Below are 121,172 nucleotides of genomic sequence, written 5' to 3'. Positions count from 1 at the left end.
TTTTGATATCGGAACATACTCGCCACCTCAACCATGTGAAAAACATTATGTAATTAACAGACCATTTTTACTTTATTTGGGGCTATGGCAGTCAATTGAAAAACACTATTTCTGATTGTCTTCTCAACTCAGACATCACACACTTTTAATGTGGGGCTATGACAGTCAATTGCAAATTAATCTGACATAATGTCTCTTTATCTCACCCCCACTAATGAGATGGGTGTGCTTGATGCATGTCGCGTCTGAGTTTCTCATAGTCAGGGGGCGTGTTCGACAGTGCACACCTCATCTTTGCTGTCTCATCCAACCTGGATCGATATTTAGGTTTTAATGCAGACGGGAGTACTGAATCCAGCTCCACACATGAGCTGGCGAAGGGTAGACTACCATGAGTTTTGTGGTACTTTTAAGGGAACTGGGAACTCGGAGCTCTAGAAAGAGGCCTGAATTCCCAAGTTGGAATTCCGAGTTGGATGACCTTTCAAAACTATTTTTCCCAGTCTGAGCTTTTTTCTTTCCGAGTTCCCAGTTGTCTTGAACGCACTTCCCAGTTCTGTGTTCCCAGTTCTGTGTTCCCAGTTGTTTTGAACGTGGTCTTAATGTTCAGAGGGAGACTGCAGGATACTATTCCCTGGATATTATAGTCGGGAACCAAAACTCCTCCGTAGTAACCTGTGGATGCGTTGTTTGCAGCAGACAGGTCGATCAGCTGTTGGATTTGACCTCCCGGCATGTCAACTGAGCCAGGATCACAGTCAAACGGATTGGAAAGTAGGTCACAAAGTGCTCTTCCAAGCGTTGGAGGTGAGCATTTTATTTTTAGGGATAGATCAGCTTTAGTATTGCAGATAGATTGTAGCTTCCATCAATGTATTTTTCTGCACCATTTCCAATCCCCCATATATATTTTTTGAAATATATTTCCCTCCACCCCTCACCAAATTGGAGTAAACTAATGGACAACATTTAGGCTTCTCATTCCAGCTTATACACACAATATACTGTACATTTGACAAATACCGATTATTTTACAATAATTATATTTTGCTTGTTTCTAGTCCCGTCCTTTAGCTACCCTCAACCCCTCCCATCTATCGCTGAACACCATCCAGTTTTGATTTCTATTTGCATTCTATTTTTCAACTGGGCTGAGATGTTTCAAAAGTTCTGAACCTTTCTATTCTCATAGTTTCTACACATTGCAAATTAAAGAGAGAACATTTATTATATAATTCATTGATTGACTAGGACTTTGTAAGTGCTATTTGCAGAGTTAGCTCCAGGTAAATGTTGTAATTCTTCAGCCATTCCTGAATCTGAGACCAAAAACAAGCTACATATGAAACTGTAACAAAACAAATGATCTGATGATTCTGTCTCTTCGTAGCAAAATCTGCAGAGCTGGGATGGTTGTATCCCCCATATATATAATGTTGCAAGAATTTTGTATAATAATGTAAATGGGAAAACTGAATCCAGCATCGGTTTGTGTATCAGTTCATAAACCATGTGCCATGGAATCGGTACATCAAAAGTCTTCCCACCTATTTTGCAATTTTTATGGCACAGCTGTCAATTTTTTGGTCCTCAAATGAAACTGGTATACTTTTTTATTTATCACAATGTTCTTTAACCAATTTTGTTCTTTAATGCTGGGCCAACAGACAAGTTCCTTACCTTTTCCCCCTTCCACTTGCCTCTTCCATTTTTGCGGTAATGATTCAATTTGTTGGTTTTAATTTTGAGGAGACCCGAAATATTTCCATATATATTTGTTACTGTAGCTGCATGTGTGACATAACCCCACAAGTCATATTCATGATATAATTTACAGAGATTATACAGTTTTTAAACGTTTTAAACATTCTGACTTTTCTGGAGGTTAAACTGAAATTGCGAGGCTCTCATTGCCAGCGACGGCTGGGTATGGGCCCGACGCTCCAGCGCGATCCATTTTCAGGGCTAGTTGATTCGGCAGGTGAGTTGTTACACACTCCTTAGCGGATTCCGACTTCCATGGCCACCGTCCTGCTGTCTATATCAACCAACACCTTTTCTGGGGTCTGATGAGCGTCGGCATCGGGCGCCTTAACCCGGCGTTCGGTTCATCCCGCAGCGCCAGTTCTGCTTACCAAAAGTGGCCCACGAGGTGGCTCGCATTCCATGCCCGGCTCCAAGCCAGCGAGCCGGGCTTCTTACCCATTTAAAGTTTGAGAATAGGTTGAGATCGTTTACGTGAGCCGCTCCCTACCCTGGCGACGCAACGCGGTTGGGTACGCACAGAGGACAGTCCGACCCGGTTGACAGTCGCGCCGGGGGCAAGGGGGACATGACGCAGCGGGTACTAAGTCCTCGGCCCCGGAAAGCGGCGAGTACGGAGCAGGGGCGCTGTAAAGCTCACGGCCGAAACCGGTAGCCACCTTCACCCCAAGCCCTTCCAAGCCGACCCAGAGACGGTCGCAGCGCACCACCGACAGAGGAAATGCTCCCGGCTGGGGCCGAGCCCGACCAGGGGTCAGTCCTACGAGGGGATCCGACCACACCGGAACGGCCGACCTTGACCCGCCGAGTTAAATCCTCCGGGCAGACTGCGCGGACCCCACCCGTTTACCTCTCAACAGTTTCACGCCCGCTCTCTCTTCAATGTTCTTTTCAACTTTCCCTTACGGTACTTGTCGTCTATCGGTCTCGTGCCGGTATTTAGCCTTAGATGGAGTTTACCACCCGCTTTGGGCTGCCTTCCCAAGCAACCCGACTCCGAAAAGACCGGACCCCGGCGCGACGGGGGCCGTTACCGGCCTCACACCATCCACGGGCTGAGCCTCGATCAGAAGGACTCAGGCCCCCAAACGACACCGGGCAAAGCGGTCTTCTATACACCACATTTCCCGTGCCCGCCGGACGGACAGGGATTCGGTGTTGGGCTCTTCCCTCTTCGCTCGCCGCTACTGAGGGAATCCTGGTTAGTTTCTCTTCCTCTGCTTAGTAATATGCTTAAATTCAGCGGGTTGTCTCGTCTGATCTGAGGTCGTAGTCAAAGTGAATGGAGTGTGGCCGGTCGCCCGGGCTCACCTTCTCAATACGTTTCAGGTCGGCGGTCGGAGCTCTGCAGCCCTAACCCCGAGCGCTACCCGAGAACCACATGCGTTACACGGGCAGCACGGAAAGACAGAGTCCACCGGCAGCCGCGCCAGACCATGCGGGGAACGTGGGCGCCTCTCGCCGAAGGGAAAGGTAGAGCGCACGGGGGAAAGGAGAGAGAGCCGAGGCTCCTCCTCAACAAACCCACCGAGCCGTCCTGGTCTGAAATTAGGGGGACGAAGGCTGCACGGTGGCTTCCTGCGACTGCTTCGGTTAGTGACAGTTTGGAGATTATTTAATTTTCAAATAACCGAAAGTGAGATGTTGTAATCTGAATAAAGGGAAAAAGGCCATTCTTGAACATGGGGTGAGACATTCTTACTAATCTGCTAGAGAACCAGTTCGGATTGAAGTAAAATTTTTGTATGACTAATGCTTTAATATTTCATCATTTCTGCACTCCGAATTCATATTAATTATATAAATAGGCCCAGTTTAATTTTGTCTGGGTTGCCGTTCCAAATAAAATGGAATAATATTTGCTCATATAATTTTTTTAAACTGGTTGCTCGCTGTAGGCGATGCCATATGGAAATAGGTAAACTGGGATATGACTAAAGAGTTAATCAGGGTGATTTTTCCACAAATAGACAGGTATTTTCCTTTCCATGGTAGCAAGATCTTATCTATGTTTGCTAACTTTCCCAAAATATATTGTAGTGAGATCATTTCTTTCTTTCGGGATATGAATTGTTTCATGTCCACTTCACGGTCAGACCATTTTATTAGTAAACTACACGGTAATGTAAAAGTTGTGTTTTACGTCCGTTGATTTTCTGAATACATTTAATGAATTACACCCAATTTGAGTTGATACCAGAGTGAGTCATCTTCAGAAAATCATCAAAGCCTTATAAATATCAGATTTCTACATGTCTCTCTTTGTTTGCCTCATCTTTCTTTTCTTTTTCTCTCTATTCCCGATATAGGGCACCCTATTCTCTATATAGGGCACTACTTTTGACCAGAGCCCTATGGGCACTATAAAGGAAATAGGGTGCAATTTGAGACACATCCTCCTGGTTGTTTAGATATGGGTTGGAGCCTTGGGAACCATCCTTGTTTTCTTCTTCTCCTCTCTCCAGACAGAAAGGGGAATTCCTCGCTCTGAAGTAGAACAAACATCCTCATTAAAAATAATTGGTCTCCATTCAATTAAGACTTCAGCGGTCTGCCTTTGATCTAAATGAGCTAGCAGGTGTTTCTCATGTCTTTTCATCCAAATCTACTGTTCAGAAGTTAAGAAAGTATTGGATAATAGGCTTTAATTCTTCTATTTCCTGGAGCAAGAGAGAAGAGCAAGTTGGCTGTAAATGAAAGGAGTTATACAAGTGGAAGAGACTGCACAGAAGTCTTGGACGTTTTGTGTAAGTCAGAAAAGACAGATGTTACCACAGAGAAAACAGAGAATTTCGTCCTTTATATGCTATGAAGCATTTTCTCCTTTGTGTGTTGTAGTATTCACCCAAAGACACACACACAGACTTATGAAGCACCCACACAAATACTGATATATTTCATCCAAAACACACACCTAAAAAAACACACTGTTATTTTATTTACCGTCATTTAACTAGGCAAGTCTGAACAAATTCTTATTTACAATTTTGGCCTACCCTGGCCAAACCCGGATGACACTGGGCCAACTGTGCGTCGCCCTATGGGACTCCCGATCGTGGCCGGATGTGATACAGGCACATACACACGCCGCATAGACACAAATATATTCTAATATACGTTCACTTCAACAGAGACACGCATGTTCACACATGGCGGTCCCACATAGTTGAGGATTACATCAGTCAGGCTTATGTTATCGAAGGTGTGTGTACATTTCAACACACATATGCATGTACACACATACACACACAACAAGCTCTGCAGTATGATCATGTAATTCTGCTGTTTCCTGTTACATTGCGACGCTGTTCTGCTCAATCCCAGTAGCCCAGGGACAGAACAGACACTAAGCCAAGCTCTGGCGTAAACTCTGCTACACTGCTGCTTTAATGATTCACACACTCCCTCCATCTTACTCCTTCTCTCTCTCGCTCTTTCGCTCCTCTATTCACAAAAATGGTTATTTCTACATTTCTTGCCTCTCTCCCCTTCTCCTCTTTTCTCTCTCCATCTCCATCTCTCTCGCTCTCTTTCTCTTGCTGTGTCTCTTATCTCTCTAGTCTCACACTCTCTTGCGACTTTCTGGCTACTTTCTCTTTCAGCCCAATTTGATATTAATTAATGCATATTTATTTCTCTGGGGATTAATTTTAAGCCCGTGCAGTATTAAATACATAATATACAGTGCATTCGGAAAGTATTCAGACCCTTTGACTTTTTCCACATTTTCTTACGTGACAGCCTTAATGACAAAGCAAAAACAGGTTTTTATTTTTTTTACATGCAAATGTATAAAAAAAACAAAAACAGAAATATAACATTTACATAAGTATTCAGACGCTTTACTGTTGAAGCACCTTTGGCAGCGATTACATCCATCAGTCTTCTTGGGTATGACACACACCTGTATTTGGGGAGTTTCTTTCATTCTTCTCTGCAGATCCTCTCAATCTCTGTCAGGTTGGATGGGGAACATTGCTGCACAGGTATTTTCAGGTCTCTACAGAGATCAAGTTCAAGTACGGGCTCTGGCTGGGCCACTCATGGACATTCAGAGACTTGTCCCGAAGCCACTCCTCTGCATTATCTTGGCTGTGTGCTTAGGGTTGTGGTCCTTTTGTAAATTGAACCTTCGCCCCAGTCTGAGGTCCTGGGTGTTCTGGAGCAGGTTTTCATCAAGGATCTCTCTGTACTTTTTTCCCTCAATCCTGACCAATCTCCCAGTCCCTGCCACTGAAATCATCCCCACAGCATGATGCCGCCCCCATGCTTCACTGTAGGGATGGTGCCAGGTTTCCTCCAGAAGTGACGCTTGACATTTAGGCCAAAGAGTTAAATCTTGGTTTCATCAGACTAGAGAATATTGTTTCTCATGAGTCTGAGAGTCTTTAGGTGCCTTTTAGAAAACTACAAGCGGGTTGTCATGTGCCTTTTAATGGGGAGTGTCTTCTGTCTGGTCACTCTACCATAACGGCCTGTGCTGCAGAGATGGTTGTCCTTCTGGATGATTCTCCCATCTCCACAGAGGAACTCTAGAGCTCTGTCAGAACGACCATCAGGTTCTTGGTAACCACCCTGACCAAGGCCCTTCTCCCCTGATTTCTCAGTTTGGCTGGGCGGTTAGCTCTAGGAAGAGTTGGTGGTTCCAAACTTCTTCCACTGAATGATGGAGTCAATGCTGCAGATTTGTTTTGTACACTTCCCCAGATCTGTGCCTCGACACAATCCTGTCTCATAGCTCTACGGACAATTCCTTTGACCTCATGGCTTGGTTGTTGCTCTGACATGCACTGTCAACTGTGAGACTTTACATAGACAGGTGTGTGCATTTCAAAATCATGTCCATTCAATTGAATTTACCACAGGTGGACACTTGTCAAGTTGTAGAAACATCTCAAGCATGATCAATGGACACAGGATGCACCTGAGCTCAATTTCGAATCTCATAGCAAAGGGTCTGAATGCTTATGTAAATAAGGTATTTCTGCATTTATTTGTAATAAATTTGCAGACATTTCTAAAACCCTGTTTTTCATTATGGGGTATTGTGTTTAGACTGATTAGGATTTGTTTTATTTAATCAATTTTAGAATAAGGCTGTAACTAAACAAAATGTGGGAAAAAATCAAGGGGTGTGAATTCTTGTATATGCATTCTTGAGGTATACACATATGTTTTACGCGCATAATGCATGCATACTGGAGTAAAGTACATAGCTCCCTACATACAGTACATACATGTATGCACGCTCACTCATGCATACACAGTAGCGTTTGCACACACACGCAACACACTCACGCACCACAGGAGGTTGGTGGCACCTTAATTGGGGAGGACAGGCTCGTGGTAATGGCTGGAACGTAATAGGCGGAACAATATAAAATACAGTACATTCCATTTACTCTTTTCCAGCCATTATTATGAGCCGTCCTCCCCTCAGCAGCCTCCACATACATGTATCAAGTATAGTCAGAAACACAGACTACCCAGCACAGGCAGCAAAGGAAGTTGTCAGAGCAGCTTACCCAGCCCATCTGTAAATAGCCCATCCAACCAACTACCTACCTCATCCCTATATTTGTTTTTGTTTTTCTGCTCTTTTGCACACCAGTATTTTTTGCACATCCTCATCTGCACATATATCACTCAAGTGTAAATTGCTAAATTGTAATTACTTCGCCACTATTGGCCTATTTATTGCCTTACCTCCTTACTTCATTTGCACACACTGTATACAGATTGTTCTAGTGTGTTATTGACTGTTGATTTTTGTCGCACTGCTTTGCTTTATCTTGGCCAGGTTGCAGTTGTTGTAAATGAGAACTTGTTCTCAACTGGCCTACCTGGTTTAATAAAGGTGAATTTAAAAAAGATACAAAAATAAAAATATAATCCAGTTAATGTCATATAGTGCACGGGCAACTGAATATCCATATAGAACGATGGGTGTTTATATTTACTACTGTAGTGCATAGATCATTGAAGTAAATCTGGGGTACTGCAGACATTTGATGGATTTCAGGTAGATTCATTGAAGCACCAGGCAAAGAGCCCCCCCTGTTGACGATGAAGTGCTATAGTGCATGACACACCAGCTATCAAAAAATAAAACAAGGTATAAACCCTCCTCGATTTTAAATAATGATAAAGGGGCAATTTGCAGTTCGAACACTAAAAAAGTGGCCAACCCACCTGTAGTGACTTGGTATCCAAATCAAACGTTCTATAGCCAAGGCCGACCGGGGACAGGAGTAACCACGTGTATTCCAAAGAAAATAGTTCCTTATTCAAAAATCACTGTATTTCTATTCACCTTACGCTAGGCCTACTCACTGTTTAGTGATGAGTGCGTCGGGTCCAACAGGTGGTTGATAGCGGGGGTGTATAGCGGGGGTATATTTCCTACATATAACAAGATTTTCTTCAAACATGAAGGTAAATATTTTCCTATGGATATTATTTTTCGCTACAAATTATAAACATTTTTCATAAATGGCTCCAGCACCACCACTGTTTCGGTAAACAGCTGAGGGGTGGAGCTGGAGTAATGTAACCACTCTGAAATTCATAGACAGAGCTATTGATACAAGGCTTGACCATCCATGATATTACAATTATAGTTTGAACCACGATTTGAGGCTATACAGTGTTTGTTTACAATTACATTGTATACAAACTATGGGAGTAACAGTTGAACTTAGCTCGTGAGGTGTTTATAAGTTATACTCTTCAAGAATCAATCGGTAGCCTATACATCATTAATATATAAGTTTTAAAAAGTATATATAAATTTGCAGATTGGCCCTTTAAAGTGCAGTCCAATTTGTATGATAACATTCTGTTCTGTGAGAGAGAGAGAGAGAGAGAGAGAGAGAGAGGGAGAGAGAGAGAGAGAAAAAGATTCTGGATACAAACAATGAATAAATAACTCACATTTTATTACAACTTGACATTTGTAGCCTCACAACCACGTCAATAAGTTGATACGTTACCATTCATAAAAATAATAAGTTACATTAATAATTGCAGAAAAACTTTGGTAAGCTGATTTGGAATGTAGGCTCTCGATTCGAAAACCATCTGCATTTTGGAGTAAAAAGTAGACAAGTCTGTCAGCATGCAGTCCATGACTTCCAAAAGAACATTCTGCATCCGGCTTTGCGAATGCGCTTGTCCTTCTGTGGCGTAGTCTCGCGCCTACTCTCCGGTATCCCGCCACTCTCTGGTCCAGGAGGGAGAAAGTTGGATTTGAACTGGTCGCTGTGTGACTTTAAAAGCTTGTATAGCAGCCAGGCGAGGTGGTATTTGTCGTCGGTGGTTACCTGTGAAAGGAAAAAGATATGTTCTTATAGCTTATTGTCATATCCTGTAAAGTAAGTTAAGTTTGCAAAAATGGACAGAGGACAGTGTTAGCAATATTTGATATGTAGAATATAGGCTAAATATAAGATGTTAAATGCATTCCTTGTTAGCATTATTTGATGTGTAGAACACAGGCTAAATATAATATGTTAAATGCATTCCTTGTTAATTAAATTAGTCTATAGCCTAGCATAGGTAGGCTAGCCTACTAAATGAAAACATCTAAAGTGAAGCAGCATATCATTTTGTGTGTTTACTACCAATAAGCAATTTCAGCACCATGGACAGATCCACTCATTTAATTCAATGCAAACATGTTCCACAAAGTAAACTTTATATCGCCTTCACAAACCCTAAAAAAAGGGGGAACAGAACACCATACTCCTTACCCTTTTCTCCTGTAATGTTCCGAGCCACGTTAGTTTATCTTGGTGGTTGAGATTGCGATCTGACAAACCTCCGACAGAGTCAATCTTCCCTGCCTGACACAGCGTGACACATACAAAGGCAAATGCACACAAGACTCCGGTGAAGGCCATCTGGTATTTCTCTTCAGCTAGTAGGTGAGATGTCCCAAGATTGAATAAGGAAGGATACTGTGCTACTACTAAATTCCAGCTACCTAGGTACCCGGTCTTTTTAAACTAATGTATTGCGTAAGATGAGGGTGAGGTAATGAAGATAGTTCTCAAATTGTATTTGTCCTTAGTGATGCACTAAAGCACGTGACAGATAATTTACAACAGTCATTAAAGGGTCAAAATATAACGGGTGAAGCTAAACGCAACTCGTGTTATATTATTTGCAATACTGACTATTCTACAAGAAGTTAACATGTTGGACCATAATTAAAAACGTTACAGCTAATTAAAGGCCTATAGCCTTTAATCAACGTGTGTGTGTGTGTGTGTGTGTGTGTGTGTGTGTGTGTGTGTGTGTGTGTGTGTGTGTGTGTGTGTGTGTGTGTGTGTGTGTGTGTGTGTGTGTGTGTGTGTGTTCATGGGTGTGTATGGGTATGGGTGTGTGTGGCCTAAACATATAATATACTAGCCTAAACAAAAGTACATCACAATTCACAGAATGCTAAAAGTATTCTGAGGGACGTACAATTTTTGGTGGGAGAATGACTGAGAAAGACAGTTCTGGTAACTTTTTAAAAGAACATTCTACTCCAAAATGAATGAAAAGAAATCATGCTGAAATCTAAAATATAATTCACCCCTCAAAAATGAGCCCAATAACATATTGGTCCATATTATAAGGCAGGTTTGCTATTTAGCAATACGCATTATCACCTGATGGAGCATAATGGTGATAAATACATAGGCTGAGGGTTGCCCATATGCATTTACCCCATTGAGCAAATCATTGTAACCTACCTGTTACACCTAACCCATGCTACATTTAGCCCTGGTCTTCCCGATGAATTCAACGGCATTGGCAAGCACTGACGCACATAAACCATGCTAAAATCTCCAGTTCAAAAAGGGTGCATTTTACTAATTTTTTTGACAGATGAGTGTAGCCTAGTATCACTAGAAAGCTCAAAGATCCTCTTCTTTTAACAATGGCCACCAACACCTCTTTCAAGGTGTTTTCCCACAACTGCATTATGTTTTACATTTTTTATTATCATGATTTTTTTTACCCCTTTTTCATGATATCCATTTGGTAGTTACAGTCTTGTCCCATCACTGCAACTCCCGTACAGACTCGGGAGAGTCGAGGGTCGAGAGCCATCCGTCCCTTGAAACACGACCCTGCCAAGCCGCACTGCTTCTTGACCCAACGCTCGCTTAACCCAGAAGCCAGCCACGCCAATGTGTCGGACTAAACACTGTCCAGCTGGCGACTGCAGTCAGCTTGGAGGCGCCCGGCCCATCAACAAGGAGTTCCTAGAATGCGATGCGACAAGGAAATCCCTGCCGGCCAAACCCTCCCCTAACCCGGACAACGCTGGGCCAATTGTGCGCTGCCTCATAGGTCTCCCGGTCACGGCCGGCTGTGACACAGCCTGGGATCGAACCCGGTTCTGTAGTGACGCCTCAACACTGCGATGCGGTGCCTTAGACCGCTGCACAACTCGGGATGCCCCTGCAACTCCATTATCAACAATTGAATAGGTAACTATTCTACTATGGAGATAGCAATTTTTCATTTGATATAAATTCAAATAACCAAAGGTACCATGTCTTAGCATCTGCCTGGCTCTAATTTAGATCATAGGTGCCAGGACTTGGACCCCGCAGGACCCTGCCATGTCCGTTCACATGAAATAAAACATTAATGACACCAACACAGCACAACAGTGATCTCATTAACCAGCTTTCCACTCCATAAAGTTGAGGCAACGGATGTCCACTCGACTGGAGCACATTAGGGAATCCAGAGGTCATGGAAGTCAATAATCATCGCGGCATGTTCCCTTTGCCTAGCCCATTAATGAGATTTACGCTCTGTTTGACATTCGTCGTTGTCCCACCTCTCTAATTACAGTTGTAACCTTCACAGCTGGAGACATGCCATGGACGATCTCTGAGATCTATTTTGGGTATCCGGTGGCAAGAAAATGTCTCCAACTGGGAGGTAATGCAGCAAGCTAACAGCACTAGCATTGAGGCTAACATCAGCTTCGATGGACCGGCCACACTATCAAGATTCCCCAACACTGTCTCCCAAGATGGATCTTCTTCGGCGAGCTGCAGCAGAGGCACCGGAAGACAGCCTGACCCAAAAAGCGCTTCAAAGACAACCTTAAACACAGCCTCAAGTTCCTCTATATCCATCCCACCCGTTCCACCTGGCATGCCAAAACCCTCACAGGAGTAGACAACCTTAAGAGGGTCAGAAAAACTTACTTACTCTCACTGCAGCCAGAGCAAAGCTTCCTTCATGCACAACCGGACCAACAGTACCAGCGAAAGCGCATGTCTGTCCCTCATGCCTCAGTCTATGCTTCAAAACTTGGACGTCTGAGCCACTCAAGAACCCACAAGTGACATGCACAAGTCGTCATCGAAACTGACAGACTACCAGAGAGAAGACTGACGGACAACACTCTAAGAAGTAAAGGAGCCTCAAAGAAACCTTTGGGTTCATAATGGGGGAACCTTTTCAGTTCAAAGGTTCTTCGAGGAACCACTCTGAAAAGGTTACTTGAGAAACCACTTTGTAAAGGTTCAAACAAACTTTTTTTGTGATGAGAGGTTCAATTATTAACCTTTAATTCATATATTGTAGGTACAGCAGCCAGATTGGAGGTCAGAAGATTGGAGGTGTGGCTTATAGGAGGGTGTGGCATTCAGATATATATTATGGCCACCTGTGAGAGTAAATGTCATGCCTGTTAATCTATTCTGCATTATAGGTTGAACTTGTACATAGCTAGTTCTGAAACATTGTTAAAGGCTTATATAAATGCATGTGATATACCAAAAGGTCAAATAGTCACCATAAGAATCTAGCTTAAATCACCTCACCTTTATGAAAACACAGCAGAACAACAGGCATGCCATTAAGGGTTGAATTCAATCCGTAGCATTGAAAATGCTGCATGTGTTGGCTCAATCAGAAATTACCTTTAAATTCCAATCACGCTATAGCGCTGAACTTTAGCGATACGTATTGAATCAAGCCCTTACTCTCACGGTTGGCCAAAAGTAACTATCTGAAATCCACGTCTCCAATAAACCACGCCTCCAATCTTCTGATAGGCTGCTGCCACTTCAATATTAATTGCTCTTATCCATATTATTATTATTGTTATTTATAGTAAATATCTTGTGTGTTAATCAACCCAAGAAAACACACCCACTGTGTGGCCTACCAATTTGATCAGGGAGTTTTTGTTCAATTACATTTTCTGCTCATTTATCTCAAGCAAAACCTTTAGATACTGTGTGCCTTTAATTTGAATTTGATTGGCAGAAGACTACAATGTAGACTATGGAGCATACTTTCAGAATATGACAAGGTAGCAATGCAAACATATACATATTTCTCTCTGTTTCAGAACCCATGGTACATTTAAAAACACAGATTTGACACATTATTTTATATTTAGAGAATCGTCATGAATCCTACTTCATGGAAAAATAGGGTGGTTTGATTCATTCTGAAGGTTGTCACGTTCAGTGAATCAATGGCAATGTTGAAAGTAGTATACAATATTATTATAATATGGAGAATAGTATACAACAGTATAATATAATAAATATCGCCTAAAACCTTCTTAGGGCTAGGCGGGACACCTTGACAACTTCCGGTGAAATTGGAGGGCGCACAATTCAAATAAACAATCATAAAAATGATGGATATTAAACATTTAGGCATATGGAAGTGTCTTATATTGGTTAAAAGCTTAAAGTCTTGTTCATGGAACTGCATTGTCCGATATACAATAGGCTTTACAACAAAAGCATGCCATGCGATTGTTTGAGGAACCCGCGCCCCACATCAAAATATTTTGCAACCAGCACAGGCTTCATAAAATCCCAAATCCCAAATAAAATCCCAAATAGTGATTAAATATTCCCTTACTTTATGATTTGCAATCCCATAAGTTCCCAGCTACAACATGCATGGTCGTTTTGTTAGATAAAATCCTACTTTATATCCCAAAAGGTCAGTTTAGTTGGTGTCATCGATTTGAGTAATCCACTCATTCAACATGTAGGGAAAGGAATCCAAAAAGCGCTCAACTTTGTTAAAAAAAGTCAAAATACGTTTCTATTAAAACCTCAGGTACCCTAAAATGTAATTAAACTACAATTTTTCATACGGAAAGATGTTCAATAGGAAAGCAAAATTAGCAGGTGCACGTCCTCTTCGTCGTGTGCGCACAGATAATAATTACAACTCTGACTCCCTGCACTGATCATGGAACTGTTTGAGGAAAAGTGCCAAGTTAAAATTCTCCATAGTCTACAATTGTTGCCTTCTGCCAGTCAAATTCAAATTAGAAGGTACAAGTCCTGATTTATTTATACTAAAATTTCTATTCTGCCTTCATTAAATAGTATCCACTATTACTTGACCCTGGGCAACTACCACAACAAATTGACAGCATTTACAGAGGAAACACATACAGCTAGGCTAAATCGAACGATGTAATGGAAGGATACGAATTTAGGGTAGGGCCTACCAACTGAAGGAAACGTACAGTAAATTGGCAGTTAAATAGAGTATATGTAGTTATTACTTACGGTTGCTACTGATAGTGGCTAAGAATATGTAACATGCTGTATAGCCTACAGATGGAAAGAAACAGGAAAAGTCAGGGCATATGATTCAAACGTTCTAGACAGCACAAAGGTTCAACTTGGCGCAACTCATTGCATTGTCATCCCATTGGTTTGGGTCTCCAAATTTAAATTTAAGTTATAAGGCCATACAATTCAAATTCTGCATAATGATACAGCATTTCATATTTCACTGTGGGAAAGGGGCATAAATACCTGTCATTTTGATATGCTTCTCAGTTTCCTGCCACATGACTGGTTTCACATTCATCTCCAAAGATCAAAAGACAAAATACTGTAGATCTAAAATAAATTTGGCCTATATTTACATTCCCCTTATCCAAACTGATTACTCGTTTACATAGCTCGTATCAATAGCTATGGTCAATTTATAAATGACAGTGCATGGTTAATGCTGTTATTTCTATCAGGAAAAAATGAGGAAAATGTTTTTCCACTTGGAACCGGCAGGGTCGCTGAACCTTATTCATGGTTTCCTCACGCATAGAGGGAAAAGTGCATAAAAAGTGAGCTAAATTCCATTTGCGTGCGAGTAACTCAGGTCTGAATTCTCCCCACAGCCCATAACTGACCATAACTGACCAGTCACTTAGATTATGTTTCATGAAAACGCATTCAGAATTCCTATACCTAGAAAGTCATGCTTGGCAAGCCCAAGACAAAATAATGTGGCTCCTCTTATTGAAGTTCACCTTGAAAGGGAAGGAGGCAGGCCGGTAAGGGGATAGCACACGACTTTACATGATTAGATACTGTTGGAGCCCAGTGTAGCGACCCTGCCATTAGTAAGTACTACCTCTTTGACTGAGTGGATTAATCCTATTAGTGCAGAAGGTAGTAGTGCACTTCCCTAACAAGTTCATGGCACTGTGCATGGTGTTGACAAGGTCCAATGAAGACTACTATAAGGCGCAAATTACAAAATGTCTTTATACTGAAGGTATTTTAAGATTAGAAGAGGTAGTGCCGTAACCTCACGAGCCGCCTGATTGTGCGAGTTTACAGTACATGAATGGTTTGCTACTAGTGCCGTGCACACTCTTAGAAAAAAGGTTTCCAAAAAGGTTATTTGCAGAGGGATAGGGTTCTACCAAGAACCATTTTCTTCTGAAGAACCCATTTTGGAAGAGAGGGGTTCGGCCTCCCATTGCGACATAGCAATGTGGCTCTGAGACCACCATCCATGGGGGACACACAGCCCGCACGACCCCACAATTCTCAACCAACAAATCTCCAGTACTCGTCCTCTATTTCAATGTGTTAACAGTTAGAGAAATTGCTTGAGCTGCCCTAAGAATTCGAAAAGCATGAAAGCCAACGGTCCAATATTCTAGGACTCTGCTGTGCATACATGTGCACATTTGGTACTCTGATAGACCCTTTTGGATATCACATTGCAAACCACCATAATGTGACGAATTAAGAAATATTTTTAAAGTCTTTACACCTGTATAATTAAAAGAAAGTAAACTGAAAAATAAATGTTCTCTGCTGGAGTTGATTGTTAATTCAAAACAAAACTAAAAATTAGTAAAATAGCAACTCTTTGAGAGTTGTGTATTTACTATATTTTGTGTCATTTTAACTCCAAAAATATCAACACCATGACCAGAGTAGTTTTAACATAAAATGGGGGGTGGGACCATATAAACTCCACAAAATTGTTACATTTGACTCCATAGGTGTTGCAACTTTACTGTGTACACACTATTATTACTCCACAATCGAAAGGTGAGACTCACGAATATCTCATTTTGCTCTAGGACGCCCACAAGCCTCACAAGACTCATCTGAAGGTAGCCCCGTACCGGTTCAAAAATGTAGAAAAGTATATATGGAAGTACTTTAGTGGCAAAAAAGGGTTAAATATGGGTACAAATATATATAAAAATTTCCTGAGATTTCTTATATATCTTAAATATAAGACACACACTTCAAAACACTTCCTTTGGATTAATGTTTTTGACTCTCTGTTTTGCCATGTATGAATATGTGATTCAATGCATTTCTATGGGCTACTAGCAGTAAGGCCAAATAAAACAAATCCTCAAATATACAATACCAATCAAAAATGTGGACACACCTACTCATTCAAGGGTTTTTCTTTATTTTTATTATTTTCTATATTGTAGAATAATAGTGAATATATCAAAGCTATGAAATGACACATATGGAATCATTTAAATATATTTTAGATTTTAGAACCTTCAAAGTAGCCAGCCTTTGCCTTAATGACAGCTTTACACACTCTTGCTTTTCTCTCAACCAGCTTCATGAGGAAATTTCGAACAGTCTTGAAGGAGTTCCCACATATACTGAGCACTTGTTCGCTGCTTTTCCTTCACTCTGTTCCAACTCATCCCAAACCATCTCAATTGGGTTGAGCTTGGGTGATTGTGGAGGCTAGGTCATCTGATGCAGCACTCCATCACTCTCCTTCTTGGTCAAATAGCCCTTACACAGCCTGGAGGTGTGTTGGGTCATTGTCCTGTTGAAAAACAAATCATAGTCCCACTAAGCACAAACCAGATGGGATGGCGTATTGCTGCAGAATGCTGTGGGCTTGCAGGCCTGGCGTGGCCTGTAAACCAGAAGTTTCCTAACATCACTATGTTAGGGTATAACTAATTGTGTATATAAACCCTGGATTGCTGATGCTATTGATTGGCTAATGAGAGGCTTTGAAGCCACTGGTCAGCCATATTGGCACTCCCCAAAATAACCAGTCCTCCATAGGAATGAATGGAATTATACAGTATTTCAATTCAATGTTTCAAGGCCAAAATGAAATGTATTTAAGGATTGGGGACAGTGACATTAGAACCTTAAATATATATATATATATACTTTAATAAAAATGTTTTTATGTTACATATTATTTCGCTCACATAATATATTTAAAAGTATGCATGAAGGTGTCTGTAATAGAATAAATGTGGCAAAAAAAATGTAGACATTAACATTTGAATTTCTATACCTTTCAAAAATAAATACAATGGGAGAGTACCAAGATGGAGGAGCGGTGGCTTCAAAACTACGCCCCTTTGGCAGTCATCTAGTGAACATGTAAATCATTGGGTATAACTAGGCCCTCAAAGAAAGGTATATGTAATGTACTGTCATATATGTAATGTATTGTCATAAATAGTTAGGCTTCTTTGTAGAACCCTTCCTAGAGGGTTCTAGGTAGAACTCTTTGCAAAGAGATCTACTCAGAGTCATATATAGAGAGTTCAGATAGGTTTTAAAATGGCTTTCATTTTAACGCCTTTATTCTCCAAATTTTGGTGATGTAACAATACTAGAGCGCCTCCGACAATTCCCCACGAAATGACCCGCTCGCTGGCAAAACAAAACAGAGCTCAATTTTACAGACTATTTATTGATTAACATTCGGGATAATGTAAATCCAAATCTGTACTGTGTTGAGGTGTCAACAAATTGCATATCTGCTTTCACTGGAGATCTTAATAGGTTCAGAAAACTATAAAAAAATAAACAACACAATCCGGAAGTGTTATTACTTAGCAACGGCTAGTTAGGAGAAATTGGCACTCTCAGAACATTCACACAGAAACCGCATTGGCCCAACTCTCTATTCATGGGTTGCACCTCCGTCACTTGGTCACGTCATTGCCATTTTTATTAATGTTCTACAGATGCCGCAGCATATTGATGTCCGACTGATGGTTCAACAGTCTTTCTGAACGGGGGCTAATGACTGTTTCATCAACATTACACTATAGTGGCTTGGAAATATAATGACATTGCTAAAGTAGACAAATAATTAGTAGAAAACAAATTTGCCATCATTATGATTTTGTCAAGTTAGCTTTAGCGAGATGGCAATGTTGCCAATATACTCAAAAGTAAATCAGCAATAGCTAGCAATGCTAAAGTTAGCTACCTCAAATTCCGGTGCCCTCCCCTCAATCTTAGCTAGCTAGCTAGCTAAAGTTCTACTGCATCTAAGTCAATCTGGCGACATCACAATAATGACAAAAGTTTGCCCTACTAATTATTTGCCTTCTTTTGTCACCAGGTTTCCAAGCCAAAGTAAAGCACTTTAGACTAAATCTTAATCAATACCTATTGAGACCGAATTTAGTAGAACGCTCAGCTGGACATCAGTCCTAAAACGAATGTTAAAAACAATCTTATAATAAATATGGCTCTCTTTCTACCTAGCACAAAAAAGGGTCCAAACCGAAAAAGCCTATATAGGTGTACTTAGCACCTTTTTTTTCTAAGAGTATATTTCTTCTTATGGTGCCTTCGGTCAAAGCAGTGTTAGGGTGGAAATGACAAAGTGTCTTTCTAGGCTTTGGTAGTATAGTACCTTCATTGAGCTTCCTATGCTCTGCAACAGGGCCTCATTAGAATATGTAAAAAATAGTTAAATTTAACCATTGAAGTTGTATGTCACTTTTGTCTGTAATTTCCTTACGTTAAAAGTACTACATGTAACAATTCAACCCCGAACCATTTCTTGCTGTAAAGTTGACGGGGGCCAGCAAATCTCTTGCTGTAAAGTTGACGGGGGCCAGCAAATCTCTTGCTGTAAAGTTGATGGGGGCCAGCAAATCTCTTGCTGTAAAGTTGACTGTGGACAGCAAATCTGTTGCTGTAAAATTGACTTTTCGGTTGTTGACTTGACAACAAGATATTTGCTCCCGAGTGACGCAACGGTCTAAGGCACTGCATCGCAGCGCTAGAGGTGTCACTACAGACCCTGGTTCAATCTCGGACTGTATCACAGCTGTGATTGGGATTCACATAGGGTGGAGCACAATTGGCCCAGCGTCGTCCGTGTTAGGGGAAGGTTTGGCAGGGGTAGGTCGGCATGGTAAATAAGAATCTGTTCTTATCCGACTTGCCTAGTTAAATAAAGGTTCAAATGAATATTACATTTGCTGACCACAGACTATTTGACAACAAGACCCTGGCCCTTCTTTTGTTGACCAATAAGAAGGCTACAACATCAGAATGCAATTTTGTGTGGGCCCAGTTCACGAGTTTAAGGACCAGACTGTAAAATGGGTTTCCAATATTTATTGAGGAAATGGAATGGATGTGAGAATGAGGATTCAGGAGGGGAATGAGAATGGACCGGATGAAGCAGAGGCCTGCAGATGAATGGATTTGGGGGTGTGAACTCAGGCAGATATCATCATCAGGCCGTGGTAGTTAGGCTGCTGTGGTGATGGCAAAATCCCCCAAGGACATCCTTGGAAGAACGTAAGATATACAAGATAGAAGGTGGGATGCAAAACTTGATATGGCTAGTAACACACATTGTCATGCAACACTGCAGAACAAGAGGAGGAATGGTCAGGTTTGTACAACCACGTCAGTTGTACAACTGAATGCATTCAACTAATATGTTGTCTGCCACATTTAACCCAACCGCTCTGAATCAGAGAGGTGCGGGCGATGCCTTAATCGACATCCACGTCTTTAGCACCTGGGGAACAGTGGGTTAACTGCCTTGCTCAGGGGCAGAATGACAGATTTTTTACCTTATCAGCTCGGGGATTCGATCCAGCAACCTTTCGGTTACTGGCCCAACACTCGAACCACCAGGCTACCTGCCGTCGGATGGCAGTGGTGATTAAGGCTATTAAGGATACATGGGGAGGCTGATTATTATTTCTATATTTTTCTGCATTGTTTGGGAAGGGCATGTAAGGAAGAGTTTCACTGTTAGTCTACCTGTTATTTACTAAGCGTGTGACACATTTAAAAAAAATTGATTAGCAATGAGTTATAGCTGATGCTTGTTGAGGAGCTGTGTTCAAAGCAACTAATAGTTAGTGTTGCGTTTAAGTCTGGTCCCCTCTCCTGAATTTTTGTTAATTCTTAACACCATTATCATTTTGTGGGGAAAATATTGTCAAATACTATCATTCCACCATTACTGTAGATGTATTAAGGACAATTTCTGAAATTACAATGCAAAAGTATTGCAAATAGCTTCTTTAAAGCAGTGTGTGTTAAATATGCTGGGGCTTTGTTATCCACTGTGATATAGGGATTTTCAAGCTATTGACCACAGCCATTGCAATGGTTGAGTGAGTTGAAGTGTTCTACCATAGGGGGCCAATACTGCTCTTCTGATGATAGTGTGACCTAATGACTTCTTTTCCACTGAATAAAGGAGAAAAGAGACGATGGAGTCGTCGCAGACAGTTCAACACACTAGAAGTTGATACAATGAGAAGTGGCACATAATACAAAATTCCATTTTCTCCTACCATGCACCATTGGTTCAGGTAGCCTGTGGAATTAGCTGTTTAAAATGTGCAGCTACCCGGCTGGCATTCACACGCACAAATACAGACTCACACAGACATACTGCACTCACACACAGGCGCATGCCTACACCTTTCTATTGGCCTTCAGCTCTTTGGACAGCTACAGTATGTTGCTTGTCTTGTTAATGAGGAAATGAAGGGGTACTTGTTCTAAGGATTCTGGCTGTGGAATTTAACAAACCAATAATGTCACAACAGGACATTTCAGGAACAGGATGCCGGCAGTTTGGTCTACAATAAGTGGTCATTTTAGTATGTTACGCACCATAAAACCGTGGAGCATAATTCAAGTGTGTAAAAACAAAACAATATAGGAGTTCATGTAGACAGACGTACAGTGGCATGTGTATTTTCCCAGTACCGGCTACAGTCTGCATTCAACAGTGCACAAATTCACAACATCATTTGTTATTTACAAATTGCTCCTATTTCCTGTCAAGACCTGAGGGGTATTCTACGAAGCAAGCTAGATCTACTCTGGGTTTTTAAAAGCTATCCAGCTTGACTGTCTACACCACATATGTCAGAGTCAAGGCCCGCGGGCCACATCCGGCCCGCGAGAAGGTTTTTTACGGCCCCTGGGATGATCTTGATTTATTATTAGAACCGGCCCGCAGACCGCAGCAAGCCGGCAGCCCGCAGATCTTTTACACGCACCAATACTACATTTCCCACAATGCAACGGTGACGCACCGAGCAGTAGGCTGCTTCATTTCAATACTTATTGGCACAGCAGTCGTCAGCATCACAGTAAAATTAACTTTCAGATACCCATCAAAAATGGCAAAACGGAAGGTGGACACTGAGAACCGGGGTTTCAAACAAGGTGGGAGTCGGAGTATATGTTCACGGAGGTAGCTGGAAAACCTGTGTGTCTTCTGTGTGGAGAAAGTGTGGCGGTACTGAAAGAGTATAATCTGAGACGACATTATGAAACGAAACACGCGGACAAAAACAAGAATATGGACATGGAACAAAGGCTACAAAAGGCAGAGGAATTAAAACGAGGCCTCAAATCTCGACAGGCTCTGTTCAAAAAAGCCAAATCACAAGGCCAGGCTGCTGTCAAGGCCAGTTTTATTTTGGCAGAAGAGATCGCTAAATCAGCCCGGCCATTTACGGAGGGGGATTTCATCAAAAACTGCATGATTAAATTTAGCCCACTTTTGCTAAAATAGAAAATATAGGCTACTGATGGTGCCTTGAATACCGGTTTCTTTCATTTAATGTTCATGTTATGGGGATTTTTATATAAAGGAATTTTGTCTTTTGTGTCTGTTGAAAATTAAAGATTACTGACAGAGCCATAAGAAAATATTGCTTTATTTATCTGATCATATTGGAATATATTTGTTAGGTTTTCAGTAGGTTCAATTAGGTTCACTAGACTATATGCGTCATTTAAAAAATTTTCAATGAACATTCGAACAGTCCGGCCCTCGGCTTGTAGCTAAATTTTTTATTTGGCCCTCCGTCCATTTGACTTTGACACCCCTGGTCTACACCCTGTTACTCAACCTTGCACGTTAGAGGCTGCTGCCCTATGTACAGTACATAGACATGAAATCACTGGTCACTTTAATAGTAGAACACTGGTCACTATAATAATGTTTACATACTGTTCTAGTCAATGCCACTCCGACATGCTTGTCCTAATATTTATATATTTCATAATTCCATTATTTTACTTTGAGATGTGTGCGCATTGTTGTGAATTGTTAAATACTACTGCACTGTTGGAGCGAGTAACACAAGCATTTCGCTTCAGCCGCAATATCATCTGATAAATATGTGTATGTGACCAATACAACTAGATTTTATTTTATTCAGTTAGATTCACATTCCAGCTCAGGCTTCATCTCTTCTACAATGGTGGATATTGCTCGTTCACCTGCCGCTAACTCTAGCAGGCTTGTAACTGCTCGTGCATGTCGCACATGGCTAGTGGAACGCCAAACTTTTCTTTGAGACAATGCTGAAACATCAATCTCATGGGCGAGTCAGTGCCACATTTCTATTTGTGCCTAAATCAAAATGAAAAAAGTTATTTAGCGAATTCAGCAGGCTATGGTGTGAAATAGTGTTTTAAAAGCGCAGTCTTTATTTTAAATTATTTTGAATGCCGACTTTGTTGTGCTTTAGTGTGCTTATCAATGTACAACCACAAGCACCCTTTCCCCCACTCCTATCGATAAAATAATAAAGTCATACAAAAGTGTTACTTTAGTGCGCATGAAGTTTAAAATGCATTCTGTCATTACTAAATGTGTAATATATTTTCAATGACTATTTTTTACACAAAAAATAATGATTCATAAAATATTTAATCACTTGTCTTGCTCAAATAAAGGGGATGATGACACAATCTTTGCAAGATGGAGGGAATCCGATTTCCTTGGTCCTCAACTCATGGCTCTGTAACGGTCTTCTTGAGGTGAAGGAGAGGCGGACCAAAACGCAGCGTGGTGGTTATTCATGTTTAATTTAATAAAGACACTATACATGAATAAACTAACAAAACAAGAAATGTGAAAAAACCAAAACAGCCCTTTCTGGTGCAAACACAGAGACAGGAGAACAATCACCCACAAACACACAGTGAAACCCAGGCTACCTAAGTATGATTCTCAATAAGAGACAACTAATGACACCTGCCTCTGATTGAGAACCATACTAGGCCGGAACATAGAAATACCCAAATCATAGAAAAACAAACATAGACTGCCCACCCCAACTCATGCCCTGACCATACTAAATAATGACAAAACAAAGGAAATAAAGGTCAGAAAGTGACAGTCTCAGTCATTTCATTCAGGGTGAGTGGAGTAAGCCGTGAGAGCTTTCCCTGGAGCAGCTTAGTTCTGAAGGATTCCTTTCCATAAAAATTGACCTGGCTAAAAGGTGAGCCACTCCCGTATGACCAGTTAACCCAAGTTGAACTCAGAGTTGACCAAAGTTACCCCACTAACTCCTCAAACCTGCTTCGTAGGATACCCTTCTGTTCTCATAGTAAGCTATCAAGGTGGTTTCTGTCACAAATATCACCGAAGGTGGCTCCCCTTCCCGTTCGGGTGGCGCTCGGCGGTCGTCGTCGCCGGTCTACTAGCTGCCACCGGTCCCTTTTTTCCCCTTTTCGTTCGGTTTTGTCTAATTGGTTTCACCTGTTCCTTGTTGGCGTTTTTGGGTTGGGGTTATTTAAGTTTGGTTAGCCTGCCTGTGTTGGTGCGGGCTTGTTACTGTTACGTAAAGAGGTGTTCCTGATTAGTGTTTTTTTTTCACTGTCCGTTGAGATACCAGTTTGTACTTGGGTAGAGTGTATTGCGCCTGTGTTCGGCGTTACCCGTTGTACGTTTTTCTGTTGGACATCCGAATCCTCTGCTCTCTGCGCCTGACTCCACACCCATCACTCTTTGAGCGTTACAGTTTCCCTGCAACCAAAGTGATGTGTAACCTTCTCAAGTGTAATAAAAAAATCTAAGCAAATATTTTTTTTTTTACTTGCCTATCGTAAACTAAAACTCACACTTGACTCCCCCTTCCTACTTGTTCTGACTTTGCGGATAGCTACTTTGAGCACAAAGGCCTAAAAAGGTAGAGACAACAATACATCATGCGAAGCAGCCAAAAGTGTCCAAAAGTGTAAGAGTGTCCATGATTGAGTCTTTGAATGTAGATGGAGATAAAACTGTCCACTTTGAGTGTTTGTTGCAGCTCGTTCCAGTCGCTAGCTGCAGCGAACTGAAAAGAGGAACAACCCAGGGATGTGTATGCTTTGGGGACCTTTAACAGAATGTGACTGGCAGAACGGGTGTTGTATGTGGAGAATGAGGGTTGCAGTAGTTATCGCAGATAGGTGGGAGTGAGGCCAAAGAGGGTTTTATAAATAAGCATCAACCAGTGGGTCTTGCGCCGGGTATACAGAGATGGCCAGTTTACAGAGAAGTATAGAGTGCAGTGATATGTCCTATAAGGAGCATTTGGGCCAAATCTGATGACTGAATGGTAAAGAACATCTAGTTGCTCAAGAGCACCCTTACCTGCCGATCTATAAATTATCTCTCCATAATCTAACAAGGGTGGTCATCTGAATCAGCGTTAGTTTGGCAGCTGGGGAGAAAGAGTGATTACGATAGAGGAAACCAAGTCCATATTTAACCTTAGCTTGCAGCTTGGATATGTGCTGAGAGAAGGACAGTGTACCGTCTAGCCATACTCCCAAGTACTTGTATGAGGTGACTACCTCAATCTCTAAACCCTCAAAAGTAGTAATGGTGGTGGTAAGGGGGGGGGGGGGTTCTTCTTGCCGAACCACATGACCTTTGTTTTGGATGTGTTCAGAACAAGGTTAAAGGCAGAGAAAGCTTTTTGGATACTAAGAAAGCTTTGCAGTAGAGCATTTACCAGATAATCCAGGCAGCTGAGTATAAGACTGTATCATCTGCACATAAATGGATGACAGAGCTTCCTACTGCCTGAGCTATGCTGTTGATGTAAATTGAGAAGAGCATGGGGCCTAGGATCGAGCCATGTGGTAAACCCTAGGTGACAAGCAGTGGCTGAGACAGCAGATGTTGTGACTTTATACACTGCACTTGAGAGAGGTAGTTAGCAAACCAGGCCAAACACCCCTCAGACACCAGTACTCCTTAGCCATCCCACAAGAATGGAATGGGCTATGGTATCAAAAGCTTTTGCCAAGTCAATAAAAAGAGCAGCACAACATTGCTTAGAATCAATGTCTGTCACACCCTGATCTGTTGCACTTGTCTTGTGCTTGTCTTCACCCCCCAACAGATGTATCCAATTTTCCCCCATTTTCCCCTGTGTACTTATACCTTAGTTTCCTGTTGGCCTGTTGCCAGTTTGTCTTATTTTGTCAGGTCGTCCCAGTGTATTTCATGTTTTTCCCTGCTCTCTAGTTTCTGTTTCTAGCCTTTCCGGTTCTGACCTTTCTGTTTGCCCTGAATCTGAGCCTGCATGCCATTCTGTACCTGCCTGATTCTGACCTGGTTACAAAACTCTGCCTGCCCTTGACCTGCCCTTTGCCTGCCCCCATGTCATAATACATTCTGAGAATTGAACCATCCGCCTGCTGGGTCTGCATGTTGAACCGGTTCGTGTTTGTCTACCTTGACGGCATCTTCGTTTTTCCCCGTTCAGCTCAAGAACACGTCATTCACGTATAACAGGTCCTTCAGCGTCTTCTGGAGAACCATCTTTTTGTTAAAGTGTGAATTCCATTGCTCCACCATCTCCTTCCTAGGGTACGTCATTGCTGCTGGAAATATTCAGATGGACTCTGACGAGGTGAGAGCAGTGGTGGATTGGCCTCAACCCACATCCAGTGTGCAGCTGCAACGTTTCCTGGGGTTTGCTCATATCTACGGCTGCTTCATCCGGTTTTACAGCACCCTGGCTTTCCCCTTCTCAGCACTCACCTCTCCCAAGGTTTCGTTCACATGGTCTCCAGCAGCTGACCGGGTGTTCTCAGACCTCAAGCATCGGTTCACTACAGCTCCCATCTTAATCCATCCGGACCCATCCTGTCAGTTCGTGATGGAGGTCGACGCCTCGGACATTAAAGTGGGGGCCATCCTGTCCCAGCATTCTGCCCAGGACCAAAAGCTGCATCCCTGTGCTTTGCTTTCCCATCGTCTTAACCCCGCTGAGAGGAACTACGATGTGGAAAATCTAAAACTCCTCATAGTGAAGATGGTGTTGGAGGAGTGGAGGAACTGTTTGGAGGGGGAGGAACATCCATTCATAATGTGGACTGATCACAAGAACCTGGAATATCTCCGCACCGTCAAGCGCTTCAACTCTAGGAAAGCTCAATGAACCCTGCTATTCACTCGGTTCAACTTTACCATCTCCTACCACCCAGGGTCCAAGAATGGGAAGCCTGATGCGCTCTCAAGCCTCTATAGCCCCGCTGCTACATTGTCGGACCCCCATGACCATCCTCCCTATCTCTTGTCTAGTGGCCGCAATTTGGGGTATAGAGAACCAGGTCCATGAGGCCCGGCTAACCGGATGTTTGTCCCGGACTCTGCCCGTTCCTCGGCAAATGCAAATGCAGCTACTGTTGTTACTTTGGCTGCACTGTTTGACGTGACTGTAAATTACCCGTAGTTGGCTAGCTAGCAAGCAAGATAAGGATAACAACGTTGCCAGCCTTTATGGCAATGTAATATTTAGAATGAAGTACTGGGTCCATCCATAGATACAGAACAAAAAGACTGAATGACTGTGTCCTGTATCTAGCAACAAACTGATAGAACGAACGGCCAACAGACTTGGGTAGCAACCCTAGATTTGTGTCGGGACTTCGCCTCGGGCCTAACACCCGTGCCAATGTATTCTCCAAACACCGGCTTCTCGGGCATTTTCACTTAATTGTGTTGACAGCTGGGCTGAACGAAGGCCTGGCATTCAACTCAGTCGTTGATATCGTCTCCACGGTAACATGCCTTTACATGACGTGATAAAACTTTGAGTTGCAAGCTACTTTGGTAGCAAGGTGTTTTAGAACTAGTGTCTCATGAAACACATTCCAGACACTGATACATCTTGCTAAATTGGCATAACTGTGATTTGACAGAGAAATATCAGCTAGCTAGATAGGCTAGCCAGATGTAACTATCAAATCAAATCCAATCAAATTGTATTTGTCACATGCGCCCGAATACAATTTTACCGTGAATTGCTTACTTACAAGCCCTTAACTCTATTTCTTGAACTGCATTGTTGGTTAAGACAATTGTAAAAAAGAAAAATCTAATATAAGTAACAAAATAAAATAACAATATAATTCTGTTGTTTCTCTGTTTAAAAAAGTGTGACTTTGAGAACAAAACAGGAAAAAATTTAAACCTGTGAATATTGGGCTCAGTTTACAGACAAATGTATCTGTTTCAATAGTAGGCCTAATATTAGCCTACTTGCACAGTACATCTTGGGTTGGCCTGAATGTGAAAGACCAGTATAGGATTGATATAACTTTTCACACAAGGGCGCCTTTCCTTTACCGGGTGGCCTATTTGGAAACGTTTTGGCAAAATTAGTGTATACCAACTTCTCTAAGCTATGCCGACGACGCTTAGCTGTATGCCTCCACAAACACTGACACTGCCAATGCTACTGCACACCTGGTCAGCTGCCTGCAGGACATCAAAGTGTGGATGCAGTTGAGTTTCCTGCAGTTAAACAGCAAAGACAGAGGTCGTCCTGATGGTCAGTCGCACCATCATAACTAAATCAACAGCTACAGCCTCAATATGGGTGGTGTCAAGGTCCTCCCCTGAGGTTCGCAAGCAGGGTGTGATAGCTCTCGTTTGTGGCCCACATCAAGAGTGTGACCAATGTCACATTTTTCCATCTACGGAAAAGGTTACGGCCTATGCGATCACAGCTGCAGCTGAGCGACTCAATCACGCCTTTATTTCATTCCGTCTGGACTATTGTAACACCCTTCATGGTGGCGCATCTGCCAAGTGCCTAAACAGGCTACAATATGTTCAGAACTCTGTTGCATGTGACCTCAAGCACACGTCCACCACGAGCACATCACTCCAGTGCTGTTCAACCTCAGCTGGATCCCCATATGCTCACTCATCAACTACAAAAGTCTGGTTCACACCTACCAAGCTATCCACAACTCTGGACCCAAGTACCTGTCTGACCTCCTTCTACCCTCCTGCCCAGCACGGCACCCTTCGCCCCTCTAGGTCTGTCTCCCTACAGCAGCCCCGCAGCAGGCTAAAAACTATGGGTGACCGAGCTTTCAGTTACACGTCTCCGCGGCTGTCGAATGCACTTCCAGATACTATTAGGGCTGCAGAGTGTATGTTCTCCTTTAAGGCATACCTCAACACCGTGCTGTTCAGAAAAGCTTTCAATGACCTCTGCTAATTCTGTTCTCTATTCCACCGAATCTGACGACGCCTGTATATAACTTTGTTTGTTGTCTGTGTTCTTGATTGTTTTAATTATTATTCATTATTGTTATTATTAAAAATATATATATATAATTTTGAGTGCCTTGGGTGTGATGAAAGTGCTTTTCAAATTAATGGAATTATTATTGCCAACTGTTGTGATTGGCCATAAAGATTATTGAAGATGATCCTGCAGTCTCGGATCAAAGTCATTCCACAAGGGTGAATGGGCTTCAGTGGGCCTTGGGGGCCTATTGACCTACTCATAAATACTACTGTGCCCTGACAGCATGACAAGGAGAGAAAAGACATTACAAGGAGAGACGTTACACAACCAACACCAAGTAAGCAGAGATGGGTTAGGGCTTATATTTGTATTGCATTTAGACCAAAGACCCAAATCCAGAAAATGTACAGAAATCTATCTCCAAGTGAATGTTTATTTGGCATCATGCAACCAGTGTAATAAAAAATAGTGTAAATGCAAAAATCACATTGTTTTTTGTGAGAGCACCTTTGTTGAAGCGCATAACTAAGACACATTATCAAACATACTTGATGAAATGGCAAAAGACCTGAAAAACATATACATTTCAATTTAAACTAGCCAAACACAAAATATGTTATATACACACACAATACAGTTTCATAACACTCGGGGCTTAGTCCTGAATACCAAGGGCTGAGGGGTTTGCGGGTCCAAGAAAAAAATTGCCTTTTCTAAAAGAATTTCCTGCAATTCTATGTCATTTTACATGACTAGAAACAATAATATTTTTTTATACCACACAAATGACAAGCCACTCTGACATTGACATACTGAGATCAGTAAAACAAATGGCCCATGTCTTCAACGCAACCAATATCATACACCAATGAAAATCCTTTTAGATGAAAACACTTTGTTTAGAATATCTATGTCACGCCCTGACCTTAGAGATCCTTTCATTTCTCTATTTGGTTAGGTCAAGGTGTGATTAGGTTGGACATTCTAGTTTTTTGTTTCTATGTTGGCCAGGTACAGTTCCCAATCAGAGGCACCTGTCTATCGTTGTCTCTGATTGGGGATCATATTTGATTGGGGATTATATCTAACCTCCAAACGAGCTTCAATGCCATACAACACTCTTTCCGTTGCCTCCAACTGCTCTTAAACGCTAGTAAAACCAAATGCATGCTTTTCAACCGTTCACTGCCTGCACCCGCACGCCCGACTAGCATCACCACCCTGGATGGTTCCGACCTAGAATACGTGGACATCTATAAGTACCTAGGTGTCTGGCTAGACTGTAAACTCTCCTTCCAGACTCATATCAAACATCTCCAATCTAAAATCAAATCTAGAGTCGGCTTTCTATTCCGCAACAAAGCCTCCTTCACTCACGCCGCCAAACTTACCCTAGTATAACTGACTATCCTACCGATCCTCGACTTCGGCGATGTCATCTACAAAATAGCTTCCAATACTCTACTAAGCAAACTGGATGCAGTTTATCACAGTGCTATCCGTTTTGTTACTAAAGCACCTTATACCACCCACCACTGCGACCTGTATGCTCTAGTCGGCTGGCCCTCGCTACATATTCGTCGCCAGACCCACTGGCTACAGTTCATCTACAAGTACATGCTAGGTAAAGCTCCGCCTTATCTCAGTTCACTGGTCACGATGGCAACACCCACCCGTAGCACGGGCTCCAGCAGGTGTATCTCACTGATCATCCCTAAAGCCAACACCTCATTTGGCCGCCTTTCCTTCCAGTTCTCTGCTGCCTGTGACTGGAACGAATTGCAAAAATCGCTGAAGTTGGAGACTTTTATCTCCCTCACCAACTTTAAACATCTGCTATCTGAACAGCTAACCGATTGCTGCAGCTGTACATAGTCCATCGGTAAATAGCCCACCCAATTTACCTACCTCCCCATACTGTTTTTATTTATTTACTTTTTTTGCACACCAGTATCTCTACCTGCACATCACCATCTGATAATTTATCACTCCAGTGTTAATCTGCAAAATTGTAATTATTTGCCTACCTCCTCATGCCACTGCTATGCTTTATCTTGGCCAGGTCGCAGTTGTAAATGAGAACTTGTTCTCAACTAGCCTACCTGGTTAAATAAAGGTGAAATAAAAAATAAATATTTAGGCAGCCTTTTTCCACCTGTTGTTTGTGGGATCTTGATTTTGTATCGTTGCTTTTTAGCCCTACAAAGCCGTACGTTTCGTTTGTTACTCTTTCTTGTTTTGTGCCGATATCATAAATAAAAATTATTAACCTACCCCACGCTGCATCTTGGTCCGACCATCCTTCCAACAACGATCGTTACAATCTACTTCAGTGCAATTGCTGAACTTATGTAGATATCCTAAACAAAGTGTTTTGTTAACTTTCAAGCGTAACAGTTCCGTGTACAATAAACCATCCTTTATATTTGAAGCTTTGGCTGTGTTTGCTTCAGGATGTACGGTATGTAATAAAGCAATTGTACACGAGAGGGCTTGTTAAACAACTTTTTTTAGCATGTCTGTGAAGCGGTCATAGGTAGAGTACGAGGAGGAGCATAGTACCGTAGATCAGCACAACCTCGAGTGTACAATTGCTTTTCTACAAGAGGTTACCAATGAAATAAAATACATTATTTTGATGTATTCATAGGCTACTCATTTCGTCCCTCAATGAAAATATAGGCCTAGTCCAGACATCTATAGTTGCAAAACAATTGTGGGAACTCACAGGGCAGGTAAATGGGATTGAAGGGGCACCGACAGCAGTTCAAGGTCTGGTCCCTGATAAGTAAACAGACACCACCACCGTGATGTTTCCCACTAGTAGCAGGGTCTCGCTCCTGTCTGATCACAGTGAAACCAGCTGGTTCCACTTCGCTGTTATTCACCCGATCATACAGCCAGCTCTTAGTGATTGCCAGGATGTAGGTGTCCTGGTAGTCACTAAGATAGCGCAGGTTAGCCGTCAGCTAGTCCACTTTCCCCTTCAAGGATCGGGCATTGATTGGCAGAGTAGTCGGCAAGGGAAGTTTATTCCTCATTGCTTTCAATCACCCACCACTGCATCCCACTGCATTTCCCTTGTTTGCATTGTCAAAGCTGAGTCTATGTGTGCTTGCAAATATACTTAAAAGTTCCACAACTGAATTGCTATGATTAAACACTGACGATCGAGTGCAGTTGATAAAACATCACATGAAAACAATAAAAAGACGCCAAACCCCAACACAAGCTGCGGGTTAGTTACCACTTTATTACTATACTAAATAAGCAATGTTATTATTATTAGAATATGTAATATGCATAAATATTCAAGGACTTTTGTTGCAGTGTACAAACTTAACATGAACAGGAATTACATTTACTCTGACCGGTGGTCTGAAAGAACTACCTGAAAGCCACACTTCAAATAAGCCACGGCTTCAATGTTCTGATGGGCTACCACCTCTACAGTATGTTATTAAAAAGGGAAAAAAATGGAACCCTTCCATCACAAAAAGGTTCCGGGTTGAAAAGGTACACGGGGTTCCTTAAGGAACCTTTTTGAACTGGAAAGGTTCCAACAGTGTGGAAATGTGTATAGCGTCAAAATATGGCTAAAAGTAGAATTTTGATATCAATGATGCATCCATAGCTCTGTCTATTAATTTGAGAGTGGTTACATTTATCCAGGCCCATCCCTCAGCTTTTTACCAAAACAGAACTGGGGTGACCGCTTTGTTATGGTTTCAATTAAGGATTCTAGCTTTAACGACATACTGTAACTATGTCAGTCTGAATTACATATTTTATGTCAGTCTGAATGACAGTGTTATGAAGGCAAGTATATTTACTGTGTCATAAAGGTAAATAATTAACCACACCAACCAAGCTACTGTCTGAATACCCCCGTATGGAGGTCCTGAGTAGTCTCTCTGGTCAGCCATGTATGTTGGACTTGGTACCAGACATGGGTTAAAATACTATTAGACAGTTTCAAAACACTCAATTGAGCTTGTCTGGTAAAATCGAACTAATGGAATAGTCCCAAAAGTGCAATCTCTGCCACCTGGCAGTCCAGGCAGGCTCTACCACTCTCAGCTAAAGTATTTTCAAAGAAAACCAATGCCATTTGAACCAAAGTTTGTTGGACACCATGTGGTGACCTGTGGTGGTAGTGTATTACCCTGCATACAGCCTCAGTCAGTGTAAAATGAACTGTTACTTTGATGGGACTTTAACAATGATGGGATTACATTTACATTTTACATTTAAGTCATTTAGCAGACGCTCTTATCCAGAGCGACTTACAAATTGGGATAATAATCATATTGCAGCGTCTTTATAATGGGGTGTTCTTTCGGACATACTCTAACCACACAGTTCCTTAGAAACATGGCTGATGGCTGAGGACAAGGTGATCACGCACAAAAACGATTAAAACCGTTCCACATCCGTACCCTTCAAGACCCGGAGTGAGGGTAGCACTTTATTTTACAGTACAGAAAATAACAAGGTATTGTTATGGTGATTTCACATTAATAACATTGCATGGTTGTCACGCCCTGACCATAGAGAGCCCTTGTTTCTCTATGGTGTAGTAGGTCAGGGCGTGACTCGGGGCTATTCTAGTTTAATATTTCTATGTTGTGTTCTAGTTTAATTTTGGTGTCTTTTGGTGTCTTGTATGATTCCCAATTAGAGGCAGCTGGTAATCGTTGTCTCTAATTGGGGATCATATTTAAGTAGCTATTTTTCCCACCTGTGTTTGTGGGATATTGTTTTGTGTTTGTGCACGTGCACCACGTAGTCACATTTCGTTGTTCGTTTATTGATAAAAAAATAAATAAAATCCCCCCATTAAAACAATCACTACAAAGCATCATTCAATACCAGGTAGTTACAAAGTGTGGTGAATTCTTGAAGAAAATACCATTCTTGAATTCTTGAAGCAAATAAATCTCAATTAAATAATAGTGGAAACAGTACCATAAAATAAAGTGCTACTGACCACTGATCTACACTACCTGTCAGTCAATCTCCTTAGCCCCTCCTCCCGATGGTGATTTACCCAACTCTTGTTCCGGCCCCTGGCAATGTTCAATAGGGTTTCCTACAGACGCGGCAGCGACTGATGACATTCTCTAGAAGACGTCCCTTCACAGTCTGGGGCACAGGCTTACTGCAGGGGAGGAGATCAAAGAAGAGGAGTTTAGTGTGGTGTATAGGTAAGGCCAGACTGAATCTGTAGAAGCAGAATTACCTAAACTACCCTAAAAGTATTAGAATGATACTAAACACTGTCACAAAACATAAATAACTAGTTGATAAAAAGACAATGCTGTACAGGCATTGAAAAGAAAACATCCCTGTATGTGGCCATAAATATTGATAATTCAAATCAAGCTTTATTTATACAGCATATCTCAGACATGGAATGCAACACAATCTGCTGCACAGGAAAAAAACGAATGAAAACAATGAAAATAAAAACAGAAATATTGACTACACAACAAACATAAGAGGATAAAAAAAACAAAAGAATAACAATAAAAACTGAACAACTACAAAGCACTCTACTGAAAAGCAAAGCTAAAAAAAAATAATTGGTGGCTAAACGCTAATCACCGTTCGCGGTGAATAAAGTAGCGCTCGCTACATCTCCTATGCATTTTTTTTACTACACCGCTGATTGTATTGTATAGACACTGAATCGATCTCTGAGGTGATGATTCTAACCTGAACATGCGATTCGGGTCGATCGAGGCCAGCCAGTAGCTGTAGGAGTCTGGGAAGTAGTTGCAGGTTCCCCGGCCGTGGCACTCGATGAAGGGGACCTGGCGGAAGTGTTCCAGGCACGAGCCTGGGGAGACTAGCGGCTGCCCCGACCCCTCAGCACCCGCACCCGTTTGCTGGGAGGAAGAGAGATGAGGAGCAATGGGGTATGGAAAGGAGGAGAGGAGTATAGAAAACAAGCAGAGATGAGGAGAAAGGGACAGAGGAAAGAGATGACACGGTGAAGGGCAGGATGGGGCAGAAGAAGTGAGGAGGAGAGAAGTATAGAGAAGGTAGAGTGAGCCACATTGAGTTTTGAATTGTCACAATGGAGTGCGCAACATTATGCTCCTACTATGATGTTTAATTTGCAGCATTATCATTCGTATCATTATCATTCAACCACAAATCCAGATGTGCAAAGCTGATACCCAAGGCAACTCAAAGCTGTAATCGCCGTCAAAGGTGCTTCTACAAAGTTTTGACTCAGGGGTGTGAATATTTCTGCAAATGTATATTGATGTATTTCATTTTCAATAAATGTGCAAACATTTCTAAAAATATGATTTCCCTTTGTCATTATGGGTGAGTGTTATGGGTGAGTGTGTAGATGGGTGAGAGAAAAATAATGATTGAATCTGTTTTGAATTCAGCTGTAGCACAACAAAACGTGTTGAACACGTCAAGTGGTGTGGAGACTTTGTGAAGGCACTGCAGGTACAGATATTAAACAGTATATCGATATAATATACGGAGCAGGTTGTTACCATGACAAAGGAGTATCCAGGCCAGAGGGATTCCCAGTCACGAGGACAGTCTGGGGTCTGGGTGGTCTGGCTGTGGATGGCGATGGCATTGGAGCTGCCCTCACACACTGAACACCTAAATCACACACCACCAACAAGTGTAGCGTAGTGTCACTTCTGTGCAACACGTTAAAATGTGTTCCAAAATAAAGAGTGCAAACTGTAGAAACCCTGTATTTTATTAGCCTGCAAGTATGTGTGTGTGTGTGTGTGTGTAAGCGTGCATGTGTGACTGCGCACGTGTGACTGCTTGCGTGCGTGTGTGTGTCTGTCCCTCCTCCCAGGGCTGTGTACCTGCTGATGTAGCTCCCTATCTCATCTCCTCTGATTAGGTCCATGCTGCGCGGCATGGGCTTCTCCGTCGACAGCCAATAGGAGTAGTCGTTGCGGGCGGCGTAGCGACAGGTGTTGTCCGTGTCACAGAACAAGAAGGGCATGGTGGAGAAACGTGGTAGGCAGCTGCCCATGGAGCCTGGAGGGGGTGGGGGGGGGGCAGTGGTGAGGTCATCAAAGACAGACAATGTCAATTTAACAGGAAAAGTAAGAGTGCCGAGTTAACAATTTTAGAAACTAATTTGCTCAATCCCAAATCGAACTGTACCCTCTAGATCTGAGATGATTGGATGCGTTAGGTATTAACCAATATGGTATTAACCCCACACTGCCTTTTGATATGCTTTGTAAGAATTTCACCATATTGCTAACTTACACCTATTCATGTTGCATGTTTTGCATGTTTCATCACAATATTGTTTTGAACTTTCATTGTGGACTGATGCCCGACTGAGCATTCTACTCAATGCATCGTCTATGAGCGCTAATGAAGATCTCATCAAAATCTTTGCTTGGAAATACAATGACATTAAAAGGAGGCAAAAAAATGAGTAGGAAAACCTTTTGTCATCCCTAGCATCGCTAGCTTTTTTTTTTACAAACTTTGCTAGCTAATGACAACATTGTCATCCGTCTAAAGTAAATTTGATAACATGATAATGCTGCTTCCTACTAAATATTTGACTACTTTAGCAATGCCATTGTATTTACAGGCACTATAGTGTAATTTAGACTCTCCGCCCAGAATGACTGGGCTTATCATGACTTTAGAGCACCACTGTTGTGCCGCTGGTAGAGGCCAGCTTGAGAACGTTCAGACCAATGGCATGACGCGCCCGAGTGACGGAGGTGCAACCTATGAATACAACCGCTCTGTGTTTGGTGAGTTTTTTGTTGTTGTGTTGAGCAGTGTGTGTGTGTGTGTGTGTGTGTGTGTGTGCCTCATTAGTAATTAATGTGTGTCTCCATGCTGTTTACCTAGGTCTTGTCCGTGGGCTCTCTCATTGCCATTGATGAAGAGCAGAGAGTATCCAGAGTAGATGAGGGTGGTACCTCTGGGGCAGTCAGGCACTCTGATCGTCTGGCTGTGTCGGGCAAGCAGGAAACTGTCAGCCAGGCCTGCCGTGCTGGAGCCCCACGGGCCACGAGAACCCTTCTGTCCGGGGGACCCCTGGTAGCCCACCGGCCCTGCCAGAGCAAAAACACTTAGATAAAATACTTGTTTTCCAACTGTTCGCCTCATGTTCAACAGGATCACTGCCACACACATTTATATAAATACCTGTCCGTCCCGGTGATCCCTTGTCCCCCTTGCGTCCAGGGAACCCAGGCAGGCCTGGAGGGCTGTGTCCATGCTGACCCTTCGGGCCCGTGGGGCCTGGCAGTGAGAGGGGAAACTTGATTTTGGCAAGCAATTTAGTTAGCCAAAGCTAAAGTAGGAGCTATTGTGCTCTTGTTAGCATGCCGGTCACCACAGGCTAAGACATGGAATAGGTTGAATTCACTCCTTCCCCATAGACTATTTCATTCGTAAGAAAGAATATGACATTTGGTTGAAGTGAACCACGGTTGGGCTGACCATGTGGCTTGTAGTTGCAGATGATAAAAGGATAGTGAACCTGCAAATCCTGGCCGTCCTGGCAGCCCACTTGGACCTGGAAGTCCTTGTTTCCCGTGGTGACCAAGTGGGCCTGGATCCCCTTTATAGAATCTCACTTGTCCAGACACGTCAAGTCCTGGACGACCTGTAGATGTGCATGAAAAAAAAACAACCTTCGATTTGTTTTGACTAACCACTTGAGAATAAATTCTGCTCAAGATTCCGCTTAGAGTTAGGATGCATTGACGAATTGAATATTGACCCAATGGTTTTCAGTGTTAAATGTACAGATTTCAGTGTCAAATGTTGAGCTGTTAGTGTTTAATGTTGAGTGTTAAATATTGACCTGGTGGTCCTGGCCGGCCTTTGGCCCCGTTTGGTCCTTTCGTGCCGGGGTTATAACTATGATCACCCGTCTCACCTAAAACAACACAGTTCATCAAGATACACTGAATCACCAACTGCACCACACACACAGTTGGGTAAGGTTACTTTCGAAATGTAATACTTTACAGTTACAAGCACATGTCCAAAGCTGTAATCAGTAACTTAACATTCGGATTACCCAAACACAGTAACTTAATCAAATTCCTTTTTGGATTACTTTCCCCTTAAGAGGCATTAGAAGAAGGCCAAAATGATCCATCAAACACATTTGGTGTCATCATAGTGGACTTGTGGTCAAAATATCTCAATTGAAACAAACCAAACACATTTCCTACACACACATAACACACTATCTAGCATGTCATAACTAAGAAACCTAGGGATGACATTTTGATGGCTACAACATGTCACACATTAACAGGAGGCACAGGAGTTTTTCCAGAGCATGTGACCTTACTAGGGAAAACTCTCTGCCCTAGAACTAGAACCCAGAGTTCTTCATGGTCAGGATAAACTCCTGGCCACACTCAATACTATGGTGTAATGACAGATTAGTTTTTTTTGTAAATAAACAATTACAATGGAGAGGATTGTTGTCGATGTAATAAGATTACCGGGGAATCCTGGGGGTCCAGGATGACCTGGGTCACCTATTGGTCCTGGAGGTCCAGGGATGGCTCTTGGTCCCTAGGGTGTAGAAAGCAATTCAAGCAATAATTCAATACTTCAAATTATACATATAATTACTTATAACACCTATATATTCCAGCGTTCAAGGGATATCCCAAAACGTAAACAACATTTAGTTGGTCTTGTAATCTTCAAAGGAGTGACTCACCCATGGCCCTGGAAGCCCTGGGTCCCCTCTGGGCCCGTCGAAGCCTCGGCCCCCTGGAGAGCCCGTGTCTCCCCTGTCCCCTTTATATCCATAACTTCCAGACCCTGGCTGTCCCCGTGGACCCCGTCGCCCTGCAGACAGAAAGACCCTAAATGTGTCATAATTTCAGTCAGAGGCATGTTTTGGTAGAGCAGCATTCAGGGCCGGTGGGAATAAGGGAGAGGTTGAGTTAGAGTCAGAGATAGAGTTTGACTTACCAAGTCATAACTATTTTGTTTTGGTTAGTCAGGAGGAATAAGAGTTTGAAGAGGTTGAATGAGTGAGTTAAAACTAACCAATGGTGTGAGTGAATCAGGGACAGTTGTTCATAATGAGTTTGAACCTAGTAATTGACTAAGAAGCACTTCATTCTCTGTACTGGCCTACAGAGTCAAGGATAGAGATTGAATTTGATTCAAGGGTAGAGTTTGTGTCAGCACAACTGACACAGTTTCAATTAGATTCAGGTATAGAGCTAATCAGTGACAGAGTTGGTGTTCAAAGCCACAAAGAACAGTGCGTCCTCACCAGGGCTTCCAGGTCTGCCATGAGGACCAGTGTCTCCTTTCAGCCCTTTGAGACAAACGGCTCGGTGCCCTGGCTCACCACGAGGACCTTGTGGTCCTTCAATGCCTTGGTCTCCAGTAAACCCTGGGGGCCCCAAAACAGTGGGGCCAGGAAAACCCACATCTCCCTTTGGACCTATAGGGAAACAGAAAACAAACCATTTTAGCCAATTACATCAATTTTAGCCATGAACGGAGCCGATAATAACTTAAATCAAGTTTATTACAGAACCAATTCTAATTAATAACACCAATAACAAATTCAATGTTGAGCCTGTGGTACATGTCTGAAGGTATAGGAATGATGTCATCAGTCTGAGACTCACCTGGCTGTCCATTCTCTCCACGTAGGCCAGGAGTCGACCCCACAATCACTAGAGAGAGCACAGAAGATATATTATATCCACAAAATGTCAAATTATTACATATGCATGGGGCAAGAAGTGTAGATATAAACACAACGCAAGTAGAAGTCAAGGAGTCTGTCTTACATGTCTCTCCCTTCTGACCAGCAGGTCCAGGAATGCCATCGCGACCCTGGTTACCTTTAGGACCACTGAGACCAGGAGGGCCAGGTAACCCTGGTTGTCCTATGAAAGAGGATATGGTCAGACACCTCAAAAACATATACACACAAGTCATAGAGACACAAAAACATACACATACTGTATTTTCATTGATATACAGTATTTCCTGAATAAACCTCAGTGATGTTCTGACCTGGAGCTCCATATGATGGAGTGGGTCCTGGGGGGCCTGGAGGACCATCGGTACCTGGTGGCCCTGCAGAACCTAGGGGTCCTGGATCACAGAAAGAAAGATGGAAAGAAAGAAAACATTATCCTCATAATCATCTATCATAACTATCATTACTAGTATTTCAGTGGTAGTAACCATGATGTCCATGATGTCCTGGGTCTCCTTTGGCTCCAGTGGGCCCTTGGGAGCCTGGACGACCTGCACAACCAGGAGAGCCTTTCTCTCCCTTGGAACCATGGCTGTTACACAAGGCTGGCTCGCCCTAAAGAGAAGGCGGAGGGAAGGGAGAGAGAAAGAGAAAAAGAGACAGAGAGAGAGAAGGGTGTTATCAGAGCCAGGTAACAGTCACCTTGGTTTTTAAATGGTATCTGTAGTTTTACAGTGTTGTGTTGCACAGTGGCAGTGATTTAAATTGCTGTTAATAGACTGTGGTTCTGTTTGTTGAACACACCTTTTGTCCAGGTGGTCCTATGCGGCCTGGTTGAGCATAACTGGGCTCTCCTTTAGTTCCTTTAGGCCCGTACGGACCGGGTCTACCGTCTTGTCCCAGGCCTCCATGGTAACCCAGAACTCCCTTTATTCCATGGGGACCTAACAGATTACATCGACACAACTAAATAAGAACAGTAAGAACATAATCAATTGGCTTTTAATTAATTTGAACCATTTTCAGTATGATATCATGGTTCTTTTGACACCGAGGTGCACTTTAGGTTCCCATATTACACTCGCTAGCACATAACCAGTTGGGTCGATGTCAGAAGGTGAATTCACCAATTTGTAAGTCGCTCTGGATAAGAGCGTCTGCTAAATGACTTAAATGTAAATGTAAATATCATAAGCTGGTATGCGATGCAGTATGCCAAGCATACAAGTATACTTTTTGTTGTGATTGTGTGTGTGGGGGAGTGTGTGTGTGCGTGCACATCTGTGAGTGTGTGTGTCATTGTGTGCGTGTGTGTTAGTTACCTGGTAAACCCATGCTCCCAATATCTCCCCTGGGTCCAGATGGGCCTGGTCCTCCCACTGAATATAGGTCATCAGCTCCACGATCACCTGGGGGACCTAACATACACACGTCATTAGTGTCCTTGTTATATATATATATATCTTTTTACTCTAGAAATCTGACATACTCTTGCTATAAAGCATACTAAAACAGTTACTACTATTACTACTCCTGCTGAAGTCACTACCAATGGAATGACTACTGCAGTCATTACCACTTCCACTGCACATGTTGTTTAACCCCACTGACATTTATTTCACAAGTAAAAAAATATTTCAAGACAAGCAAGCACACACATTTTATTTAGAGAATATCCTTTTGTATTTTTTTTTTCGTGGGAAAGGTAAATAACGGGTTAAGTGCACATTGCACAGTCATCCTTCTATTTGTTTTGCATGTCCATGATTCTTAGGATGAGCTGCATTTGGTTACAATGACGACACAGGTGTGTGGTGTCACTGGGTTTGTTCAGCCCATCCTCCACCTCCACAGGGTTGGAAAGCTGCCCTGTATCAGTGGTTCCTAATAGCCCATGGGTGGTAGGGCTTCTGCAGGGCTCCTAACATTGAGGAATGCTTTGCTCAAAAGCATAAAAAGTACACCATCTGCATAATCGCCTTATCAGATTGGAATAGGATTTATTATGAATTTGCTATCATCAATATGTTTTACCACCGGTATCGGCAGTGTGATTTATTTGTCTTAAGTCATTCTTAAGATTATTAAGCTAATTTTAAATTGTTATTTGAAAAGAAAAAAATGTAACCCTGAAATGTATCCGGTTTAACTCGGTTCATGTACTTTAGGGTTCCAGTGTGTTCATTAGCATTAGTTCAGCTATTATAGTACAGCTGAACTCTGTGTGAACTCTTGTTGATGGTTCTGTCTTCTGAAAATCAAGTTCCGGACAATTACCACTCCCACTTTTATCCTTGATCGATAGTGACTACCTTGATTGATAGCGTGCCGCTTCTTGTGCTGAGTCTACATACAGGAGGTTGAGTGTGTGTCTGTAACGCTGAACTTTGCTTTACCTCTGGGCACCTCTGTACTATTGATTATGTTATAAATATTTTTAATTTAGTGCTTTTTTTATTACATTGTGTGAACAGAGTGTGCAATGTCAATCTTGCCCACTGCCATCTTGTTTGCCAAAGAGGATCACAATGGAAATAAGCCTTCAGACTTTTTTTTAGCTAACATTGTGCTAACATTGTGTTAGCTAATCCAAGTTTATCATTTTAAAAGGCTAATTGGTCAATACAACTGGCCTTCTTTAGACTAGTTGAGTATCTGGAGCATCAGCAATTGTGGGTTCGATTACAGGCTCAAAATGTCTAGAAATAAATAACTTCTGAAACTCGTCTATTCTTGTTCTGAGAAATGAAGACTATTCCATGTGAGAAATTGCTAAGAAACTGAAGATCTCGTACAACACAGTGTACTACTCCCTTCAAAGAACAGCACAAACAGGCTCTAACCAGAATAAAAAGACTTCTTCCTCAACTGGCAGCTTCATTAAATAGCACCTGTAAAACACCAGTCTCAATGTCAACAGTGAAAAGGCAACTCTGGGATGCTGGCCTTCTAGGCAGAGTTGCAAAGAAAAGCCAATTCTCAGACTGGTGAATCAAAAGAAAATATAAAGACGGGCAAAATAACACAGACACTGAACAGAGGAACTCTGCCTAGAAGGCCAGCATCCTAGAGTTGCCTCTTCATTGTTGACATTGAGACTGATGTTTTGCGGGTACTATTTCATGAAGCTGCCAGTTGAGGACTTGCGAGGCGTCTGTTTCTCAAACCAGACACACTAATGTACTTGTGTCTTATTGCTCAGATGTGCACTGGGGCCTCCCTCTCCTCTTTTCATTCTGGTTAGAGCCAGTTTGTGCTGTTCTGTGAATGGAGTAGTACACAGTGTTGCACGAGATCCTTAGTTTCTTGGCAATTTCTCGCATGGAATAGCCTTCATTTCGCAGAACAAGAATAGACTGACAAGTTTTTTTTATTTTACCTTTATTTAACTAGGCAAATCTGTTAAGAACAAATTCTTATTTTCAATGACGTCCTAGGAACAGTGGGTTAACAGCCTTGTTCAGGGGCAGAACGACAGATTATTACCTTGTCAGCTCGGGGATTCGATCTTGCAACCTTTCTGTTACTAGTCCAACGCTCTAACCACTAGGCTACCTGCCAAAAACTTTCAGAAGGAAGGTTTTTGTTTCTGGCCATTTGGAGCCTGTAATCAAACCCACAAATGCTGATTCTCCAGATACTCAACTAGTCTAAAGAAGGCCAGTTTTATTGCTTCTTTAAATCAGCACAACAGATTTCAGCTGTGCTAACATGATTGCAAATGGGTTTTCTAATGATCAATTATTCTTTTAAAATTATAAACTTGGATTAGCTAACACAACGTGCCATTGGAACACAGGAGTGATTGTTGCTGATAATGGGTCTCTGTACGCCTATGTAGATATTCCATATTAACAATGTCCTCACTGTATTTCTGATCAATCCTATAATGGACAAAAAATATTTTCTTTCAAAAACAAGGACATTTCTAAGTGACCCCAAACTTTTGAATGGTAGTGTATATATAGGTACGGTTTTTAGGCAAAATAACCCAACCAAAACAGTCACCACCACAAAGCAGGAAATGTCCTTTTTGCACACACACACACACACACACACACACACACACACACACACACACACACACACACACACACACACACACACACACACACACACACACACACACACCTATAGGCCCATGTTTTCCTGGGTCACCATCCCTCCCATCAATGCCTTTTGGTCCAGGATATCCAGGGTCTCCTCTTGCACCAGGAAAACCAATCAGACCTATTGTACAACAGATAATCCACATTAAATGACCATATTACTCACAATATTTGATTACATTTTTTGGTCCGTGATTCAAATGGAACCTGTCATAGTATTTTTTTGCACAGTGTTCTTGTGTATTTGCACTCTGACAACTGGAAACATCTGTCCACTGTACCGGTGAGATGAGTATACCTCATAGTAGTAGTAGTAGTAGCTTTTTACACAAACTGCGTAAATACTGAATTGTGGGTTTGATTGAATTCATCGCAGAGTCTCTATGGTGCTCACCAAGCTTTCCAGGGTCCCCTGGGAGCCCATATAAGTCTGTGATAGGTGCTGGTCCAGAAGGGCCTGTGGTTCCTTTGTCCCCCACAGGGCCTGGTACACCTCTATGGCCTTTATCCCCATCACGGCCATCCGACCCTGCCCAGAAACACACAGCATAATAATCCTTATACTGTAGATCAGTATCGTCATCATCACCTTTATCATCATTTTGTTTTACAGTATATATGGTACTTGTGAGTGTGTGTGTATGTGTGAGCGCATGCCCATGTGTGTAAGGCTTGTCTGTACATATGTGTGACCTCTGGGGCCGGGTTGTCCTCCAGATCCAGGGAATCCGTCAGGGCCCGATCCAGATCTTCCATCCAGCCCAGGATCACCTCGAGGACCTGTGGTAGGTAACATACACTGCATCAGCTGCATCAGCTGTCCCTCATCATTATTCACAATTAATTCATGATTATCCTTAATCATGGTGGCATCCATATTAATGTAGAAGCACTCAGAAACATATTCTATTCTTATTTACAATAAAATTGATATACAATAAATTATTTACCATTAATTTCTATTCGCCAACACAACATAATCTGAAACAACCAAAACAAACTACAAATGAATCCAACAAGTTTGAAGAGTCACAAGCTTGATGTAATCATTGCGTGCTAGGAATACCGGACCAAATACTAAACTTTTGACTGCTTTAATACACTATAAGTGAATTTCACACCTTCAAATAGGGGTACTAGATACATAAAATGCTTTCATTTCTAAAAGGTAAAACAGATATATATGAAAATACTCTTAAATGAAAAGGTGACATTCTGTACTGTCACTTCATACACAGAGCAAAAATCTAAATGCAACACTGTTGGTCCCATGTTTCATGAGCCGAAATAAAAGATCCCAGAAATGTTCCATATGCACAAAAATATTATTTCTCTCCAATTTTGTTTACATCCCTGTTAGTGGCCACTTTTCCTTTGCCAAGATAATCCACCTGAAAGGTGTGGATTTTTCTAAATTGAACCTTTAACTAGGCAAGAACAAATACTTATTTACAATGACGGCCAACACCAGCCAACCCAGACGACGCTGGGCCAATTGTGCGCCGCCCTATGGGACTCCCAATCACGGCCGGATGTGATACAGCCTGAATTCGAACCAGGGTGTCTGTAGTTACGCCTCTAGCACTGAGATGCAGTGCCTTAGACCACTAAACCACTCAGGAGCCCTTGTGCTGGGGACAGTAAAGGGCCACTCTAAAACTAGCAGTTTTGCCACACAACACAATGCCACAGATTTCTCAAGTTTTGAGGGAGCACGCAATTGGCATGCTGACTGCAGGAATGTCCGCCAGAGCTGTTACCAGAAAATACCATGTTCATTTCACTGCCATAAACCGCTTCCAATGTAGTTTTAAAGAATTTGGCTTTACGTCAAACCGGCCTCACATCCGCAGAACACGTGTAACCACGCCATCTCAGGACCACCGCAGCACTTTCAGTGGGCAAATGCTCACCTTCGACGGCCGCTGGCACACTGGAGAAGTGTGCTCTTCACGGATGAATCCCGGTTTCAACTGTACCGGGCAGATGGCAGACAGTGTGTATGGCATCGTGTGGGCGAGCGGTTGGCTGATGCCAACCTTGTGAACAGATTGCCCCATGGTGGTGGGGTTATGCATGGGCAGGCATAAGCTACGGACAATGAACACAATTGCATTTTATTGATGTCAATTAGAATGCACAGAGATAACGTGATGAGATCCTGAGGCCCATTGTCGTGCCGCCGTTCATCTGCCGCCATCACCTCGTGTTTCAGTATGATAATGCACAGCCCCATTTCGCAAGGATCTGTACACATTTCTTGGAAGCTGAACATTTCCCAGTTCTTCCCTGGCCTGCAGCCTCAACAGACATGTCACCCATTGAGCATGTTGAGGATGCTGTACGACAGCGTGTTCCAGTTCCCACCAACATCCAGCAATTTTACACAGCCATTGAAGAGGATTGGGACAGGCCACAGGCCACAAATCAGCAGCCTGATAAACCCTATGCAAAGGAGATGTGCCGAGCTGTATGAGGCAAATGGTGATCACACCAGATACTGACTGGTTTTCTGATCCACGCCCCTACCTTTAAAAAAAAAGTAATTGTGAGCCAACAGATGCATATCTGTATTCCCAGTCATGTGAAATCCATAGACTAGGGCCTAAGGAATTTATTTCAATTGACTTGATTTCCTTATATGAACTGTAACTCAGTAAAAATCTTTGAAATTATTGCATGTTGCGTTTATATTTTTGTTCAGTTTATAAAACATTTGATCTCAAAAGTTGGTAAACCAGTTTTTACATTTTCAAAGCAGCATTACTTTCCCATAACTTTCTCAAATTGCAGTGTATGATATACCATTTTGAAGCTCCAACTGTACTTTTATAAAATGTAAAGAATAGTTTTTGTCAAAAAAATTACAACAAGCCTAGGATCCTGTAACCAGACACATTTGTCCCCTAGGTGCATTTCCTATTAGGGCTATGGGGATGCATCAGACACATACAACAAACAGGGACAGACAATACATAGACAAGAAAAAAAATTCATTTGAGACCACTGTAACTTTGCTCATCCATATAATAAGACAGTATAATATCAACGCTCATACATGCTTATAACATATCTTAGCACATTATATCTGTTAGCTTTGAAGTGTTACCAATGTGTTGAATGTGTCCGTTCTGTTAATGTACCTGGTGTGCCTGTTAACCCATCTCTCCCTCTGCCTCCCTTCTGTCCATCTAGTCCCTGCACTCCGGGTCCGGAGACCCCAGGGGGCCCAGGGTCACCAGCCGGGCCTGAACGTCCAAAACCTGGAGCGCCAGGGGCCCCAAGCGCACCCGTCTGTCCATTTAAACCTGGGTGAGGGGAGGGACAGTGGTCGATTAGTAGATGAGAGCCAAACAATGTAATTTGACAACGTATTGTGACGTGGAATCTACATGGAATAGACAGTGGATTTTAAAAAGTAATCAACAAAAACTGCTGTTTTTAGGGTGACTTTTCAACCACAGGATTGTCATCATGCTAACCAAATTTAAGCATAGAAAAACCTTGAATAAAAAATGTTGAATTTGTACTTTTAAAACAATGTATAGGACTAAATACAATGAACTTTTTTAAAGTGCATTTAAAATTGGATTTGATCCTATTTTTTAACAGAGTTTTGGTTGAGATGGAAACGTGAATCCAACATATAAATTATTAATTTGTAGAGACACTGGAATTAATTAGTCAGTGGCACAGGTGGAACTATCCAAGCAGTAGATAAATCTCCGTTAAATAATTATATTTAGTTGCGTTTGTCAACCAAACACAATTCAATATTACTTTTATAGTATAGTGACCAGCCTAAAATTAAGGCTATCTTACAAACACACTAATGTAACATTAAACTTTAAAATGTGACCATGGATGTGTTACTCATTTTAAGGTCACTAGCTATACATTTCCTCTGATGTAATCATATAAAGCGTGAACGTTCAAAATATCATGCATAGGTCATCGCAGGTCTGTGGAGATCGTTTTGGAAATTCAACACCATGTCGTGGAAATTACCACCAGGGACACTCGAAGTCAATCTTAAATGAATCATCCTTTATTATCAGCGCGCTGGAGAGGTTCCAACCAACTCAATGCACCATAGTACACGTCAAGCAGGAGCTCTGCTGGGGCAGTCCCAGCAGTTGTCTTATATACAGCTATACACAGACAAGTTATATTTACATGATTTAGCATAATTAATTCATCATACTATTTTGTTTCATAACATGTGACAGACCAATACCTCCCGAGTCTTCTTCTCTCTAAACTGAGACCTTGACACTGAGATATCTTTTGTTCTTAAAACAAAGGTCTGGGCGTACTGCCAGCTACTGATAGTGAGGATTTGTACAGTCAGTCACTTGCATGATCACAGAAAACGGTTCATAGAAAAGCACATGAATAGGACACAGAAATGAGTTATTAGAAAAGCACAGACACAAAAAAATTCCAGCACAAGATCTACACACTTGCTGTAATAATCTGATCACTTGCACTATGTACTTTTAATGTAATCTCAACTGTAATCCAAGTCATTTGGTTCTGCTATTAGATTAAGCACAGCGACAACACAATCTGTCATATAAATAATGAAAGTATCTGACAATGTATTCCCATTTGAACTTTGCTGGGCTTTTAAAATGGTTGAAATCGCAGTGATAGACATTTGGGTAACAATTTTACCAAAAATCTGACATTGTTTCCCCATTGGAATTTGGTGGTGCTTTTAGACGTTTGAAAGCATAGTGATAACACAGTGGAAATTCAACTATCTTGTGGCTGTCTTTTTGAATGGGTGAATATAGATTGTAATCTGATTGATCAATGTCTCAACCAATTATCCATGTTGAAATCACATGAGGAACGCAGTGGTGAAAGAGAAGGAAGAGAGAAGACAACCTTGAAGAAGCCACATAAGAAAAATCAAGAATGAAAGAAACTGAGTGAAATGCCTTGAAGAAAGATGTATTTCCTGACATGGTGTGATGACATTAGCAGGCGCCATGGGCTCACCTGGAGGTCCGGGTCTGCCTGCTGGTCCTGGCGGACCAGGTGGTCCGGTTGTGGCTCCTGTACAGTCAGTATGTGCGTAACCAGGTGGTCCTTGGGAACCTACCCCACCTTTACTTCCTACAAACAGACAAGGCCATAAATGCTTTGGGAGTATATTCACCAGTATGTAAATGCATCTGTGCGTATGCTGTTGAGTGTGGATGAATTCGTTCAGAGAGCTTAAGTGAAGTGTGTGATAGAAATGGGGTTAGCAAAATGTGGGTGTGTTCCACGTCTGTATCTGTGTGTGTGTGTCCCATGAGCATCCCGTGTCTGAGTCTTGTCTGCCCTGTCCTATCTCTGTGTCCATCTGTGTGTACAGTAAGTACCTTTGGGGCCTGGTGACCCATTGAGGCCTATTGGTCCTGGATTCCCTGGTCGTCCCAGTAGCCCTGGGTCTCCTGGAGGTCCCCGGGCCCCAACACCACCTTGGAAACCTTTAGGGCCGACTGGAGCTGGGGCCCCAAACCCAACATCACCCTGAAAGTAGATGGAAGGATGCATAATGGTTAGCGGGATGGATGGAATGACTGAGGGAATTTTGAAGGCTAGATGGATGAAAGGATGGAATGGTGGGTGGATGGATGGGTAATGACAGACATAGATCGACAGACAAACATGGCAGGTTTGGTGTTCAGTACTGACCTTTGACCCTGGAACCCCAGGGATTCCCAGTGTGCCAGGTCGTCCAGGGTAGCCGCTTCCAGAGGTACCTGGGGGTCCCGGGTGCCCTTTGTCACCTAGGAGACAGACAGCAACACAAGTCCTACTAACAAATGCACACACACATACATTCACAAGTAACTGGATGTAACATTTTGGAAAAAACATGAATACAACGTAAAATGTATATTTAAAAGAATATGTAGGCATGACTCACCTTTCGTTCCAGTGGGCCCTCGTCCTCCCAGGGTGGAGAATCCACCACTGTCTCCTTTCTCCCCCTGGTAACCATGTAGTCCATGTAAACCAACACTACCACGAGGACCTGTGTGGACAAACTCAACTCAATGATTATTTCCTATCATGTTTTGACCATAACGGTCTTTGTCAGGTGCTAATGGCAGTAAAGCTACTAAAAGCAAAACTTCAATTTGGGTCGGAGTGGCTCCACACAACATGGAGTTTGGTGGCATTTCAGTTCTAGCCTGGAACCAAAGATGATTTGCTCCGTATAACCGTTGTAACAAAGCATATCGGTTTGGAAATGCCACCAAGCTCAGCGTAGTATAGACCTCCAGCCACCCCTCTCATGCTGTGGTTAGGGCCCCATTCTGGTTGCTCACCTGGGGGGCCCTGTAACCCAGGCAGACCCATCTGTCCTGGTGGGCCTGGGACTCCCTGGTAAGCCACTCTTTTGCTGGGCTCACCTTTCTGACCTGGTGGGGATAGAGGGGGGGGGGGGGGGGGGAGAACATTGGGTCAGACCATCAGCAAAAATAGGGGCAATTATCAGGAAGACAGTCATCATAGACACACACACAATTAAAGAGTATAATGTACGCAAAGGAGGCTCAAATGTGGTACAAGTGTATATGTGAGCCATGGACTGTATATGAATGGTCAAAACCATAGATCACGTGACACCATTCATTCCTATGCAAAGACTCAATAGTGCATTTGAAGCCAAGTAAGTCGATTTTAGTGACTAAGATGGCGTCTCATGGGGGAGATTTTCAAGACATAACATGCGTTTGAGCTACTCCAGGAAGCGACGTTGCAGGCTAGCACTATGTTGTCCCCTCATTGAATATCTCAAGTTGGTCGACCTGGGTACTGCGAGCTGCTGCTATTAGCCACTAAATTATCCTGCAATTAAAAAATACAAAATTGAAGGACATACAGTTGAAATTGGAAGTTTACATACATCTTCGCCAAATATATTTAAACTCAGTTTTTCCACAATTTCTGACATTTAATCTTTGTAAAAGTCTTAGGCCTGTTAGGATCACCACTTTATTTTTATGAATGTGAAATGTCAGAATGAGAGTAGAGAGAATGATTTATTTCAGCTTGTATTTCTTTCATCACATTCCCAGTAAGTCAGACATTTACATACACTCAATTAGTATTTGGTAGCATTGCCTTTAAATGATTAGTTTCGGGTAGACTTCCACAAGCTTCCCACAATAAATTGGGGGAATTTTGGCCCATTCCTACTGACAGATCTGGTGTAACTGAGTCAGGTTTGTAGGCCTCCTAGCTCGCACATGCTTTTTCAGTTCTGCCCACAGATTTTCTATGGGATTGAGGTCAGGGCTTTGTGATGGCCACTCCAATACCTTGACTTTGTTGTCCTTAACTTCTTTGAGACTGGGGGCAGTATTGGGTAGCTTGGATAAAAAGGTGCCCAGAGTAAACTGCCTGCTACTCAGCCATAAATGCTAGAATATGCATATAATTAGTACATTTGGATAGAAAACACTCAGACATCTCTAAAACTGTTTGAATGATGTCTGTGAGTACAACATAACTCATTTGTCAGGCAAAAACCTGAGATAAAAATCCAACCAGGAAGTGGGAAATCTGAGGTTTCTAGTTTTTCAAGTCATTGCCTATCGAATATACAGTGTCTATGGGGTCATATTGCACTTCCTACGGCTTCCACTAGATGTCAACAGTCTTTAGAACCGTGTTCGGGGTTTCTACTGTGAAGGAGGGGGGAATGGGAGCTGAATGAGTCAGAGGTCTGGCAGAGTGCCATGAGCTGACCACGTGCGTTCACCTGAGAGTTAGCTTGCGTTCCATTGCAGTTCTACAGACAAAGGATTTCTCCGGGTTGGAACATTATTGAAGATTTATGATAAAAACATCCTAAAGATTGATTCTATACTTCATTTGACATGTTTCTACGAACTGTAATATAACTTTTCGTCTGAACTTTCGCTTGGATTTGCCTGCGTTGCCTGAGTTTGGATTCTGTACTAAACGCGCAAAAAAGGAGGTATTTGGACATAAATGATGGACTTTATCGAACATATCAATCATTTATTGTGGAACTGGGATTCCTGGGAGTGCATTCTGATGAAGATCATCAAAGGTAAGTGAATATTTATAATGATATTTCTGACTTCTGTTGACTGCACAACATGGTGGATTTCTGTTTGGCTGTTTTGTTGTCTGAGCACTGTACTCAGATTATTTCATGGTGTGCTTTTTCGGTAAAGCTTTTTTGAAATCTGACACAGCGGTTGCATTAAGGAGAAGTTTATCTAAAGTTCCATGTATAACAATTGTATTTTCATCAGCATTTATGATGAGTATTTCTGTAAATTGATGTGGCTCTCAAAATCACTGGATGTTTTGGAACTACTGAACATAACATGCCGATATAAACTCAGATGTTTGGATATAAATATGAACTTTATCGAACAAAACATACATGTATTGTGTAACATGAAGTCCTATGAGTGTCACCTGATGCAGACCATCAAATCCTTCGCCGTAAAGCCTTTTTGAAATCAGACACTGTGGCTGGATTAACGAGAAGTTTATCTTTAAAATAGTGTAAAATAGTTATATGCTTGAGGAATTTTAATTATGAGATTTCTGTTGTTTTGAATTTGGTGCCCTGCACTTTCACTGGCTGTTGCTACCGCGTCCCGAATATCCCAGAGGTTAAGACATTTTGCCACAACTTTGAAAGTATGCTTGGGGTCATTGTCCATTTGGAAGAACCATTTGCGACCAAGCTTTAAAGCTTTAACTTCCTGACTGATGTCTTGAGATGTTGCTTCAATATATATACATCATTTTCCTGCCTCATGATGCCATCTATTTAGTGTTCACCATTCCCTCCTAATGATGCCATCTATTTAGTTTTCACCTGTCCCTCCTGCAGCAAAGCACCCCCACAACATGATGCTGCCACCCCATGCTTCAAGGTTGGGATGGTGTTTTTCGGCTTGCAAGGCTCCCTCTTCTTCCTCCAGACAAAACGATTGTCATGATGGTCAAACAGTTCTATTTTTGTTTCATCAGACTAGAGGACATTTCTTTAAAAGTATGATCTTTGTCCCCATGTGCAGATGCAAATCGTAATCTGGATTTTTTTTATGGCGGGTTTGGAGCAGTGGCTTCTTCCTTGCTGAGCGGCCTTTCAGGTTATGTCGATATAGGACTTGTTTTACTGTGGATATAGACACTTTTGTACCTGTTTCCTCCAGCCTCTTCACAGAGTCCTTTGCTGTTGATTTGGGATTGATTTGCACTTTTTGCCCCAAAGTATGTTCATCTCTAGAAGACAGAACGCGTCGCTTTCCTGAGCGGTATGACGGCTGCGTGGTCCCATGGTGTTTATACTTACGTACTATTGTTTGTTATTGATGAACGTGGTACCAACAGGCGTTTGGAAATTGCTCCCAAGGATGAACCAGACTTGTGGTCTTGGCTGATTTCTTTTGATTTTCCCATCATGAGTTTGAAGCTAGGCCTTGAAATACATCCACAGGTAAACCTCCAATTGACTCAAATGATGTCAATTAGTGTAACGGCGTTCTTTTGTTGTTGAAGGAGAGTCGGACCGAAATGCAGCGTGTAAGTTACTCATGTTTATTTAAAGAAGACAAAACGAACGAACTAACACGAATAACTAAATAAATACAAAAAAACAACAAACAGAACGAAACCTAATACAGCCTGACTGGTGCAACCTACACAGAGACAGGGACAATCACCCACGAAATACAAAGCGAAAAACAGGCTACCTAAATACGGTTCCCAATCAGCGACAACGAGAAGCACCTGACTCTGATTGAGAACCGCCTCAGGCAGCCAACCTAATTAACACACACACACACCCCTAATCAACTACCAACCCAAACACTACAAACCCCAATAAGGAAATATAATACATAATAACCCCATGTCACACCCTGGTCTGACTAACTAATAAACTAAAACACACAATACTAAGACCAAGGCGTGACAATTAGAAGATTCTAAAGCCATGATAGAATTTTCTAGAATTTTCCAATCTGTTTAAAGGCAGTTAACTTAGTGTATGTACATTTCTGACCAACTGGAATAGTGATACAGTGAATTCTAAGTTTAATAATCTGTCTGTAAACAATTATTGGAAAAATTACTTGCGTCATGCACAAAGTAGATGTCCTAACTGACTTGCCAAAACTATAGTTTGTTAATTAACAACACATATTAATGTGGTGTGGTTGAAAAATGAGTTTTAATGACTCCACCCTAAGTGTATGTAAACTTCTGACTGTTCTGGTGTAATAGAAGTAATTATTGTTTCCCATGATTGTCTTCACATTTGTTGTTTAATTACACAAATATTGCCCAAGAAGATTGCAATTTTCACATTGACTATAGGGGAGGATTCTGCTTTCGAAAAAACAACAGCTTGCAGTACCCCGGTCTGCCAGGGTACTTCATGGCTTCAATGAGAGGTGGTGTGTGCATGCAAGTATGTGTTTTGCTTTACCTGGGTAGCCAGCTATGCCAGGTAGACCTGGTACCCCACTATTGCCTTTGGATCCTGGGTGGCCAAGAGGTCCTATGCCTACTGGACCTGGCAACCCATCTGGTCCTTGGTATCCCTGTGGTCCGGGAGGGCCTGGGACACCAACATCTCCCTTCAGACCAGGCGGCCCATAGTACTGGCAGAGGGGACAGACTATAACCTCAGTCCATCATCAAACATCAGTTCTTCACAAAACATTAGTTGGCATAACATTACTGCTTCACAGTAACAAATGTTGAACATTCATAAAGTGTCATTTCCATGTAAAAGGACCCATTAGCACCAAAATGTAAAGTTAATTGGAAAATGTCAAATTGGGCTTCAAATGAAAGCTAAAGACTATATTTTTGGGAAATTAAGGCATAGATACATTTTTCAACCATTTTCCCCCGGGAAAAAAAACTGGGCATTAGCAAAGGCTTTGATTTCAAGTCAAACAGATGGAAAAGGGGTCTACCAGAAAAAGTCTAAAACGGTATTAGAAATCCATCAAAACACAATAATGTTGAAGTAAAGACCCCTGCTAACTAATATCAACATTTATATTTAGTTTGAGAAATGATTTGATACTGATACTGTAGCTAGCTAAGGACCGGCAAGCCCAGTGGTAGATCGAATCCCTGAGCTGACAAGGTAAAAGTATGTCAATCTACCCCTGAACAAGACAGTAAACCCACTGTTCCTAGGCCGTCATTGTAAATAATAATATTTTTTCTCAACTGACTTGTCTAGTTAAAAAATACATCAATAAAAAATATATAATATGGCTCTGGCAGAAAATAACAAAACTTGTTTGCAAGCATTCAGCAATGTACACAGCTGGCAGTTTCATAGTAACGGTGTCACCGGCCTGAATCTATTCTAAAAGCATATAAAGCATATATAATTACACACACACATATATAATAATCTAGGCACCGAAGAGCCCGGATCTCAATCCCATTGAGCACGTCTGGGACCTGTTGGATAGGAGGGTGAGGACTAGGGCCATTCCCCCCAGAAATGTCCGGGAACTTGCAGGTGACTTGGTGGAAGAGTGTGGTAACATCTCACAGCAAATCTGGTGCAGTCCATGAGGAGGAGATGCACTGCAGTACTTAATGCAGCTGGTGGCCACACTGTTACTTTTGATTTTGACCCCCCTTTGTTCAGGGACACATTATTCAATTTATGTTAGCCACATGTCTGTGGAATTTGTTCAGTTTATGTCTGAGTTGTTGAATCTTGCTAGGTTCATAAAAATATTCACAGATGTTAAGTTTGCTGAAAATTAACACAGTTGATAGTGAGAGGACGTTTCTTTAAGAACAAGGATTGTCGGTGAGGTTAAACTCTCTGCAACACACTTAAGAGTGTGCGGTCGACCAGCTTCATCGTTGCAATAATTAATCAATATTAAATAAAGATGATTGTTTGAAGAAATAAGAAAGTCTCTCTCACTTGATTAGAATATTCCACGACAGGAGAAGTCTTCAACTTCAAAACTTTTCTCCATAGCAGAGCTAGCTTCGCTTTCCTCTCCATTAGCCTTTTTTTCCACATGAAACCACACCCCCAAACCACACTCCTAAGATAATTTACATTTGGCTTCAGTCATGTCCGCCAGCATTTCTTAATGAGCATGCTCAACATCAAGACCAAATCAGTAAGCTCAGCCCCCCTTTAAAGGGACAGTAGACCCAAATGACAAATTTACTTCAGTTTAAAGAACCTAAAAATGCATTCAAATCATTTGCATTTCAGAAAAAAGTAGCTATTGAAAATCCTCACCGGATCACCCTTGGGGCCTCGTTGGCCCTTGCGTCCAGGGAAGCCAGTGTTCCCATGATTTCCATCCTTCCCCGATCTGCCAGCTAGTCCTGGGGATCCTTTCTCTCCCTTTATCCCGCGGTGGTTGTGGGAACCTGGATTTCCCTTCATCCCCGGGGGCCCTGGAACACCTGAGGGGCCGTGGAGACCCTGTAAGACAGACAGGAGTTGTCATGGATACGGTAACCCAGAAGCCTTCAATAAATGATTGCTGCAATACCATAGATACAGTATCCTAGCAACACCATGGATACTGTATACCAGCAGCACCATGGATACAGTACCCAAGCAACACCAATGATATGGTATCCTACCAACAACATGGATACAAGGTCTGAACCAGTGGTTTTCAACCGGTGTGCTGTGGCACACTGGTGTGCCTTGAGGAACTCAGGTGTGCTGCAAAACATTTCCTAATCTTGATCATTTTTTTGAACACTTAGAAAAGGGACCTGTGGAATGCACATGGCATTTTGAATTGGGAGCACCAGTGCCGCTCAGACAATAAATTGAATGGCACATGGTTACACCTGTATCGTTGTTTCATGTCCAATTCGCTCAGGCTGTTACATTTGTATCATTTGAGGTGCGCGTATCACGAGAAAAGTCATTTGTATAATTTTTTGCTTGTGAGAATCATTACCACAGGCAAGTCTAATTAGGCTTAGTTGTACCACAGCCCAGATCTGCTATAGAAAAAACGGAGTATTTGGCTTTGAGCCCATGGTTGCACCTTTACAACACATAAAACCACTGGTCTCAAGCTCAAACCTTTCAAAACTAAAGAGCTATTTTACTGGAGCTTCTTTCTTTCTGGCGAGGATTGCGGGACGCTCTTATAAGGGGTACACAAAAAATGAATAATCTTAAGTAAGGAACTATGCAAACTATATTTCAAAGAAACCCTATTTCATCTATTAAAAATGTTTGTCACAGAAAATAGATGATTTGCAGTATAGATCCGATGAGATGGCGGGCAATACATACATTTATGGGGAAGTGTAACAGTTCAAAAAAGTTTGGGAACCACTGATCTAAGCTACGCTACAAAGGAAGAGGTGTCACTATGGAAATAATATAACTGCAAAAACCCCAGGCAGTGTCACAGTGACATTGCAAGGTAAAATATAATAGCATTCAGTATCTGTATAGTGGAGTAATTATGTAGGAAGTCTTACCGGTTGACCAGGTGGTCCTGATGGGCCTTTGAATCCTGGCTCTCCTTTGGGCCCTGGTCCTGCATTAAAGCCTGTGAGACGAGGATGTATTCAAATGGACTGATTGTTACAGGTAGAAATATAATGAAGAGCTGACACTATCCCCCGTTCTATGTGACAGACAATCAGTTTTGTTCTACACAATAAAAATGTTTTGTGTATGTATTTTACCCCCTTTTTCTCCTCAATTTCAATCTCGTCTCATCGCTGCAACTCCCCAACGGGCTCGGAGGGGGCGGGGGTTGAGTCATGCATCCTGCGAAACATGACCGGCCAAACCGCGCTTCTTTACACCCGCCTGCTTAACCAGGAAGCCAACGGCACCAATGTGTTGGAGGAAAGACTTTCGCCTGACGACCGAGGTCAGCCTGCATGGTCACTAGAGCGCGATGAGCCAAGTAAAGTACCCCCGGTTAAACCCTCCCCCAACTCAGACGACGCTGGGCCAATTGTGCGCCGCTATGGGACTCCTGATCACAGCCGGTTGTGGTACAGCCCGTGATCCAAGCCGGATATGTAGTGTCGCCTCTAGCACTGTGATGCAGTGCCTTAGACCGCTGCGCCACTCGGGACGCCCTTACACAATACATTTCTATGTGAACGTTTTTTTTTATGCTGCAGGTGTTGTTACCTGGGAATCCAGGCTGACCGGGAGGTCCTGGGGGTCCCGGCTCTCCAGACCCTTTTCCTGTACACAACCTACAGACCTCTCCTTTCTGACCTGTAGTGGAGAAATAGTGACACAATGACACAAAGTGACACAAACACTTGATACCAAGTGACACACCACAATGCCAATGTTGGTGGAATTCCACCAATGAGACAGAAGGGTTTGTGGACAGCCCCATCAACATGCAGTGATGACCCAGAATGTCCATCCAATCAGAAACCATGAAGAATCAGAGGGAGCTCACCTTTTAAACCATATTGGCCACTGTACCCTTGTTCACCTGTCAAGCCCTTGGCTCCCTTTTCCCCTGGAGGTCCTATAAAGCCCTTAAGATTTCCTACAACAAGAAAAAAACAAGTACCTTATTTTTAATCAACTTTTTTTTAATCAAAAAGTTCTCAATAAATGACTGTGGGAGTAATTTATGGATTTGTTTCATTTCTCATGTGAAAAGTAAATGTGAGCTCGTGAGATCAGGTTGATTTAACAAGGCTAGAATATCAGAGCTGTGAACATTACATTATTTCTGGAGAGTAAGTCTACCTGAGTCTCCAGATGGTCCTGGGGGTCCAGGGTCTCCACTTTCCCCAGTTGTTCCTGGAAAGCCCTCTCTGCCTGGCTCGCCGTCGATGATGGGTCCTTGGTCTCCTTTATCTCCTTTAGGTCCACTGCGGCCCTTCGCTCCGCGATTGTAGGGATCATCTTCATAGTTAGGAGCTGTGAATGAGAAGATAGAGCCCATGTACACACTTGATTGCGATGATGGAGAATGAATGAGTGAGGATCAGCACTTACCTGGAGATCCAGGAGGCCCCTGGAAACCGGTGCGACCTGGAAAACAGGTTGATATGTTTAGCTATACAGACACACTTATTGGTCAAGTTGGTGAATGAGGCGGGACTATACAGTGCTACTCAACGTCCGATTGGATAGGAGGGTGAATATCAATGAGGGTGTGTATGCGTAGAGTACCTGGGGGACCAGTAACTCCAGTGGGACCTGGAGGGCCAGCCAACCCTTGTTGTCCTTTGGCACCCCCGGAGCCAAACACGGCCTCGCCAATCATGGTCACCTATGGGGAGGCCAGAGAGACCAGGGCATGTGTTCAGAAAGCGTCTCAGAGTAGGAGTTCATGTAATCTTAGTCATTCTAATCCTATCACTATGATCTAAAACGCTAAACTGATCCTAGATCAGCACTCTCTGAGATACTTCTCTACCTATATTGATACTGACATTATCAGGCAAAATCCCAGGCACATTGACTCACCTCCCCGGGGTCACCATCTTGACCCTGACCACCCTTCTGTCCCTGTAGACACGTAAAAAAATAAATCTATCATTGCCAGACACGCATGCACACGTACAATGCAGTCGGAAAGTATTCAGACCACTTCCCTTTTTCCACATTTTGTTACGTTACAGCCTTATTCTGATTAAATAAATATTTTCCTCATCAATCTAAATGCAATACCCCACAATGATGAAGCGAAAACAGTTTTTTTTGTTGAAATGTAGGCACATTTAAAAAACAGAATTACCTTATTTACTTAAGTATTGAGACCATTTGCTATGAGACTCGAAATTGAGCTCAGGTGCATCCTGTTTCCATTGATCATCCTTGAGATGTTTTTGATTGATTGGATTCCACCTGTGGTAAATTCAATTGATTGGACATGATTTGGAAAGGCACACACCTGTTTATATAAGGTCCGTGTCACACACTGACCATAGTTTGCTTTGTATGTTTCTATGTTGTGTTTGGTCAGGGTGTGATCTGAGTGGGCATTCTATGTTGTGTGTCTAGTTTGTCTGTTTTTGTGTTTGGCCTGATATGGTTCTCAATCAGAGGCAGGTGTTAGTCATTGTCTCTGATTGGGAACCATATTTAGGTAGACTGTTTGGTGTTGGGTTTTGTGGGTGATTGTCTCCTGTGTTAGTGTTTGTATCACACGGGACTGGTTTCGGGTTTTCACATTTATTGTTTTGTAGTTTGTTCATGTATAGTTTTTCTTATTAAAAAACCATGAACTTCAACCACGCTGCGTATTGGTCCGCCTCTCCTTCGACAGAAGAACCCCGTTACAGTCCGACAGTTGACAGTGCATGTCAGATCAAAAACCAAGGCATTAGGTTTAAGGAATTGTCTGTAGAGCGCAGAGACAGGATTGTGTCGAGGCACAGATCTGGGGAAGGGTACAAAACATTTCTAAAGCATTGAAGGCCCCCAAGAACATAGTGGTCTCCATCATTCTTCAATGGAAGAAGTTTTGAACCACAAGACTCTTCCTAGAGCTGGCCGCCCGGCCAAACTGAGCAATCAGGGGAGAAGGGCCTTGGTCAGGTATGTGATCAGGAACGGGATGGTCACTCTGACAGAGCTCCAGAGTTCCTCTGTGGAGATGGGAGAACCTTCCAGAAGGACAACCATCTCTGCAGCACTCCACCAAACAGGCCTTTATGGTAGAGTGGCAAGAGGGAAGCCACACCTCAGTAAAAGGCACATGACAGCCCGCTTGGACGTTTTCCAAAAGGCACCTAAAGGACACTGACCATGGGAAACAAGATTCTCTGGTCTGATGAAACCAAGATTGAACTCTTTGGCCTGAATGGAGGAAACCTGGCACCATCCCTATGGTGAAGCATGGTGGTGGCAGCATCATGCTGTGGGGATGCTTTTCAGCAGCAGGGACTGGGAGACTAGTCAGGATCGAGGGAAAGATAAACGGAGCAAAGGACAGAGAGATCCTTGATGAAAACCTGCTTCAGAGCACTCAGGACCTCTGGGGCGAAGATTCACCTTCCAACAGGACGACGATAGATTGATGAGGGGATTTTTAAGAAAAATCTATTTTAGAATAGGGCTGAACAGTAACAAAATGTGGAATACTTTCTGAATGCACTGTACACACACAGACACACACACACACACACACACACACACACACACACACACACAGACACACAGACACACACACATAATAAACATGAAAATAATTGCAGTAATGACTGACCCATGGTCCAGGGATTCCATCAGGACCTGCTGAACCGTGATTCCCATTTCTCCCCTGAAGGGCAAGACTGTATAATTATTCTAACCTTACAAATAGCACTTTTGTGAGATGTGAAAAGCCATAGTCAATCAATCAACAGTATAGTCATTACTAAAAATATGAATCTTTAACCATCTGTAGATACTACGTGATTAGAAAGGTTCAGCATTTATTTAACACATCCCAGCACAGTTGAAAAATATATGGCACATGGTAATCATAAGAGGGAGGCTTATGGAGATAGGTGGGATGGGCTGAGAGGTGAAATTAAAAGCTCATTATCTATAATATATTTATAAATAAATGTATACCGGATATGTTTAAATACCGTCTATCCAGATGTAATGTATGTCAAATAACTGATGGGTTAAATGCAGAAGACACATTTTGTTTGAATGCATTCAGTTGTGCAACTGACTAGGTATCCCCTTTAGTCTTTACTTTTCTTTTTTACTGTGTAAAAAAAAGTGCCAGGTATGTAAAATGTGTGTAGAATGTACATGTCACAGCAAAAAGTGTAAGTTATCTCTGTCCTCTGAAGAGGATGGGCCAATAAATAAAACAAATCATACATGAAAACAATAAAATAGTGTATAATCAACATAGTTATATGTACAGTCACACACACACACACACACACACACACACACACACACACACACACACACACACACACACACACACACACACACACACACACACACACACACACACACACACACACACACACACACACACACACACACACACACACACACACACACACACACAGAGAATATGTTTTATTATCCTTGTAGGGACTTAAAATTGATTTCCATTCAAAATCCTAACCTAAACCTTAACCCCTAACGCTAAAGCTTAACTCCTAATTCTAATCCTAACTCTAAACCCAACCCCTAAACTTAAAATAGCCTTTGTCCTCATGGGGACCTGGGAAATGTCGCCACAAGGGAAGTATTCCTTGTTTTACTTGTGGGGACGTCCGGTATCCACGAGAATATTACTACAACCCCTGGGTTTCCTTGTCAGTTGATGAGACAGCTACCTTATATCCAGCGGGTCCTCGATCCCCATCCTTCCCTGGCCTTCCCTAAAAGGGAATTCATGACAGTCAGTCCTCCAAAAGGAGAAGGCACATCTCTCAGTCCTCTTATCACTTAGTACTTAGTACTGTTTCACAGCTAATCAACGAAACCAACACCACATTATTACATTGCATCACATGTTCATTCTATCACACTGCTCAGAGGCATGAAATCCTCTCATCACTCTCATCATCATAACCACATCAGTCATAACATCATGTATCGCGTGTCATTCCTTAGGTCAGTCACCTATACAGTGTAATGGCATAATGCTCATATTACATTTATACCCTATGTGGAGTCAGTGTTATACCTCAGTACCAACGTCCCCTTGGTCCCCTTTTGCTCCTTTAAAGTGGATGTGGCCAGCATAACCCTGAGGGCAGACAGAGAGGTTGATTGAACAAACAAACAGACAAGTCAAGACAGGACAGTTCATCTAATTGACTGTTAAACTTCTGAATCTAAAGCTAGGATTCCAGGAGACACTACATGATAGCACCGCTATGACATGAACATGACGGCGTTGTAACATGTCCATTTACGACCGCTCATGTCAGATGACCATTGTCACGACAGAGGTAGCGGTTTGCATTACAACTCTAGTGACATAGCACCCATGGACAGACACCTCCCTATGTCAGGGGAGTCATATGGTAGACTAAAATGTCGTAGAGAAACGACAGTCACTCACACACACACACACACACACACACACACACACACACACACACACACACACACACACACACACACACACACACACACACACACACACACACACACACACACACACACACACACACACACACACACACACACACGCATGACCCTGTCAAATAAAATGTAACTGGATGATTCTGCCCAGAAAACATACTGTGGATGATTAAAAGCTAGATATGCATGAGGAGTGAGAAACAAGGAGATGACTTACAAGTGAACCCTTACAGCCCTTCTCACCCAGTTCACCTATCTCTCCCTGCAGAGAGAAAAGACGAGGGTCAGCTGACCTCCATCACACCAATCATTGAGGTAGATATTACTCCACACACATCACAGTATTTATTGATTAATCACAGTAATGATAATCTTAATCACTAAAAATATTATTATCAGGTCACAATTGCGGGCACTAAAAGGTCATGTTGTGGTATTGGCAATCTCTCGTGGACAGACTACGTAAACATAAATGGTACTGTAGATCTGTCCGGTGGTTGGACAAATCACGATTTTGCAGGAGTTAGCATCTTTTGAAATTCTGAAGGGGAGAGGACATAGATTTGCCGGTAACTTGCAAAGAGAGAGGGTGGAGCTCTTCGTTCCAGCTCTGATCCTCGTTTTTATCTCTTCTCTTAACACGTATGGACCCAGAATTTACTGGAGCATCTGACCAATTACGGAACACTTTAGATCTGGGTTAACCAAAATTACGGTAAAACATCAGCTGTGCTCTATTGAACTTGCCTGTTGCAATGAAACCAATAGAAAATCATTTTAAAAACACCCACTTCGCACTCCAGGCAGGCTAAAGCAAATGATCAAAGTAGTTGAAAGATTTCAAATAGTGTTTGAACCCAGGTCTGACATGGCTAGACTATACCTTCATATCGAAGGGAGCGTGGGCGTATAGCTTGATCCCTTTCGGTCCTGGGACTCCAGGGGGCCCTTGGTGTCCCTAGAATAGAAATGGAACCAGTCACACATATATCCTGTACATTGAATGGAATTCATATTTCATCCACCTGTATGTGTAAAGTACATCACACTGCTTGCTTAGCAAGTACCACCTCCTTCCGATTCGGCCCGTACCTGGCACGAACTCTGGACCTCTGCCTCACAAACCCACATGACCGTGCTCCCTAAAGCATCTTAGCTGATCGAGCCAACTCAGTAGTATCACACATCCCCATGTGCTACATATACATGCAAATTATGATGTTAGGATGTTAGGATGAGCTAGTCATTGAGAGAAACCTGGTCCAAGAGGACAGCAGGGTTAGTATAACAGATACCGGTAATCACAAGCATTAACACACATTTACATTATGGTATACATGTAACACAAACAAGAAAACACAGAGTTCTCGCCTTCATATTTCAAGTGCAGCTCTGCAGACTGGCCACACAGTGGCAGTGCAAAGAAGGCCATGTCTTAATAACTACAAAACATAGCCTACTCTAAAAGGCATTCAATGCCACTATTTATAAGGTACTGAAGTAATTGGATTCTGTATAGGTACAAATTATATATATGGTTATGAGTTTTAACATAAGAGAAACAAAGGTGAGATATAATCAAGCATTAAACGTAAGCATGATTTCAAGTATTTCAAGGACTAGGAGATTTAGGCGAGTTATACATGAATAAAGCAAAAATAATGAGTTACAGTGTATTTACCTTTAGACCACGAGGGCCAGGGATACTAGAGCTGCGTCCCTCTTGACCCTACAGAAAAGGTCAACAGTTACAGCACAACTGAGCCACCTTCCATTGACCTCAAATATCCCAATGTCCTACTGTCTCTTACACACACACACACACACACACACACACACACACACACACACACACACACACACACACACACACACACACACACACACACACACACACACACACACACACACACCTATTACCTTTAATCCTGGTGCTCCATGTAGGCCTATCAATCCCTTGATAGAGAGAGTAACAATAATGCACAATAAGACATAACTATACACAGTATGTTACAACCGTTACATAAGTATTATCTATTGCGCCTCAATATTATACAAACCAATGGCATATCGGTGAAAAACCTAATAAATATCCATAGCCAAGCTCAGTCCAGGCAAAACAATTAACTTACCTCAACCCCACGAAGTCCAGCTTCCCCTGGTGCTCCCGTCGGTCCTGGTGACCCAGAGACACCCTGTAAGACACCACAGAGAGTTGGGTTAATGTCTATCTCTGATAAAGAGAAGAGAGACATGCCTAGTCCCAAATGCCACAAGCCCCATAACCCATATGCACTAGTGGATGACAGAGGATTTGATTAGTGTAAGCATGGCAAACATAGCCTATCAGTAGGCAAGGGGATCCATATTGCTAATTGAAAGGACAACACACTGCTTGCTTGGCGAATACCACTTCTCACTTGATCCGGCTCAAGCGCATAATTAGGGGTCCATTTCGGACGAAGGAATAGGATGAATAGATACTGAAGAAGAAGAAGACATATAGAGGATATAGAGAGGAGATGGAGGGTGAAAGAGAAGTAGGGTACGGAACTGGAGTTTGAGGAGGGACAGAGAGAAGGGAGAACAACGAGAGTGATGTTACATTATGGGATGCTGCTGGTTACCTGGTCACCGTCTCTTCCTCTAGGTCCAGGTGGCCCACTTCCAATTGTTTGAGGTTCACCCTGCACATGCGCACACACACACAACATTTTGAATTCTGCTGATTTTTAGATGGATGGTGATGATGAAGGTATGAGCAGGAGGAGGAGGAAGATGGATTACCTTTGGTCCAGGTGCTCCAGGTGAACCCTGTCAAATAAAAGACAATCAACATTACGGTAAAAGCATATTTTGACCTACAGTAGTGAAACACACAAGTAAAGATGTGCATGTATCCATCTTACTCTTAATCCATCACTGCTGTGGAAACCAGGTGGACCAGTTGAACCCCTCTTCCCCTGCAAAGACAATGTTGGCACCCGTTAGAAGGACTGTCAGCCTGACGACTCACATTGTGCTGCTCTGTCATTCGTTACATACTTTAGTCTGAGAGAGCCATAATTGAAGTTGTTTCTGGTGACGAGGGGCACGAGACGCATTGTTCAAAACAAAGTTATCAGCGATTGGATGGTATCTAACCAATTACAGTATCAAAGCTAATGACACATTGTCAAAACGCCGCCGTTTGACTGCATCAAGGAGCCTGGGTAGCCATGCAAAATGACTGTGGCACTGCATCCAAAATGGCACACTTATTTATTGCACTACTTCTGACCAGGAAACCCAAGGCTCTGGTTAAACTTAGTGAATAGGGTGCCATTTGAAACACATTTTGGATGTCTTATTATAGGTCATGATTGTGCTACTATATGATGATAAACAGTAGTGATACACACTACTAATACTGCTGTCTACAGTAGTTAAAGTGTGTGACTATAATTGTGAATCTGTCCACATCTGCATTGAAAGAGAGCATTCATATCTAGCTTGGTGTGCTACCTTTTGTCAGAGAGGTTCACATAGAGAGAATATGGCGACAATAGCCACTGTTACTGCACCTCTGTTCCATTGCATCCGGAGGCACCTTGTTGGCCCATTGGTCCTTGAAGGCCTGGGATGCCCTAGAGTAACAATTTGGCAAATATTACACTGGATGAAGACACACACACACACACACACACACACACACACACACACACACACTTACCGGTAGACCTGGTGTCCCAGCAAATCCTTCTTTACCCTCAGGTCCCTGAAGAAATAGAAACGATTGTAGTCTTAGGAACTGCAGGATTATATAAAATATACAGCATCAAAAAAAAATCTGACATTTATTGTGGAAAGTTACCCGATTGCCATATTGTCCTGGAGGTCCATAAGGGCCCACGTCCCCCTGGGAAAGATAATTAAGACATGATTCAAGTATGCTTCTTTTCGCAGGTATGAAAACGTGCAACCTTAGGTTCTCAAGGCTAGTACAATGGACAATGCAGTCATGTGTTAACTTAAGAGTTTAAATGGCTAACTGTGCTAATCTAAGAGCAGGTTCCTTCTGTCCATATAATAGTTTATAAAAGGCCAAACTAATCCTAGATCAGCACTCATTTTAGACGCTTTATGAATACGGGCCATGTGTAATATTTCCATTTAATGGCAATTTTTATGTGGAGCATACTGTAGTGCAGGTAAGGAAAGTACCTTTGGTCCCACTGATCCAGGGTGACCCTCTGAGCCCGGATAGCCAACCGACCCAGGTAGACCAGTCTCTCCTGAGTAACCCCTTTCTCCCTGTGTGTGTGTGTGTGTGTGTGTGTGTGTGTGTGTGTGTGTGTGTGTGTGTGTGTGTGTGTGTGTGTGTGTGTGTGTGTGTGTGTGTGTGTGTGTGTGTGTGTGTGTGTGTGTGTGTGTGTGTGGGTGTGTGTGTGTGTGTAAGAGAGCGAGAGAGATGGAGAGAAAAACAGAAACAGACAATATTGAATAGTGTGATGAGAACAAAAAGATTGCAACAGTTACTCCCAAGGGTGCTTGCCTTGGCTGGTGATCTGCTTACCTTATTGCCTTTGACTCCTTCACAGTGACACCTCGACTTCCCAGTACACGCACACTAGAACAAAAACAGCACACACTCATTATAGCTGGCTTTTTATTTTGTTGCCCAGCACAGAGACACTGTACTCAATTTATTGTATATGTAATACATTTCTGTAACCTACAATGTCAAGTTAAGATTCGGTTGGTATGTTTTTTCTCAAGTTTTGATGTAAAATAGCCTAGGGGCCTTGTAGTGGTCGTAGAGGCTGGAAATTAGCGGAAATTAAGTAGGTCGAAGTGCTCAATGTGTATATTTACAGTTCTTGGTGATCCAACGGTGAGACATAATATAACTACAAATATCAAATAAGTGTAGTACACTAGCAATACACTGGCAACCTCTAAAAGAAAAGCTTCTGAATCAGGAAATGTCCATATATACTAAACAAAAATATATAAGCAACATGTAAAGCGTCAGGTCAAATGTTCCACACGCACAAAAAGCTTATTTCTCTCAAATTGTGCACAAATTTGTTTACATCCCTGTTAGTTCGCATGTTTTCCTATACCAAGATAATCCATCACATTGACAGGTGTTGCTGATTAAACAGCATGATCATTACACATGTGCACCTTTGCTGGAGACAGTAAAAACTCTAAAACGCGCAGTTTTGTCACACAACACAATGCCACAAATTTCTCAAGTTTTGAGGGAGTGTGCAATTGGCAATTGACTACAGGAATGTCCACCGAGTGGTTGCCAGAGAACTGAATGTTAATTTCACTACCATAAGCCGCCTCCAACGTCATTTTAGAGAATTTGGCAGTACGTCCAACCGGCCTCCCAATCGCAGACCACGTGTAACCACGCCAGCCCAGGACCTCCACGTCCGGCTTCTTCACCTGTGGGGTCTTCTGAGACCAGCCACCCGGACAGCTAATGAAACTGTGGGTTTGTACAACCGAAGAACTTCTGCACAATCTGTCAGAAACCATCTCAGGGAAGCTCATTTGCAAGCTCGTCGTCCTCACCAGTGTCTTGACCTGACTGCAGTTTGGCGTCGTAACCGACTTCAGTGGGTAAATGCTCACCTTCGATGGCCACTTGCATGCTGGAGAAGTGTGCTCTTCACGGATGAGTCCCGGTTTCAACTGTACCGGTCAGTATGACGTCGTGTGGGTGAGCGGATTGCTGATGTTAACGTTGTCAACAGAGTGCCCTATGGTGGTGGTGGAGTTATGGGCAGGCAATAAGCTACGGACAACGAACACAATAGCATTTTATCGATGGCAATTTGAATGCATAGAGATACCACTGCAATCATCTTATGTTTCAGCATGATAATGCATGGCCCCATATCGCAAGGATTTGTGCACAATTCCTGGAAGCTGAAAATGTCCCAGTTCTTCCATGGCCTGAATACTCACCAGACATGTCACCCATTGAGCATGTTTGGGATGCTCTGGATCGATGTGTATGACAGGGTGTTCCAGTTCCCACCAATATACAGAATCTTCACACAGCCATTGAGAAGGAGTGGGACAACATTCCACAGGCCACGATACTAACTGGTTTTCTGATCCACGCCACTACCTTTTCTTTTACGGTATCTGTGACCAACAGATGCATTTCGGTATTCTCGGTCATGTCAAATCCATAGATTAGGGCCTAATTCATTTGTTTAAATTGACTGATTTCCTTATATGAACTGTAACTCAGTAAAATCTTAGAAATTGATGCATGTTGCGTTCATATTTTTGTTCACTGTACATTTCTACATTGGTAGTCTACATTCATCGAAAGCAGACCTAATCACAATATTTATTCACAGTTCTTAAATTGAACACTTTACAAAATGTTCTTCCAACTCATAGAAGCTTACTGACTCCCAATCGTGGCACACGCATGCCACATATTTCTATTCGCGCTGAGGCAACAGAACAGAGAAACCAGACGCATGAACACATGGAGTGCTCATTTAAAATAGCAGAAAACTTTTACTCATAAATGTAGTTGTTTGTTGGCTCTTCAAATTATCTCTGAGAATGAAAACAGTAAATTAATGTGATAATATGTATTCTCAGTGAATTTGGTGATGTTTCCATCTCATCTTACATCCTGATATCATCAGGTTCTTACTTGCTATTAAGTTGTAGTTATTTTTAAGTGAGAGTCCAGCCCAACTTGTGGACTGAGAGTTTTTTTTTAAGTGGACTGAGAGTCCAGCCCAACTTGAGTCGATTTACAGTGGCGTCCATAATTCGAACCTTCAGAAATGAGAACAGGTATGCAACTATCTAATGACTATTTTAGCATTACAGTAATGTACCGTAAAATACGTATGACTGCATAGTATTGCATAAACATTTGTAACTCTAAGCCATCCATTTACTGCACTGCATTGGATGAATGAGGTTGGTTATCTTGCTGTACTACATTTTTTGTACATTGTTTACAGTTCCTATGCCGAACACATACTGTGTTTGAATTCTGTACAGAGTGGAAAGGCAAAGACATCATGGAGGACAAGGAGGCTTGTTTACAGATGTACAAGAGACTGCAATTATAAATATGGTTTTGGCCAACAATGCAATTAGGATTCGAGAGATAAGAGAGCATATCTTAAATAATGACACCATATTTAACAACATCAATGCTGTAAGCCTGTCGACCATACAACGCATCCTCCAACAGCACTGAGTGACGATGAAACAACTTTACAAGGTGCCATTTGAGAGAAACTCTGACAGAGTCAAGAATATGCGACATGACTTTGTAGAGGTATGTATGCAACACTACTTCTAGTACTTTGTCTGTTACAGAGAGTATTGGAGCTGGATGCCCATGAAATTCGCCATTAATTTATTTATGTGGATGAGGTTGGCTTCAACCTCACCAAAACCAGGCGCTGCGGAAGAAATATAATAGGACAGAGGGCAATTACCAATGTCCCTGGACAGCGTGGGGGTAATATAACTATGTGTGCTGCAATCACTCAAAACGGGGTCCTCCATCACAATGCCACACTGGGTCCGTACAACACCGGCCATAAGCTCACTTTTCTGGAATCAATTTACACAATGCTTGTCCCTGATCCAGATCAGGAGCCTGCTAGATGTGGTTTTATGGGACAATGTTAGTTTTCACCGGGCTGTTCTGGTCCAAAACTGGTTTGCCACCCACCCACAATTTGTAGTTTTGTACCTACCCCCATATTCACCTTTTCTAAATCCCATAGAGGAATTCTTCTCAGCCTGGAGCTGGAAAGTGTATGATCGCCAACCCTTTGCCCACATGCCGCTTCTCCAGGCAATGGAGGACGCATGTGGGGACATAAAGGGTTGCCTCTGTCCAAGGTTGGATACGCCATGCTAGGAGATACTTCCCTCCATGTGGGGACATAAAGGGTTGCCTCTGTCCATGGTTGGATACGCCATGCTAGGAGATACTTCCCTCCATGTGGGGACATAAAGGGTTGCCTCTGTCCATGGTTGGATACGCCATGCTAGGAGATACTTCCCTCCATGTGGGGACATAAAGGGTTGCCTCTGTCCAAGGTAGGATACGCCATGCTAGGAGATACTTCCCTCCATGTGGGGACATAAAGGGTTGCCTCTGTCCATGGTTGGATACGCCATGCTAGGAGATACTTCCCTCCATGTGGGGACATAAAGGGTTGCCTCTGTCCAACGTTGGATACGCCATGCTAGGAGATACTTCCCTCCATGTGGGGACATAAAGGGTTGCCTCTGTCCATGGTTGGATACGCCATGCTAGGAGATACTTCCCTCGACGTTTGGCAAGAGAAAACGTATCTTGTGATGTGGACGAAGTATTGTGGCCAGACCCAGGCCGGAGAAGAGATGAAGCGTAGCTTAGCACTGGTGACTGTACCATTTCCTTTACTGATTTAGAATAGTGTTAACATGGTATATCCAAAAATGTACAATTATGAAAGCAGTGTTTGCCATTTGATGCAAATGCTTCTTTCTGACATGTGTTTATGGCATTTTGAATGCAGTGTTACATTTTGAAGGAGATGTGAGGCATTTTGCATTTTGTGTGTGCAGTTTGGGGAATTGTGTGTAGAGTTTTGAAAAAAAGAAGACGTATGTAAGCAGTTGAAAAAACTGTAAACCAATGTAATCATTTCACAGAACTTATTTTGGATCAATGGTTGCGTGGTGGAAGAGGTCTACAAACAAAATGAATGTACAATGAAAGGTTTTGAATGTAAGACCGGCTGCGTTACCAGCTTGGAGTTTTGTATTAAAAGTTTTGAAAATTCACGACATACACTTGTGAAAAAAGTACCAAAGTGAGGAAAATAAATCAATAAAGTTACAATTTGCCAATTTAGGTGTAGTCAATTAGCTTATTTCTCAGATCAAATTATATTTCAACAAAATAATGTTGATGGAATGTTAATCTTATCAATTTCTAACAAATTATTTCAGAACCATATGAGATGGAGGGTCTCAAAATCCCCTTGTTTGTTTTATTTTTTAGGTGGAATGGCCCAGCTGCTAAACAGTTGTGCTTAGTTTATATGGCCATGGTTGTGTGTAACCAAACAACAACACTAAAACAAATCCTCTTGTTTTTACTGTAAAAAAGGAACAGTATGTTACCATTCCATATTTTAAGTTATCCAATACTGTTGCTACTGAAATTGATTTACAGTGCCAATAATTATACTGTACAGATTTTACAGCAACATACAGTGCCTTGCAAAAGTATTCATCCCCCTTGGCATTTTTCCTATTTTGTTGTATTACAACCTGTAATTTCAATTGATTTTTATTTGGATTTCATGTAATGGACATACACAAAATAGTCCAAATTGGTGACGTGAAATACAAAAAATAACTTGTTTAAAAAAATAAAAATAAAATTTAAAAAAAAGTGGAAGGCACATATGTATTCACCCCCTTTGCTATGAAGCCCCTAAATAAGATCTGGTGCAACCAATTACCTACAGAAGTCACATAATTAGTTAAATAAAGTTCACCTGTGTGGAATCTGAAATTTCAGTACCACCACCAAGCAAGTGGCACCATAAAGACCAAGGAGCTCTACAAACAGTTCAGGGAGTTGTGGAGAAATACAGATCAGGGTTGGGTTATAAAATAAGATCAGAATCTTTGAACATCCCAAGGAGCGCCATTAAATCCATTATTAGAAAATGGAAAGAATATGGCACCACAACAAACCTGCCAAGAGAGGGCCGCCCACCAAAACTCACAGACCAGACAAGGAGGGAATTAATCAGAAAGGCAACAAAGAGACCAAAGATAACCCTGAAGGAGCTGCAAAGCTCCACAGCGGAAAATGGAGTATCTGTTCATAGGACCACTTTAAGCCGTACACTCCCAGAGCTGGGCTTTATGGAAGAGTGGCCAGAAAAAGCCATTTCTCAAAGAGAAAAATGATCCAAAAGACATGTGGTATTCTGGTCAGATGACTAAAATTGAGCTTTTTGGCCATCAAGGAAGATGCTGCAAACCCAACATCTCATCACCCCGAGAATAACATGCCCACAATGTTTTTCATTGGCAGGGACTGGGAAGCGGGTGAGTATTAAGGGGGGGGGGGTGAATAGTTTTACACGCTCAAGTTCTGTTTTTTTATTACTTTGTTTCTCAATAAAAATAATGTGCATCTTCAAAGTGGTAGGCATGTTGTGTAAATCAAATGATACAACCCCCCAGAAAATATATTTTAATTCCAGGTTGTAAGGCAACAAAATAGGAAATGTCAAGGGGGTGAATACTTTCTCAAGCCACTGTACTCTTACTGTAAAGCTTTATTTGCAAATTTCCCAGAGTGCCTTTCTTTTCGAATGAATAGTAGTACCACCCATGACTGTATTTGTTAGTGAAAGAGATGTTGTTGTATTCATCCATGTTCTGTCCTGTAGCCTTCAACAAGTGAGATCCTAAGCAAATATGTGATCATAAAATGTTTATTTTATAACACAATATGTATTCATAAGGCCTTATTTTGAGGGCCTAGTTTTACTCTTACACAGTGGCCTAAAAAGCATAATTTACAGGCCATATCTGGCCTGCAAGTAGGATTGCGAAATTCTGGTAACTTTCTCAAAAATCCTGGAGGAATCTTCCAACTGGAATTTCTGGAAAGCATGGGGATTTTGGGAAAGGTACCACAATTTTACAACCCTACCTGTAAATCACATTATGCTGGCTTGCAAAGTGATGTGTAATTCCTATTGGAAACCAGTCAGAGTTAGGATAACCAAAAGTTGGAATGCATTCACCTGTAACCTGCAGTCAGAATGACTGCCAGGGTCAGGCACTTTGTGGTGACTCCTAAGCCATTTAAACTGGAACAACCATTTCAGTGTCGGGTGAAAAAAAAGCATAATCTAACTGATTGGATTAGTTTAGAAACATGTTATTTATCTTTGTGTAGCATAACATTAATCAATCAATAATGTTGAATATTTACAAACACATTTACATTTACATTTAAGTCATTTAGCAGACGCTCTTATCCAGAGCGACTTACAAATTGGTGAATTCACCTTCTGACATCCAGTGGAACAGCCACTTTACAATAGTGCATCTAAATCATTTAAGGGGAGGGGGGGGGTGAGAAGGATTACTTATCCTATCCTAGGTATTCCTTGAAGAGGTGGGGTTTCAGGTGTCTCCGGAAGGTGGTGATTGACTGCTGTCCTGGCGTCGTGAGGGAGTTTGTTCCACCATTGGGGGGCCAGAGCAGCGAACAGTTATTCATGTTCTTTAATAAATGAACTAGACATGAAACATGAAACACAATAAGTTAACTGCTACTGTTTTACATAGCTTTTAATGTCTAAAATACATCTAATATTTCCCGACTATTCAATGTTTTTCCCACAATGCAATGTAATTTATGGTAATCAACTGTATTAGGTTTACACAGTATGTGACTTGATTATACAGTAATTTTGCGAGACAATTACAGGATTATTATATATTTTTTTACAGTGTGGGAGTGACACAGCATTGTGAATCAACTAAGCTTATACTTGCTGTCCTCACTCATTTCCTCTCCTATTTTCCTGTCCTGAGTTTCCCTGATCCCTTCAAATTGACAACCCAAGTGTCCCTATACTCAGACTAAACACACACGCACACATACCATCCTCCACCCCCAAAATGTACGGAAAGGTGTAAACCCTCAAGTCCTAATGCACTTGTGGCACCACAAACAAACACATTGGGACTCGCACACGTCTGTTTACTGGCCCATCCACATGATTGATGCTGTTTGCAAATCAATGCAAACACTGAACCGCCGGTGTATCAACCCCCCCCCAAGTAGGCCAGATTAAGACAAGTACAGTGTGTTCATCTTTAATAGCTGTATAGAGTAGCTTGCATGTTTGTGAGACAGACTTACTTTACATGAAAGGACATTTACTGAGTAAAGAAAAGTCAGTTACATCAGACATCCAGTCCAAACATTGCCAGCCTCTATACTGTAAATGTTTTTCTAGAGCTATGGTAAAATGTATATTTCAAATCTATCACTAAATCATTTGACTTTGTTGGAAGGGGTTGTACTATCCACAAATAAGAATGACAGCAATTGATTGACAAACACCTGAATACTTTCCTGCCAGTTCTGGACACCATTTATGAGATTTCAGCAGCCACTACGCTTAAGCTTGTGGATATGGAACACCGTTTGTTTGTCAAATAACCCTATTTGACACATCAAATAAGCTTTTCATTTGCCACGTCAAATAACACAATTCCATTACAGAATGTTGAGTGTGCTGAATTTGCACGCGCCAAACGCCACCATTACGATCACTGTCAACGCTGTATAACACTGCGATGGTAATAAGACATTATTTGTTCGAGCTAATGTGAAAACGTCTGTGTGAGCATTTGAAATTAGATCTGGATCAAACGAGCAGGATCAAACATGTTTGCAAATATATTTGATACAGAGGTTATCAGCAACTTCTGGGGTAACTAGCTCACTTTAGATTGGTACAGTGGCTTGCAAAAGTATTCACCCCCCTTGACATTTTTCCTATTTTGTTGCCTTACAACCTGTAATGAAAATTGATTTTTTGGGGGGGGGAGTTTGTATCATTTGATTTATACAACATGCCTACCACTCTGAAGATGCAAAATATTTTTTCCTGCGAAACAAACAAGAAATAACACATAAAAACAGAAAACTTGAGAGTGCATAACTATCCACCGCCCCAAAGTCAATACATCTGTAACGGCGTTCTTGTTTAGTTGAAGGAGAGTCGGACCGAAATGCAGCGTGTAAGTTACTCATGTTTATTAAGTGAAAGACAAAACGAACAAACTAACACGAATAACTATTAAATACAAAAAAACAACAAAACAGAACGAAACCTAATACAGCCTGACTGGTGAAACTAGCACAGAGACAGGAACAATCACCCACGAAATGCAAAGCGAAAAACAGGCTACCTAAATAGGGTTCCCAATCAGCGACAACGCGAAGCACCTGACTCTGATTGAGAACCGCCTCAGGCAGCCAACCTAATTAACACCACACACACCCCTAATCAACTAGAATCCCAAACACTACAAACCCCAAAACAAAAATACAATACATAATAACCCCATGTCACACCCTGGTCTGACTAACTAATAAACTAAAACACACAATACTAAGACCAAGGCGTGACAACATCGTAGAGCCACCTTTTGAAGCAATTACAGTTGCAAGTCTCTTGGGGTATGTCTTGGCACATTTTGCCACTTTTGCCTATATCGTTTAGGCAAAACTGCTCCAGCTCCTTCGATTTGGATGGGTTCCGCTGGTATACAGCAATCTTCAGGTCATACCACAGATTTTCAATTGGATTGAGGTCTGGGCTTTGACTAGGCCATTCTAAGACATTTAAATGTTCCCCTTAAACCACTCGAGTGTTGCTTTAGCAGCATGCTTAGGGTCATTGTCCTGCTGGAAAGGTCAACCTCTGTCCCAGTCTCAAATCTATGGAAGACAAACAGGTTTCCCTCAAGAATTTCCCTGTATTTAGCTCCATCTATCATTCCTTCAATTCTGACCCGTTTCCCAGTCCCTGCCAATGACAAACATCATGGGCATGTTATTCTCGAGGTGACGAGAGGTGTTTGGTTTGCGCGAGATATAGCATTTTCCTTGATGGCTAAAAAGCTCAATTTTAGTCTCATCTGATCAGAGTACCTTCTTCCATATGTTTGGGGAGTCTCCCACATGGCTTTTGGCAAACACCAAACGTGTTTGCTTATTTTTAACCCAACCCTGTTCTGTATTTCCCCAGAATTTTGTCCCTGACCTGTTTGGAGAGCTCTTTGGTCTTCATGGTGCCACTTACTTGGTGGTGCCCCTTACTTAGTGGTGTTGCAGACTCTGGGGCCTTTCAGAACAGGTGTATATATACTGAGATCTGTGACAGATCACGTCACACTTAAATAAAGTCCACCTGTTTGCAATTTAACTAATTATGTGACTTCTGAAGGTAATTGGTTGCACCAGATCATATTTAGGGGCTTCATAGCAAAGGGGGTGAATACATATGCACGTACCACTTTTCCATAATTTTACATTTTTGAAACAAGTTATTTTTTATATTTCACTTCACCAATTTGGTCTATTTTGTGTAAGTCCATTACGTATAATCTAAATAAAAATCAATTGAAATTACAGGTTGTAATGCAACAAAATAGGAAAAACTCCAAGGAGGATGAATACTTTTGCAAGGCACTGTACCTAGGTAGCGCCAATGCAACCCCCCTGAAAACAATGAACAGTAGAAACTGCATTCATTTTCAATATTCTTAGCAATGATTTAGGAAACCATGTGAGTAAGTATTAGCTAGGTAGCCACTTGTTCTCCTATTGAAATAACTAGCTAGCCTGCTACTTAACCCTGTTGCTCAAAACTAGCGTTATAAGCAGCCAGCTCACTTCATCTGACTACTATGGCTTGACGGGAATAGGTTGTGTGTTGTGTAGCTAGCCACAATAAGGATTAGCCAAAATAGTAGAGTTTGCGTTTTGCCTTTAAAGTAAGTGTCCCTATTTGAAAGTCAGGGAAGGGACATTGTTTGCATCCATACGCTAACTAGCTTTTTTTACGACCACCACTGTCTACTCTAGAGCTTGGGTAAGTGTGTCTGCGCTCGTGCGGCAGCGGCACGGGCGCCAGAACAAACTGTACCAGCATCATAGCATACGTATCGGTGAATCATTGTGACATTTGAAATACGAGTGATAGTGTAATCAATGAGTAATAACGTCAAAAATGAATGAAGGTGTTAAATTATGTGACGTACAGTCATATTCGGGTCCTGATTGGTCTATAAAGCCTATTTGACACGTCAGATAGTGTTATTTGACGTGTATCTTTTTTGACACGTAAAGACCCAAACGGTGTTCCATATGTGGATGCCGTCTACCATAACACCCTTCACTTTATCACAGGTGACAGTTGTAATACTCACCACTGCATCCTGTATCAAAATTTTGGCTGCAGCCTCCCGGGTGGCGCAGTGGTTAAGGGCACTGTACTGCAGCGCCAGCTGTGCCACCAGAGACTCTGGGTTCGTGCCCAGGCTCTGTCATAACCGGCCGTGACCGGGAGGTCCGTGGGGCGTCGTCCAGGTTAGGGAGGGCTTGGCCGGTAGGGATATCCTTGTCTCATTCCGCACCAGAGATTCGTGTGTCAGTGCCCGCTAACCAAGGTTGACAGGTGCATGGTGTTTTTCCTTCGACACATTGGTGCGGCTGGCTTCCGGGTTTGATGCGCGCTGTGTTAAGAAGCAGTGCGTCTCTCCGTACGGGAGTTGTAGCGATGAGACAAGATAGTAGCTACTAAACAATTTGGATACCATTGGGGAGAAAAAGGGGTAAAATTTACCTAAACATATTAACCTGTAAAAGAAATGGTTCATATTGAAACAAAAAGGATTGTTTTTTGCAAATTGTTATGCTGTTTTCAAAATAAACACGATACCTTACTCTTGTTAAAGCTTTTAGAATGTATTAGTTTTATCTCGGTAAAGTCCCGTAGATTAGTCCACTTCAAAAGTTCTACTTTTCAAGCTTCCGACTTCATTGTTCCAACTTCATTGTTAAAGTATAAAAACATGAGATACCAAACCCATTCACAGGGTTGGTTAATGTTTTAGGTTCCTTGGGTCTCCACCGAACTACAATAAATACATCCACTTTTATTTCATGTTCCACATTTTTGGAATCACTTACAAAATGCATTACATTTGGTTTCCCTGGTGCCACTAGGGCAGTTTAAAACCTTGATAAATGAGTTCACCAAGGAGTGCAGTTGTTTTGATTGACTTTAATTAACATTTTTGTCATTTAGCAGATGCTCTTATCCAGAGCGACCTTTCAGTTAGTGCATTCAACCTAAGATAACTAGGTGGGACAATCACATTTCAGTCATATAAGCATTTTCCTCATTAAAGTAGATACCAGCAGTAAGAGCTAATAAGGGGAACAACAACAAAAAAATGTCCTCAGGGCACCATTGAAAATTAGACACTAGTCTCAATTGGGCGATTTAAATAAAAGTGATTAAAAATAAAAACATTGTAAATATAACATACTAATAAAAATACTAAATAAACTAAATCAAGTACAAGAGGCAGGCAGATAAAATAAGAGAAAAAAAATTGCTTATAGGGATAAAGTATGGACTGTGTTTACCCATGTGCATAGTGATTGGAATAAGTTACAGTACAGTAGCAGCATTGAATTATATGAAAGTATATACACTGCTCAAAAAAATAAAGGGAACACTAAAATAACACATCCTAGATCTGAATGAATGAAATATTCTTATTAAATACTTTTTTCTTTACACAGTTGAATGTGCTGACAACAAAATCACACAAAAATGATCAATGGATATCAAATTTATCAACCCATGGAGGTCTGGATTTGGAGTCACACTCAGAATTAGTGGAAAACCACACTACAGGCTGATCCAACTTTGATGTAATGTCCTTAAAACAAGTCAAAATGAGGCTCAGTAGTGTGTGTGGCCTCCATGTGCCTGTATGACCTCCCTACAACGCCTGGGCATGCTCCTGATGAGGTGGCGGGTGGTCTCCTGAGGGATCCCCTCCCAGACCTGGACTAAAGCATCGGCCAACTCTTGGACAGTCTGTGGTGCAACATGGCGTTGGTGGATGGAGCGAGACATGATGTCCCAGATGTGCTCAATTGGATTCAGGTCTGGGGAACGGGCAGGCCAGTACATAGCGTCAATGCCTTCCTCTTGCAGGAACTACTGACACACTCCAGCCACATGAGGTCTAGCATTGTCTTGCATTAGGAGGAACCCAGGGCTAACCGCACCAGCATATGGTCTCACAAGGGGTCTGAGGATCTCATCTCGGTACCTTATGGCAGTCAGGCTAACCTCTGGCGAGCACATGGAGTGTGGCCCCCCCAAAGAAATGCCACTCCACACCATGACTGACCCACTGCCAAATCGGTCATGCTGGAGGATGTTGCAGGCAGCAGAAAGTTCTCCACGGCGTCTCCAGACTGTCACGTGCTCAGTGTGAACCTGCTTTCATCTGTGAAGAGCACAAGGCGTCAGTGGCGAATTTGCCAATCTTGGTGTTTTCTGGCCAATGAAAAACGTCCTGCACGGTGTTGGGCTGTAAGCACAACCCCCACCTGTGGACATCGGTCCCTCATACCACCCTCATGGAGTCTGTTTCTGACCGTTAGAGCAGACACATGCACATTTGTGGCATGCTGGAGGTCATTTTGCAGGGCTCTGGTAGTGCTCCTCCTGCTCCTCCTTGCACAAAGGCGGAGGTAGCGGTCATGTTGCTGGGTTGTTGCCCTCCTACGGCCTCCTCCACGTCTCCTGATGTACTGGCCTGTCTCCTGGTAACGCCTCCATGCTCTGGACACTACGCTGACAGACACAGCAAATCTTCTTGCCACAGCTCGCATTGATGTGTCATCCTGGATGAGCTGCACTACCTGACCCACTTGTGTGGGTTGTAGACTCCATCTTATGCTACCACTAGAGTGAAAGCACTGCCAGCATTCAAAAGTGACCAAAACATCAGCCAGGAAGCATAGAAACTGAGAAGTGGTCTGTGGTCCCCACCTGCAGAACCACTCCTTTATTGGGGGTGTCTTGCTAATTGCCTATAATTTCCACCTGTTGTCTATTTCATTTGCACAACAGCATGTGACATATATTGTCAATCAGTGTTGCTTCCTAAGTGGACAGTTTGATTTCACAGAAGTGTGATTGACTTGGAGTTACATTGTGTTGTTTAAGTGTTCCCTTTATTTTTTTTGAGCAATGTACATAAGTAGTGCAGTGAGGTGACATAACTATTGCATTGTGTTAGGTGTGTGTACGGGAGGCAAAGTCAGGTGCAGGAGAGCAGAGTATAGTGAACAGGCGCACTTTAATTCCAGTCCAAAACGACAGCACATAAAACATAAACGTAACCCAAAAAAACACGGAACATAACAAAAGTATAGCGCCTGCACAAATCCACATAACAATAAACAATTACACAAAGACATGATGGGGAAACAGAGGACTAAATACATGTAGATTGATTGGGCAATGAAAACCAGGTTTGTATGGATCAAGACAAAACAAATGGACATATGAGAAATGGAGCGGCGATGGCTAGAAAGCCGGTGACGTTGATCGCCGAACGCCGCCCGAACAAGGAGAGGAGCCGACTTCGGCGGAAGTCGTGACACATTGGTCTGGTAGACAAAAGTTCAGTGTGTACAGAATAGAAATAAAAGTTATGGTGCAGTAGTCAGCACATGGTTCAGCTGTTGAAACCGTCTTGTGGCTTGGCGGTAAAGGCTGGCTTTGAGACAGGTGGTCCGAGACTTAAATTCCAATACCTCCTTAGCCCTCCCCCTAAAGTTTACCAAACTGTTGTGATGTTTTTTCTCTTCTTTGTTTTGGTGTTCGGCAGGTATTTTTGCAGGTTTGAGTACACAAAACATTTTTTAGAGGCAAGTCGAAGTTTGGTAGCCGAAGTCTAAGCACCTTTGTCTGTGATTGGTCAACAGTAGGGATTTTTCAATGAAGGGTGTGTTGTCATTCAAAGACAGACTAGTTTTCATGCACATTTTTTCACTTGAGAAATACTGTACCAAACATCTTAGTTAGATGTACAATTGAGCGACTAAGACCTCCTTGGCAAAAACGTAAAAATGAATGACAGATTTCATGAATTATCTTAGATTGATTCTGACTATTTTGAGGAAGTGTTACTGTATGTTGTTGCGTACGGCATCTCAATAAGGACCAATAGCTTTTTTTCATGTTTTTCAAGTAAAGTTATTTTAATAGAGTATGTGGGCACAGACGCTCACGTCACCTAGCCGAGTTCTGCTGGGAGTAAACCAAACATATGTATACGGACGCCTTTAACCCTCTCCCTCCGTTTTTGACAATGGTTGTTAGTACACACCGGTAGAGTATCCTTTGCCCCTGCCTGTCAACCACTGTTTTCCCGCAGTTCTGTTAACAACGGCAAGGGAGATGTTCAGGAGGCACTGTGTGCTAGCTTAGCGAGCTAGTCCTTCTCATTAGGTTATTATGTTGTGATGGAAAATTTTATGATGGTGATTTTCTATTTATAAATGTCTTTGTTCACTGTTGGTGCTTTTCTATAAACCAATTTCTGTGTTCATGCAAGTGACTAATTGAATTAATCCTCACTATCAGTGTCTGCAATTTAGCAGTACGCCCAGAACCTTTCAATTTCAAGATCTCAGCTTAGAGAGAACAAGCCTTGTGAGGCATTTATCTGTCACATCCATGACCCAGTATTGGTCGGTTACATGAATGAAGCAAACGTTAAATGATTAATTAATTTTGAATAAGTTAAATCATGCAAATATGACTTGTCTGCAGTATATAAAGGGAACTAAACGAGACTGCCCCGTTAGAGCTCCTGACAGATTTTGACTATGGTGCAGCAAGTTTGTTAGAACCTCTTCAGCGCGCTGACAATAAACAATGATTAATTTATGATTGACTCTGAGTTTCCCTGTGTAAGAATTTCCACAACAACGTATTTGTTGAATGACAAATATATGGAAAGCTATTACTGCCGCCAGTACAGACATAGTGAAAAACACAAGGCTCGTCATTAATGAATTGCATTGTATCCATTGGTAGTTTCTGATGTCCGCAAGTGATGTGGTGATGTCCCATTCCCTAGGCCTAATTGAGCTCACCTTAGCACTAGTTTGAGTGCCACTTCCCCACAGAGGGACACTTGAAAATAAGGGGGAGGGCTAAGGGGATTATTAGGATCTATCTACCCTGTGCGCTGCCGCCTCCCGCCTTCAAATGAGAGATTTTATGCAGGTATTTACTTTGCAACATGCAATGTAATTGACTAGAACAAAAGATAATTGCATGAGCTATGCATCTGTAGCCGTTAGCCAGCATGGTTGCATCTGTTTCGCTTAGACTAGAGCTTGCTAGGCTGGCTAGCTCACTAGCTAACGCAAGCTGATTACCATGTAGCAACCTATGCTGACTAGCGTCACTAGCATGCTAATGTTGGCTAACTAACGTTGATACGCCATAGTCATGGGTCCGCAAAATCAAGCAATTGGTATTGAATTAATGACAAATCATGTTTTGACATTGTAGTGGCTATTGATATTTTGGTTGTTTGCTTACCAGGGATGTTGTTAGACCTAGCCCCCCTAAAATATTCATTAGCCCCCCTGGGGCAGCAGGGTAGCCTAGCGGTTAGAGCGTTGGACTAGTAACTAAAAGGTTGCAAGTTCAAATCCCCGAGCTGACAAGGTACAAATCTGTCGTTCTAACCCTGAACAGGCAGTTAACCCACTGTTCCTAGGCCGTCCTAGGCCGTCATTGAAAATAAGAATTTGTTCTTAACTGACTTGCCTAGTTAAATAAAGGTAAAAAAAATAAATCCATACCAGTCAATATATTTTCTCTGTGATTTGTTTTTCTTCCGGCAACCGTTCCATCGCATTTTAAACTTCTTACCAGGTGGGCACTAGGACCTGGGGGAGGCTGCTGCACGCACTAGTGACTTTTAGGCCTACTTTTAGCTAACCTTTTGGTTAACGTTAGTTACTTCTGTGGCTTGAGACTGCTAGCTAACAGTAAACGGACAGGAAAAGGCTCTGACAGGACGGATTCATGCAGATAGCCTACGATGTGAATTTGTTGTAAGTTAGAACAGAGCGAGAGCGAGAGCGAGTAGACTTTGGTCATAATCAAAGCTTTGTTAACCAATACGTTTTTATGTGAGGCTGCCTGTAGGCTACATTGTAACAGACGTTGCGAGCTAGCTAACGGTAACAGTGTCTTTTAAATTCGGCATAAGTTATGTGGCGATGATATCTAATTAACGTTGTATTTAATGTAGTTTTGCCATCTGTGCCAGGCTATAAATGAGACAGATGACGTAACATCATGCACATATATTTTCATACTCAATTGCTTTCATTCAGTAGGTCATTGCAAAACAATTATCAGTCAGTCATGTGTAGAAAAGGTGACATAGTGTTGAACACAATGTCATTGTCTTATCCTCAATTTCTCAACTGTAGGCTAGCTAACGACTAACTTTAGATGGACATATGGAAATTATTCAAGAGAGGCAGCGCCAACAGCTCTGCCGAAGGCCAATACGTTGAGAAATTAAGATTTTACCAGTTCAAAGAAACAAATTCAAACCTAAACTGAGTAATCACCTATTAAGCCTTGAGTTATTGTAAATATGAGTTTAATAACAATTCATGTCAGAACACAGCAGACAAGAATGAGGGAAAGAAGCTGGAGGCTGACAGGGCTGTAGGAGCATGTATGACGAAGGTTAAAAAAAGTGAGTAGATGTTTAAACTTTCAGTTAAATGTGTACAGCATATGTCTTACTTTTGTTAGGCATAAATAAATTATGTTCATGATATCTTAAAGGGTCATGCAGAGAGAGGCGTCTGTGCAAGCCAGAGATCAACATGCGAGCTGTATAAGTGAGAGAGAGCAAAGATGCCCAGAGAAAGAGGGACTAGAAACAGATCCAGAGCGAGTGGGACAGAGAACAGATCCAGAGAGAGAGGGACAACAAACATGCCCAGAGAGAGGGGGACCAGGAACAGATCCAGAGCGAGTGGGACAGAACAGATCCAGAGAGAGAGGGACAACAAACAGATCCAGAGCGAGTGGGACAGAGAACAGATCCAGAGAGAGAGGGACAACAAACATGCCCAGAGAGAGGGGGACCAGGAACAGATCCAGAGAGAGGGGGACCAGGAACAGATCCAGAGCGAGTGGGACAGAACAGATCCAGAGAGAGAGGGACAACAAACATGCCCAGAGAGAGGGGGACCAGGAACAGATCCAGAGAGAGGGGGACCAGGAACAGATCCAGAGCGAGTGGGACAGAACAGATCCAGAGAGAGAGGGACAACAAACATGCCCAGAGAGAGGGGGACCAGGAACAGATCCAGAGAGAGGGGGACCAGGAACAGATCCAGAGCGAGTGGGACAGAACAGATCCAGAGAAAGAGGGACAACAAACATGCCCAGAGAGAGGGGGACCAGGAACAGATCCAGAGCGAGTGGGACAGAGAACAGATCCAGAGAAAGAGGGACAACAAACATGCCCAGAGAGAGGGGGACCAGGAACAGATCCAGAGCGAGTGGGACAGAGAACAGATCCAGAGAGAGGGGGACCAGGAACAGATCCAGAGCGAGTGGGACAGAGAACAGATCCAGAGAGAGAGGGACAACAAACATGCCCAGAGAGAGGGGGACCAGGAACAGATCCAGAGAGAGGGGGACCAGGAACAGATCCAGAGCGAGTGGGACAGAACAGATCCAGAGAAAGAAAGTAATCAAGCCGCTGCAGCAACTCTTTCCAGAAAGGAGAGCAGTTTAGGTGACAAAGACACTGGGCCCAGACAAGTGAAGCTGAAAAGTTTACCAAAACCTTCGTATGGGTCACAGAAAAGGGCATTTTAACATTGCTGGTTTGAGAAATACAATTGGGTAGAGCTTTTTGCTTTCCATGTAGAATTTTTGGCAAAAACATTACATTTGATTACTTTGTCAGTAGTGGCTGCAAAAATTTGAAAAAAAGCTTTGTTTATCTTCAGTAAACATGAGATGGCACAAACACACAGAGACAGTGTTGTGGCATGGCAAAGCTACCAGACAACTAGCAATCATGGGAACAGTGCTCAGATTGTAACATCTGCCCATGCTAGTGATATTGCAGAGAGAAGGGAGTATGAGGAGAATTGTTGGGGTCACCTCAGTGTTAGGAAGACAGGGACTCTCTTTCCATGCCAATGATGAATCTAGTGAAAGCACAAATAGAGGGAACTTTTTTGAATGTATGGAGCTTTTGAAGTTTGACCCTTTTTTGCAAAGGTACAGTACTCCATCAAATGCAACAGATCTCTCTCCAAAATGTCAGAACGACATGATCGAATGCTGTGCTCCAGAGATTACGGACACCATAGTCTCTGAGATGTCAATGCCTGGAATGTATGCCATTATGGAGCATGAGGCGAGGGATGGGTAGTCTGAACAGTTGGCTCTGCGTGTTAGGTATGTGACAGATGGGACAGTTAAGGAGCGTTTACTAGCACTAACAGAAATCAAGTCATTGGATGCCCAATCGATAGCAAATGAGTTGCAACAGCAGCTCCAAATGAGGGGTAGCAGGCCTAAAGTGCATTGCATAGACCAATGATGGTGCAGCTGTCATGAGTGGGTCCAAAGGAGGTGTGCAAGCACATTTTAGAGTGCTGCATCCGGGGACAATTTATGTACATTGCTATGCTCATGAGCTTAATTTGGTGTTGTGTCAAACTTGCAGGGCTCGTCCGGAGGCTGCTGAGTTTTTCAGTTTCTTGGAGAACGTGTATTTGTTTTTCACTACATCCCTAGTTAACCACTACAAGTTGAAAACACATCAGTCCAAACTTGGAATAGCATCATCTGAACTTGTACAGCTCTCAAACACTCGCTGGGCATGCCAGCTGCGGTCCATAAATGCAGTCATGGACACTTTAACTGCTATTTTTGATTGTCTATCTGCCATTGGATCCCCAATGGCTGTTGGTCTGAGAGCAAAGCTTCATCAGTTCTCCACCGTGTATTTGCTACTGATGTAGCAGTCCCTTCTTTCTATAACTGAGGGACTACACAAGTTCCTCCAAAAAGAGACTGCAGACCTGGCAGAAGATTGTTTCAGCAAACAATGTCATGGATCCGTCCAGAACTTTCATTACGCACACCTGTCCCCTATTTCCACTGATTAGTACTTGTATAAGTGTGCCCTTTGGTTTCCATTGGGCTTTCCATTATTGTTCCCATGTCCTTTGGTGCGTGTGAGTACCTGTGCTGTGTTTTGGCTTTTGTGCCATTGTGGATTGCGCAGTTGATTACGGGTCTCATCCTGTGTGCGTGTGGTATTTGAGGTACTCCTTGCTTTTTTGTTTGGGTTTCAACCCTTTGCTTTAGGCTACCCTGGGTGGCAGAGTAAACTAGCGGTTAGAGCGTTGGACTAGTAACCGGAAGGTTGCAAGTTCAAACCCCCGAGCTGACAAGGTACCTGTCGTTCTGCCCCCTGAACAGGCACTTAACCCACTGTTCCTAGGCAGTCTTTGAAAATAAGAATTTGTTCTTAACAGACTTGCCTAGTTAAATAAAGGTTAAAATTATGTGTTTGTTTGGTCTTCGTCCCCATGCTTTTACATGGCATGTTGTAATTTGGGTCAATAAAAAAACCCAGTTGCGCATTCCTGCGCCTTTCTCCCGATCCCTTTATACCAACGTGACAAACAAGCTGTATGTGACACACTGATAGGCTAATGCACAGATGCATTTGCCACACAACTTTATGACGGAACCAAAGTACTCTGTGAAATTCGGTGTTGTGTTCCAAAGGCAGATGCAGCAAGAATGCGCAAACATAGAGATATTGTGGTAGAGACCTCCTTGGGTTTAGGCACAGAATTGTCATGTTCTCAAACAATGAAAATAGAGAGTTGTTGCTCCCCCTGCTTGGATAGGTGGTTTGTGAGCTTTATCAGCGATTCGCGAATGTAGATGCAGCTCTGCTCAAAGGCATACATGCATGCAGCCCCAACTCCAAAAACTTCCTAGATACATCATGCCAAGCACATCATGCCAAGCACTGAGTTTGCCAAGCACCACGGTATTGATGTTAAAACAGAAGAGATATTGGTGGCCAGAAACTTTCTTGCCCGGAGAGGCTGGATGTCCTCCCAAAGATATGCTTGCTGTGCATAACCTCCTGGATGATCTGTTTCCTTTCCTTCTGAAGAGCACAGCGCCGGCTGCATTCCTGGTTGCATAAGACAATGGGTCAGAGAAGGCTTGCAAGTCTTGCAGCCATGTCCATTGAGTGTGAAGTGCTTGGGCCATTAAGCCATAATAGTGTCATTGACTGCTTTGCCAACTTGAAAAATAGGAGGTACACTTTAATGCATCCACCCCAAAAATAAGCTTCAAAAGAGAGAAGCAGGAGCAGTTCTGTGATATAGGTTGTAATATTTGTTTGGGATCTTACTTGATCAGATTGTATTTTTCAGTTGTTTTAGTAAGATGGTGAGAAGAAGGCAGACGTTTTAAGTGCCCCCAGCAGATTGTGTATTTGGTGCTAAATGTTAAATGTGCTACCAGAGGAAAAATAACTCTGGACCACCTATTCTCCACACACAGAGATGCCTACAAAGCTCTCCCTTGCCCTCCATTTGGCAAATCTGATCATAATGCTATACTCCTGATTCCTACTTACAAGCAAAAATTAAAGAGGGAAGCACCAGTGACTAGATCAATAAAAAGTGGTCAGAGGAAGCAGATGCTAAGCTACAGGACTGTTTTGCTTGCACAGACTGGAATATGTTCCGGGATTCCTCCAATGGCATTGAGGAGTACACCACATCTGTCATTGGCTCCATCAATAAGTGCATTGATGACGTTGTCACCACAGTGACTGTACGTACATACCCCAACCAGACGCCATGGATTACTGGCAACATCCACACTGAGCAAAATGCTAGAGCTGCTGCTTTCAAGGAGCGGGACTCTAAAACGGAAGCTTATAAGAAATCACGCTATGCCCTCCGAAGAACCATAAAACAGGCAAACCATTACAGACTACAAATGGAAGCAAAGCCGAGAGCTGCCCAATGACAGAAGCCTACCAGATGAGCTAAACTACTTTGATGCTCACTTTGAGGCAAATAACACTGAAACATGCATGAGAGCACCAGCTGTTCCGGGAAGACTGTGATTACGCTCTCCGCAGCCGATTGGAGTAAGCCCTTTAAACAGGTCAACATTCACAAGGCCGCAGGGCCAGATGGATTACCACGGCGTGTACCGGGACATGTACTGAAATACCAACATGTTTTATTAAGCAGACCACCATAGTCCCTGTGCCAAGGATTCTAAGGTAACCTGCCTAAATGACTACCGACGCTCATCACTCATGTCTGTAGCCATGAAGTGCTTTGAACGGCTGGTCATGGCTCACATCAACATCATCATCCCAGAAACCCTAGACCCACTCCAATTTGCATACCGCCCCAACAGATCCACAGATGATACAACCTCTGTTGCACTCCACACTGCCCTTTCCCACCTGGACAAAAGGAACACCCATGTGAGAATGCTTTTCATTGACCACAACTCAGCGTTCAACACCATAGTGCCCTCAAAGCTCATCAATAAGCTAAAGACCCTGGGACTAAACACCTCCCTTTGCAACTGGATCCTGGACTTCCTGACAGGCCACCCCCACATGGTAAGTGTAGGTAACAACACATCCGCCTCTCTGATCCTCAACACATGGGCCCCTCAGGGCTAAGTCCCCTCCTGTACTCCCTGTTCACTCATGACTGCACGGCCAGGTACAACTCAAACACCATCATTAAATTTGCCGATGACACAACAGTGGTAGGCCTGATCACCGACAACGACGAGACAGCCTGTATGGAGGAGGTCAGAGACCCTGGCCATGTGGTGCCAGGAAAACAACCTCTCTCTCTAACTGTGATCAAGACAAAGGACATGATTGTGGACTACAGGAAAAAGAGGACCGAGCACGCCCCATTCTCATCGACGGGGCTGCAGTGGAGCAGGTTGAGAGCTTAAAGTTCCTTGGTGTCCACAACACCAACAAACTAACATGGTCCAAGCACACCAAGACAGTCATGAAGAGGGCACGACAAAATCTATTCACCCTCAGGAGACTGAAAAGATTTGGCATGGGTCCTCAGACCCAAAAGATTCTACAGTGATGCAACCAGAGCATGGTTGCATCACTGCCTGGTATGACAACTGCTCGGCCTTCGACCCCAAGGCACTACAGAGGGTAGTGCAAACGGCCCTGTACATCACTTGCGCCAAGCTTCCTGCCAACCAGGACCTCTATACCAGGCAGTGTCGGAGGATGGCCCTAAAAATTGTCAAAGACTCCAGTCATCCTAGTCATAGACTGTTCTCTCTGCTACCTCACGGCAAGCGGTACCGGAGAGCCAAGTCTAGGTCCAAGAGGCTTCTAAACTGCTTCAACCCCCAAGCCATAAGACTCCTGAACATCTAGTCAAATGGCTACCCAGACTATTTGCAGTGCCCCACACCGCCTCTTTATGCCACTGCTACTCTCGGTTGTCATCTACGCATAGTCACTTTAATAACTCTACCTACATGTACGTACTACCTCAACTAACCAGTTCCCTCGCACATTGACTCTGTATCGGTACCCACCTGTGTATAGTCTTGCTATTGTTATTTTACTGCTGCTCTTTAATTACTTTTATCACTTATTTATCACTTAGTTACTTTTATCACTTATTCTTATCCATATTTTTTGGAATCTGCATTGTTGGTAAGGGGCTTGTAAGTAAGCATTTCACCTATTGTATTCGGCGCATGTGACTAATAAAATTTGATTCGATTTTTTATTTCTTTATTTAGCGCATTAGTTGAATTTGGTTTTTCCCCATTGTGGATGATACTGGTTCAAATGTTCCATTGTCTGAATTGTTGGGTAAATTTTGAGGAACAGTTAACAAAAGGGTGAAACTTAATCTCTCTCTCTCTAAAAATACATGATGAAAAGACGTTTTGGGACCCTCTGCACACATAGACAACTGACACCCACGAAGCATCTTTACCCATCGCTCCACAAAAGCCGCAGCCCTTGCAAAGGGGAACAACTACTTCAGGTCTCAGAGCGAGTGACGTCACCGATTGAAACACTATTAGCGCGCATTACTGTATTTCCAAATTCATGTGAGATACAAGCGATTAACCAAACTAAAACATGGCCACGCCTGGCTCCATAGTTGCTATGAGCGTTCTCTGTCAGACGAGACAGCAATAATCCAACGCCTCATGACCTTTAGACAACAGCTTTGATGAACTGAACATCTTATTTATTACGTGTTAAGCTCTATAACAGTTTTATGAAAAATAAGTTAAGTAAAAAATAGATCACTAAAAAATAAACAATTATTAAAGAGCAGGAGTAAAATACCAGTAGAGAGGCTATATACAGGGGGTACCGGTACAGAGTCAATGTGTGGGGGCACTGGCCGATTTTTTCATTGAGCAGAGGGTCAGGGAGCCAGAACATAATTGCAAATAGTCTTATTTGTAGACTACAAATTGACAGCAAGAAGCCCAAGCATATAATATTTGACTAAAACAATCACTTCAAAATGTTGCTGACATGTGTATATAATCACATATGTATATTATGAGTGGGAATACTTTGGAACATATTTCTAAAATTAAAAATCACTTGGAGCTGATTTGCTGATGTTTTTAGTCTTATGTCCAACCAATATTTGGGTGGACCAAATAAAATCACCTGCGCCTGGACAGTTGGGAAACTCTGCCTTACAGTTTTCTTTTTCAATAATAATCAGTGAAAAGCATGTCATGAACATGGTTTGATGCTTACATCCTTCGCCTCAAGTCCCAGCATCATCCTCCCCAGGAACACGAAACAAAGCAATGCTGTCCTCATCTCCCCGTTGCCCTCGGAATTCCCAACTCCGCACGCTCCTCAACCTCGTGCCACACACAATAAGCCAGGGCCGACACCTACGGTATGTGGGCGGCAAGCAACAGGTACGTCGGTGCCGCTGGTCACCTGCGGTGTCAGATCATCTATTGTCCTCTGCAAAGGCGTCAAACGACCCTCGAACTCACCTTCACCGTGATTCGACGCCTATAACGTCTCAAACGTGCGACAAGAGTTTGAAAAGGTTCATCAACTATGTCGAAGTTTCGCCATAGTTAGTTATGTGAGTCTGCAGTCGGATTTAGAATTTGTGGTAGAGCCCAGGTTGTGAAGAGGGGCGCGCCTATCTTAGATGGTATCGTGTTACCCAAGCCTCTCCCCAGGCCCCCGCAGAAGTTACACATTTTAGTTTTAACCCTCAAATAGCACATCTGATTAAATTAGTCAAAGGATTGATGAATAGTTGATGAATTGTATCAGGTGTGCCAGTTTGAGGATAGGGTTGGGAAAACATGATATTAACCATATTTTTGCGCTTGCTTCGGCAGCAGGTGTTGTCATTAATTAATTAATTTTACCTATATTTAACAAGTCAGTTAAGATAAATCTTCAGCAGTTGTAGGAAAGATGCATCATTTTAACACTAGTAGCCCTAAACCTAAATTCAATGCTATCGAGAAACCGGGCCCAGAACTGTAAGATTAGCTACTATTTTTTTGCCACGCCCGCAGCCCAAATTGCGGGCCTCACAACTAGGTTTACACGCTTGTGGTTTGAAACAATCCACAGCGTTAAAAAAAAAGCTCAATGATTTTATTTCTTTCTTTATAGACAGGACTAATTAGACCTAAATAGTTTGGCAAATGTATTTCAATTCAGTACATCACCACTGCATTGACCTACGATGACCACATAGTAGCCTGTAGCCTACAATGTCATTTTGGAGGCAGATAGCATCATATCACTAGAACCAACTAACTGAAGCAGAATATTTAAAAACAGTTATAAAAGGCTTATATGTTTACGTTGTCAAATGTCAAACTTCTCAAAATACACTTTCTGGCAATAGGCCTAGCTGATTATTGAGATGCAGCTGTCCGTGAAAAACAACGCATCTAAAATATATGTGAAGATCATTTGAAATGGTGAGAGAAGAGGGGGAGGGGTGTGTGGTGACGATATTGGTGTGTTTCCCGCCAAATCTTGCACATTAATTGTTTGAAATTGTTTGCCCTTTGATTGTTTGTATCAATTCCCTATTACATATGTAACCAGTAGTACATTTACCGTTAATCCTTGTCATTTGTTTACGTTAATGCATGGATTAATTAGGCCAATAGTCATTCATTACCGTTCCCATTCTCGACGTGGAAACGTTGTTTGCAGAGTTCACAATCTGCTACACTTGTGAGAAACAAGTTATGGTTGATTTCGTACCGTTATTTACAAGTTGTAATTTTCTTCATTGTGTTTTATTTAGAGCGCTCCATGTGAGTAATGCGCATGTGGCTGGTTTCTCTGTCTTAATGTTGATTTGATTTGATTTGCGCTTGCGCGCCTGAGCACCTATATAAGTACTTGGCCTGGTGCCTGCAAATCTAGGAAAGTGCCCATTAGAGGATGTCTGATTGTCTTAATTATCTCACCACCAAAGAACCTGTATTTATCCGGATATTTTGTGATTTTATTTGTACGCATTTTTGATTTAGTTGACCTACTGCTACATTGGCCGAGGCTATATCTTAGATCCATGCGCTCATTTCTTCAGCCTCCAATGGATCACGGTCCAATCAGTGTCCATATAGCAAAACCTGGTGTTCTCGCATAAGTGGCATTTTAACTTTGAGATTTTTTATCATTTTAATTCCGATTTGTATTAACCACGTGACAATTATTTTGAGACGGTATTGAAATGCGCATATGAAAATCATAACTGGCACACAGATCGGTGGAAACGTTAGGATAAATTGTAAACTTCCTCAAACTTTAAACTCACAAATTGAAACTAGCGCCACCTAGGAATAGACCGATGTGAACAGAGCGCACTTTTCTTTGTAGGTCTACTGCATAATTACAACGTGTGTGAGAGCGAGCGATAACGAGAAGGTTGTTGTAACTTAGATGGTTCCTATGCGATCCATCGCGGAGAAAAGCGCTCACCTCTATCCAGCACGAGCGGGCGGTAGCACCACTTGTTGTGGCGTGCCCAGCGCTGTGTTGCTTGCTTGACTAGTGGGTGTGTTGTTATGTGTCAATAACATTTAGACTACGTTACCCAGCAGGATATGCGGGATGGTTGAAGAATGCCTTGCATGGCTAAACATGGAGTTTTCTTGCTGAAGTATATGTTCATTAAAAGTAGTTAAACCCAGCCCCAGTTTGTCATTATATAAGGAAAAAAACATAACAGTGGGCTGGCTAATACACCTAAGTGTTTGACAAGGGCAGGACAGGCCTGCGAGCCAAGGGCGAGAGAATGCCATGTTCCTTATTTGATATTGTTCCCATTCCCCTTTCTCCAGGTTTAGAATTGTAAACAAAACAAAAGAGTGTAAAATGATTGTGAGAGACGCTCCAGAGCACTTGATATCCACCACAAGGGGAGAGAGAGAGACGTGACATAACTCAAACTAAACTGTCTATCAATAGAGCAGAGCGTGTGTCGAACTCCAAACACCCCACAACTGATAGATAGGAGCATATCATGACCACACCAGTTACAAAACAAGGCTGAGAGCTCTCCATGCAGAATGAGGCCCATATACATTTTTCTCTCCCCTACCAATCCCATTTTCACATCAATAATGCAACATAAAAATAGTTGAGAAGTTTTCTTTTTAGTCCAACAGCACAAATTCTTGCAGTTTTACCATCACCACCAGAGGGTGCTGCAGCACCCCCAGCACCTGTACTTCCCGCATTATATAGTCTGGCAGTCGCGGATGGGTTATTACTATCAGCAATTGTGAGCGGATGCTGGTGAACAAACAGCTGACCCATGCACCACTACAATGCAGATTCGCAGCATAGACCAAGGGACAAGGGTTCCGACAGGCGGTACTGTAGTTTAATTGATGCCGAGCCCAGAAAAATTCCTAAAGAGACACTTATCAACTTTGTGCCAAATATATCCATTTCAATTTTACATAAATTGTCTTTCAAAGTAAAAAAAAAACAACATTTTTATTTGATTACTTTTTTCTCCATCACTCGACCGAAATTATTAACATTTTAAATTCATGTTGTTACATGGACAAGTGTGTCACATGCTCACACAGAAGGAAAAACTATGGAAATCACTCACACTCTCGTCTGGGACCTGCTCTTTCTTATTATAGCACAGTGATCTCATCTCACACAGTGAGAGTAATTTGTGTTCATGGCCAAATGTTCACAACTATTTGTGGCTAGACAAACTAGCTAGTTGAGTGGCTTGATAATGGTAGCTAGCATTACCCTAGCGGCTGGGCACACAAGTCAACAAAATACTCTAGCTAGCATTTGAAGCTAGCTAGCTAATGTAATGTTACTGTACCAGTAGGCTTGCTACTTGCTATCTAGCTAATGTTAGTAAGGGAAAAATATCTGTGTCTGTGGAAAAGATAGTTAACTTATCCTATTAACTAGCTAGCTAACACTACTGTAATGTTACTGTACCGTTGGGCTTGCTACTTGCTATTGTGTGTCACTGTGAAAAAGATGGCTAGCTAATCATATATACACAGCCTATTTACTTGGCTACTAGCTGATGTGTTTGTTTGATAGCTACTTGAATTGAGTGTTTGTGTGTGTGCTCTGTGTAGGGACCGCGGTGGTGTAGCACTGTAGTGTGTTTGAAGACTTTCTGTGTCCGAGGGGAGTGGAGAGCTGAGAGAGTTCAAGGTAACTGTGGAGATTAGAGGGCCAGTCGCAGGGAGCATACTGCTGCAATCACACAGCCTTGGACCTATCACAACACTCCATGTGGTACAGGGAGCCATCACTGGTAACACAGAGGGGTTGAGATAGGGGAAGGGAGGCGAGAGGCGCAGGTGGAGGAGGACGTTTGAGATGGGGGAGAGTCTGACAGTTGGACGTTCTAAGTCTGTGTACTGTTTCAGTTTTCAAACAGCCTACCTGTCTATGAATCTGGAGATGTTTGGGATGGAGAGGACAGTGGACTCAGTGGAGGACATCCCAGCCACTTGGCAGTTTTGTCACTGCTATTTCCTACCGACGGGTAACAGGACAACACTTTTACTTATACAATTCACCTGATTCATTGATTATATTTACAAACAGGTCACCACTGCTCCAGCCATCTCCTTCTCCCTTTGTGATGTCATATCCCTTTCCTGTTTAGGCACCTGGCCAGCTGAGTGCAGATGGGATCTCCTTCAACATAAGGCTCTTGATGTTCTCACCCCAAATACACACAGGTGCACACATACACAGGTAAACACACTATTAGGAGTGTTCACCTATTTCCATGTTTAGGATTATGTGTGTCAGAGGTGAGGGATTATAAGACAATATTTGAGTTGAGGTATCTGGTGTTGAAGGAGGACATACAGATGCACTCCAATTTCCTGCACAGAAAGTTGACATTGTTTTTTCCTACACCCTTTCCTTTAACCCCTACTCTCACCCTGGCCTAGCCCCTAACTTTCAAACCCCTAACCCCCAAGTTTCTAACCTGACGTGTGTGTTACAGGAGGAGTTGAATGCGGAGCACCCGGATCTCTGCTCCATGATGGCTGACTTGTTGCAGTTCCTGTTACTACGAAAACCGTGCGATGTCATTATGTACGCCCGCGGACAGTGGTGTAAAATACTTAAGTAAAAATCCTTGAAAGTACTACTTAAGTAGCTTTGGGGGGTATCTGTACTTTACTTTATTATTTATAATTTTTGACAACTTTTACTTCACTACTTTCCTTAAGAAAATAATGTACTTTTTACTTACGAGGCATAATCTCAGGCTTTGAAATTACAGAGGAGCATGCTTCAGTGCAGTCAATGAAGAGCACAACCACAGGGAAATATTTATTGGAGGATATTAACAGTGTGGCAATGCTGGGACTGTGTTCTGGAAAGTTATCCAGTTTGACCACTGATGGGTGCCCAAACATGAAATGAAAACACGTTGGCTTTTTGAAAAGGATACAAGCTCAAGTAGCTGGGCTCAACCCAGATCAAAACATTATTTTTCTGCATGGCGTTATTCACCAGGAGATGCTCTGTAAATGTGTTCTGAAAATGAACCATGTTCTGGATACCGTCACTAAAGTGGTAAACTTCATAAGAGCAAAATATTTAAACCACAGGCAATTTGTCTCACTTTTGGAAGAGAGAGTCGGGTCATGCAGATCTCCTCTACCACACAAACGTGAGATGGATGAGTTCAGGGAAGGTGCTTCAAAGGGTGTGGGACCTGAAGTCAGACATTGATGAGTTATTGCAAATGAAAGGAAAACACGTGGTTTCCCTCAAATGCAAGATAAGGAATGGTTGGCTGATTTTTCCTTCACCGTGGACATCATGGCCTTACTGATTGAACTGAATTCCAAACTACAAGGGAAGGGCTTGTTTGCACATCAAATGTACAGCCTTGTCAAAGCCTTCAAGGGGAAATTACTCCTCCTGACCCACCAAGTAGAAGCCAACAATCACACCCACCTTCCGACACTACTAGTCTGTTCCCTATCAGATGACCAGAGGGAGAAGTATAAATCGCTTCTGCATGCTTTGAATGGTGAGTTTTCTCATCGTTTTGAAGATTTCAAAGTGTTGGAAAATGATATGCTGTTACTTTCTTCTCATTTCACCTTCAATGTGGATAACGCTCCCACTGACCTGCAACTTGAGCTTATCGATCTTCAGTCTGATGGAGGCAGTGATTCTGTCTGATGCAGTGATTGGAGAACTATTCAAAACAATGTCACTGACGAGGTTCTATGCATCTCTCAATAAACAAAACTTTCCAAAGATTAGGAGTCATGCTCAGAAGATGTTTGTACTGTTTGGGTCAACCTATGTGTGTGAACAGACATTTTCAGTGATGAAATATAACAAGTCAAGGCACAGATCATCTCTTACTGACTCTCACCTCTCAGTAATCCTGCGCATAGCGACGTCAGAAACTATACCTGACTTCACTGCTCTAGTCAATGCCCATCAGAGAATTCACTCCTCACACTGATTGAGTAGTTTAAATGTAATGTCTCTCTCTCTGTCTCTCTCTCTGTCTCTCTCTCTGTCTCTCTCTCTGTCTCTCTCTGTCTCTCTCTGTCTCTCTCTCTCTCTCTCTCTCTCTCTCTCTCTCTCTCTCTCTCTGTCTCTCTCTCTCTCTCTCTCTCTCTCTCTCTCTCTCTCTCTCTCTCTCTCTCTCTCTCTCTCTCTCTCTCTCGTGTTTTTGTGCATGCCCGTTAACAAGAATTCTGTCCGTGGTGCTGAATGCACAGTGTACTTTTTCCTCCGTGTAGTTCATTGCATGTTTAATAATGAGAATACATACCAAAAGGAGAACATGGATGTGGTTTATTTCTATGCATGTTAAAATAAAAAAGTTACAATTAGTAGCATATTTGGATGTGATTTACAGTAGATGTATCTGTTAACACTGTCATACACATTATGTGTAATCCTGTAATATGATTCTGGCCCGCAATGGCAAAAATTATATTCTACTGTGGCCCTCCATAGAAAATAATTGCCCAGGTCTGTTCTAGTAGCCTCCACACAGGTGCTTTAATGAGGACAATACTCTTCTGGTTAGCAGTTGGCACTAGTATGTAAAGTGTACCTCGATCTAGAGTATGGATCAAATATGATGGCTTTTATGGATGTTTTTTATTTTGTGAAACTGTTTTTACAATGTCTACTGTTTTTGTTTGCATGATCTGTATTGAAACAAAGTCCAATCAACTCTGTTGTAATAGCAAATCGCAAGAGTTACACTAATGTCAGTTGGTGTGAATGAAAGAAAATGTATTATTTAATGTCTTGTATGTTTCCCATGGTTAATTGTATTGTTAATTTTATTTTATTTTATTTCACCTTTATTTAACCAGGTAGGCAAGTTGAGAACAAGTTCTCATTTACAATTGCGACTTGGCCAAGATAAAGCAAAGCAGTTTGACACATACAACAACACAGAGTTACACATGGAGTAAAACAAACATACAGTCAACAATACAGCAGAAAAAAATAAGTATATATACAACGTGAGGAAATGAGGTGAGATAAGGGAGGTAGAGGCAAAAAAAAGGCCATGGTGGCGAAGTAAATACAATATTGCAAGTAAAACACTGGAATGGTAGATTTGCAGTGGAAGAATGTGCAAAGTAGAGATAGAAATGATGGGGTGCAAAGGAGCAAAATAAATAAATACAGTAGAGGAAGAGGTAGTTGTCTGGGCTAAATTATAGATGGGCTATGTACAGGTGCAGTAATCTGTGATCTGCTCTGACAGCTGGTGCTTAAAGCTAGTGAGGGAGATAAGTTTTACCAGTTTCAGAGGTTTTTGTAGTTCGTTCCAGTCATTGATAGCAGAGAACTGGAAGGAGAGGCGGCCAAAGGAGGAATTGGCTTTGGGGGTGACCAGAGAGACATAACTGCTGGAGCGCATCACTATCTTCTAGTGAGAATTCACAGAACTGCTACTTTGCTTTGGCTCCGACGCGATCAATCCATACATTGTAAGAATAAATTTATAAATGATATTATGCTCATGCTCGTCTGACTTAACAAGTAATGCTATTGTTTGTATAACCATTTTGAGTGCAAATTAAAAGAAACATTTCATCTGTATACATGTATATACTGATGCACTGGAACTTTAAAGCACTTAAGAGGCAGGGTCAACTCAGTGGGGACAGGTCAGGATGTTGAGCACACACCAGATACAGCATCATTGCACTCTTCCAGTATACATTGTCTACATGCTTTAGTTTCAATGTAATTATGTAATTATGTATTATGTATTATGACCTAAAAACAAATTTGAGCCACTGGGAAGGAGACCCGAGTCAGAATGTACTGTCGAACACACATGTCTGAACTGCTGTCTTTTTCATTTGGTGTGATTGGTGTTCAACAACAATAAAAATGAAACAAAAACACCTTTGTGATGTGCTGAATTAAGAGGACGAGAGTTCCCAGAGTTCACCTGCTGTTACTGGCTACGTCAAGTCATTATTGCAGTTGCATTGTACAGAAAATATCATACAACTGTCTCTTGAGGTGCGCTTATAGAGAAGGTTAGGGCACAGTACTCTTAGTCCTGAATAACTTACTTGCATACACATTTTCTTCATTTTTCCTGTGGTTGTGTTGGTGCTTCGTGCCTTCAGATTTCCCTTCCCCACTGAACAAGGTCCACGACCCCTCTCTAGCCCGAGCTGGAAGGCTGTCCACGCTCCTGTACATGCTGGGCTCAAAATATATTGCGTATGTATTAATGGTCTCCTGAAGCCGGAACTCGCAAGATGTCAGCCCCTGTGAATCGGCCAATGCAACCATGAGTAGGTTGCGTTGAAAACAATGGTTGGCCATCTTGGAGGCTGTCTCTAGTACTTATTATAGCTCAGTATGATAGACCTACTACCGTCTTGTAACATTGGGGTAGACACAATATTTAAAAAACTGGTTCAAACCTGTAGGCTTATTATTGAATGGTAAATGTGTGAAATCTACATTTGTATTTTTTGTGTGTATTCATATTCATCTGTATACAGTGTTGTCTGTGCATGGCAGGTATTGCCAACATTAGCTGAAAGGGGTGGGGTGTTTTGAAGTGACTCTGACCTATCACGGGGGCAACACTGTCAAGATTGCGCCGAAGAACATGGCGGACACTAATCTAGACGCTTATAAGAAATCCTGCTATGCCCTCAGACGAACGATCGAACAAGCAAAGCGTCAACACAGGATTAAGATTGAATCAAAGGGATATTCCATGTCTTATTTTTACCCATCTACTATTAGGTGCCCTTTTTTGTGAGGCATTGGAAAACCTCCCTGGCCTTTGTGGTTGAATCTACCCCATAAAAAACAAAAATATCTTATTTACATAAGTATTCAGACATGTTGCTATGAGACTCGAAATTGAGCCCAGGCGCATCCTGTTTCCATTTGATCATCCTTGAGATATTTCTACAACTTGATTGGAGTCCACCTGTGGTAAATTTAATTGATTGGACATGATTTGGAAAGTACACACCTGTCTACATAAGGTCTCGCAATTGAAAATGCTTGTCAGAGCAAAGACCAAGTCATGAGGAATTGTCCGTAGAGCTCTAAGACAGGATTGTGTCGGTGCACAGATCTGGGGAAGGGTACCAAAACATTTCTGCGACATTGAAGGCCCTCAAGAACACAGTGGCCTCCATCATTCTTAAATGGAAGAAAGTTTGAAACCACCAAGACTATTCCTAGAGCTGGCCACCCGGCCAAACTGAGCAATCGGGGGAGGTGACCAAGAACCCCATGGTCACTCTGACAGAGCTCCAGTTCCTCTGTGGAGATGGAAGAACCTTCCAGAACGACAACCATCTGTGCAGAACTCCACCAGTCAGCCCTTTATGGTAGAGTGGACAGACGGAAGCCACTCCTCAGTAAAGGGCACATGACAGCCCGCTTGGAGTTTTCCAAAAAGCAACTAAAGGACGCTGACCATGAGAAACAAGATTCTTTAGTCTGATGAAAACAAGATTGAACTTGGCACCATCCCTACGGTGAAGCATGGTGGTGGCAGCATCATGCGGAGGGATGTTTTTCAGCGGCAGGGGCTGGGTGACGAGTCAGGATCGAGGTAAAGATAAACAGAGCCAAGTACCGTGAGATCCTTGATAAAAACCTGCTCCAGAGAGCTCAAGACCTCAGACTGGGGAGAAGATTCACCTTCCAACAAGATAACAACCCTAAGCACACAGCCAAGACTGTAACGGTTGTCGTCTTCCTCTTCTGAGGAGGAGTAGGATATATCGGACCACCCGGCCAAACTGGGAGCGTGGTTTATAACATACTATAGAATTTAACAGGTGAACAGATAGGTGATTTTTTGCATTGAAGTGTGTTGTCTACCACTGTAAGTATGTAGACCTACTGTCGTTTTCATAATTGTCCTTCAAATCAAATCAAATTTTCTTTGTCACATACACATGGTTAGCAGATGTTAATGCGAGAGTAGCGGAATGCTTGTGCTTCTAGTTCCGACAATGCAGTAATAACCAACGAGTAATCTAACCTAACAATTCTACAACTACTACCTTATGCACACAAGTGTAAAGGGGATAAAGAATATGTACATAAAGATATATGAATGAGTGATGGTACAGAACGGCATAGGCAAGATGCAGTAGATGGTATCGCGTTCAGTATTTCCATATAAGATGAGTAATGTAGGGTATGTAAACAAAGTGGCATAGTTTAAAGTGGCTAGTGAGTATTACATAAAGATGCAGTAGATGATACAGAGTACAGTATATACATATACATATGCGATGAGTAATGTAGGGTATTGAAACATTATATTATATTAAGTGGCATTGTTTAAAGTGGCTAGTGATACATTTTTACATCAATTTCCATCCATTTCCATTATTAAAGTGGCTGGAGTTGACTCAGTGTCAGGATTTGGCCAGGGTTGTTCCGGGTTTTGGTCACTAGATGCCCCCATTGTGCTTTTTGACCTTATGTTTTTTCCCTTGTTCCCCATTATTATTTGCACCTGTGCCTTGTTTCCCCTGATTGTATTTAAACCCTTAGTTTCCCTCAGTTCTGTGCTCTGTGTTTGTATGTTAGCACCCAGCCCTAGTGTTCTGTGTATTCTTGTCGATTCCGGTGGATGCTCTTGTGGAATTCTGTTTTTGAGTATCTCCTGAGGCTTTTTTGTGCTATTCCTACCACCTTTTGGATTTGCCATTTTTGTATTGAAGGACTTCTCCTTTTTACTTTATTAAATACACCATCTTAAGTACTGCTGTGTCTGCCTCATCTTCTGGGTTCTGCTGACTATTCGTGGCTCAGTTGGTTAAGTGACTGTTTCTCACTCCGGAGACTCAGGTTCATAACCGGGTCCTGACAGAAACACAGGACCAGAAGCCAGGACCTTTTTGCCATGCTGTCCCACCACCAGGAGACTGTCCAACGCCACGAAGCCGCCCTGGTTCAGCAAGAGGCCTTAATGGCTAGACATTCTCATCTTCTGTCGGAGATGCTGACTTCCATTAAGCAAATATCTGATCGTCTTACCCCGGCAACAGTTCCCGTCCCAGTACCTCAGATTCACGTACCCATGGCAGTTAACCCCCTGGCTGAACCTCGTCTTCCACCTCCCCAACGGTTCTCAGGTGATCCAAAGCCACTCCTCAGTAAAGGGCACATGACAGCCCGCTTGGAGTTTTCCAAAAAGCAACTAAAGGACGCTGACCATGAGAAACAAGATTCTTTAGTCTGATGAAAACAAGATTGAACTTGGCACCATCCCTACGGTGAAGCATGGTGGTGGCAGCATCATGCGGAGGGATGTTTTTCAGCGGCAGGGGCTGGGTGACGAGTCAGGATCGAGGTAAAGATAAACAGAGCCAAGTACCGTGAGATCCTTGATAAAAACCTGCTCCAGAGAGCTCAAGACCTCAGACTGGGGAGAAGATTCACCTTCCAACAAGATAACAACCCTAAGCACACAGCCAAGACTGTAACGGTTGTCGTCTTCCTCTTCTGAGGAGGAGTAGGATATATCGGACCACCCGGCCAAACTGGGAGCGTGGTTTATAACATACTATAGAATTTAACAGGTGAACAGACAGGTGATTTTTTGCATTGAAGTGTGTTGTCTACCACTGTAAGTATGTAGACCTACTGTCGTTTTCATAATTGTCCTTCAAATCAAATCAAATTTTCTTTGTCACATACACATGGTTAGCAGATGTTAATGCGAGAGTAGCGGAATGCTTGTGCTTCTAGTTCCGACAATGCAGTAATAGCCAACGAGTAATCTAACCTAACAATTCTACAACTACTACCTTATGCACACAAGTGTAAAGGGGATAAAGAATATGTACATAAAGATATATGAATGAGTGATGGTACAGAACGGCATAGGCAAGATGCAGTAGATGGTATCGCGTTCAGTATTTCCATATAAGATGAGTAATGTAGGGTATGTAAACAAAGTGGCATAGTTTAAAGTGGCTAGTGAGTATTACATAAAGATGCAGTAGATGATACAGAGTACAGTATATACATATACATATGCGATGAGTAATGTAGGGTATTGAAACATTATATTATATTAAGTGGCATTGTTTAAAGTGGCTAGTGATACATTTTTACATCAATTTCCATCCATTTCCATTATTAAAGTGGCTGGAGTTGACTCAGTGTCAGGATTTGGCCAGGGTTGTTCCGGGTTTTGGTCACTAGATGCCCCCATTGTGCTTTTTGACCTTATGTTTTTTCCCTTGTTCCCCATTATTATTTGCACCTGTGCCTTGTTTTTCCCTGATTGTATTTAAACCCTTAGTTTCCCTCAGTTCTGTGCTCTGTGTTTGTATGTTAGCACCCAGCCCTAGTGTTCTGTGTATTCTTGTCGATTCCGGTGGATGCTCTTGTGGAATTCTGTTTTTGAGTATCTCCTGAGGCTTTTTTGTGCTCTTCCTACCACCTTTTGGATTTGCCATTTTTGTATTGAAGGACTTCTCCTTTTTACTTTATTAAATACACCGTCTTAAGTACTGCTGTGTCTGCCTCATCTTCTGGGTTCTGCTGACTATTCGTGGCTCAGTTGGTTAAGTGACTGTTTCTCACTCCGGAGACTCAGGTTCATAACCGGGTCCTGACAGAAACACAGGACCAGAAGCCAGGACCTTTTTGCCATGCTGTCCCACCACCAGGAGACTGTCCAACGCCACGAAGCCGCCCTGGTTCAGCAAGAGGCCTTAATGGCTAGACATTCTCATCTTCTGTCGGAGATGCTGACTTCCATTAAGCAAATATCTGATCGTCTTACCCCGGCAACAGTTCCCGTCCCAGTACCTCAGATTCACGTACCCATGGCAGTTAACCCCCTGGCTGAACCTCGTCTTCCACCTCCCCAACGGTTCTCAGGTGATCCAAGTGCTTGTAAAGGGTTTCTCACCCAATGTTCTCTCTCCTTTGAGCTACAACCCTCGTCGTTTCCCACCGACCGGTCTAAGATCGCTTATATCATCACCCTGCTGTCGGAAAAAGCCCTGGCCTGGGCTACTGCTGTGTGGGATGCCCATAGTTCCTGCTGTGCCAGCTACTCTGCCTTTGCTGAGGAATTCAAACGAGTGTTTCAAGGCCCAAGCAGTGGTTCTGACTCAGCCAAACAGCTCCTGACTCTCCACCAAGGTTGGCGCAGCGTGACGGACTATGCCATCCAGTTCCGCACGGTGGCAGCAGCAAGTGGCTGGAACAACGAGGCGCTCACGGTGTGCTTTCTGAAAGGCCTTTCCGACACTATCCAAGATGAACTGGCCACTCGGGAACCACCGGACAATCTCGAGTCCCTGATCAAGTTGGCCTCACGCATTGACCAGCGTCTGAGAGAGAGAACTCAACCGTAGACCTCTAGCCCCTATCAGTCCCAGCTCCGAGTCCCCACCTTTATCCTCGCTGGCTCCATCGGAACCCATGCAGATTGGACGCATCTCCCAGGCTGAGAGAGACCGCCGGATGAGGGAGCGACGCTGTCTATATTGCGGCAAACCGGGCCATTTCCGTTCCACGTGTCCCGGGCTCCAGGGAAACGCTCTGTCCCGTACAGACCGGGGGAACTGTAACGGGAAACATAACCTCCTCCCATCCGTCCAACTCCCGTCTGCTCATTCCAGTCACCCTCTCCTGGGACAACCACAAGCTTCACCTTCAAGCCTTGGTAGACTCTGGAGCCGCAGGTAACTTCATGGATGGTGTCTGGGCGAAGGAGAATGGTGTTCCCTCTGAACCTCTAAGTGAACCCATGAGGGTCACTACATTGGATGGAAGCCCTTTGGGATCTGGACTTGTCACTCATGTCACTACCTCCTTGCGACTTTCAGTTTCACAACACCAGGAATTGATGAACTTTCATTTGATCTCCTGTTCCGAGTTCCCTCTCGTCCTTGGATACCCCTGGCTTCACAGCCATAACCCTCACATCGACTGGTCTATGGGCACTATCAAGCAGTGGGGTCCTACGTGCCCAGCTACTTGTATTTTCCAGAATTCCCCGAGTTCTACTCCCGAGTCTTTAGAATCCATCGACCTGACCCGAGTTCCCAAGTGTTACCATGACCTCAAACTGGTGTTTAGCAAACAGAGGGCCACCATGCTACCACCCCATAGACCTTACGATTGCCTCATCGACCTGTTTCCGGGCACTTGCCCCCCCAGGGGTCGGATCTTTTCCCTATCTCCACCCGAACGAGCTGCTATGGATACCTACATCAAGGACGCTCTGGAAGCAGGCCTCATGCGTCCATCCACCTCCCCGGCGAGAGCAGGGTTTTTCTTTGTGGCCAAGAAAGACGGTGGATTACGTCCTTGCATCGACTACCGGGGACTCAATGCCATAACCGTCCGTAACCGTTACCCGCTACCCCTTATGGCCACAGCCTTCGAGCTGCTCCAGGAAGCAGTTGTTTTCACTAAGCTTGACCTGCGGAACGCATACCATCTTGTGCGGATCAGACCTGGTGACGAGTGGAAGACCGCTTTCAACACGCCTACTGGTCACTATGAATACTTGGTGATGCCCTTCGGCCTGACCAACGCCCCAGCGGTGTTCCAAGCGCTCATAAACGATGTGCTTAGGGATATGCTTAACATATTTGTGTTCGTTTACTTGGATGACATCCTCATCTTTTCGAGCTCCCTTCAAGAACACACTAAGCATGTCAGACAAGTACTCAAACGCCTCCTAGACAGCCATCTGTACGTTAAGCCGGAAAAATGTGAATTCCATTCATCCCGAGTACAATTCCTGGGATTTGTAGTGGAACCCGGTCGAGTCCAAATGGACCCCAGGAAGGTAGGGGCGGTAGCGGATTGGCCCACCCCCAAATCCGTTAAGGAAGTTCAGCGTTTCCTGGGCTTCACAAACTTTTACCGCAAGTTCATCAAGAACTTCAGCTTGGTGGCAGCCCCTCTCTCAGCTTTAACCAAGGGTGGCAATGCAAGGTTTTTGTGGGGAAGAGAAGCTGAGACGGCCTTCCAAGGACTCAAGCAGCGCGTTCTCTCTGCTCCATCCTGATACTACCGACTACGGATGAACCATTTGTGGTGGAGGTAGACGCATCAGAGGTTGGTGTTGGAGCTGTCCTGTCTCAGAGGGGTGAAGACAAGAAGCTTCATCCGTGCGCTTTCTTCTCACACCGGCCTACCCCGACTGAGAGGAACTACGATGTGGGGGATCGTGAACTCCTAGCGGTTAAGATGGCATTGAAGGAATGGAGACACTGGCTCGAGGGGGCTTCTCACCCGTTTCAAGTGCTTACGGACCACAAAAATCTGGAGTATATACAGCAGGCGAAGCGGTTGAACTCTAGACAAGCTAGATGGTCTCTTTTCTTCAATCGATTCCAGTTTATCCTCACCTATCGGCCCGGGTCGAAGAATCTCAAACCGGATGTCCTGTCCCGAGTCTACGCTCCTGCCATTCGAGATGACACGGACATGCCTGTCCTTCCTGCTGCTAAGATTGTGGCTCCGATCTCGTGGCAAGTTGAGGATACCGTGAGACGTGCTCAAGCTAGCGAACCGGACCCGAAAGGAGGTCCTGCCAATCGGTTGTTTGTCCCCAAGGCAATGAGGACTCAGGTCCTTCTGTGGGGGCACTCCTCTCGCCTCACCTGTCATCCGGGCGTAGGTCGCACCTTGGAGTTCATCCAGCGTAAGTTCTGGTGGCCTACCATAAGAGAAGACGTTGCCACTTTCGTCAATGCCTGTCCCGTGTGCTGCCAGGGCAAATCTTCTCACCTCCGCCCTCAAGGACTCCTTCACCCTTTACCTATTCCCCACAGACCCTGGTCCCATATCTCATTGGACTTTATTACTGGACTTCCTCCATCCCATGGCAATACTACTATCCTAGTCATAATCGACAGGTTTTCAAAGGCGGCCAGGTTCGTCCCTCTGACTAAGTTACCTTCTGCCAAGGAAACGGCTGAGTTGGTAATTAATCATGTGTTCCGAGTCTTCGGCATTCCTCAAGATGTGGTTTCTGACAGAGGTCCCCAGTTCGCCTCAAGGTTTTGGAAGGCCTTCTGCCAACTCATGGGGGCTTCTGCCAGTCTATCTTCAGGGTACCATCCGGAGTCCAACGGCCAAACAGAGAGGATGAATCAAGAGCTGGAAACCACCCTCCGATGTATGACTCGTGACAACCCGTCCACATGGTCATCCTTTATTGTTTGGGCCGAATACGCGCACAACACCTTGCGCTCCTCCTCCACTGGTATGTCCCCGCACGAGTGTCAGTTTGGCTATGCTCCTCCATTGTTCCCGGACCAGGAGGCAGAAGTCAGAGTGCCTTCAGCCTTGAAGTTCGTCAGACGCTGTCGGCTTATGTGGAGGAAGACCCGTCTTAATCTTATGTGTTCCTCACAGAGGTACCAACAACAAGCCAACAGACGTCGCCGTCCCGGGCCTACCCTGCGCCCCGGCCAGAGAGTCTGGCTCTCCACAAGAGACTTACCTCTACGGGTGGAGTCTCGCAAGCTGTCCCAAAAATACATCGGTCCCTTCAAGGTTGCCAGGAGAGTTAACCCAGTTTCTTATCGCCTACACTTACCCAGATCCCTTAAGATTAATCCCACATTTCACATTTCATTGTTAAAACCTGTTTTGTCTCCCCTTGTCCCGGCAGACAGACCTCCCCCTCCGCCTTGTGTCATTGGAGGCCAGCCGGCTTATACAGTCCATCGGATACTGGATTCCCGCCGGGTGCAGCGGTCCTGGCAGTATCTGGTGGACTGGGAAGGCAACGGTCCCGAGGAGCGCTCCTGTGTTCCTGCCAAAGACATCCTGGACTCTGACCTCATTCGTCAGTTCAGGGCCCTCCACCCTGAGAGAGCTGGTAGGAACGTCAGGAGCCGTTCCTAGGGGGGGGGATTCTGTCAGGATTTGGCCAGGGTTGTTCCGGGTTTTGGTCACTAGATGCCCCCATTGTGCTTTTTGACCTTATGTTTTTTCCCTTGTTCCCCATTATTATTTGCACCTGTGCCTTGTTTCCCCTGATTGTATTTAAACCCTTAGTTTCCCTCAGTTCTGTGCTCTGTGTTTGTATGTTAGCACCCAGCCCTAGTGTTCTGTGTATTCTTGTCGATTCCGGTGGATGCTCTTGTGGAATTCTGTTTTTGTTTTTGAGTATCTCCTGAGGCTTTTTTGTGCTATTCCTACCACCTTTTGGATTTGCCATTTTTGTATTGAAGGACTTCTCCTTTTTACTTTATTAAATACACCGTCTTAAGTACTGCTGTGTCTGCCTCATCTTCTGGGTTCTGCTGACTATTCGTGGCTCAGTTGGTTAAGTGACTGTTTCTCACTCCGGAGACTCAGGTTCATAACCGGGTCCTGACACTCAGTATGTTGGCAGCAGCCACTCAATGTTAGTGTTTGCTGTTTAACAGTCTGATGGCCTTGAGATAGAAGCTGTTTTGCAGTCTCTCGGTCCCAGCTTTGATGCACCTGTACTGACCTCGCCTTCTGGATGATAGCGGGGTGAACAGGCAGTGGCTCGGGTGGTTGTTGTCCTTGATGATCTTTATGGCCTTCCTGTGACATCGGGTGGTGTCCTGGAGGGCAGGTAGTTTGCCCCTGGTGATGCGTTGTGCAGACCTCACTACCCTCTGGAGAGCCTTATGGTTGTGGGCGGAGCAGTTGCCGTACCAGGGGGTGATACAGCCCGATAGGATGCTCTCGATTGTGCATCTGTAAAAGTTTGTGAGTGCTTTTGGTGACGAATTTCTGAGGTTGAAGAGGCGCTGCTGCGCCTTCGTCACAACGCTGTCTGTGTGGGTGGACCAATTCATTTTGTCCGTGATGTGTACGCCGAGGAACTTAAAACTTACTACCCTCTCCACTACTGTCCCATTGATGTGGATAGGGGGTGCTCCCTCTGCTGTTTCCTGAAGTCCACAATCATCTCCTTTTTTTTGTTGACGTTGAGTGTAAGGTTATTTTCCTGACACCACACTCCGAGGGCCCTCACCTCCTCCCTGTAGGCCGTCTCGTCGTTGTTGGTGATCAAGCCTACCACTAGTGTCGTCCGCAAACTTGATGATTGAGTTGGAGGCGTGCATGGCCACGCAGTCGTGGGTGAACAGGTTGTGGGGCCCCTTGTGGGGCCCCAGTGTTGAGGATCAGTGGGGTGGAGATGTTGTTACCTAACCTCACCACCTGGGGGCGGCCCGTCAGAAAGTCCAGTACTCAGTTGCACAAGTCGGGGTCGAGACCCAGGGTCTCCTCTTGTCCAGATGGGTTAGGGCAGTGTGCGATTGCATTGTCTGTGGACCTATTGGGGCGGTAAGCAAATTGGAGTGGGTCTAGGGTGTCAGGAAGGATGGAGGTGATATGGTCCTTGACTAGTCTCTCAAAGCACTTCATGATGACGGAAGTGAGTGCTACGGGCGGTAGTCGTGTAGCTCAGTTACCTTAGTTTTCTTGGGAACAGGAACAATGGTGGCCCTCTTGAAGCATGTGGGAACAGCAGACTGGGATAGGGATTGATTGAATATGTCCGTATACACACCAGCCAGCTGGTCTGCACATGCTCTGAGGACGCGGCTGGGGATGCCGTCTGGGCCGGTAGCCTTGTGAGGGTTAACGCATTTAAATGTTTTACTCACGTCAGCTGCAGTGAAGGAGAGTCCGCAGGTTTTGGTAGCGGGCCGTGTCAGTGGCACTGTATTGTCCTCAAAGCGAGCAAGAAAGTTATTTCGTCTGTATGGGAGCAAGACATCCTGGTCCATGACGGGGCTGGTTTTCTTTTTGTAATCCGTGATTGACTGTAGACCCTGCCACATACCTCTTTTGTCTGAGCCATTGAATTGCGACTCTACTTTGTCTCTATACTGACGCTTAGCTTGTTTGATTGCCTTGCGGAGGGAATAGCTACACTGTTTGTATTCAGTCATGTTTCCGGTCACCTTGCCCTGGTCAAAAGCAGTGGTTCGCGCTTTCAGTTTCGTGCGAATGCTGGAATCAATCCACAGTTTCTGGTTTGGGAATGTTTTAATCGTTGCTGTGGGTATAACATCGTCAATGCACTTTCTAATGAACTCGCTCACCGAATCAGCGTATTCGTCAATGTTGTTGTTGGACGCATTACGGAACATATCACAGTCCACGTGATCGAAGCAGTCTTGAAGCGTGGAATCAGATTGGTCGGACCAGCGTTGAACATACCTGAGCGCGGGAGCTTCTTGTTTTAGTCTCTGTCTGTAGGCTGGAAGCAACAAAATTGAGTCATGGTCAGCTTTTCCCGAAAGGAGGGCGGGGGAGGGCCTTATATGCGTCGCGGAAGTTAGAATAACAATGATCCAGGGATTTACCAGCTCTGGTTGCGCAATCGATATGCTGATAGAATTTAGGGAGTCTTGTTTTCAAATTAGCCTTGTTAAAATCCCCAGCTTCAATGAATGCAGCCTCAGGATATGTGGTTTCCAGTTTACATAGAGTCAAATAAAGTTAGTTCAGGTCCATCGATGTGCCTGCTTGGGGGGAATATATACGGCTGGTGTGATTATAATCGAAGAGAATTCCCTTGGTAGATAATGCGGTTGACATTTGATTGTGAGGAATTCTAAGTCAGGTGAACAAAAGGAGTTGAGTTGCTGTATGTTGTTATGTTGTTATGATCACCAAGAGACTGAATGCATCTCAACAGTGAAAGCATCCAAGCGAGTGAAACAGTGCCCCTCTGTCTCTGTATGTGTAGGCCATCTATCTGATGCTGTCTGGTCAAAAGGTGTATGACATTGTTGCCGCCTGCAGCATTGAATGCAAAGGAAGCCAGCGAGCACTTGGCCTCATTTGATCAAAAATAATAAAGTGCAAATTTGATATAAAAGAATAGCCAATCAGTGTTGAGCTAAACTGAGTGAGCTCATCTGTGAATGGTCCTGGTGCACACACTTAAAAGTATCAAGGGAAACCAGTTTGGATTTGACTTCACTCCTATCACGTCATTGACAGGAATACATCATTGACAGAAACAACTTGAATTGTTGCATCTTGTTGTGTTGTTGTCCTCCGGTGGCTAGCTAACTAGCTAAAATTGTCCCTTTCCTAAATTAGCCATGGACGGAGATAGGGATTTGGACAAGTGGTTTCACTTAATTCTCCTTACTGGCCAATGATTATAATAGAGATTCTGATCCAACCATGAACTCATACATTGTGCCCGTGGACTGAGAGGATGGAAGTTCACTATGTAGCTAGATGTAGAAGGCTAATGTTAACTAGCTAATGTTGCCCATGAAAGGAAGTTAGGCTAGCGAGCAAGCATTTCAGCCAGGTAGCCTAGGACAACAAAAAAATAAAAGCATGTACTGTATCACAGAGTCATAAACCGTTTCATCAACATGAAAGAGAGGAGGATGTCTACAAGTTTCTCTACAAGTAGGGTGAGCTTTTTCTACTTCCACGAACGCGTACACTCACACAAAAATCAGAACCAAAGCCAGACGGCGGCAGGGTAGCCTAGTGGTTAGAGCATTGGACTAGTAATCAAAAGGTTGCAAGTTCAAATCCCCAAGCTGACAAGGTACAAATCTGTCATTCTGCCCCTGAACAGGCAGTTAACCCACTGTTCCTAGGCCGTCATTGAAAATAAGAATTTGTTCTTAACTGACTTGCCTAGTAAAATAAAGGTAAAAAAAAGACACATCATATTTAGCTGACGAGGATTGAACTATATTGTTTTTATTTTATTTTAGTTCACTGTATTAGACTAAGCAGGTCTAATACAGGTGATTTGATGATGTTATAGGTGATTTGATGATGTTGAAATGGTGCTGGAATAGTGGAGGCAGCTCCTGTTTTCTTTGTGACTTGCGGTAACGCTCTGTGGATCTAAATCAATAGTTGTTTAGTAGTCCGAAAATCTCGAAATCTCGAAAACATTAACTTGCTTGACCATGCTGTATGTCATGTAACTGTTTGTTACATGCAAAATGCTTTGTCGACTTCACCGGTCAGAGATTGCGCTCCGGTTTTGTGATGAAACAAAGGTGTGGTTGAATTTATTCTGCAACTGTGTTCTTATTGTCTTGGCCTTAGGTCTATATATCACGGTTGCAAGGCATATGAACTGACACTTTTTCATCATTGCACGTATCATTTAATTTACCTTTTTTTAATTGCATTTATCAGTTTGCCATTCTAATTTAGCATAAACATTGCATTTATAATTCTAGCATTTCAATTTAGCATTCAAGCATTGTATTTTGGAATTGGCCTTTAACCCTCCATAATTCTGTGCCATGATCCACACACGCCAAAAGATTGCATTTGCACGTACAGAGACAGATCTAGTGTCAGCTTAAACTCGCTAAACTAACCTGACCTTATTGGTTGAACATGCATCTCTCTCCTTCATACCTTCGCTTGTAAACATTGGCAGGAGCCTCTTTCTGGCGAGGAATAGTATTCTGGGAATTAGTGCTGTATTTGCCGGTAATGTGTTTTGGCTTCACTGGTGAAATGTGGGTTGTTTAGAGCTAGGATAAACTTAAATCCATCACCTGGGGAATTTCTGTGTTGACCTTAACTCCACCTGTTTCATTAAGAGTTGATTATGCAGTGTCATTAGGTTTGTCTGTCTGTGTCCATGTTCAGTGTTACACATTGTGAAACCCCATGGTACTGTCCAAGGTTTGTAGTGATCTAGAGCAATAGGATCCCAATGGAATTGCCCTACGCCCTCAGCACTTGCATTAATGCTTACATTATATTAATAGCTACACATCTACGATAAAATCATTAAGGCATTAAGAAACTGTTAAATGCAAGTCTGGTTTAAGAGTTCACACAAGGATTGGAAACTCAACTCATTTGGAAAGTGAAAGTAGGCCAGTTTTATTGCCAGATGTGTAGTGGGAGTTATCCTGTCTTACAAAATAAATCACCCAAATATCCAAATATTTAGGAAACATAAGTAAATGTTGCTCCATGTTTGTGAAACTAACTTTCAACACCAGATATGGAGAGGAGACAGATAGCTTTAGTTGATTAAAAAAAGCACAAGCTGTGAAATACATTTCTCACACACAAACACACATACACTTTCATGGGGGTCTATGACGGACGGCCTAGTGTAATGACCACGACTGTGTGGGACCCGTACAACTTGAACTCTATGGTTGACACTACGGCTGAAAATATTAAAAGGAATCAAAGAGATTCTGCATAATCTTTAGAATCTTCTGTCATAAAACATGCATGCAAAGTTTCACAGTTCACCCTCGTGATGGGCACCGATTTTGTTGAATCTTTCCACTTGATATCGATATCATAATGGAATACTGTATATCAGAAACACTTTTTACCTCAGTTACAATGTTTGATAACAACAATATTGAAACTGTGCCAATGTTCAATTTCTCTCTACAGTCCATATAACTGGTTGCCCATTAGGCCAGGTGTGAATGTTCTGGGGGCCTTAAACTTACCCAACCAGTTTAAATGACTGCACGGCCAGGCACGACTCCAACACCATCATTAAGTTTGCTGATGACACAACAGTGGTAGGCCTGATCACCGACAACGATGAGACAGCCTACAGGGAGGAGGTCAGAGACCTGACCGTGTGGTGCAAGGACAACAACCTCTCCCTCAACTTGATCAAGACAATGGAGGTGATTGTGGACTACAGGAAAAGGAGGACCGAGCACACCACATTCTCATCGATGGGGCTGTAGTGGAGCAGGTTGAGAGCTTCAAGTTCCTTGGTGTTCACGTCACCAACGAACTAACATGGTGCAAGCTCACCAAGACAGTCATGAAGAAGGCACGACAAAACCTATTCCCCCTCAGGAGATTTAAAAGATTTGGCATGGGTCCTCATATCCTCAAAAGGTTTTACAGCTGCACCATCGAGAGCATCCTGATGGGTTGTATCACTGCCTGGCATGGCAGCTGCTCGGCTTCCGACCTCAAGGTACTACAGAGGGTAGTGTGTATGGCCCAGTACATCACGGGGTCCAAGCTTCCTGCCATCCAGGACATCTATACCTGGTGGTGTCAGAGGAAGGCCCTAAAAATCATCAAAGACTCCAGCCACCCTAGTCATAGACTGTTCTCTCTGCTACCGCACGGCATGCACTACCGGAGCACCAAGTCTTGGTTCAAGAAGCTCCTGAACAGCTTCTACCCCCAAGACATAAGACTCCTGAACAGCTAATGAAATGGCTACCCAGACTATTTGTATTGCCCCCCCTTCTACGCTGCTGCTAGTCTCTGTTATTATCTATGCATAGTCACTTTAATAGCTCTGCCTACATGTAAATATGGTCCTAAATGCACTTAGGGGTCAGCGGCGATGTGGAGACCTGCTGTGTTATTTATCATGTATTGGGTATATACGTTTGATAAGAAACTTAATAAGAAAGTGATGTCTGCACAACATTTGGAAAAAAGACTTATTGATAGATGTACATGGTGGAATGACAAAAGGGTTAATATTGTGCTCCATGCAGTAGCAGCGATTCATCACATGCTTTCAGCTCATACATATCCATGTTTTCCAGTTCTGAATGCTCATGCTAGCTCCCATAACTCATGCCTAGGTGTTAGCTCTCGAGGACCACTACACCTATATCAGACACATTTGATGTGTAAATCACATTGCTACTATTTTAGCTGTCATTTCCTCTCCAGGGGGCATCAGGGAGGCTGAAGCAGGTCACAGGGGCCTTGCAGGGCCTCACGGAGAGAAGGGAAGGAGGGGTGACGAGGGACAACCTGGGCTGGAGGGGCGTGTGTGTGTGTGTGTGCGTGCGTGTGTGTGTGTGTGTGTGTGTGTGTGTGTGTGTGCTCGTTTGTATGTCTTGGCCAAACCACCATAGCTTTAGTCCTACATGGTGCAATATTACTTTTACACCCAATATGATCAGAAATTGTGCTATTTGTGATGGAAACTGTGAACACTTTATCAAACAGCCAACTGTTATAATGCTTTATTACTTGTTATAACTGTTTATGAGCTCGTATAATATCATATTATATGGCTTGTAACATATAACATATCAGAATCAATTAATTATAAGGATCAACAAATAGTTTGGAGAGGGAGAGACTCATTTTAGTTCACAGAACCAGTATTGTGACCAATACTGGAATATTACGCCATCTAGTGGTTATGCGCATGAAGTACATTAAGTTAGAACCAAAAGGTTATCTCTGAAGCCAGCGAAACCGTGTAAAGAACTACACAACAATTCCACATTTTTCTTTTTTATAAATTGAAACAGACTTGTACAAAAATGCACTTGTTCCTCTTAAAAAAACTGCCATTGTCTGTCTTTTCCTACAAGCACTGACTTCGCTAATAACTTCTATATTGAGGAAATAAACCCTCTGTCTATAAAGTGTTCATGAAATGCTTGCTCGCACGCATATTAACATGGCTCGTAGATACAGGCATTTTCTATCCCAAACAAAAGGCATATATAGACAGAATGAGTATGTTTTCTGCCTAAAAACTGGAACTGATATTTTAATAACAAGAAAAAAAGTCTTACCTTCTAAAACTACAATACAGTATTGTTCTTTCCCCCCTCAAAGTGAAATGATAAAAGGAAAACTTAAAATATTACTTTCAAATATTATGAATGAAGAGATCATAATGATTCCTTCTAAATGTTATCTTAAAAAACTCAAAAAGGATTAAAATAACAAAAGGCAAAAAAACGAATCACACTTCTATTGTTAAATAAATATAATATAGTAGATATACACCGAGTATACCAAACATTAGGAACAACTTCCTAATATTGAGTTGCACTCCTCCCCTTTTGCCCTCAGAACAGCCTCAATTTGTCGGGGCATGGACTCTACAAGGTGTCAAAAGCGTTCCATAGGGATGCTGGCCGATGTTGACTAAAATGTTGTGTCAAGTTGGCTGGATGTCCTTTGAGTGGTGGATCATTCTTGATACACACGGGAAACTGTTGAGTGTGAAAAACCCAGGAGCATTGCAGTTCTTGACACACTCAAACCGCTGCGCATGGCACCTACTACCATACCTCGTTCAAAGGCACTTAAATCTTTTGTCTTTCCCATTCACCCTCTGAATGGCACAGACAGACAATACATGTCTCAATCTCCTCCCCTTCGTCTACAATGTTTGAATTGGATTTCAACAAAATGTGCACATGCGCGGCTCCGCACTCTGATCTGAATGGATCTGAAAAGCGCATTCACTCTGGGTGATTGAAAGACCCCATTGCTGGTGGGCTATCCCACCAATAGAATTCTACTCAGTCAACAAAATCACAGACTAAATCTTGCAAAGTTTGATTTGATTTGGTTTGTTGCATTGAAAATAGGCGGATGTTGATGTTGATTCGATCACAGTGTAAATTAATGAGGCGAACTCAGTGAAGTTCAACCTCTTGCGTCTCTGCATGGCATTTCTTCTGAGTGGAAGTCCTGAAGGAGGTGCACGAAATAGAGGGAGCATTGGTCTGGTCTGAATGTTGTGCTGACAATGTCCTAGGGATTGATGAGGCGCCTTCCTAGGTCAGTTCCCAGTCCGTTACCAGTCAGCTGTGGTTCTCAGTCTCAGTCTGCTGCTGTTACCAGTCAGCTGTTGTTCACAGTCTCAGTCTGCTGCTGTTCCCAGTCAGCTGTTGTTCACAGTCTCAGTCTGCTGCTGTTCCCAGTCAGCTGTGGTTCTCAGTCTCAGTCTGCTGCTGTTCCCAGTCAGCTGTTGTTCACAGTCTCAGTCTGCTGCTGTTCCCAGTCCGATTTCAGTCCGCTGCAGTTCCCTGTCAGCTGCTGTTCCCAGTTTGTTCCCAGTCTGCTGTTGTTCCCAGTCCTCTGCTCTTCTAGATGTAGTTTCAAAGAATCACTGGAGAAGTCGGAAGGCCTCTCCTTCTATTAAATGACGTTGCAACTTTGTGTGTGTGCAGGTTTCCCTTGTCCCTCAGGACCGCCAGGTTGTCCAGGACCCCCAGGGCTTCCCGGAGGACCTCTCAGAGGTCAAGGCCTTAAGGGTAGTCGTAGAGCGGACCTTCCCACAGGTACTAAGACCCAACCTTCGTGCCAACTTGTAACTTACAAATTACATTGTAACCTCTATCTCTTTTGTCTTCTGTACCAGTATACATTTGTGCAGTTGACCCTGGCATTGTCACGCCCTGATCTGTTTCACATGTCCTTGTGCTTGTCTCCACCCCCTCCAGGTGTCGCCCATCTTCCCCATTATCCCATGGGTTCTCTGTTTGTCTGTTGCCAGTTCGTCTTGTTTGTCAAGTCAACCAGCGTTTTGTTTCTCCTGCTTTTCTCCTGTCTCTCTTTTCTCGTCCTCCTGGTTTTGACCATTGCCTGTCCTGACTCTGAGCCCGTTTGCCTGACCACTCTGCCTGCCCCTGACCCTGAGCCTGCCTGCCGTCTGGTGCCTTTGCCCCTACTCTGGATTTCCGACCCATGCCTGTCTTGACCTGTCGTTTGCCTGCCCCTGTCCTGTTGTTGTAATAAACATTGTTACTTCAACACAGTCTACACTTGGGTCTTACCTGAAACCGGATAGGCATGTTTTTAAATTATTTTTAAGATTTTATTTAATCTTTTATAAACAATGCAAAACATACACATACAAACAACAACAACATCATACAGCCCCTGACGTGGTTTTGATGTACATAGTATTGACTTGACTACGAATTTCTCCACAGGGCCCTCGGGACCCCCAGGTGTGCATGGTCTGGGTGGGCTAAGAGGCCAGAATGGAGAGAAGGGAGCAAGAGGTGAAGGGACATACAATTGTCAATGAATAACAGTCTCTGAATAAAAATACTGTGGCTACACATACTGTATGTATCAGTACAGATGCACAGTAACAATTTATTTTAAATAAATTGTCATTGCATGATTGATATGCCATACCCTATGTAAGAGGTTGGAATGTATTAAAATAGGTTTGTGTGTGATTTTCTTTGACTTTATACAGTAGATATATAAAACGGCTCTGTGTAGTTCCCTGGTGCGGTGGTGTACAAATGAGTATTGCATGTGTAACCTGTGTGAAATGGCTAGCTAGTTAGCAGGGTGCGCACCAATAGCGTTTGACAGGGATGGAAGTAATACTGTAACATTGGTGCCGTGACCCTGTCACTGGTTGCTGCGGAAAAGGTCAAAAGGGGGGTGAGTAAAACTGGTGTAAAGTGGCTAGCTAGTTAGCAGGTTGAGCGCTAATGGCGTTTCAATCAGTGACGTCACTCGCTCAGAGACCTTGAAGTAGTTGCTCTGCAAGGGCCATGGCTTTTGTGGAGTGATAAGTAATGTTGCTTCGAGGGTGTCAGTTGTTGATGTGTGCAGAGGGTCCCTGGTTCGAGGCGAGGAGAAGGACGGGAGCAATACTGTTGCACATGGAATTGCTTTTTAAAGTGGTTGGGTTGTTTTTTTAATTTTTAATTTTAGAATTCAACCTTTATTTAACTTGGTAAGTCAGTTAAGAACAAATTATTATTTACGATGACGGCCTACCAAAAGGCCTCCTGCGGGGACGGGGGCTGGGATTTAAAAATGATAATAAATACATTTAAAATAAAATAAAACAATGAAAAAATGTATAGCATATAAATATAGGACAGAACACACATCACGACAAGAGAGACAACACGACACTACATAAAGAGACTTAAGACAACAACATAGCAAGGCAACAACACATGACAACACAGCATGGTAGCAACAACATGACAACGACATGGTAGCAGCACAAAACATGGTACAAATATTATTGGGCACAGACTGCACAAAGGGCAAGGTAGAGACAACAATACATCACGATGTTAGCTACTATATACAGTGCCTTGCGAAAGTATTCAGCCCCCTTGAACTTTGCGACCTTTTGCCACATTTCAGGCTTCAAACATAAAGATATAAAACTGTATTTTTTTGTGAAGAATCAACAACAAATGGGACACAATCATGAAGTAGAACGACATTTATTGGATATTTCTAACTTTTTTAACAAATCAAAAACTGAAAAATTGGGAGTGCAAAATTATTCAGCCCCCTTAAGTTAATACTTTGTAGCGCCACCTTTTGCTGTGATTACAGCTGTAAGTCGCTATCAGTTTCCTGTCTTAGGTCAGTTAGGATCACCACTTTATTTTAAGAATGTGAAATAACAGAATAATAGTAGAGAGAATCATATATTTCAGCTTTTATTTCTTTCATCACATTCCCAGTGGGTCAGAAAATGACATACACTCAATTAGTATTTGGTAGCACTGCCTTTAAATGGTTTATCTTGGGTCAAACTTTTCAGGTAGCCTTCCACAAGCTTCCCACAATAAGTTGGGTGAATTGTGGCCCATTCCTCCTGATAGAGCTGGTTTAACTGAGTCAGGTTTGCAGGCCTCCTTTCTCCCACACGCTTTTTCAGTTCTGCCCACAAATTTTCTATGGGATTGAGGTCAGGGCTTTGTGATGGCCACTTTGTTGTCCTTAAGCCATTTTGCCACAACTTTGGAAGTCTGCTTGGGGTCATTGTCCATTTGGATGACCCATTTGCGACCAACCTTTACCGTCCTGACTGATGTCTTGAGATGTTGCTTCAATATATCCACATCATTTTCCTGCCTCATGATGCCATCTATTTTGTGAAGTGCACAAGCCCCTCCTGCAGCAAAGCACCCCCACAACATGATGCTGTGACCGTGCTTCACGGTTGGGATGGTGTACTTCAGCTTGCAAGCATCCCCCTTTTTCCTCCAAACATAACGATGGTCATTATGGCCAAACTTCTATTTTTGTTTCATCAGACCAGACCAGAGGACATTTCTCCAAAAAGTACGATCTTCGTCCCCGTATGCAGTTGCAAACCGTAGTCTGGCTTTTTTATGGAGGTTTTGGAGCAGTGGCTTCTTCCTCGCTGAGTGGCCTTTCAGGTTACGTCGATATAGGACTCGTTTTACTGTGGATATAGATACTTTGTACCTGTTTCCACAAGCTTCTTCACAAGGTCCTTTGCTTTTGTTCTGGGATTGATTTGCACTTTTAACACCAATGTACGTTCATCTCTAGGAGACAGAACGCATCTCCTTCCTGAGCAGTATGACGGCTGCGTGGTCCCATGGTGTTTATACTTGTATACTATTGTTTGTACAGATGAATGTGGTACATTCAGGTGTTTGCAATTTGCTCTCAAGGATGAACCAGACATGTAGAGGTTTACAACAAAAAAATTCTGGGTTCTTGGCTGATTTCTTTTGATTTTCCCATGATGTCAAGCAATGAGACACGGAGTTTGAAGGTTGGCCTTGAAATACATCGACAGGTACACCTCCAATTGACTCAAATGATATCAATTAGCAAATCAGAAGCTTCTAAAGCCATGACATCATTTTCTGGAATTTTCCAAGCTGTTTAAAGGCACAGTCAACTTAACGTGTTTAAACTTCTGACCCACTGGAATTGTGATACAGTGAATCATCAGTGAAATAGTCTGTCTGTAAACAATTTTTGGAAAAATTACTTGTGTCATACACAAAGTAGATGTCCTAACCGACTTGCCAAAACTATAGTTTGTTAACAAGAAAATATTAGAGTGGTTGAAAAACATCCTAAAAAAACATCCTAAAGATTGATTCCATACATCGTTTGACTTGTTTCTACGACCTGTAACAGAACTTTTCCAGTTCTTGTCTGGACAAAGTGCTCGCGCCTCATGAAGATGGACTGAACATGCTACAACAAGTGGCTATTTGGACAAAAATGATGGACTTTATGGAACTTTATGAAACAAATCAGTCATTTATTGTCGAACTG

At 42.9% G+C, this 121,172-nt stretch overlaps 1 protein-coding gene across 3 annotated transcripts; it reads right to left on the bottom strand.

Annotated features, from left to right (window-relative positions):
* Positions 1-16,532: 16,532 nt before the first annotated feature.
* Positions 16,533-91,473, bottom strand: LOC135516726 (collagen alpha-5(IV) chain-like). Of its 3 annotated transcripts, none has more exons than XR_010451975.1 (53): positions 91,119-91,473; positions 67,117-67,170; positions 66,765-66,854; positions 66,415-66,459; positions 66,274-66,318; positions 66,125-66,187; positions 65,471-65,524; positions 65,349-65,375; positions 65,189-65,248; positions 64,694-64,756; positions 64,482-64,517; positions 64,243-64,290; positions 63,445-63,519; positions 62,779-62,823; positions 62,158-62,220; positions 61,805-61,849; positions 60,721-60,774; positions 58,977-59,018; positions 58,680-58,779; positions 58,503-58,538; positions 58,251-58,424; positions 57,952-58,044; positions 57,669-57,758; positions 56,999-57,069; positions 55,782-55,970; positions 53,973-54,147; positions 49,816-49,908; positions 49,410-49,517; positions 49,175-49,269; positions 48,859-49,009; positions 48,491-48,607; positions 46,627-46,791; positions 44,177-44,263; positions 43,878-44,012; positions 43,506-43,604; positions 40,697-40,792; positions 40,179-40,318; positions 39,863-39,989; positions 39,689-39,769; positions 39,460-39,558; positions 39,295-39,342; positions 38,931-39,104; positions 38,364-38,494; positions 38,140-38,212; positions 37,485-37,559; positions 37,158-37,283; positions 36,821-36,916; positions 36,517-36,726; positions 35,500-35,677; positions 35,167-35,281; positions 34,364-34,536; positions 33,652-33,806; positions 16,533-16,875 (listed from the first exon to the last, which is right to left on the bottom strand). XR_010451975.1 is itself a non-coding variant. In XM_064940954.1 (53 exons), the coding sequence occupies exons 1-52, from the start codon at positions 91,182-91,184 to the stop codon at positions 33,725-33,727; spliced, it is 4,977 nt and encodes a 1,658-aa protein (XP_064797026.1). In that variant the 5' UTR covers positions 91,185-91,473; the 3' UTR covers positions 16,533-16,875; positions 33,696-33,724. The 3 variants fall into 3 exon arrangements, 2 of the variants coding, with proteins under 2 accessions (XP_064797026.1, XP_064797025.1); XM_064940954.1 differs by having other exon boundaries at positions 33,696-33,806; XM_064940953.1 differs by lacking the exon at positions 16,533-16,875 and having other exon boundaries at positions 28,994-33,806.
* Between the last annotated feature and the right edge of the window lie 29,699 nt (positions 91,474-121,172).

This window comes from Oncorhynchus masou, chromosome 3 (assembly GCF_036934945.1).
Source record: "Oncorhynchus masou masou isolate Uvic2021 chromosome 3, UVic_Omas_1.1, whole genome shotgun sequence".
Taxonomy (NCBI): domain Eukaryota; kingdom Metazoa; phylum Chordata; class Actinopteri; order Salmoniformes; family Salmonidae; genus Oncorhynchus; species Oncorhynchus masou.
This window is presented reverse-complemented; position numbering and strand designations above follow the sequence as displayed.

What these genes read in the sequence shown, in the direction of transcription:
- LOC135516726 (XM_064940954.1), bottom strand. Translation starts at nt 91,184, where the DNA reads ATGAGGACAGCATTGCTTTGTTTCGTGTTCCTGGGGAGGATGATGCTG. An exon ending in CAGGACAATATGGCAATCGG is followed by an intron (nt 66,319 to 66,414) that starts GTAACTTTCCAC and finishes CTATTTCTTCAG; the next exon opens with GGACCTGAGGGTAAAGAAGG. An exon ending in TGGACCCCCAGGATTCCCCG is followed by an intron (nt 37,560 to 38,139) that starts GTAATCTTATTA and finishes GTGTTGTTTTAG; the next exon opens with GTGAGACGGGTGATCATAGT.